Source organism: Callospermophilus lateralis, chromosome 14 (assembly GCF_048772815.1).
Source record: "Callospermophilus lateralis isolate mCalLat2 chromosome 14, mCalLat2.hap1, whole genome shotgun sequence".
Taxonomy (NCBI): domain Eukaryota; kingdom Metazoa; phylum Chordata; class Mammalia; order Rodentia; family Sciuridae; genus Callospermophilus; species Callospermophilus lateralis.
In genome coordinates this window covers 63,096,003-63,240,181 of record NC_135318.1, presented here as the reverse complement: position 1 = coordinate 63,240,181, position 144,179 = coordinate 63,096,003, and the positions used below count along the sequence as shown (strand labels likewise).

The 144,179-nt window shown below is 40.6% G+C and overlaps 1 protein-coding gene across 2 annotated transcripts; it reads left to right on the top strand.

Moving 5' to 3' along the window:
- Positions 1 to 37,874: 37,874 nt before the first annotated feature.
- On the top strand, positions 37,875 to 98,136 carry Eva1a (eva-1 homolog A, regulator of programmed cell death). Of its 2 annotated transcripts, XM_076833414.1 has the most exons (5): positions 37,875 to 38,153; positions 62,031 to 62,116; positions 62,571 to 62,633; positions 69,119 to 69,289; positions 96,880 to 98,136. In XM_076833414.1, the coding sequence occupies exons 4-5, from the start codon at positions 69,190 to 69,192 to the stop codon at positions 97,251 to 97,253; spliced, it is 474 nt and encodes a 157-aa protein (XP_076689529.1). In that variant the 5' UTR covers positions 37,875 to 38,153; positions 62,031 to 62,116; positions 62,571 to 62,633; positions 69,119 to 69,189; the 3' UTR covers positions 97,254 to 98,136. The 2 variants fall into 2 exon arrangements, with proteins under 2 accessions (XP_076689529.1, XP_076689528.1); XM_076833413.1 differs by lacking the exon at positions 62,571 to 62,633.
- Positions 98,137 to 144,179: the final 46,043 nt, after the last annotated feature.

The window sequence follows — 144,179 nt, the reverse complement described above, 5'->3', positions numbered from 1 at the left end:
ACACTCTGTGCTTTCTGATGCCTGATTCTTTCACCTCTGAATTTCTGGCCTCACACTGCTTTTCTCCCTTACGCAGGAAGCGCTGGAGCCCCGCGGGCATCTCCTGAAGGAGTCAGCAGGGCTATTACAAGATGTTGTTGGGGCAGCCAACTCTAAACTCAGCACTACAGAGTGGCATTGATGAAGCAAACAAGGCTGGCTTGTTTGTATTTTGTGTTTCCTCAGAAATGAGCTGGCAGTTTTGTAAAAACACGGAGGAACTGCACTTCAGTGCATCACCCACATTATCCCTGCCTGGCCCACCAAGCACCACCCATGGTGTAACAGACTTACCCCCACTATCCCACACCCCCACCACAGACAGGCTGCCAAGTCAGCTTCCAGAAAGCTGTGGATCCTGGACTGAGATTGAAGGCCAGGGCAGACCAGAATGGGGCAGCTGAGGGCCTCTGTACCTGGGTCTCTGAAGATGTGCCCTTCAAGTAGCGTGGAACATGGAAGATGCCATCATGAGGGCAGGTGCTTGGCTGCCCTGTCCACTAGGGTAGCCCCAGCACCCAGTTGGCTCCTGGTACACAATCAACACCCACCTCCTAGGTCTAGGTGGCCTAGGATCTGAGACATTTGTCCATACTGGGATCATGAAAGGCCTGGCCGAAGTCACGATGCTGGGTGAACAGGAGAGATACTCACAGAAGTTCTTGCATCTTTTTCCCTGTGGCCAGTGGCCAGACACACTGCCCGATGGCCCTCCTGCGCCTCTTGCTGCTTGCTCCAGTGAAACCTATCCTTTCTGCTTCTGGGGAATGCAGGAGAAGCAAAGACCAGAGTCACCCTTGCATTATGGCAATAAAAACAATGGCTAATATTTATCAAGTGCCTGTACAGGGTGAGCTCTGTGCTCGGCATTTTATTTGCATTATCTCAGGTAACACTTGCCACAACTCTCTGGGGGAGGTGCTGTTTATGTCATCATTTTAAAATTAGAAAATGAAATTAAAAATGGTGAAGTCACTCTGCCCGAGGCCTAATAGCTAAATGGTGGCACGGGAGTATTTCAACTGGAAGATTAGCATTTTTAAGTCCACTCTTGAGTCCCTTCATTGTACTTGTGAGCTTAGCTGGTTTCTTGTTGAAATTTCTTGTCCACTCCTTGAGTGGTTAGCTTGTGAGTTATCTCCCAAGAGATAGGGAAGGAACTATGTAGCTGCACCGTGGTGCACACCTGTAATCCCAGCGGCTCAGGAGGCTGAGGCAGGAGGATCGTAAGTTAGAGCCAGCCTCAGAATTTTAGCAAGTCCCTAAGCAATTTAGCAGGATAAAATAAAAATTACAAAGGGCTGAAGATGTAGTGCATTTGTAAAACATCCCTGGGCTCAAAAAAAAAAAAAAAAACTTAAAAATTTAAAAATAAATAAATAAAAAGGACTGGGAATGTAGCTCAGTGGTAAAGCACCTCTGTGTTTAATTCATAAAATAACTTCAACTTAAATATATAAGTAAATAAAATAAAGACTGATGTATACAGTTAGGAAGTCTTCAAGGTGGATGCGGTCAGGTTCCAGGTATGAGAACACATCTTTTTCTTTGTGAAGAGAGACAGCAGTGAGTTTGGAAGGAAAAGCAGAGGACTTGGTTGTTCAGGGTCATTGCCATCCCATGAGCTCCATGTATCTTATGACTGAGTTCAGCTGTCACCACATGCAGGTCTACAAAGACACAGCCTCACATTTGGGCTTCTTTGTCAGCAAATTAGACCTCAGAACCTGTGGTCTTCAGCCTTTGGGGATTCGCAGGGACCTCAAAGATAATCCAGCTTGACTCTGATTTCTCTTTAGGCCTTCTCCCATTGAGAGGTGGAAACTCTCTTCCTCTCTCTGAATTTGTGGATGTCTGCTTAGCCTGCCTAAGTGACACTGTTTCTGGCCTCCATTTTTAAGAGGTTAGCAGCTTCCACTTCCTACTCTGGGTAAGTGATACTTGGCACTGAGATGCTGTGCTGCGAGGAAGCCTAAGTAGCTCCATGGACATGCGGGTAAGGAGGAGCTAAGACCCCAGGTCGACAGCCTTAGCTGACAGGCTGCAGTTTGGAACCATCTGGAAAGTGGGTGATCCTCCAGATCTATTCAAACCTTCCTTTTCAAGCACATTATTCAAGAACAGCTCCTGCTCAAAATGCACAAAATTTATGAGAAGATTAAGAGCTTGCTGCTTTGTTAAGCCACTAAGCTTTGGGATGGTTTGCTGTGCAGCAATAGATAACCAGAAAAAGGCGCAGGTTGTAGGTATTCTTTTGTTGGTATTTGCTGACTCCACTCAAGTCACTGCTCAGAAGACTCAGGGGTCTGTGAAGTTTGAAAGGCTGGTGTATTATCCTGTATGAGGATTGCTAGATGTCTGAACGTCGTCCGCAAAAGTCACTAAACCTGATGATCACAGGAATCTTTGGGGTGTCATAAACAGGTTCTTTTTTTCCCCTTCAGTCAACCAATTTTCTCTGATTCCCTGACACCAACTGGATTCAGTTCTGACACTAACTCATAGTTAGCATCAGACTCCACGGATTTGACAACTCAGTCCCATAAAATTGCTGCACACATAAAGCAGATGGCACACTTCAGGTCCTATCGCCACTGTGAGATCCCCAGGACACCAGTCTTTCTGTCAAACTTTGCTACAAAGACGGGATTCCCAAAATCCCTCTTCCACTCAAGTATTATTGAACGATTATCCAGAACAATTTATATAACTCAGGAAAGTTGTATACTGAAGTTTATTATAAAAGATACAAATGAACAGCTGGATGAAAGAGTTAGCCCCCAATTTGGAAGGGTCTTGAGCCCTGTCTCCATGAAGTTTGGGGTGCACCACACCCTCAGTTCATGGATGTTTGCCAAATTGGAAGTTTTTGGAACTCCATCATGTAGAAAGATTATGGAGGCTTAATTGTTTAGGCACAATTGATTAAGTCATTGACCATTGGTGATCTCTAGGCCCTCTCCTCTTCCTGGAGGTCGAAAGGTAGTGCTGAAAGTTTCAATCCTCTAATCATTTGGTTGGTTCCTTGGACTGAGTTCCCCTGAAAGCTGTCTAGGGGCTCACCAAGACTCACCTCATTAGCGTAAATTCAGGTAGGTTTGACACAAGCTTGTTATGAAAAACAAAAGACATTCCTATCACACCCATCACTCAGCTCACGAGTTTTGGAAGTTGTGTGCCAAGAACTGGGGATAAGGATCAAATATTTATTTATTTTATATTATGTTACAGGGAATTAAGTATATAGATTCTTGAGACCTATCCCAAATGTATATTGAGTTAGAATTTTCCGTAGTGAGACGCAGACATTTCTTCTTTTTAAAGCTTCCCAGGTGAATCTGATGATCAGCCAGTTTTGGAAACTACTAATCACAAAGCATTTGTGAACAATTGGGGGACACATGCCAGCATGACCTATAGGCACATATTGTCCTAAATTAGACCTTACTGGAATCTTTCCAAATCTTCAGATTCCTGGGTGGGATGAGTTATTTCTATTCCCTGGTTCAGCCAACCTAAGGCCTCAGGTTCTCACCAGACAGGCCCTTCATTTCACGTGTTGTTGGCCTGTGAACCTTGGTATAAATGTCTCTGATGCCCGTGGACCAAGCTAACCTGGCAGTTCTTAGTGTTATTTGCCAACTATCTACAAATATCTACTTCCTTCGGGAAGTATTTTAGAAGATGGCATTGTTATCATAAGAAATCACCACTCTATGTGTATTATTGTTCCTGAAGTCCTTCCAGTGACTACAACTATCTTCTTAGCACATGGTAGGATTGCATTTTCTGGACCCTTGTGAAGGAGGGGAGAGAGAGACGATATAAATAGCTCTAGTCAATGAGCAGAGGGATATGTGTCATTTCTGGGTCAGAATATTTTATTATGAATGCACAATCCTCCAGAATTTTTCTTTCTTTCTATCTGAATCATGACTAGAATTATTCTGGATGGTGGGATGTGGGTTTCTGAGCCACTCCAATGTCTAGGCACTCTTTGCTGACCTACAATGGACGTGTGGTCACAGCAAGAAAGGGATTGTTATTGTTTGAAGACACTGAGATTTGGGGAGTGTTTGTTATTGTAGCACAGTCTAGTCGAGAATGAATGATGTAGTCAGAGGTTGTGGGCTTCACTTTGAAGCCTCCTTTCTCTTCTTTTTTTTTCTGGGTTTAGGGCATTCTCCTTTACCAATTTGAATTTTTTTTTTTTTCTAATTCAGTGACTTGCTAACCACAAAGTTCTGTCTCCATTCTTGCATGAACAAACACTTTCCCCTCCAGTAAGTTTATTAAGGGCCTGTCAGTATTTTCAGAACAACCAGTAAGGAGGAGAACATGATGTTATCAGTTGAATGATAATAGCCTTTGTTTTTCTATCACATGGGACTCTGATAATTTTGAAGCCAGGGCATAAACTAACAAAGAAAATTCTACTTAACAACATTTAAAACACTGAAAAGGCTGTCTTTTAAGGTACATTTCACAATTTTTCAGAAAAGCCAGTGGTATGAGATAATTTCTCTGCCCATGAATGAGCATGGTTTCCTACACTAAGTAAAGGTGTGATACACATTCATAGGCTACGTAATAATATTTCATTAAAAACCAGACTGCATTGGCTGGAGATGTAGCTCAGTGATAGAGTACTTGTCTAACATGAGCAAGGCCCTGGATTCAATTTCCAGTACTGAAAAAAGAAAGAAAAGTTAACATATACAATGATGGTCCCATAATATTATAATGGAGCTAAAAATTTTCTGCCTAAAAATCAAATCTTATTGGCTGTCAGTCATATAAAGTGCAGAATGTACAATTATGGGTAGTATGTAGTACTTGATGATAATAAACAACTATGTTAATGGTTTATGTATTTACTGTACTTTTTATTGTTATTTTAGACTGTACTCCTTCTGCTTATTAAAAAAAAAAAAAAAGTTAACTGCAAAACAGCCCCTTGCAGTTCCCTGAGGAAGTATCACAAGAAATCACCACTCTATGTGTGTTATTGTCCCTGAAGTCCTTCCAGTGAGACAAGAAGTGGAAGTAGAGAACAGTGACATTGATGATTCTGATGTCATGTAGACCTAGACTAATGTGTGTTTGTGCCTTAGTTTTTAACAACAACAACAACAAAAAGGTTAAAATAAGGTATACCATATAGCCTATCTAGGTTTGTGTAATTACACTCTATGATATTTACACAATGACAAAATTGCCTAACACCATTTCTCAGAACATATCCCCGTCAATAAATAAATGCATGAAAAAGTCAGTGGTGTGTGATAATCTGTCTGTGGAATGAATGTGGTTTTCCTACACTATACTTATGTGGGTGTGTGTGTGTGTACATATGTACTTATGTATGTATGTATATATGTGTGTACACACATATGATATTTATATATATTTTTTACATTTTATATTTTTAGAGATAGTTTTCCTTTCATATTTTAGTAAAGATTTGATCCTTCTGGTAATGAAAAGGGAGGCACTTCCTTGTCTCCCAAGCCAGCATGCTGGGCTGCACCTCTGCAGCTGCAACTTGTCACTGATTATTATTCTTTTCCACGAGGGGAGAACATAAACTGAGTGGCTGCTTTCTTTCATCTGTTTTTTTGCAAAAAGAGTCATCAGTGTTTCCTGTGCCGGTATCCTGGGTGGTGAGTTTTCTTTATTCATTTAGCAGATAATTAGATTCCCCACTAGATCAATAGCTTAATTTGATTTCAGAATTTAAAAGATTTTACCTTTTGTACAAGTAATGTGTATATATTTTGATTATAAATAATTCACATATTGCAAATAATGCCAAAATCATTCTCATCTCCAGGGTAAATTGTTATTATCAATTACATGTGTATTCCTTCAAAAATTTATGTACATATATATATTCTTCTAAAATTATATATATTTTTAATATATGAAATTTATTATGTGAATCATTCTGGAAAAGTGCTTTTTTATTTAATAACATACCTTAGGAAACTTTCTATATCATTATTTTCTCTGCTTATTTTATGTAATATGAATATGTCATAGAATTTAATAATTTCCCTGTGAATAGACATCATGGTTATTTCTTTCTTTTATTTTTTTGTACTGGGGATTGAACTCAGGGGCACTCAACCACTGAGCCACATTCGCAGTCCTACTTTGTATTTTATTTAGAGACAGGATCTCACTGAGTTGCTTAGCATCTTGCCATTGCTGGGGCTGGCTTTGAACTGGAGATCCTCCTGCCTCAGCCTCTCCAACCGCTAGTATTACAGGCATGCCCCACTGTATCAGGCAACATTATGGTTATTTCTAAGATTTTTGTAATTGAAAAAAACATGCCCAAAATATCTTTACATATGTCATTATTTTCTAGAATTAATACAGGAAAATGGAATGGCTTTGTCAAGAATCTGAAACTTTTAAAGATACTCTCCAATCTCCCTCCAAAGTAGCTGAGACCATTGCCCCTTATTGTGCCATCATTTTTTTAATCATCATTTTATATTAAGAACAGTTTATCCTAAAGGCAAAAATATTTCATTTAAATTTGCACTTTTCCAATTAGTATAGATCTTATTTGTTTTTCATTTTTATTTATTTATTATCATTATTATTGTTATTTATAGTACTGGAGATTGAACCCAGGAATGCTCTACCACTGAGCTAGATCCCCACCCTTTTTATTTTTTAATTTGAGACAGGGTCTTGCTAAGTTGCTGATGATGGCCTCAAACTTTAAATCCTCCTGCCTCAGCATCCCAAGTGGCTGGAATTCCCAGTGTGCACCACCAGGCCAGCTAAACTGTTTATCTTCTGTACATTACTGCTTTAAAATTTTCTTTCATTTTCTTATTCTTCTTTTTAATATTTTTTAGTTGTTGATGGACCTTTATTTTATTTGCTTATGTATATGTGGTGCTAGGAATCGAATTTGGTGCCTCACACGTATGAGGCAAGTGCTCTACTACTGAGCTACAACTCCAGCCCTTCTTCCATTTTCTTATTACATTGTTTGCTCTCCTCCTCTTTCTTTTTTTTTAAAGAGAGAGAGAGAGAGAGAGAGAGAATTTTAATATTTATTTTTTAGTTTTCGGCGGACACAACATCTTTGTTTGTATGTGGTGCTGAGGATCGAACCCAGGCCGAACGCATGCCAGGTGACCGCGCTACCGCTTGAGCCATATCCCCAGCCCCTACTCCTCTTTTTTTCCTCCTCCTTCCTCCTCTTCCTTTCCTTTCTTTCATGTAACAGGTATTTATTTCATTAATTTTGGAGGCTCAAGATCAGGTTTCCAGCATGGTTGGATTCTGGTGAGGGCCTTCCTCCTGGCTTGTAGATGGCTGCTTTCTCATTTTCTCACTGTCTTCTCAATGGAGTTCTTTATATATTCATCATAACTATTTTCTCTGAGTCTCTCTCTCTCTCTCTCTCTCTCTCTCTCTCTCTCTCTCTGTCTTTGTATCTCTCTCTCTCTCCCTCTCCAGCCCTGATTATATCTCTTTCAACTTTGTTTCATGGTTGTTTTTTCTGCTTTGCCTCAATACTTTTGTTTCCCATTAGTAAGATTCTTCTGTTCTTTGAGCTTAGGAGTTTGAGCTTTGTAATGGTATTAGCTTTCCTGAACCATTTCATGATTTGTGATTGTGAGTGACGCTTTTTGTTTTTCCTTCTTAACTGCTATGCATACATTACTGGCTTGCAAGCATGCATAGAATAAGGTAACAGGCAGGAGAGAGAGACATTCCATGCTCCAGAGCTTGTACTACAGTGTGCATAATGAGGCCAGCTATATTACTTAGTTAGATTCTTAGCATGAGGACTACTCATATTTGCAGGAGGTGGTCAGTAGCCCAAGGGCAACAGACTGCTCTGTTGACAAACTCATTGCTCATGTCTAAGTATAGACAGCTTTGTTGCTCTGTACCTGATCCAAGTGGTGAGGGTAGAAGGGTGGAAAGATGGGAAGGAGGAAGGTGAAGGATTCCACACATCTGGTAGATTTTATTATGGGATCCTGAATAGTGACCCGTTAGTGATTTTGGGGTCCCTGGCTCCTACAGACTCTCTCCCAAGAGACTGTGCCCTAATTTTGCTTCACATTTTGTAGGTGCCTTTTCCTGTATGCATTGTGTTGTGGTGTTCTTCTTTAGTTTAAACCTATCTGTATCAATGATTTAATGATTTTTCCTGGATTCTGATCCACTGAGGGTACATTTTCCAGAATAAGCTATCCTTTCTGAGAATTTGGAGTGATGTGACAGGTTCCATGTATGACGTCAGCCATTTACAAAAAAAAATTGTTTTTTGGTTCTGGATATTGAACCCAGGGCTTCTTTAGAGCTAGACAATACTTTACCATTGAGCTACACCCTTAGCCAGTCATCTTGAACCTAATCTTACCTAATTTATATTGCACTCTTCATTCTGATCCTTCCAAAATGTTAAATGTTCTTCTAAGCAAGAGGAGCAGAGAACAATTGGAGGGTTTGTCTCATTAATGTCAATATTCTCATCTAGGCATAGTTTTGTTGCACTGATTATTTAATTAAGCTAAAATAGGTAAGTATAAGGAAGAAACTGGACAAGGTAAAAAATAAAATGTATCTTCAAATTAATCTCTGGCAGCAGGATTGTCTACTGGAATTTCCCCGAAGGCCCTATCCTGACTTACGAGCCACAGGTGTCAATTGTGTTTGAATATAATTTACATATTTATATCCAAGTTGATTTTCAAGTCACAACATTTATACAGCTACCACTCACTAATGAATCCTCTGGGAACAAAACTGTCCTCTAACAAACCTGGCTGAGCTAAGTGGAAACAAACAGATTATAAATCACACAGAGCGCCCTTGGCTTGTGGCTTGTGGCTCAGGGGCAATGTTTTTCTAAGTTGCTCATGCCCATGACAAATATGTGCCCTTGCAACTTCTTTTTTTTTTTTTTTTAAATTAATTTTTATTGTAGGTTGTTCAAAACATTACATAGTTCTTGATATATCATAATTCACACTTTGATTCAAGTGGGATATGAACTCCCATTTTTACCCCATATACAGATTGCAGAATCACATCAGTTGCGCAACTTCTTGACTAGACCTTGCTACAAGTGGGCAGGGGAATTCCTGCTAATGAACTTGGGCCTTGGCAAGTAACCTTTAATTTCTCCTTTCTCTTTTACCTACTTCAAGGAGTCCAGCCTCTCTGTTTTCTGATCCCATTTATGTGAATGGGAAAGGATCAAAAAGATCAACTTGATATCTCAGTGAGTGAGTTTCAACCACTGTGTTATTTGATCCTGGGGGTTATACCTGCTGGGCTTTGCACTCCACCCCAGTAACATGCACTACATAAGAAAAGCTTGGTTCACATGCTCAAGATGAGCAACTACAATGAAAAGAACTGACATTTACATTTACATCAACAGAGAAGATGGGTGACCCCCGCTTCCATTAATCTTCTATCCACAAATTTTCTCCTGTGCATGTTAGGTAACATTTTCCTATGTAATCAGACAGAAAACATGAGCAGAGCTGGCTTTCCTTCACCATCACCAGAATGAGGGACACTATAATAACTTGAAATAGAAAAGAAAGAAGTCAGAGGAAGTTGTCGAACTTTGTTCTCAGGTCAAGGCTTTTAGGAAATGAACATACCTTTGGAGAACTCATTTATCAGGTTCTTGATGACTCAGAGAGTCATATCTTTAATGAGGTGACAAGACATGTGAACACATTAACCTTGAAACTATTGGAAGGAAAGTCAAGAGGACCTCTAATTTATTAACAAATGTGGAGATATTCAAATTCAAACTGGGCATATTTTTCTTTATGGTACTTCTCCTAGTTCACTGTGAATACAGATTTGTGGAAATTTTAGGTATTTTGTAGAAATGAAGCCACAGTCATTTTTTTTTACATCAGAAAATAGTCATATTTTTTTTTAATGTGTCTGAATCATTCTTTTAAACTTCAATAGCTGCTGTAGGATGGAAATCACAGAATATTCAAAATGACCAAAGAGTATCACTAACAGTGAGGATGTTTGGGTTAAAAGTGTATTGTATCCACGAGGAAGAAGTCACAGTTCTGGAGTTTTGGGACAAGGATCTGCATATCCTAGACTAAACTGTGAGTGTATGCCATAGTTTTGATAATAACTTTAGCTTATTGATATGAATTCCGTAACTAAAAGGACCAAAGTTGAACCAAGACTAGTACTAGGCCTGTAAATGTTTTGTAAAAGCAACAGTTAGTGAAATGTGTTTTGATTTGCTTTGGTATTGGAGCTAAAAAAAAAATTCCATATAGTTCATGAACAAACACTAAAACTTAATATACAGTGTACATACATATGTAGTCCATGACTGGAAAAAAAGACATGCCCTGCTTGATGAAGTGCTTTGGAATGTTTCTGACTCTTGGCGGGTCTCTGTCACAGGATCAGGATTCCTAAATGCCAAGGACTGTCTTGCAAGATGGGCACCAGAGTTGGTATCATTTGGCCAAACCAGAGCTCACCAATCCCCAGGCTACATGGGATCGTTCTCTTTCTGTCACCTGTGTGCAGAGATTCCGTTTTTCATCCACATTCTGTAAGGAACCCTCCTGAGGAAGGAATTCCAAGCAAAGGCTCTTTGATAACTGTACACTTACATTTTGTGTTCTGTGTTTTGCCTGTGGCATGACAGCTTTAACTTGAATTTTTCTCTCCTCTGTATTTGACGGTTGCATAAAGCATTTTTGGGTAATGAGACTTAAAATCTTTGCTCTGGATAAATGCCATCCTTAACTATATGCTTTTCAGCTTGGATTATTGCCACACCTATTTTATGAACATTTGTCTGCACCACAGTGCAATTTTGGTTTATTGTCCAAGGTCAGGGACAAATTCTAACCCCTCCCCCACTGGTTTTGTTTTCTGTACTTGTGTACAGTACACTCATCTCCAGCTGAGATGTCTTTGGCACACTCTTGTCTTGCTGGCCTTCTTGCCTCCAAGCCACTGCTTAGAAGCACAAAGACAGTTTCTTTCAAGCTCTAATGGATTTAGCCATAGTCCATATTCGTTAAAAAAAAAAAAAAAAAGCCTTATGAGTTCTTGAATGTTATGCAATCTTTTGATTTTCATTCTCAGTCTTTTAACAACCTATAGTCAGTCAAAGCCTAGGAGAGAAGAGATTTTGACCTTTAAACTGTTTATGTAATGAAACTAACTCACATCTTTTTATGGATTTTTTTAATTATAAAAGTAATATGAGCTTATTAGAAAGCAGTAGACATAGAGAAAAAGAAAATCGATAGAAAATGCATATTAGGGCTGTGGATGTGTCTCATTGGTTAAATGCCTGTGGGTTCAATCTCTGGTTCCAAGAAAAAAAGAAAAGAAAATGCATATTAGTTTCAAATACCACTTTTTTCCCTTAACCTTTTTCTTCATTCACTTATGTAGCATAGCAGCTCAGAATTATATTTAGCTTTTAAATTTCACACTATATTCTAAGTTTTTCATCATGTTAATATTAATTTGTATTAATTTGTAAGTAGGTGCAATAGTTTTGAGACATTTAATCATAGATGTGTTTCATAATTTAACAACTCTTAAATTGTTGATCATTAGTTTCCAGATGTTCATTGGTCAACATAGTGATATACTGAATCTTTCTATATATGATTTTAAAATATATTTAAAATTATTATCCTGTACTGGTGGTTTGCCATCCAAAACTCCAGAAGTCTCACCAACCTAAAGTTCAGATATTTAAAGGAGAAAAACAGAAATACAAATATACATCTTATATAACCATGATACAATGATACACTTACTAAAACTAAGAAATCGACACTAGTTGCATACATAGACTAAAGCAGACTTTTTTCAGATTTTCTCACTTTTTTGCTGATGACTTTTTCTGTTCTAGGATGCAATCAAGAATACTATATTACATTTAGGATTCAACTTTTAGAATACAGTGACTAGTAGTTGATTCAGAATGATAGCTGAGTGACATGGTTTGGGGATCTTATTTTGCTACCAAAAATGTCTTTCTCTTACTGTAATTCATAGAACCCAGGGTGCTTACCCACTGAGCCACATCCCTATCCCTTTTAATATTTTATTCAGAATCAGTCTTTTTTTTTTTTTTTTAGTTGCAGATGAACACAATACCTGCATTTTGCTTATTTATTTATTTTTAAGTAATGCTGAGGATTGAACCCAGTGCCTCACACATGTGAGGCAAGCACTCTACCACTGAGCTACAGCCCCAGCCCTAGAGACAGTGTCTTGCTAAGTTGCTTAGGACCTCACTAAGTTGCTGAGGCTGGCTTTGAACTTGTAATTCTCCTGCCTCAGCTTCCTGAGATGCTGGGATTACAGGCATGAGCCGCTAAACCTGGCTGTGGGTACATTCTTGAGTCACAGTTTCCCCCTGCTTTTCTCTTTAAGTATTTTAGTGTAATTATCAAGTTCTGCATACATTTCTTTTTCTTTAGTTTCTAAGTCCCCTGAGTTTTCTCTCTATGATCCGGTTCCTCATGTGATCTGGCTCTTCGTGTGATGTTTGGCGGACCATAACAATTCTGATTTCTTGCAGTCTGGCAGACCCTCACTGGTGGTTGTTGCTAGAACTGGATACCACACTCCTGAAGTCTCACCGACACAGAGCACATTAGAATTTCCACTACCTCGTCCACATCTGGCTTCCATCTTCAACACTTGGCTTTGAGACGCGGTCGTCCTGACTCTAGTAACCCTTGAGCAGCTGTATCTCTCTTTACTCGAATGAATGCTTATTTGAATAAAATTCCTTAATCTGCTCTGTCTTAACCCATGCATTCCCCAAGGGTGGGGGTAGGGAAAAAACCTTGGACATTACAATGGTTTGTGGCTCTCCCAGGCTCAGTCTTACCCAATAAAACCTTAGCCCTGAGAGAAATTGAATATTTTAATTTTTAATTAAATACTTTATTTCTTGAGGGGAAATTACATCTAATTAAAATTTTATCCTTAAGGGAGGCGATAATGAAAGTTATATAGTCATTATCTTCAATAAAATACAGATTGTTCTGATCTGACAAGATAATTTTAATTTTATGGGGACTTAAATGTGTATATCACTATGAATTGATACAACAATAATCATATTAAACAGGCAGTACCTTGGTCACAAACACTTTGGTCACTCTCAAGATTGACATAGAGTTAATAATTCAGTATGATTATTCAGAATTAAAGATTTTTCCTCATAGACATATTATTTAGATTTTTTCTCATAGACATATTATTTAGATATATGATATAATGAAAGAGTCTGCCAAATTCTTCAATTAAATACAGACAGATTAGGATGAAAGATATTTGCCTCATTTTTTTAAATCAAATTTTGTAAGCAAATGAAAATACAAATAAACTTATTCAGGAACAATCATTAACAAATCTTTCCCAGTCTCTAAAGAGCATTGAATAATGCTTATAAATCATCACTATTATCTATATTATTTGGTAGGTACAGATTCAATGCCAAATTCCTTTTATTCAATTATCCCTTTTAATCTTTTTTTTTTTTTTTTTTGGTAGTGCTAGGGTTTGAACATAAGGCTGTACAGCATGCTAGGCAAGCACTCTACCAACTGAGCTATATCCCCAGTCCATCCCTTTTAATATTCATAAAAAAATCATATGAAATAGTCTTAATATCTGCATTTTACATTGGAAACTGAGGCTCAAAGAAGTTAAATAAATTGTCAGGATTATTCTTGTCTGAGACGGTGACACTGTCCTTTAAAACCAGACTACTCAAAAAGTCCATGTGCTTAATCACTACAAACACCACCTCTCACTTATTTCCATTTTCATCTTCACTAATATATTCTAGACTGCATCTGCTTGAACTCCTAGGATCCACTTTCATTATTTTTCTGGAGAATTATTGATTATTTTCTGCACATTCTTTCAGCCAATTGGCATGGCACAAATTTGGGCATGGAGAATTAATGTCACTTAATTGGTATTAGTTACCACTGCCAGCACCATTAGAGTTAGAATTTAGTATAGAAAGAGTTTGAAAACAATCCAGATTGCATAATGAAGTCCCTTGGGGCTGAGCATTTGCTAGAATTAAAAAAAAACAAAAAAAAACAAAAAAAAACCCTTCTATGGATCCTGAGCCTAAAGGAATTCAGCCAGTTTCAGCCAATTTCAGAGTTAGCATGGCTGAAAATTTTATGAAGCACTTAACTCTCTCCTGTATGCCCTGTTGAGGTTTTCTGAAGTATTGTATTTGGGTTCACCTGACATGTCTAGGAAGAAGGCTCTGGAGGCAAGAAGATTCCTAAAAGCAGTTGACAGCATTTACTGTGGCTCTCACAGGACTTGAGGCCCTCTGACCGGCTCAGGGCCACTAACTCCACTATGGCTGTTTTCTCTCTGAAAAACTAGAGATTCTAGGTAAGTCCAACCTCAGTATTTGGTGCTACTCTTTTTGACTCTTAGCATTTCTTTCTTTCTTTCTTTCTTTCTTTTTCTTTCTTTCTTTTTTTTTTTTTTTTTTTGCAGTACTGAGAATTGAACTCAGGGTACACGCAACCTCTGAGATACAATCTCAATCTTTTTTCTTTTTCTGTGTCTGACACAGGGTCTTGAGGCTGGCCTTGACCTTGTGAACATCTGTTTTAGCCTCCTGAGTGGCTGGGATTATAGGTATGTGCTACTGTGCCCAGCTGCACATCTTCAAACATGAGAAAATATTAAACATTTTGTGGGATTCCCATGTTCTCATAGAAAGGGCAGTAACTCTTTGGGAAAGAAAGCAAAGGAACTACAGAGAACAAAGGTCAATGTGCACATTGTATAACGGTCTTCATCTGTTCGGGGTACTATAACAAAGCATCATAGAAATTGGTAGCTTATAAACAACAGAAACTTATTTCTCACATTTTGGGGGTTGGGAAGTCCAAAATTAAGGTACTGGCAGATTTATTGTCTTGTGAAAGTCCTCTTCCTAGTTCTCACCACGTCCTCATGTAGTGAAATGAAGAGTAGGATCTCTCGAGTGTTTTTTTATTTTTGTTGTTTTTGTTTTGCAATATTAGGGATGAAACCAATATGTACTCTACCACTGAACTACATCAACAGCCTCCCACCCCCACCATGCCCCAGTCACTCTTTTTGAGACAAGCTTTCACTAAATTGCTGAGGCTGGCCTTGGACTTGTGGTCCTCCTGCCTCGGCCTCTTGAGTTGCTGGGATAAGAGGTATGTGTGGCACCACCCAGAATGAAGGGTCTTTTATAAGAGCACTGTATTAGTCAATTTGCCAACATTGTGGAAAAATACCAGAGTTAGCCAACAACGTAAAAGGAGGAAAAGCGTATTTGGGCTTAGAATTTCGGAGGTTTCCTTCCATGGTGGTTTGACTCTGTTGCTTTGGGCCTGCAGTAGCACAGTACATCATGGCAGGAGCGTTTGATGGAGAAGGGATGTTCATGTCATGGGGGCTGGGAAGCAAAGAGAGAGAGATGAAGGGGCCAGACTCTAAATATTTCCTTCAAGGGTACACCCCTAGTGACCTCACTTCCTTCCACTAGGTCCCGTATCCTAAAGGTTCCAAGACCTCCCAATAGCACCATGGATGGGGGACCAATCTTTCAACACATGGGCTTCTGGGGGACCCACCAGATCCAACCTACAGCAGGCACTAATCTTATTCCTGAGAGCTCAGCCCTCATTACCTAATTTCCTCCCAAAGTTTGCAACTCTAAATATCTCACATTGGGGGTTAGGCTTTGGCACGTGACTTTGGAGGCAACATAAACATTCAGTCTATAACACCAACTGTTAAGAATTAGAAAATGACAACATTTTATCATGCTTGCTTTTTCTTTTTCTTTTTCTTTTTTTTTTTCTCCTTTTTGGTACCAGGGATTGAACCCAGGGGAGCCACATCTCCAGCCCCTTTTTTTATATTTTATTTAGAGACAGGCTTTTATTGAATTGCTTAGGGCCTCACTAAGTTGCTGAGGCTGGCTTTGAACTTGCAATTCTCCTTCCTCAGCCTCCTGAACTGCTGGGATTACAGGTATGTGCCACCATGCCCGACTTCATAATTTTCTTTAAGAAGAACTACAATAAAGCTGAGTTTTGTTTTGTTCACCTCCCAATTCCATTCACCTCCTTCTTTTCCTGATAGCAAGAATGATCATGAATTTGTCATGTCAAGGTATAAATACACATATACTATATGTGTAAAACAATACTAAATTGTTTTTTGTAAAATTATATAAATGGTATCCTATGGCACACATACATATGTTTCATGTTTTTGTAACTTTTCCACCCACCCAACATTTCATTGATGACATTCATTTTTGTTGTTATGCAAAAAATACAATTCAGTCATTTAAATTATTATGGTATTCTATCATACCTACATAGCAATATTTATCTGCTTTCTTTAGGATTTGCATTTGGGATATCTTCAATGTTATGATTCCAAACAGAGCTGAAATGAACATTGCTCTGCTTTCTAATGTACAGAGCAGGACTTCCTCTGAAGCATTAACCTGGGCTTGGAATTTCTGACTTGCCAACTTTCAGGTTCCAGTTATTATGAATGGGTCTCCAAGGTGATTGAGCAAATCATGCTTCTATTGGCAGTGTTTGACAATTCCTGTTTTCCCCCATCCTGGCCAACAGAAATATGTCAGACTTTCAGCTTTGTCTTGTTGAGAAATGTTAAATGAAAGCTGTGTTATTTTCCACTTTGTTTTCCTGTTACTAGTATTTTCTTATGCTAATAATCCATTTATGTACTGTGCACATAAAGAAGAAAAACTGCTCGACCCCTCTATTTTTTTATTGCATTGATTTTTTTCATATTTTGTGGAATGAAGTATTTTCTGCATATAAATCCTTTATTGTTTAAATATGTTGAAACTGTCTTCCTAGTTTTTTTATCCTTTTAAAAAACACAAAGGTTTTAAGTAGTGGCCTTTGTTATACAGAATTTTAGTTTTGATATAGACAAACTAATTAGGTATTATAATGTCTGCTTTTTGTGCCTTGTTTAGGAGTTCCTTTCTTTTCCAAAGTCATATAGATACTTACTTTAAAAAAAATGACTTGAAGCTGGGTGCAATAGTGCTCACCAATTATCCCAGGAACTCAGGAAACTGAGGCAGGAGGATCTCAAGTTTGAGGCCAGCCTCAGCAAAAAAGCAATTCAAAATAAAAAAATAAATAATATAAAGGGCTAGGGATGTGGCTCAGTGGTAAAGTGCTTCTGGGTTTAATCCTCAGTATCCCCCAAATTAAAAGAAATATTAAATTTAAAAATTAAAATATTTCTTTAAAATGGAGTGAGATAATGATCCAGAGGTATTTTTCATCTGTGGGAACTTGCATATGTGAATCAAGTAGCCTTAGTTCCATTTATTAAATACTCTGTCTTTCTCCCAATAATTTATATTGTCTTATCTGCTTTATACCAAGGACTCTTCCATACTTGAGCTGCATCTGTGTTCTTCATTCCATCCATCTGTTCATCCATCTCTGGGTTGTTGCTGTCGTACTTGCTTACTATCTTACTATCTTACTTTACAGTAAGGCTGTATCACTTTTACTTCAAATTCCTTGTTTTAGTTCTTTTTCAGAATTGTCTTGACTACAACTTTTGTTTTCCCTTAAGCAACTTAAATCCATTTGTCTATTTAAAAAAAAAATGCCTCTTGGAATTTTGATTAGAATAACATAGAATGTATAGGTTAATTTGATAAGAATATTGTGCCAAATATCTTCCATTTCCTCCTTCAAACTCTCCTTCTCTATTTTAATCTCTTCTCTGGACAACTGACCTCCACTCAGTTATTTTTCTACACCTCAGTTTTCTGATCTGTAACATGAAGAGTTCAAGAGTACCATCACAGAATTGTTATAAGGAATTCATATACTTAGCACATAGTATATCCTATGTAATAGGCTATTAAATAAGTGAATACAGTATCTAAACAGGCTCAAAATGATATCTATTAAAAGTACAAGGAATTGGGCTGGGTGAGGGGGCATATGCCTATAATCCCAACAGCTCAGGAGGCTGAGGCAGGAGGATTGCAAGTTCAAAGCCGACCTCAGAAGTTTAGTAAGGACTTAAGTAACTTAGTGAAACCCTGTCTCAATTAAAAAAAAAAAAAAAAAAAAAGAGCTGGAGATGTGGCTTAGTGGTTACATGCCCCTTGGTTAAATTCCCAATACAAAAAAAAAAAAAAAAGTACAAGGAATTGTGAAACAAAATATTTTATTTTTTATTTGATTTGATTGATTTTTTTGAGTCTCAGCACCTTATTTAATCTCTACTTTCCAGCTGGGGCCAAGGGGTCAGAGCAGTTTGACCAATACCCCCCGCCCCCCATGACTAGACCTTGTGGGCATAGAAAAGCAGATTGGTAATCAACAGGAAAGTGGGGAATGAGAGTGTCTTCCCTGCCTGTCGGGGCTGGCTGGCACAGTCCTGATCACAGCTGTCCTGGTCTTGACTCTCCCCATGGTTCTACATGCAGAAGCTGGGCAAATGTAAATGCGTAATCACATTAAAAAGATTTTTTTTTCAAAAACCTATTTAAATTTAATAATATATGCTGCATACATTGACAGCTAATTTTGTATCCCACACCTTGCAAGATTCTGGGTACACACAATTTCAGTTAATCCTTGCTTGAGCAATTTGAGGCCCGATACTTCACTTATCCCATTTGTTCAGATAAGGAAAATAGGCCCAGAATGACTCAGTGATTTGTACAAGGCTATGCAATTGTTAAGAGGTGGATGCAGGGTTTGAACTCTGTGCAGTATGACTGAGAAATCATCATATGAAACTACCAGACTGTTGCCTCTCCCCTGAACCTGAAGGAAGTCTCATGAGATAAAGTCTTTTTTTTTTTTTTTTTTTTTTACATTTGAATCAGATGGGGTATAATTTCTCATTTTTCTGAGTGTACAGTTTGCAGAATCACATTGGTCATACAGTCACAAGAAACTGTGAAACAAAATATTTTAGATGTGGATCCTGAATATGCAAAAAATCTTGACATGGAGAAGAGTATCATAAATATTGGAAATGTCAATATGTTTTCTGAAATTTAAAATACAAATCAATATATGACATAAACTGTACATCGGAAATTCTTCAGGGATAATTGGTGAGTTGGGATATACTGTAGCATGGTAGGAATCACAGAAAGCTCTAAAAATCTCTGATGGTTAATTTTAGGTGTCACCTTGGCTGGATTTAAGGAATATTAGAGAACTGGTAAATTATCACTTCTAGGTGTATCTGTTAGGATGTTTCCAGAGAAGATTGGCATGTGAGTTGGTGGACTGAGTGGGGGAAGATCTGTCTTTAATGTGGGTGGGCACTATCCAATCAGCTGCCCCTCCAAGAACAAAAACTAGAAAAGGGAAGGTGAATCCACCACCCCCCACCCCACTCCCTCCTACAGAAGGCCTTGCATGGAACTTCTCAGCCCCCATAATTCTGGGAGCCAATTCCCTTAATAAATCTTGTCTTATCTGTCTTTCTCTCCGTCTGTCTCCTGTTGTTCTGTCTTTTTGGAGAAACTCAATTAATGCAAGAATTAAAGAGATAGAACAATATGATGAGATAACATGGAAGGCAAACAAAAATGTTCCAATACAAGTTAAATAGGGAATATAAAGTTAAAAAATAAGGAAACAACATACAACATAAAAACAACAAAAAGATAATAAAGCAATCATAACAAAATGTCAGAACTAAAGGAAAACGTGAGTGTTATGACTTCAGAACATACAGAATGTCGAGTAGGGTGAAATGAACTCAGAAATAGACATATTAATAGAATCTGTGGAACCTGAAAGAGATTCTTAAAAGTTGATAGAAAATAGAACAATTAGACTGACAAAATATATTTCATTAATAGCTATAGATGCCAGAAGACATACTATAATATCTTTGAAGTTAAGAAGGAATATCATTGTAAACTTAGAATTCTATGCCCAAATTTTCAACGCAAGGGTGGGGATAAAATGATTTGTGAAATAAAAAAAATTTCAAGAGCTCATGTTTTATAGACTCTTTTTAAATTTTTTTTGTTACCAGGGTTTTAACCCAGGGGTGCAAACCACTGAGAACCACATCCTCAGCTCTTTTTACTATTTTACTTAGAGACAGGGTCTTGCTGAGTTGCTTAGAGCCTTGCTAAGTTGCTGAGGCTGGCTTTGAACTAGTGATAGTCCTGCCTCAGCCTCCTGAGCCACTGTGATTTCAGGCTGGGGCCACAGCGCCTGGCTTTTATAGACTCTTGAAAAAAGAGTTACTAAAGGATGTACCTTAGTAAGAAGAGACGTAAATCCACAAGGAAGGAATGGGACGTAAGAAACAAGGAGCAAAATATCAGTAAAATATGTTGACAAATCTAATGAAACAATTTGGGGAAGGAGTTTTAAAAATGAAACTAATGTAAGAAAATGGTAGATTTTAGTGAGGAGATAATACCTGTAAGATCTTTATCTTCTCTAGGCTGGGGATGGGTGACAATTACTTGGACAGGGCATAGGGTAGGGACACCCTTTTGATAACAATAGCCCTAACCAATAGTTTCAGCTTTTAGTAGTCTTCTTTCCAGGAGAGAGCACAGATCTAACCTCCAGTCATGTAAAAGGTGCTTCTGTATACCATCACCCTCCAGGACTTGAAATCCCTAAAGGAACAGAATTCCATCTGCTCATTTCTGGAACCATAGCTTCATAGCTTCAACCCCTGTTCATTACTTTCTCACTCATGGAAGTGTTTATTTTGTCTGGGATTACGCTGTATCTTATTCATATTCATATTTTTTTCTACAGTTTTTTTTTTGTTTTTTTTTAACTGTCTTTGAAGAAGGGAGAATTTCAAACCAAAATGCTTAGTACAATGCATGTTTCATTGGAGGGAGTTTCATTGAAAACTTCCTCAAATCTGAGCTGGATTATCCAGGCTCAGCTCACCATCACCACCACCTGCTTCCATTGGCTTCCTGCATCACCAAGCAGAGGTCAGGAATGATATTTTCAGAACCTTCTTATCTCTGTGATCCCAGATTAGCATGTCTATGAGAGGTATTTGCCTGAGTGTGGAAAGCAGAGGAGTGCAAGAGGCCACACTGTCTGAGAGCATTTGCTGGCAGAGGCAGAAGGCAGACGGATAGGATACAAGGCTCTTAGCACTTTGGGGTATTTACTCTCATGTGAATGACCCTCTTTGGTACTGCAGGCAGCTGAGATAGCCAACAGTAGCCTCTTGAGAATCTCTTACTCCAGAGCAGCTGGCTAAAGTAAGAGGGTAGGAGGAGTTTCTTAAAGTTTCTTATATTTGAAACAGCTTCTAAGTGAGTGTACAAAACTTCTTTTGTTGGTGATGCAGGCTTGGATCCTCACAAATGGCCTCTTTGACCTTTGTTCCCTACCCTTACAGACACATATAAAATAGTCAAATATCTTGCTTTCAAGTCTACAAAAACCTCCAAGGTGGTCCCAATGAGGAATGTAGCTCAGTAGTGGAGCATTTGCCTAGCATGTGTGAGGCCCTGTGTTCAATCCCCAATATTTCCCAGAAAGAAAAAAAAGAACCCATTCATTGTTTTCTCCTGATGCATATGACTGTGTGGAGTTCCCTTCCACACATGGGTGGGCCTGTATAACCCATGAAATGAAGTGGACGGTTTGGTGTGTGATTTTTGAGGCTATCTTTTAAAAGGCACTGTGGCTTCTGCCTTTTTCAGAATGCTTGCTTTGGGGGAAGCCAGTTGTTTAGCCATAAGAACATTGAGATGGCCCGCAGGAGAGGCACACCTGATGAAGACTGGCGGCTCCCACCAACTAGCACCAATCGCTAGCCATGGAGTGAGCTACCTTGGAGCGGACCTGCAATTCTAGGCAAGTCTTCAGATGACTTAAGACCCAGCCAACATCTGACTACAACCTCCTGAGAGGCCCCAAGCTAGTTGAGCCTCTTCCAAACTACTGAGCCACAGAAACCATGACAGATAATAAATGATTATTGTTATAAGCCACTAAATCTGGCGGGCGGGGAGAGGTTGTGCAGAAATGGATGATTAATACATTTTTACATTCACAGATAAATTTTCCCTTCTTATTTGTCCCAAGTTGTTTTATTTATGGACCCATATAGTCACTGAACAGTGAGAATTAAACCCATTGACATTTACTCACCTGGAATTATCTGACAAGCCCAGGCAGCATGGTTTTTCAAGCCGATTGCCAATTTCCAACTGGAAGAGTTATTTGGATCACCTATGATTATCAGCATGCCCTTTCCTTGTTCTTACACAAAGAAGATGGCAGGTTAAAGAGTGATCAGAATGTACTTGGTTTGATTCCCCTTTGTACTCTTTTTTCTGGCTGTATAATCTTGACCAAATTTCTGAAACTTTTCTAGAATTTAGTTTTCTTGTCTATTAAATGTGAATAATAGTATCTACCTCACAGGTTTATAAGCAGGTTAAGTTTTAAAAGTATGTAAAAACTTACAACCTTGTGTCTGGCACATAAGTCATCACTTATTAATGTCTTCTATGATGATTAGGATGATATTAAATACAAAACTTGGCTTTCAGTGCCTTTGACAAATTCTTTCCTGTTTTAAATACCGATTATATTAAATACCACTCCCCAAATTTGTATCAAACAGCAAGAGCCTTTTTATTATCTCTCCCAATTCTGTGAGTTCACCATGATCAGTTGGGTGTTCTGCTTCACATGGTGTCAAATCGTCCTGTGTTATCTGGGGACGTGACTGGCTTGGGATCTGCAAGACATGGTTACATGTTGCAAGGATTGGTCTGATTACTATCTGTTGACTAGGAGCTCAGTTAGGGGGCTGGCATTTGTTTATTTATTTATTTGGTTCCTGGGATTGAACTCAGGAGTACTCAACCACTGAGGCATACCCACAACCTTATTTTGTATTTTATTTAGAGACAGGGTCTCCCTGAGTTGCTTAGCATCTTGATTTTGCTGAGGCAGGCTTTGAACTCACCATCCTCCTATCTCAGCCTCCTGAGCTACTGGAATTACAGGCATGTGCCACCGTGCCCAGTGGATTTAATTAATTAATTTTTTAAAATGGGGTTTCTCTGTGTTGTCCATTCCGGTCTTGAACTCCTGAGCTGGAGTGATCCTCCCACCTTAGCACCCCCAGTATCTGGGACTATAGGCATGCACCACTGCAACTGGCTAGTTCGCCTGGGATTTTGAACGGAGGGTCTGGAGATGGCTTTTCTATGTGGCTTGGGTCTGTCACAGCATGGTGACTAGGGTCTAAGAGGCAGCACCTAAACAACAACAGTTCCAAAAAGTGGGAAGTAAAAAGTACTGATTCCCTTAAAAAGGCTAGATCTGAAACTGGCCTCTCTGGTTTGAGTGTGTCCCCCAAATTCATATACTGGAAACTTAATCTCTAAATTCATATGTTAATGGTATTCAGAGGAGGGGCCTTTAGGAAGTAATTGTGAGATTTATGGGACATAGGCTATACTCTCAAGAGTGGATTAATCCATTCCTGGATTAGCGGATTAATGGGTTATCAGTGGTGTGGCTTTGTTACAAAAGTCAGTTTGTCTCGGTCTTTCACCACCGTGATATAGTCTCTGCGCTGTGACCCAGTAGGAAGGCCCTCACCAGATGCTGAGCAGATGTCGTGCCTTGCTCTTGGATTTCCCAGCATGCAGAACCATGAGCTAAATAAACCTCTATTATTTATAAATTATCCAGTCTGTGAAATTCAGTTAAAACAAAGGAAAACAGAAAATTGGAACCTGGAGTAGACCATTGCAATCAGGGTACCTGAAAATGTGGAAGTAGCTTTGATGGGCAGAGATTGGGAGAGAAAAGGAGGTATGGCCCAGAGACTTATTTGCCAAAGAGATTAGCACAGATAAAGGGGGCCAGGTGGCATTTCTTAACCCAATGAGCAAAAGGCCCCCAGGGTATCTTGGAGATCTCCGAAGCTGCCCCTTCCATCACAGGTTCAGAAAATGTTAAGACCTTGGGGACAAAAAGGTCTTGCTGCTCTGAACTGCCTTGAGTGTCTGCTCCCCACCCATGTTCCAGCTGTGGCTAAAGTGGACCCAGGTGCAGCTCAACTCACTGCTCTGGAAAGTACAAGCTGTAAACCTTGGCAGGATTGTACCAAACAGGTCCATGTGTGGTTCATGCCTCTGCTCCAGAGGGCACAAGCAATAAGCCTAGGCAATGTCCACATGGTGCTAATCCTGCAGGCATGCAGGATACACGGGCTGTGGGGTCACAGCAGCTTCCACTGTAATTTCAAAGGATGTCCTGAACAGTCTGGGGGGGTGGGCAGGCAGAAAACTTCCATAGAGGTGAAGTCATCACAGACAGCCTCTACTAGGGAAACACCCATGTGAAAAGAGGGTCCAAGTTGCTGCTGAATGTCCCCACCAGGAAAGTGTTTAATGGAGCCTCAGGGGCAGGACAAACTCTGAGTTCCCAGCAGTATAGAGCAACCAGCATGCAATACCAGTGGGGACAGCTGTCATGAGACTCCGAATGGAGAGAGCTGAAGTGTGGGCTGAGCCCAGTACAGCCATAAGGGTGGGACTGCCAAGGCTTTGGGGCCCCTGATCCCCATACCAGTGTGTCCAGGAAGCAGGAAACAGAGTCAAGAAAAGATTATTCTGGAGCTTTAAGGATTAACATGGTTTCCTCTGTTGGGTTTTGGACTTATGTGGGGCCTGTCACTCTTTTCTTTTTGCTTATTTTTCCTTTCTGGAACTGGAATGTCTATTCAATGTGTTTTGGAAGTAGCTAACTTGTTTGATTTTACAGTCTCATGGTTGGAGTGCATTTGCTGCAGGCATACTTTGAGTGGCACTCAGATCTAATTCAGATGAGACTGGACTTTGGAGTTTTAAATTGGTGCTGAAATAAGTTCTAACTTTTGAGACTATTGGCATGGAATAAATGCCTTTTGCATGTGAGGACATTAACTTTGGGGGCCAGGGCTGGAATGCTATGGTTTGAGTGTGTTCCCCAAATTTATGTGTTAGGAACATTCATATGTTAATGGTTTTTGGAGGAAAGATCTTAGGGAGGTGACTGGGTCACAAGGGCTCTGTTCTGATGAATGGATTAATTTATTAATAGATCAATATATTAATGAATTGTTGGGTTTTCATGGAACTGGTTCTGTACAGAAGCCAGTTTGATTCTGTCTTATCATGTGATACCTTTCACCATGAAAAATAATTCTTCTTTCTTTTTTAATTGCAACACTAGGGATTGAACATGGAACCTCAAAACATGCTAGACTAGTGCTCTCCAAATAAGCTACATCCCCATTCCTTTAATTTTCCCCCCTTTTTTCCTTGCAGTGCAGGGTTGGGGGAGAGCAGAGGGAGAGACACAGATCAAGACAGAGTGAGGGAGCCTTTTAAATTTTTCTTTTGAGACAGGGTTTCACTAAGTTGTGAGGCTGTCTTGGAACTTGCTGTCCTCTAGCCTCAGTCTCTTGAGTAGTTGGGATTACAGGCATGTGCTACCATTTCTGGTGCCATAACTATTCTTTATAAATGACCCAACCTTTAGTATCTAGTTATACAAAAGAAAATGGGCTAAGACATTGACATAGTATCATGTCTGCTACATTTTATTTGCCTTGGATGGATTCAAGGGTAGAAGCACACTCTATCTCACAATGAAGAAGGGGTGACAAAAAATTTACCACCCTCTTTAAACCCACCCCATTTTCCAATTTCCTCTCTAGATCTGTCCCCCCTCCCCCAATCCTCTAAGGGGTTTCTATTTAAGTCAGATAAGTCTATGAGCTCTCCCCAAACATACCTAGTTGTTCCTCTTCTCTCTGTCCCAGAGAATGCCCAACCCTCATAAAGCTTTTCCTCGGATGCCCCTATCCTCTGGGAGATTCCCAAACTGACTGTCAGAACTGGCCATCGTCCATTAAAGTCTCAAGTGTAGTTTTATGACATCACATGTGCCTGTCATTTGGCCTTTTCCAGGTTTGAATCCTCCTTTTGAACATCATTTCTCATGGAGTGGGCTTTAAACTTCGTGGCTTCATGCCTAAGCTTGGTATAAGTTTTTCCCTTAATCACTGCTTGGTATTCTCTGAGCTGAATGATATGCCGTGGGGGAGGTAGTGGTGGAAGGGAACTGACATTTATTGAACACTTGGGGTCCAACATGATGCCAAGTGTTTAGGCCTCCATCATCTCATGTGTTCTTCATGATCATCCTATAAAATTGGTGATATTATTCCCAGATGACAGATGAGGAAGCCGAGTACTTAACTTGCCCTACTGAGAACTACCACTCAGGGGAGAACTGGAATCGAATTCAGGTCTGTCTGATGTCAAAGCCCTTATATCTTCCCTTGCATTGCCCTGCCCACAGCTCCCTGGAGATGACACGCCCTGGGAAAAGAAGAAACTATGTTACTAGCCGCAGACTGTGGTTTCCAAAGCACTTGAACCATGAAGCCTCCTGGTGAGGGCATCCTCTCGCGAGTCCCCGCTGCGTGCAGGCATGGACTTCGCCTGGGACCAAAGCTAAACATTAACTCGCTCAAACTTTGCCTTTTCTTTCTTATTTTCCAACTCCCATGACTCCCGGTGGCTTTGGTCAAATAGACGCTGCTATCCATTATTATTCCATTTTAAACAGCTTCCGGGCATCATGACAACATGTTTGGAAACACTGTGGCATATTTGTGGTGATTAAACTTCACTGAAACATCTGGATTCCCGGCTTCCACAGGCCTGGTGGCTCCAGCACCACCCGGGAGCCCCCACTTAGGCCTTTATTTGAGGAATCTCAAGCGAGTGCTTGTGGCTCTTTCTCCCCAGCCTCAGAGGGGACAGAAATCGCTGCCCAGGCATTTCCAGAGGGTTTCGAGGGGATCAAAGAGAGAAAAGCAAACACTGAGGGAAAATGTGCTATTTATTCTTGGAACAAAGTTACATTGGCAGCCTTCTCCTCTCCAGTAATACTTGTTTTCCTGAAAGGATTACACTTGCGTTCGCTTCCTCCCTCGGGATTTAGCTGCCACTCAGCTCATGACCTGTAACTCCCATCTCCCGCCCTCTCCCAACCATGCTTTCAGTTTTCTCATAGGCTGGGCAAAAATTAAAGAGATTAAAATCACCCATGGGAGAAAGTGGGTTAGCGCAGCTGCTGTGAATGCCCTGCGTCAGCAACCCAGGTCAGCAGCTCGGATAAACTCGGCCATGTGAGCGGCCTTCCTGGGCCACAGATCGGGCATCCTGGGCCTTTCAGCCTCTCTCTGGGCAAGACATGAGGAGGGCGGGGCTGAGTGAGGAAGGATGCCCGGTGGAGATATCTTTTTTTAGTCTGGGGATGGAACCCAGGGGCACTTTACCACTGAGCTAAATCCCCAACCCTTTTAATTTTTCTGTTTTGTGATAGGGTCTCACTAGGTTGCCCAAGCTGGCCTCCAACTTGTGATCCTCCTCCCACAGCCTCCTGAGTAGCTGGGGGAGACCAGGTGTGTACCACTATTCCCAGCGTCCTAGAGGTGTATTTAGAAAAACAATTCCACCCAGGTTCTTTATGGGCATTTCTGCTTTTAAATAAATAAATTCATGGATGGTTGTATGGCAGAATAATTTTCTGAGATATCTGAGTTTTGTTCTCTTGGCTATAGTTTTTCTTCTTTCTCCAGGAGGTAGCAAGTGCTTTGTGTTCCTCATCTTTCTGTGAGAGTTTTTGTTGAAGGGCTGAAAACAGACTTTCCAGTAGGAGAAGGATTCCTCTTCCTATCTGTGTTTTGGCTGGCTGCATTCATTGAGGGGAATTCTGCTGCTCTGGGCTGAGGTGGGAAGGAGGCTTTGCATTTCTAAGGATGTACAGCCTGAGGAGAGACTAGGAAAGTCCCCTAAAAATGGAAGTGTGGCATCAATGACAGTGTCCATGAAGTGTGACTACCTGGATTCTGCCTTCCCACGGCACCCACCCTGGGGGCTGCTGGGAGAGATGAGAGGTAGAGATGGGGTAGAACAAACTAAACACGAAGGACTGTGGCCTTGAGGACCCCTGTGGAAAAAATATCTAGGTTCCATCCCCAGGTGAGCTTGCCTCATGGTTCCATGCAGGCTTGGACAATAAGCTGGATGTGGTGACCATGTAGACAGAATCTGGAGAGCTTTCTGTGCGTGTTCTATATCCTGCCAGTCACCAGGGGCCTCCACTTGACCCTGGGGAGGGGATATGCTCCAATAAAGACTGAAATTACAGCGAATAGAGCAGATTAAATTCAATTTAGAGAAACAAAATAAATGTGACGTTTCTTGCACCCTGATTATGTAGCAGGTGCTGTACTTAACTCTGGGGATGAAGAAGCACAGAGCTCAGATCTGGGTGCGGCGACATAGCACAGAGCTCTACCGTGGAGATAAGCCGCTGAAGACCTAGAAAGGATCCCTGCCGCTGCCTCTATTGGGGCACAGAGAAGACTTCCTGGAGTTGTTCACCTTGTTCTGAGATGATCTGGAAATCTTCAGAGAAGTACGGGGGCAGGGGGTGGGGTGGAGTCGAGAACATACTGTACCAAGGTACAGAGCGTGAAATGGCATTACGTGTTGGGGAAACTGTACAGAGGCTGACGTGGCTGAAGCATAAGACAGGTTGTTACTGAGTGGATACAGAGGCAGGTAGGAGCCAGCCCTCTGCATTCTATGCTAAGGAGTCTTCTTTAGACCCTGGAGATATTTTAATGATCAGACAGATGCATTTGTTATGAGTCAAAGTCAGTGCAAGAAGGTTGCAAAGAAAGAATGATCTCAGAAATGGGGAAATGCAGAAGGGAAAGGAGGAGAGTGTGAAGGAGGCTGAGAGCACCACAGATAAATGCAGACAGATGGAAACACAGACACAGAGACAGCCACTGATGACTTAATGAAGGCAGTTCCAGCCTGGACAAAAATTAGACTACCATGATGAGCTATGGATCCAATGAGGGTTCAGAAAGTGGTGGTGGGTAGGGAAGACATCCATTTGTCTGAGAAGTTTTGTTATGGAAAAAAAAATAAAGATGCAAAAAATATCTAAAAATATGAAAAGTCTATGCAATAATTTATTAACATTTTATTTGTTTGATTTTTATTATATAGACAATTTATAACTGTATAGATGGAGACCTTGTGGTTAATGAGCATGATGTGGGATAGTTAAGCTAATTAACATATCCATCACTTCAAATTCTTATCATTTTTCATGATGAAACACTTGAAATTTACTCTTAGCAATTTCAAGTATACAACACACTGTTATTAACTATATTCACCATGCTGAGCAATAGAAGCGGAAAAAACTCCTTATTCCTCCTGAGAGTTTGTACCCCATTCTCCCCGCACAGGACTCTGTAGCCACCATTCTAATATCTGCCTTGGTGCCCTTCGATGTTTTAGATTTCACACATAAGACAGGCTGTGCAGTTCTTGTCTTTCTCTGTATGGCTGTTTCCACTTAGCTCATGATTCTCTAATTTCCTTCATGTTCTTAGTAATAACAGAATTTCTTTCTTTTTTTTTTTAAGGCTGAATAGTATTCCGTGGTCCAGCTTTTCTTTACCCATTCATCTGCTGGTGGACACTTAGGTTGATTCTGTATCACGGCTATTGTGCACGATGCTGCCATCAACATGGGAGGGAAGACATCTTTTGACAAATTGGTTTCAAATCTTTTGGGTAAATACCCAGAAGGAGGATTGCTGGAGCATATGGTAATTCTATTTGTAGTTTTTTTTTTTTTTCCAGGAACTTCCATGCAGTTGACCGTAGTGACATTTTACATGTTTTAAATGATGGGGGATGAGGGGTTCAGGCATGTTCAAAGCTGAGGGCAAGGAGACAGTGGAATGATTAAAGATGAGGATGGAGGAAGTGAAACTGAGGAAGAAAGGTCTGGCAAGCAGGGACCTGAAACACAGAGAAGACCCCAACTTGAATCCCATGTGCCCAGGGAACCTGAAGTCAATCATCCGTGTGAAAGCTCTGTTGCCCCGCACAGCTCATTACAAGTAGATCCTGTGCTGCCAGGGAGTAAACCATTAAAAATAAATCAATGACTCACCAATTATATACTATAGACATATTAATCAGATTTGATAATTTAAAGGATTCCTAGGAGGGACGCTTTGGTGAAGTAAACGAATCAGCCTTTTATTTATTATTCGATCTTAGGATCAAAAAATCTCAGATTCCTTGTTTACACCTCCAGTAGGTCCCTAAGTTAGTCTGATGCATCCACAGAGGAGGCTCACCAGCTACTGATTGCAGGTGCTCATTTAGGAATGGAAACCACCCCAATTTAGACATTGCTAACCAGTTAGTTTGATTAGATCTTGCACACCTGAGCCTAAGGACAGTCTGCTCTAGCCCTTGCTACCGCAAATTTTATGAATCCAAAATGTATGCTCTGTGGGGTTTTCAGAATCCCACACAGTCATCTGTTCTGCTAAGTCTGCACTCCTACAGGAAATCAAGAGGTTTGGGATGATTTGTCTTGAGCTGTGTATGCCCATTAATCTTTCAGACCAAGATTTTGCAGAGTTATGGGAACTAATTCTGAGGAATTTGGGAGAATTGCAAGTAATCTTATCATGCAACACTGAAGGAGAGCTCAGTTTTCAGATCAGTTATGCTGTCAGGTTGAGCTGCTTTGATCAAAATTTATACTTTATTCCAAACTCTAGCACCTCCTTTTGTTCTAAATGCATGGTTTTCTGTATAAGATGGGCAGCTTTTTGATAGGGCATGGGACTAAAGTGTAGCAGGGTATCTCAATTTTATGAGTCAATGGTATTTCCAACATAAAATAGACATAGATATTTATCTTATTGACAACTTTATGGACCATGTATATTATGACTAGGGCTCTAACTTGCATATTCTTAAAGAAGAAGTATTAGCAATTTCTCTAGGCATGCTAAATAGTTTCATTGTCTCATTTTTTGTAATTGAAACCTCTCTTTTTTACAGTAGCTTCCTGTTGGTTAGGAAGGGACTGCTTTACACAGATGATTTATTAATGTTAAGTTTCTGCTTATTTAACCTTGTTAGCCAAGATGAAGAAAGTAGAGGGGCTGTCAACCCTGGGCATTAGAATTTCCTTATAAAAAACATGGAGGGAAAGAAAAGAAGAAAAATTTATATTAAGCTAGGTTTATGGTTTAACTGGTGAAATGTTTTGATTTAAAACCTATCATTAATCAGAAATAATGTTGTACTGGGCAGCAACTGGATAGAGAAATATTTTGATTTCTACTCTATTACTCCAAGCAAGAAGATAAAGTGATTGAGCCAAGAGTATTCAGATCTCTCCTCCTCTGATTGGTAAATAATTCAATGAGATAAGCCTGCACTCTGTAATAGAGCAGATAAAGTCAATGCTTAATTCATATTTCTTCTTACTATTTCATCCTTTTGGGCAAGATTTATTTTTTTGGGAGGGGATGTTACCAGGGATTGAATTCAGGGCACTCAACCACTGAGCCACATCCCCAGCTCTATTTTGTATTTTATTTAGAGACAGGGTCTCACTGAGTCACTTAGCAGCTTGCCGTTGCTGAGGCTGGCTTTGAACTTGCAATCCTTCTGCCTCAGCCTACCAAGCTGCTGGGATTACAAGCATGTGCCACTTCACCAGGCGGATGATTATTTTTTAAGAAAGGTAGGGAATGTGATTAGGGCATTGTGGGGGTGTAGCCGTGTAGTCTGTATTCCCTGGAACTTTTAGTCCTATTAAAAGTTGTCTTTGACAACTGAATGTTGTTTCTGAATGGTGTTCCTGGAAAGAAAGATGAAGTCTGGAAGATGTAGTTTTTATAATTTGGTTATCTCCACCTCAGAGAAGGTACAACTGTAAATCTTGATTTCTTGGGTGATTAAAGGCATCAGACTTTATGAAAAATTGGTGGAAGTTTGGATGTAAATAAGGGGTGCTGTGTTCTTTGACCTCTGGTGTCTGGGAGGTGTTAGTAACCAACACTATCATATGACCAACTTCAACTCAGAACACTGTCATAGGATGAATGAATTTAAAGGCCACCTAGCTAATGACCATCCATGGGCCTTAACAGAAATCCCAATCCTTTGCCAGCGAAATGTAATGGCAGAGATGAATCAATTGGTTAAAAATGAAAGAGGTAGAGAAAGAGAGAGAAAGGAAGGAGGTGAGAAAGGTCAGTTGTTCTGCTGTCCTCAAACTAACATTTTAAACAAGTGTACATTTTCTTTTCAAGATCACTTTGGCTAAGATGAATAGATATGAAACTACCGTAGGGCAAAGCATTAAAAAAAAAAAAATTCTTGGCCTTTTGATTTTTCCTAAAGTGACATCATTAATGGTGACACATTGGTGTCTCTGTCTGCACATCCATTAGCTTCTCATTGGGCCATGAGGCAATTTCCTTTGTCCCTCATTATTTAGTTTACATGACTGCCTTGCTCCTGCACTCCTGGAGATCATTTACTACTTCTGGAACTAATAAGAGCTGGAAGTTTGAAGGTTTCTTGTAAATAGCAGTGCCATAGTAGAAGCAGGCATGGATTCTGGTTTCAATCATTTGTACTTTCCTAGGGTGGAACCAGATTCCCTACCCTTGACTTTACTCTGACTTTAAAGCAGAGGTTAAGTCGAGGGATTTTTGTCCATTTGGTATTGTCCCCTTTTTTGGATTGGGGATTGAATCCAAGGGTGCTTTACCACTAAGCTACATCTCCTCAGCCCTTCGGATTTTTTATTTTGAGACAGGGTCTTACAGGTAGCTGAGGCTGGCCTGGAACTAGCGATCCTCCTGCCTCAGCTTCCCTAGTAGCTGTGATTACAGGGATGCTCCATCGAACTCTGCTGGCATTGCTTAATATGCCTTGGATGGGGGAGTGATTTTGGTGTTTTCCTTTTCCTGATGATTTTTGGGAACAACCCATTCCTAGACTGAACTTTTTACTGGTTTATAAGCTCCTCTATCTGTGAGGACTCAGGTTTTTTTCTCTGCATTTCCTACAAAAGTGGTTCTGCATCCTGACTACATGTATGAATTACCTGTAAAGCATTAAAAAAATACAAATAAAAATAAAAAAGTTCTACCCTAGAGATTCTGACTCAGTTGTTCTAGTCTGGAACTCATCCTGCAATCTGAGTACACTTCCCAGGTGAGATCCGGTGTAATATGCAGCAAGGTTACCTACGGTATCTAGGACAGTTCTCTGTGAAGGGCAGGCAGTTTCCAGGAAGTGACAGATATGTTGAATTGCACTGATAAATAAATGTGCTACACGGTTTTGGGGTGAGGACATTTCTGGACATATCTCACTGTAGGCATCTTGTGGTCCCTTCAGCAGCTCATCATTTTTGGGTGATTCATGATGGTCTAAAGGTCTCACCCTAATTCAGCGGTAGCTCTGCTTTTTTTTTTTTTTGTGATTCACCTTTGGATTTTAGACCATAGTTTGCTCATCAGTAAAATGATGATAAAGTCTGGGGTTGTGCTTTTGTTTGAAGCAAAATCTAGCAAAAATTTGCCCCGGTGAGCTTATGTCAAATCATCAAATTGCTGTCCTGGAAACACAGATGGAAGTTTGGAAATAGAAGCAGCAGAATTGTGGCTGGGGTCAGGTCTAACAGTAGCTAATCAACAGAGCCCATGATGACATGGACATAGTGATCCTCCCATTAGCTCTTATCTTCATGATATTAGAGCCTCTGAGGGAAAGCCATAGCCTACTCTCACTGAGCTTTAAACTAACATGCTTCCTCTGTATGAATTTAAGGGGCCCATGGGTCTAGATGTCCTCCATGGGTTGGCCAGTATGAGGGATGGTGGTTCCCTGCTCTGATCACCAGTGACTTGAGAGCCCTGTGGACTCTGCAGGGAGGCCCAGCCTATTGGCATCATCTACCCACATCAATAAGGCTGCTGCTCACTCTGAGAGCCCCAGATCACAGCCCTGAGCCTGGACCCAGGCATGGATCCTGAGCTGTGGATCCTGGTTTCCTGCCATGAACCCCTTTCAGTTCCCCACATAGCCGCACACTGTGCACATGGACCCCTCCTCTGCTCTGCCTGTGTTATCCTGTGCATTCCTACTCATCTTCTGTTCCCTGACTGCCTCTGCCCTTAAGGCCATCCCAGCAAACCCCGCAAGGCCTGGTTGAGTGACTTCATAAGGCAGCCACTAAGCATCTGCCCTGGTCTAGCATAGTCCCTTCCTCCTCTCTAATCTGAAGTCTTATCTATTTATGTTTTATTTTTTGTAATTCTGAGGATTGAATTCACTATGCTTTATTGCTGAGCTACATTTTCAGTCCCTTTTATTCTTTATTTTGAGACAGGGTCTCATTAAGTTGCCCAGGCTGGCCTCCAACTTGTGATCCTCCTGCCTCAGCCTCCTGAATAGCTAGAATTACAGGTGTGTGCCTCCATACCTGGTTTAACTGGGAGTCTTAATCGGTATTTAATTCTTTATTGTTATTCCTCTAGGGATGGAAATTAGCTGGCTGCTTCTTTATGACAGTTGTGCTTTCATGGAAATGCCACACCTATCATCTTGGGATAGATCACCCCAGTGTTTTCAGTTTTTCTTAGTCTGTGGGTTATCTCCTCTGATCTTTTCTCAGGCAACATGGTGTGGAACTGCCACAGTAGCTTAATAAAAAAAGCAATCAAGGGTGCTTTCTTTTACAGGTAAGGAAATAGGTTACTGAGAGTTCTAATGACCTTAACCATAACAAGTGAATTTCATTGAGGATTCTTCCTCCCTGGAAGGAGGTGGGAAGGGTGGTGGTGGATGAGGTCAATGGTGGCAGCAGACTGAACTTAAGAAATTTGGGCTTTAGGAAAAAAGGTTCACCTCATGTTTCAGTGTTATTTATAAAATGAGAGAGAACAAGAGTACTTACCCACCAAGATGCTGTGAAAATGAAAATATATATGTATGTATTTATATATATATATATATATGAAGGTCTGGTACAGGGCTTGGTAATTGAGACTTTCCATAAAGGCAGAGGTACACGCACGTGCGCGCACATACACACACACACACACACAACCAGGAAGTGGGTACTTTGAGGAGTCTTCTTTTTTAAAAAAATATATTTTTTAATTTCCATTATGATTTCCTCTTTGACTAGTGTTTTAAAAATTTTATGTATTTATTTTTGTGATGCTGGAGATAAGACCCAGAGCCTCATGCATGCTAGACAAACACTTTACCACCAAGCTACATCCCCAGTTCCTGAGGGGATCTTCCTCCAAGACTCAGTCATAGCCCACAGGTCCTCTGACTTAGCTCCTGCAAGCATCTGCCTGTGTAGGATCCTGGAGCAGTCACTTCTTTCAAGATTTGTTTCCATTCAAGAATGCCTGCTCTGGAGAATGATGAGTAGGAGCCCTAAGGAGGCTCTCTGGCCAGCAACAGATGCACTGATGTTCTGTTCCGCAACAGAGGCAGGGGCTAGTTCTTTCATACCTGTTATTCCTAAAAGGTAATGAAGTTCAGAAGTTCAACAGCATTTGCTTCATTTTAACAAAATAAGGCAATGTTTATAAAGTAGGATGCTCAGGGGCTGGGGGTTTGGCTCAGTGGTATAATGCTTGCCTAGCATGCAGAGGGCCCTGGGTTAAAGTCCCAGCACTGCTAAAATAAATAAATATATAAACAATACTGAGCCAAATGACTGATGTGTACTGTTTAACATATATTGCCAGTTCTTAGAAGTCACAGTAATTTTACATCTAAAGCTAGACTGGGTCTGAGTGCTTCCAGGATCCTTTCTCCAGCTTATGGGGAGGAAATGAACAGAACCAGTGGTCACTAGAACTTAGTCTAGAGCCAAATGGCCCCTAGCAATTCTATATTCACCCACTGGCAACTGTGCCATATTCATTCATATATTCATTCATTCATTCATTCATCATACATTTACTGAGCACCAGTTGTGTGTGGCCCTATGCTCAGTGCACAAATCTCTGAACTCTGATACTGGTGCTTGTTGTGTCCTGGGATGGCAAACATAGCATTATGTCAGGAAACCTGACTCTGGCCGCTGCCTCTCCAGCTGCCTGCTGATAAAGTTGGTGAGTTAGGGAGTGCTCTACTGATGGCACTTTGCATGCCAGGCTATGGAATTTGGAGTCAGTCAAGTGTGTGTTCTTTTTACAGATAAGGAAAGTGCATCTGAGGGAGAAGAGCTTACCCAAGTTCATGATAGTAATTTAGTGATTGTCTGAGGCTAGAACCTGGTTCCTTGATTTGTCTGTCTCTTCATGAGAGCAGGATAACTTGTATTTTCGCTTTCATTTAAACGGGTACTGTTTTCCTTTCAAGTCAAGATGTCAAGTTAAATGGAGTAGCTCTTGAGTAGTCTAGTTGCTTCTCAACTCTGTATTAGGTCACCTGAAGAGCATTTCCAAAATACTGATATAGGAGCCCCACTCCAGACTAATTAATTATTTGTGTGGGTGGAGCTGGGGGGTTCTTAATGGTTTTAAAAGTCTCCCAGGTGTTTTTAATATAAAGCCAGGGAATGGAGGTCTATAGTCAGTGGTCTAGAGAACAATGTTTCCAAATTGTAAGGCATACTTGAATCCTTGAATCACCTGGGGAATTGTTAGAATGCAGATTCTGATTCAGTAAATCAAGGAAGGCCTGAGAATCTCCATTTCTAGTAAGTTTTCCATGTTCTATTATTACTGTCTGTTGTTGGACCACACTTCCAGTAGCAGGTCCAGTTGGTGCTGAGATTTTGGTCAGCCACTTGGTACTTGTTACTCCACCCCGAGTCCTGGGAGTCACTTCTCTCCCGCTCTCTTTCAATCTCTCCACATCTCCACCCCGTAACAGTCCTTCCTCATCAGATATGGGATTCTACTGTACTGCCCCCCTTAGCTCCTATCCTTTCTTGATGGACTCGTCCTACAGTATTTTTCCCAGTTCCTCAAGATCATTCACAACCTCTGTCCTTTGCTGGACTGCCTCCTGATGGGGCTCTTTCCCTCTTGCCTCTGCCCAGTCTATTTTCACTCAGCAGAAAGCTCACCCACTCCCCGACCCATGACAGCATCCGTGGATCTCATCTTCCTTGCATTTGTGACCTGTGATGATTGTCTAGGAACAGGATGCCCTTCCTCTGGTTTCGGTTCTGCATTTCCAACACCGGAGCTCGGCCCCATCAGATTCTTAATAAATACTTGTCGAATTTAACAAACAAAACCTCAAACCTGAGTGAGCAAGGCCAAAGGCTTCAGCTGCTCTCTTTCCCATAAAAATGAACATTCCTTCGAGATTATGCATCAGGCTTTAAACTCTTCACTCGGGGAAAAAAAATACAGTTGATCAAATTTAACAAAGTAAGTGGCTATTTCCTGTCTGAGTTGGGTATTTTAATACGGTTCAAAGCAGGCGACAGGACAGAAATGGGAGGATGGATGCTGGCAAGAGCTTGGAGGTCTGCTTCCAAAACTGAGCTTGTCACAGAAGGGGGAACGGCTGGGAGGTTCGGGACAGGGTGGGGACAGCCGCTGGGGAGTCTCTTGGCTTTGGAGACTGTCGGAAGCGCGGGGAAGCAGGCAGGAGTTGGGAACGCAAACTAACTTGGCGCGGAGGGAGGCGCCACGCGCCGCTGCCGTTCAGGTTTCTTGTCTTGCGAGATCCCACATGGGCCGCTGGCTTGGGGAAGGGGGCGGGGGAGAGGGAGGGCAGGTCCAGAGCCGAGGGGATGGAGGAGGGGAGAGACCGAAGGAAATGAGACAACCTTTTCCTCCCACGGACTCGGGCTCCTGCAGCGTTTGCGGGGCTCAGCACAGTAGTCCGTGAGCCCCCGAGGCCGGGACTCCGTGTGCCCAGCTCAGGCCCGACCCGTGCGGGTGGCCAGGATTTCTCTCCGAGGCGCGGGTGCCAACCCAAACCCGAGCGGCGCTTTGTTGCGCGTCCTTTCCTCGGTGATCGGCTCCGGGTGCCGGGCTCAGCCCCCGAGCGCCGGGAGTGCAGCCCCCGGAAGTGCGCGCCTGCGGTCCTGGCGAAGGTAAGCGGCGCCCCAGAGCGCGCCCAGGGCGCAGGGGTGCCGGGTTTTCCCAGCGGGCCCCGGCTTCTCCCGAGCGCCCTCTCTTCGGAAACACTTAGAACCTGAAACTGCTGCTTTGTTCTCGAACCTCTGTCCAGGTGTTGTAGGCTGAGTCACCCAGAGATCACTTGCTTTCTAGCATTTTTTTCTTTCTTTTTCTTTTTCCCCCTCCTCTTCCTACGATTACCCTGTTGCTCCCTTTGCTCCATACGTTTCTTTTTCGATATCAAACAACTCTTTGCTCCCCATCTCTGCAGCCTGGCTTCGGACTCCTGGTCCTTTCCAAATCTGGGCGCCTCTCTCCTCCGCCTCCAGGAGCAGGGCTGAGCCACCCGCTCCGCGACAGTGACTGGCTTTGACCTCGGGCCTGCCCGGGGTTTACCTGCATGAAATTTAAGTGTCGCCAAGTTGAACTATTTACCTGGCTTGTTTTGGAGGCACCCAGCTCCTGGCGCGCGTTGGGCGCACCCCCACCCACCGACCCTGAAATCAGAGTTGGATTGAGGAGTGAAAAGGCTGTTGGCGCCCCCTAAAGCCTCAATGGGATGCTCTGCTTAGCAAGTGGAGAGGGGTGCAGTCAGCTCCACACGCTAATCTGCCGGTGAGGGGATCTCACCGACTCGGGGATGCCCACGATATGGGGCTCTATGGAACGTGGAGGTAAAGGAAAGGTTCGGAAAGAGGGGACAGGATCGATCATGTAGCGCTAACTTTTCATTTTGCTCTAACTGCCTGAGCTCTCACATCAAGCCTATGAATAGGGTCTCCTATTCCTATTTTCAAATGGGCGAAATGAAATGCAGTGAGATTAAGTAGTCGCCCAGGGCCACACAGTTTGGAAAGGGCCCAGCCAGGATTTAGATCCCAGATCGTCTGTGCTATACACAAAACTTAGTCCAGGGGTAGAGAGTTCCTTTGTAGCCTCTGAGCCGCCTCCTGCTTGCTCGGACCACGGGGGACCAGGCTTTTCCCTTTTTGAACAAGTATGTCTTGATTTTTTTTGTTCAAACTCAGACATTCTTGCAATTGAGTGGCCAGCTGAATCTCACTTTCTCATCCCTTCCTTCCCTGCCATCCAGCCTGTCACCAAATCTATAATTCTACCACCAGCCTTTGAATCCCAGCGGATGCTGATGCCTTCCTTCCTGTACTTTTTGTAACTGGATTTTCTCATCCATAAAGTTGGGATGATAGGGTTTAAAGCAATTATTTCAACTGGGGTTTTGATTTGCCCCTCAAGAGACATCTGGTAATGAATGTCTGGAGACCATTTTAACCATTACTATGTAAGTGGGGAGGATGGTATTCACATGGTGGGGAGAGATCAGAGGATGTTGCTAAGTTTTCCATGTTGCAAAGGACAGCCCATCACCCCTCAAGGAAGAATTGTCTGTTCCAAAATATTAATAGTGTGGGTTGAGAAACCCTAGCTTAATGTATCAGGTCACAGAGTGCCATTATTTCCAGCTCTCATCCTTTCATCTGCTCCTGTTTGTCTGATTTACTAGTCTCTGTCCTGTCTCCCCTCATTCCAGAACCAGAATTTGTTGCTAAGCCAAATCAGAACATGCTACTCTACTGCCTCATACTCTTTTCTGTTCATTTGTTTTGCTTTATTTACTTTAAGAAATTTTTCAATATTTTTATTTATGCATTATAATTGTACACAATAGTGGAATTCATTGTTATATATTCATACATGCACACAATGTAACAATATAATTTGGTCAATATCTTTCCCCAGTACTTTCCTTTTCCCTTCTCACATCTCTCCCCCTATCCTTTACTAGTCTCCCTTTAATTTTTATGAGATCCCCCACCTTTCATGTTTCCTCTCTAGCTTCTGCATAGAAGAGAAAATATACAATCCTTGACTTTCTGATTCCAGGATTTTTGGCTTATTTTGCCTAACCTAATGCTCTCAAGTTCCCTTCATTTTCTTGCAAATGACATAATTTCATTCTTTGTACTGGCTTGTATTCTTGTTGTTCCAAAAGAACATGGATTGGCAGGTGTTTTTCAAGCATTAAAGGTGACTCCTCTGTCCAGGTTTGAAAATCATAGTCTTTACAAAATAAAATAAACCTTTGACTTTGTACACATGGCTCTTTGCAATTAGCCAGCCCTCCCACCCTCACTTCTGCCACTTTCTCTGTGCTTCTGCCATATCTCCTAACTCACTGCTCTTTTGGCCTTACTTTCTGGACTGTTCCTTTTTCTCCTTGATTGGCAAATTCTTTACCATTCTTTGAGACTAGAACTCAAGTCTCCTTATGGATGATGCTTTCTAAGACAATTCTGTTGCTCCCTGCTGCTCCACCCATTCCACCTTATCATTCAATAACTCTCTTATAGTGTGTACTCCACCATGTAGAGATCTCTTGCTTCTCTCTCAACTGGTCTTTATATACCTTGAACCTTGCATAGTGCTGTGTTCCCAGTTGGGGGGTGGGGACCACACTTTCAGGCTTTGGGGTCCATTTGCCTGCATTATGCTAAGTGAAGCTAGCCAATCCCTAAAAAACAAATGCCAAATGTCTTCTCTGATATAAGGAGAGTAACTAAGAACAGAGTAGGGATGAAGAGCATGAGAAGAAGATTAACATTTAACAGGGATGAGAGGTGGGAGGGAAAGGGAGAGAGAAGGGAAATTGCATGGAAATGGAAGGAGACCCTCAGGGTGATACAAAATTACATACAAGAGGAAGTGAAGGGAAAGGAAAAAAAATACAAGGGGGAGAAATGAATTACAGTAGAGGGGGTAGAGAGAGAATAGGAAAGTAAGCATAGTTTCTTTAAGCAATGCTTCTAGGTATGAATTCAATGACCAGGTATCCTACTGTCATGGTAAAAATTTGTTACCCTGAAAATACTTTCTATTATATAACTTGCATTATCAGTTCTCCTCAAATAAGTAACTGAACTAAATTTTATTAAAAGCATGTACACTATAATAAAATTTTATGTGTATTTTGACTTATATGTTCAATTATCAATATTAAATTTGCATATATACTGGTAAAAAAAATTACTATTGATATTGTCCTATTGGAAAAGAAATGGAGACACTGAGAAGCTAAGTAGCTTGTCCACCATCATACAATTCATTAATGGTGTGGACAGGATTTGCATAGACATCTGGATTATAGAACACTCACTCTTAACACTGTTTAGGTAAAGGACTTAACCCAGTGCTGGGTGTATAGTAAGCACTTGGTACATGTGAGCTGAGGTTTGTTGAGTGCATTAATGAGAGCCTAAGTTCTCTGGGTTTTCATCTATGTCACACTTGTGATCTAAGGCTGTGCCGTTACATATATAACTCCTGTTCCTTTCCTCTCCTTGCCTTCCCCACAGCCACAGAGGGGCAGGACATTGAGGTAGTCTGTCACAGGCTGGGCCAGCACCATTGACCTCAATGCTAAATGAAGCCTAAGTGTGCTTAGTCAGAGCTAGAACAGCATTATCTCTTTGGGGGTAGAGGTGGAGTCAACACCCCTGCTTGGAGGAGAGAGGTGTGGACATGGGGCAGGAACTTCATGACCCTGATTTTGTCTTTACCAAGCATGTGTCCTTTACAGTATACATCAGTTAAAGATGGTGAAGCCAATCAGTGAGTGGGGGTGGATGAATAAGCCCCCCAGCTGTCTCACCTTGTACTTAATTAGATGCAAGAGAACAGCTTCTCACCAAGTATTAGGAGGAATGTTGATCTATTCAAGGTAAAACTTGTTCAAGGGATCTAATGACCCATATGGGGTATTGGAGAACCAGGTTTGGACCCTGTGTGAGTTATATGTGACACTGAATTCTAGGTTACAGCTGATCACTTCACTAACTTAATCTTATTTTCCTAAAAGCAGCCTTGGCTTTGAAAGCTGAGCCCCCTCCTTGCTATTCCCTGGGCCACTTGCTCTGTAGACTGGGCTGCCTTGCACAGATACCTGCACATCTGTGCACTCTGACTTTCTCTGCAGCTGTCTCACACAGCTGTAATTCCTCTGAATTTACTTGCTTTTGCAGATTTTCCCCCCACACTTCAGTGGGATGAGGTCACCTGGTATATGCAAGGACTCACAGTTTTGTTATAGACAGAGGAAAGACTCCAGTAAGGACTTCGTGTGTGTGTGTGTGCGCGCGCGCGCATATACACACTGGTAAATGAACCTAGGAGCACTTAACCACTGAGTTACCTCCCTTTTTATTTTTTATTTTGAGACAGGGTCTCAGTACATTGCGGAGGGCCTCACTAAGTTGCTGAGGCTGGCCTGGAATTGCTGGGTTTGCAGGCGTGCACTTTGAAGGGTGGAGAAGGGTGAAAACTTGTCCACGGATACATCTGGGATTCTGCAGATGCCCCATGTGGCATTGCCTTTCCCTTCAGGCCTCATACTCACTGTCTCCTGGAATTATCCCCTCCCCTTGGTCAGCAGCTGACCAATCTGAGAAACAGATTCCCCCAGGATGGAGTGAAAGATCCAAAACCTTTGGGCATCACTTGTCTATACACTGAGATTTTTTACAGTGTAGCTCAGAAAATGAACTGGTCACAGGTGACAGGGTGGGAGTATCAGGCTTGGTGCCTGGTCTGCAGGCCTCTGATGTCACATCTTGTTGGCTTCCAACTTGAGTGGCTCCACTTAACTGACCAGTAGGCACATTTCTGATGAAAGCTGACTCCTGGCTCCAGGGAGATACCTTTGGCCCTTTTTTAGGTCTTGAGCTATGTTCTCTGTGAAATATATCTGCTGTTTGACTTGATGTGAAATCCTGTTTGGTACAGTAAGGGGTATTTTGGTCTCAGGCTAGAGTGCTGGTGGAATCTTGAGGTGTTGGCATGACTTGATATACAGTACAAACAATAGCTCTGTGCTGGATGCCTGAGACCACGAAGACATACATGGTCCATGTCATCAAGGTCACAGTCCATGACATACAGTGGGCATGTGAACAGGTTATCAGAATGACTTCAATAGAATGACAGACCTGAGCAGAGACCTGGGAGCACAAAGGAACCAGCTATCAGTCTGCTGGAGGAATCCAAAATGCCATCGCAAGAGGCTGTTTGAGCTGGGCCTTAATGCATAAGTCGGAGCTTGCTGGGTTTTGAATGGCTGGTGGTCAAAGGGTGTAACAGATAAGAAACAGTATGTATGGAGGAGAAAAGTCCAGAAAGGAACTGGCAGAGGTTTAGGTATATTGGGAGACTGGAAGGCTGGAGGTGTGTCTGGGGAGGTGACTTGGATCATTCAGCAGTCCAAGAGTCTGTTCTTGCCCTGTTGGGAGACAGTGGAGGGGGCATCTACAGCTCAGGTGTGTTGAGCTCTCTGAGTCGCGCCTCTGCCTCCAGTCTCTGCTGGTCTTGTTTCCTCATAGGGCTGTGGGGCCAGAGTCCAGGGGCCCGGGAGGGACACTGTCTTCAGTAAGCAGAGAAGCCACAGTCAAAACAAAACTGTGGTTGTGGGTGGTGGTTTTGTTTCCTTTTCAAAGCCCTGGCTGATGAACCATGCGGATAGCCCCTCCAGGGAGTAGGCTTTGGAACAATGACGTTTGGAGCATCGAAAAGCTTGTATAAATTGCTAAGAAATTGCTGACTTTCTCCAGATTTAGAGGGGAAGACAGGCCAACAGGGAGGGAGAAAAGAAGTGGGGCAGGGTGGCGGGGGGAGAGAAAGAAAGACGGGGAGAGATAGAGGGAGAGGAGGAAGAGAGATTTCTGTCTTACATAAAAGTCAGCCTGTGATCCAGCTGATCAGATGCCATCAGGACTGACATATTTCCTGGGAATTGTGTTCGCGTTGCAGTTCTTCTTTGAGCTTAAAACCTTTTGCAGGCACTTTCATTACATGAATTCCCCACAGATGATAGGTATCCGGGGTTGTTGATTGGATAACGGATGTGACATCACTCTGTTCACAGTGATCCTCGGGCACATAGGAGATGCTTTGTGATAGATGAGTGAATGAATGTGTTGGCATGGAAGTCCCAGTCACCACCTTCAAGATGCAGCCTGAGTGGGGAGATAGACAAGAGAGACAGACAGACAGCACAGCACAGCGCCCTAGGGCCATGGGGAGAAGATTCAGATGGGTGCAGGAGAAGGCCTAGTCCAGCCAGGAATCAGGGAATGGAGGCAGAGAGAAGGGTGCTGTCTTCTGGGAACCAACTCCCCCAGAGAATGTGGTCCCATGGGTAGTTCCTAGTGGTCAAGTCTAATAGTAGCACTTGAGGTGGATGCCAAGGGCTTCCGGTGCCTTTGTTGGATTGATCCTTTAAGAAAGAAAGAGGGACAGACCCACAGCTAAAAGGCAGACCCAGAATCAGAACCAGTCACTGATTCTGAGTCCTTCACCACTGCCCTGGGCAGTCTTGGGGTAAGGTATTATCATCAAAGAAGCTTTTAGAAAAGCTGTTTTCTATACCCCCAGGTAGAGGAGTATGGGCTGCTGTGGTCAGGGCAGGGGCAGCCACTTCCTCCTTTATTCTCTCCCCTACCTGCTGTCTAGGGGCAGTTAGAAGCTCTCCACTCTGGGGCTCTGTGACTTCTCTTCCTCCACTCACCCCGTCTTTGATCACCAGGGCGGCCTGTACTTTGTCCTCCACGTTGAGAAGAGGAGGAAATGCTCAGAAGAGAAGCTGCTATAAACTTGCCAGGAAACAGGGTTTTTCAGAACACCTGCTGTGGGCAAAGTGCCCCCCCCACCCCGCACCTGCTTGTCACTGAGAAGGACAGTGGCTACAGGGAACAGACTTCAGGGGAGCTGATTCCTGCATGGACACCTGGGATCACGAGGGCTTCCTACCACCGTCTTTCCTGGGCACATACAGGATCTCATGACCTCATCTAATCCTTATTACCTTCCCAAAGCCCCACTTGCAAATACTACACAGCATGGCTCTCTGTCCCTTTGCTGGCTCATCTCAGGAGGACAGAGCTCCCCACAGCAGCCCAAAGAAGGGGTGGGTGGGGTCTCTTACTGGCAGACACACGAATTACTTTCCTGAGGTCCCCTATTGGGCATGCTCTCTGGCTGACCAACCTCTGACAGTGGCTCCTTTGCTGATCCCTGAGATGTGACGGTGAACCTGTGGATGGGCGCAAGGAACATTGGGAGGGAGTCTGCACTGCCACCTGCCGGCTGTGAGGACTTGATCCCTCAATCTCTCACTAAGTCTGCCACAAGGGGCAGGCGGGGTTGGCCTGTGCATTCCCCAGCATTCCACCCTCAGAGCCTTAGGAAAGTTCAGGATGAGGAGTGTCCCTGAGGGGACCCTTTGTACTCTCAGCTCAATGTTTGCTAACACCCCCCAGCTGCCAGGCGTAGTTCTAGGCCCTTGGGGACACAGAGATGAACAAGGAGTTTTTTTTACCCAAGGAGTTTAGCGATTCAGTGCAGAAGGACAAAGGGATTGGAGATAGTGCTGCAACAATGTTTTGCTGCTCATCTTTCTCACCAAAATAATTTATCTGAAAGGATAGTGTGTATCTTAATGATTCCCGAATTACCACAGTCTACTGTGAACTCTAATAGATAGATGCCCAACTAAAGAACACTATCCTAGTCCATTTTCTGTTGCTATGACTGAATATCAGAGGCTGGGTATTTTATAAAGAAAAGAGGTTTATTTGGTTGATGGTTCTGAAAGCCCAGCTTGGCCTCTTGTGATGGTCTTCTGCTGGATCAGGACACGATAGAGAGAGAGCATGGGGGAGACAGCAAGCTTGCCAATTCAGGTCTCCCTTCCCCTTCTTATAAAGCCACTAATGCAATTGTAGGAGTCCCACCCTCATGACTCATCTAATCCTTATTATCAACCCCCCACACCTGCAAATACTCTTAACTTGTGACTTTAGGGATTTAGTTTCCAACACATGAATTCTGGGGAATGCCAAAATCATTGTAGTTGATCTGCCCTAAAATGCAGTACTAGAATGCCATTGAGTGTCCCAAAGAAGGACCCCTAAACTCATGGACAGCAGGTGGGTGTAAGAGGACATGAATTGAGGAGATGCTGACATCCAGGCTGATGAGAGGGAAGGGGAAGGTAGACAGAGAGACTGGGGAGATTGGGTGGCCAGGTGAGTGGCCAGGTGAGTGGACAGAGTGTACTTCAAGAAAGGAAGTAGGTAGCTGTGATTGGACAGAAGGATAGTGAATCCATAAAGGGGCAAGTTAAGCCCAGCAGGAGGGACCTTGCTAAAGACTCTTTACTCTGGAGGCACTGGGGAGCTACTGCAGGATTTCACACAGAGGAGAGACTGGGTCAGAATTTCATTGTAATAACAGGCCTATCTGGCAATAGAGTAGACACTGGAGAAGAAAAACGACGGTCAGATACCCGGTGGCATAGGTGGCAGAAGCAGCCTGGGGTCTGGAGCCAGACATACCTCGGTCTACTTCCCTGCCTCTTTACAACTTGCTGCGTAGTCTGCTTCTCTGAGCCTCTGTCTTCTCTGAGAACAGGGTCTCTACTTCTTCTCTTATGGATGGTTTGGGTCATACTGGATGTACGATGTGAAATGTCTACGATGTATCCATAATGGCCCATGATATTAGTGGCCAGCATTATTTTTAGTAATTAAAACATTACTTATTATCATCCAGGTGAGAAATAATGAAGGTCTAAATAATAGACACTGGCAATCAGGGTGGAGAATCGGGCACCCACTCAAGAAATACTTGGGCAATAAAGTCACTCGATTTGGTGACTGATTGGCTGGGGGAGTAAGGGAGGGGCAGGAATCTAAGATGACTATGGTATTTTGGCCTGAGCAGCTCACAATTAGGATAGTGGAGCTATTCATTAGGAGAGGTGATGGAGGAGGAGGTGGGGGAAGGAGAAGGAAGCGTTTGTAGGAGAGGATGATGAGCTCAGTCTCAGACATGCTGAGTTTGAAGCATTGAGGAGAGCCAGGGAGAGATGTCTGTGGGCAGATGGTTTTGCAGATTTTGATGTTCCAAGGAGTAGTCATGAAGAAGATTCATGAGCAAGCTTAACAAAGAGGTAGGGTGTCATGGTGTAGATCAGTCCATGAAGGAGAGTCATGGAGTGTGGTTAGAGGAATTATAATGGTTAATACTTATTAAGTGTTCTGAATACTTTATGTACAATCATCTCTCACCAATAATTGCCAGGGAGGACTACTGTTATTTTACAACTGAATGAACTAAGGCACAGAGATGGTAATTTGCCTGTGATACACAGCTACAATTTGGACCTCGAATTATAGCCTGGAGGTCAGGATCTAGAGTCTGTGCTGGCCTCCTTTGAGAGTTGAGGGTCCTGGGGTCCCATGCTGTCCTCTGGAAAGGAGAGGACCTAGTGAAAGCAATGCATGAAGGGGACATGCAGAGAGGCAGGGGGAAATGGGAGATTGGAGTGTGGAAGAAGAGTACCCAGGAGGGAGAGGTTAACAGCATCATGTCATGCGCTGTCCCTATGAACTGGAACGTCCATAGATCTGGGAATTAGGAAGTTCTTGCTGACTTGGTAAGGGGAATTTGAGAGATGAATTGGGCTCACAAACAAATAAGTATAAGGTGAGACAGTGGAGATACTAATCTTAGGCAATTATTTCCAGAGCTCCGCTATAGAAATTAGAAGAGAGAGAAGACAATGGCTAGATGTGTTAGGTAGAGGCAGGTTTTTAGAGGATGCCTGCACAAGTTGACACGGAAAGGGACCAGCCTGAGGAGGCCCTGCAGAGTGGCCACAAATGCTCTATTCACACTGGGAAAAGTATCTCCATGTTCGCCTTTCCTTTCCACATTTTTAATGTTCCTTCCCATGATCTGGATGGCTACGGTGTTGAGAGTTGGCTGTCACCGAAGAAGATCTGGCCAGCGTTTCAGATCTTTGGCCACAGATAGGTGGTGCAGAGGAACTGTCTTTCGCAATGCCCAGTGGTGAATCATTACTTGTTCAATCCAGATATGATCAAATTCATGTGTAGCCTGTCATTCACTGAATTTGCCTTTGAAAGAGTATCTGAGACAACAGTGTGCTGGGGCTCCATGTCCCACTGGGGAATTGGTGTCTGCTCTGAAGACAGTGGGAAGGTAAGAATGATAGATGGTGGGAGGCCATGGCAGCGGGGAAAGAGGACCCAAAGCACAGTGAGGGTGTGGGGAGGGGACACCAGCTTTGGACGGGACACAGGATGACTAATCCTTCGAGCAAACAGAAAGGTGGTTGAGGACAAAGGCAAATCTGTGGGAGGAAACAGGGTGGCTTATCTTGTAGGAAAGGGAAGATATATTATAAGGAGGTTTGATTGAAACGACCCTGGATGATTTGACTGCTGCCATTTAAATTCTTACTGATGGGAAAGACGGGTATTCTCTTTTGAATGCTTTGAAACCAGGTTTAGAGAATGCAGATCTAACAGGCTCTGAGTCAATATATTTATCTAGGAGCAAAGACAATCTCTTGTGTTTTTGGATATCTGGGATTTTTTAAATTCAGACACAGGCAGATACCACAGAGGGTTAATAGCTTGACTTAAGAAATTCAGCTTTGTGGTGGTTCATGGCACCGACATCCCAGAGGCTTGGGGCTAGATTTAGGGTTTGGCTGCCAACTTCATAAAGTTGCCTTGGTTGAAATGGCATCTTTGCTCTTCTTGGAAACATCTCAGTGAAATGCAAACACCTTCACAGAGGACCTTTTATGGTGATGCTCTTCCAAAGAGCCACTGTCCTGAATCCGAAAGGCCACACAGGAAATGGCCTCAGGATATTTGTGTGTGTGTGTGTGTGTGCGCGCACGTGCGCATGTGCGTGTATGCATATGCACACGTGTACACACACACACACACACACAGAGTTTTCATATGTAGCAACAATTTAGATGAGTTATTGCTAAATCTTGAGCCTTCAGGTATCAGGAAAAGTAACAGACCATCTTTCAAGAGTCACATTTTAAGCTTGGTGGTTCCCTTGATCTTGGAGGACACTGGGGGAGACAAGGAAGGACATTCCTTGCCAAGCCTCTCCCCACCCCTTCCCAGCCGGGTTGATTACTGAGATGTGGGCATGCTCAGAGTGCCTTTGGCTGGGTGTGCATGTGATGGACAGACAAGGCTTTCTCCTTATGGACAGAGAGAGGGAGCTGAAGGTGTCTTGTTGAACTTTTCCTCGGTAGACAAGTAGATTATCTGAGATACCCTATGGCTCAGCACAAATGTTACTCCATGAAGATATATGATCCCATGTGTGACTATTCCAATTCTACCAGGTATGGGTTTCCTATCATGGTTAAGGTCTATGTACATGCTCCACACTGATTGCAAGAAAGAGTCCAGCGGGCTGTCTCCATATTTCAAAAATCCTCATTTAAGCTATCAGTGATGCTTATGCCCATCCAATCTTTTGGACTGTAGGATGCCAGAAGAGTCTGGGAGATAGTAGGCAATGTGCTGAGAAATTTGATTTCTTAAGAAAAAAAATTTTTTTTTTTTGGTCATTCAGTGAATTATTCATCCTAACAATTTGAACAACTGCTGTGTGGCTGGTTCTAGGCTGGGCAATGGTAAAGTAATAGTGATTCTGATTGTCTTAGTTCTTGCTTTCTTGAAATCACCATTATTAGAGGACAGACATTAGAGAAATAAATACTCAGATAAACATATAGAAACATACTTTGGTAAGTGCTATGGTAGATAAGAACAGGGTGGTCTAGGAGGGAATGAGAGAAGACAGTTTTGATTGGGTATGACTTGGGAAGGGGATAGATAGGTGGACCCCTAGCATTCTATACAATATGCTGTTTATTGGTGGGGTATCACATTAAGAGAGCTAAAAAGAGGAAGTGACCCCGGGATAGGGCTGAGAAAGCAGTTCTGGAAGGCTTTAGAAAGAAAGGGACATTTAAAAACAAACTTGAAGAATAGGTAGATTTTTTTCTGTGTGGAAAAGAAAGTAGTAGTATTTTCAGTCAAGGGAACATGGTGTATTTAAAGAGGACAAAGGATGAGTGACAGTAGTTGAGCCAGGCAGCTAACACAGTTAATAGGTTTTCTTTTAGAAGCAAGTCACTGGAGGGAGTGACAAGTTACTAAGGGGCCAGCAAATGGTTTTCTGAAAGGGACCAGAAAGTACATCTTCTAAGCTTTGTAGGTCAAAATGCAATTTTTGTCACAACTACTCTGTCACTACAGTGTCCCAAAATGCCTTAGAAAATATGTAAATGAGTAAACCTGGCTATATTCCAACAAAAAATTTACACCGAAATAAGCGGTGGGCTGGATTTACCCATGAACTGTAGTTGACCATCCCCTGCTCTATAATGACAATTCTGGTGACTTGGTGAAGGTTGGATTAAAAGGCAGGGAGAGCATGGAGGTAGGGAGGACAATTAGGAGCCAGTGCTTAATTCAGAGCAGCTGAGGAAGGGGACAGTGGGGAGAAATGGTTTGTAGCATGCTCCAAGGACTGATTCTTCCAGTGAAGGAAAAATATTATGGACATCGTGGGCATGGGACTCAGAAAAACACACACCTCCTATGAGGTCACCTGATGGTCACCAGACATTGTGCTTGGCCATGACCTGGATTTTCTCATTGTTTGGCATAATTTATAACATTTCTTAGAAATGTGAAGTTGTGCTACCCTTTGGTAACAACTTCTATCTCCTAACAAGATACCTGGCTGCCTCCTCAGAGAATGGCTGGGTGAATGAGTTCTGTGCTCCTAGCTCTGCTACTGCTTTCCACACAGAACTTTTCCTTTGTCCTCCACCCCCACCATCATGTCTGGTCACCACTTTTACTCTGCCCCAAGTCCAGAGACATCTCTGCTCATCATATTCTTTTCATCGTGCCTACCTTTCAGCTGTGCTGGCCCTAATGGTCAGCAGCCACATTTGGCTACCCTGACTATCTTCTCTTTGTTCTGCTTGCTTGTCTGTAGGAAGATGGTTTCTCCTAGGAAGGCTGACCTTCTTTCATGGCCTTCCCTGTTTCTCTGCTGCCAAAATTTCCCCCTGTCCCATTTCCAGAAGCAAGGGACACACTATTTCTGCTTCACTGATGAATTCAACAAGTATTTTTTAAAAATTTGTTCTAATTATTTATACATGATAGTAGAATGCATTTTGACACATTGCACAAAAAATGGAGCCCAGCTTCTCCTTCCTCTGGCTAAACATGGTGTAGAGTTCAACAAGCATTTTCTTTTTAGCCTGAGCACATTCACTCTTATCTAGTTTCTACCTTTTAGCCCGGATGATCTGTTTCCTTTACCCTCTCTTGCTTAGTGTATTGGGTTTCTCCCATGTAGTAAATGGTACAGCAATTTTCAAATGTTTTTTTTTTTTTTTTATCATTAAAACTCTTTAAATGAATTAGCATATGGAATATTAGTGAGTAGAGAGAAGACACATTTTATTATCTATATAGTTTATTTGATAATTCTGGTTACATACAGCTCATTAATGAGAATGTTATGATAAATATGAAAATTTGAAATCAAGGGTCTGGGATGATCACTGTAATCTCTTAGCATTTCATTCTCAAATGCACCTCTGGGTATTCTATTGGCTGTACCACCTGGTCAAGGTTGTGACAACTAGACATTGGAAGTGACAATATTTTTAAGCAGGTTACCTTGCAGATTCAGGTTCTTCTGATTTCAATGAAACAGAAACTTGAAAGAGGAATATAGGAAAATTTGGTTTTCATCTTGACTCACTAACACTATGTAACAGTTGTTTGCATTCCTTAATTTTAAGGATCTAACTGGAAGAAATAGATGAACAGGTTCTTCCACTAATGTGTGTCTTCGTTTGGCAGAAAGTACTTCCCAGAGTTATGTCATTATGAGATGTTATTATGGCATTAAGTTTTTATTTCCAGAAACTTCAGTGCCTGTTGCTCTACAGTAGTCACTGAAAGCCTTTAACATGACAAAAAATGCTTAATTTGGCATGTTGAGCCTAAACTTTGGTTGTTGAGTTTTTATCATTGACAGACACTTCATCGGTCACAGGAGGAGACCTAATAACAGAGTAGCCTTACATTGCTGAGTTGGTCTTGTTCAGCTTTGTAAAGGTCTGCCAAGCAGATTACAACAGGCATTGAACCTACCAATCATATTTACAATAATGCAGCCAATTATGCGGTCTCTTATTACGATATGGTTTACCATTATGTCTTTATAAAACTGTGCACTCAGTGGAAGTCACTGGGCATTGCCAGACATTTTAACTGAACGTGACACCTGGAAGCCAGGGTTCTTGCTTGTACAGTTTTACAGCATGAAAGGGCTTGTATGGATCTGCATTGTTAAAAGACATTTTGGAATTATGGATTTCCTAATTAATGACATGTCTATATGTGTTCAAACGTATTCATGGTTTTGGCAGAAGCACCTTGATTCTGAAGTGGGCGTAAGCATATTCACCTGCGGCTTGTAAATCAATGGAATCTGTAATCATTCTCATTTTGTTTGTGTGTTTGTTCATTTGTTTCTTTTCTGTGGCTGGGGATCGAACCAAGAGCATTGTGCATTCTAAATGCACACTCTACCCCTGAGCACTCCAGCCCTTTATTATGCACATTTGGTATAACACACTTGAGTGTGTCTATTTACAGTTTTTTCCAAATATTTTTGAAGTGTAATTTGAGTCTAATATTTGCAGAACCTTTGAAAGAAATAGGTGGATCTCATTGTATTGGAGAAAGCTATAAGACTGTTGTGATCCCAAGTGGGACATTTGGCAGGGCTGGTTTGGAATGACCCGCCTGTTGCCATAGGATGAATATCTGTCTGTCTAGCTCAGGGCTTTTCACCACTTCCCAGGTGCTCGGCAGCTTGTCAGGTCTGAATTGACTTGAATTGGCACAGAGCAGGTCCTGAGGGGCTGTGGGAGTAACTCCCTCTAGTGAGGAAGGATCAGGAAGGTCTCAGGTGCGAGCTGCATGTCTACCCAAGAATCCACACAGTTCCTTCCTGCCAGGGAGGTTAGCACAGCCCCTGCCTAGTCATCCCTTTCCTCCAGCTCCCATGGAGGGGGGAGCTGTCTGGGCTTCCAGACTCCCTGTGGTCCATCTTTTTGAGCCCCCTGTTGACTTCCTAGTTACTCCTGGGCTTATGCTCTGGTTTTCTTTATGGTAATGGCCTTACAAGTCTCTTTTGGAACTGCATAGAAAAGAATCAGATGACCAGGAATGTGTCTTGTTTCCATTTTCATTTTCTTTATTGAGCATTTTTTTTTTCTGTGAGTTCTCCACATCTGCTGGAGCCCCAGGTATACTGGACCTAGAAGGCCCAGGAGAGCAGACTGACACCTTTGCTCAAGGATGCTGGTTAGGGATAAAATGGCATCTGGTGGGACATCTTTTTGAATGTCCTAAATCAAGAATCCATATATCTGCCATCATGTCCTGCTCTACTATGCAATTCTAGAGGGAAATGTCATGGGGGGGCTTGATCAGGATTATTCAGGCACATATTTGGGGTGGCTGAAATTCTTTTCACATTGAGTGTGGTAAGAATGTTGTGATGGTCTTCCACTCCATGCAGTTATTGCCTGCCAGTCTCCACCATGGTTTCTTTGTTCTCCAACAGACACTTGCATGGTGCCCTCAAAGTTCCATTCATAGGTCTTTTCTCCCCACCTCTCCCAGTAGGACCAGCCCCCCTTAGTGCCCAGGCTTATGACTTGAGGCAGTAAATACTTCAGTGGGTCCCCTGTCATGGGCATAGATCTTTAGGACATCAGTCCTAATGAGCCCACCGAGGGCTGATTGCAGGACCTTGCTGCCTATCTTTTTTTTTTTTTTTTTTTTTTTAAAGAAAGAGTGAGAGAGAGTGAGAAAGAGGGAGCAAGAGAGAGAATTTTAATATTTATTTTTTAGTATTTGGCGGACACAACATCTTTGTCTGTATGTGGTGCTGAGGATCGAACCCGGGCCGCACGCATGCCAGGCGAGCGCGCTACCGCTTGAGCCACATCTCCAGCCCCTTGCTGCCTATCTTAAACCCATGTAGTTCACTCACGGGACCAGTTTTTGATTGTTTTTGGAGACATGTTCCCTTTCTAAGGTTCTGCCTCATGTAGGCCCTCCTGGGATAGAAACTCCTTCCCGCAGGCTGGTATTATGTCCCTAATGTCCATGGACAGACCCCAGAGGCTGGAAGCTTGTCTTTAAAATAACTTCCTGGGTTAACTATCTGCTTCATCAACCTAGGGGACACTTTGTAACTTGTGATCATTGATCATTTTCAAGTCCCATAGGGTTGGCTCAACTCTTCTATCTGCAAGGTCTAGTGCCCAGTTCCTGTCTTGTTCTCAGGGTTGAGCCTTGGCCCTCTCCTCACTCCCACCAGTGGCTCCTGGGAAGTGTGAGGTGTCCTGCAGGGGCTCAACACTCCCTACACCTTCCATTCATTGGGTCCTTGGGTAATGCATCTTGCATCCTGCCTTTCAGGTTTTGAACATTCCTTTGGATTCTCCTCTCTCTGGATTCTCATACCCTGGTTGTAGAGACCCATGACTGGACACTTGACCTGCATGCACACTGGAAGTCTTTGGGTTGCTGGTGTTGGTGTCTCCCATCTTGGTTGTTTTGGCTGCTAGTTGTAGTTTGATTGCAACAGTGTCAGCATTCAGTTCCATGGGAGCTTCCTTTATGTTTATGGTTTGGGGACTGCAGAAATAAACTAAAACTGGAGCGAGGGCTGGGAGCATCCAGGGCCTCCACCACTGATTTATTCAAATAGCTTCAATCACTTTCTTCTTATTCTGAAAACTTCACATAATTAAAATCATTCCCAGCCAAACACTAAATAAATTTTGCACATGCTGCTTGAATTACGGTGCAATCTTATCCCTGTGTGGCTTTCTCCGAGATTAATATTTCACTAAAACCATCCCTCTGGGTAGGATGAAGCCAGCAGCTGTGGAAACTCAACATTTGCTTTGTACAATGAAACTTTAGGACAGGGCTGCTTTTTACATTTTTTTGGATATGCTGCTCCTTTGGAAAAAGTAAGCACTCTTTGGCAAAGTCCATGTGGCATGAGCCCCAACTTGTGTTTCTATCTGTTCAGATATAAAATGATGAGAAAATGCGGTTCTAAGTGCAATCACATAACACTGGCACATAAAAATTATAATTATCCTGTATTAAGCACCGCTTTGGCTTGGATGTGGTTTATCCCCAAGGGTTCATGTGGTGGAGGCTTGGTCTTCAGTGTGGCAAAGTGGGAGGTCATGGAACCTTGAAGAGGCAGGGTTTCATGGGAAGGCCTTGGGTCATTGGGGGTGTACCCTTGGAAAGGATTCATGTGGTTCTCTTGGGACTTCAGTTTGTCCCCAGCTGCCCTTTGGCTTCTTATCTTTCTGTCTGCCCACGTGAACTCTCCCTCTTGCACGTTGCCCAGTCTTTGTTGGGCCATCTACCATGAGGTGATGCAGCCAAGGAGGGCTTTGCCAGGGTTGGTGCCATGCTGTTTGGAATTTCAGTCTCCAAAACTGTGAACATCAATTATTATGATTTTTCTTCTCTAGTCTTATTAATATGACAAATTATATCAACTTATTTTTGAATACTGAACAAGTCTTGCATCCTAAGAATAAGGCTCACACACTCATCTTCTAAAACGTCACAAGAAAAAAATAATTTTTTATTGATTATTGAAGTCTATTTGCTGATCCTATATTAATGACTTTTTTTTTTTTTTTTGGTACCAAGTATTGAACCTAAGGGTGCTTAACCACTGAACCACATCCCCAGCCTTTAAAAAAAATATTTTATTGGGGCTGGGGATGTGGCTCAAGTAGTAGCGCGCTCGCCTGGCATGCGTGCGGCCCAGGTTCGATCCTCAGCACCACATACAAACAAAGATATTGTGTCTGCCAAACAAACTAAAAAAAATAAATAAATATTAAAATTCTCTCTTTCTCCTTTCTCTCTCTCTCTCTCTAAAAAAAAAATATTATATTTAGAGTCAGGGTCTCACTAAATGACTTAGGGCCTTGCTAATTTGCTGAGGCTGGCTTTGAACTTGTGATCCTCCTGCCTCGGCCTCCTGAGCTGCTGGGATTACTGATGTGTGCCACTGCACCTGGCTAACAACTTTTTATGTCTATATTCCTGAGGATTTTAAGTCTTCTGTTTTTTTTTTTTTTTTTTTTTTCCTGTATTGGGGCCTTATACATGCTAGATAAGCACTGAGCTGCACCGCAGCCCGTTTTTGTACTATTCTTGCCTGGATTAGTATCAGGGTCATACCAGCTTCATGAAATGAATGGGTAAGTATTCCTTTCTCTTTGATTTTCTGGAAGACATTGTGTAGTATTAAGTCTTTAAGCATTTGATAAAGTTTTCCAGTGAAATGATCTGGGTCTGGAGATTTTTTTTTGGAGGGGGGGAAAGGGTAAATTTTTAAGTTTCAAATTATAAGTTTATTACTTAACAGTTATAGTGCTATTTAAATCATCTCTGCCATAATGGGTAAATTGTGGTAATACTTTGTGTTTCTTAAGGAACTAGTTCATTTTGTTTAAATTGTCAAATATATGTGTGTAGAGTTTTTCTTGTATTTCTTTTTTATCCTTTTGATATCTGCAGGGTCTATAAGTGATGTCCCTGTTTTATTCCTGATATTGATAATTTTGTTTTTATTCCTGTTTTTGTCAGTCTTGCTAGAGGTTTATGAATTGAATCTAGTAATTTTCTGTTATGACATCTATTTTATCTGTTATTAATTTTTACGTAATATAACATTTTCATTAATTTTGCCCATATTATTATATTTGAAGTTAGTTCCTTATAGACTACACATAGTTGAGTCACGTTTTTTGATCTACTTTGCCAGTAGTTATCTTTAATTGGTATATACAGATCATTTACATTTAATGTAATTATTATTTATTCAGGCTTAAGTTTGTCATTTTCTTTTTTTTCTCTGTGGGATTTTTTTGTTTTTAGTTTTGGTTTTGGTCTTTCTCTGTTTTCTCTTTTCCATCTTTTCTTACTGTTTCACTTAAACAATTTGTTTTAGAATTTCTTTTTTATTTATCTATAGTGATTTCCATTGTGTGTCTTTGTCTAGTTTTCTTAGTGATTGCTCTAGGTATTACAATATATGTGTGTAGCACAGTCTTCTGATGTCATTTCACCAGTCTCAGTGAAATATGAGAAACCTTACCCCATCTATGTCTCTCTGTCTTCCTCCATTTATAACTTATATTATTTTAGGCATTTTCTTTACATTCATTTAGAATCATATCAGGAGCATCAAAGTTTTACTTTGACTGTTCTATACAATTTAGAAAACTGATAACACAAATTTCACATCTTTTGTCCTGATTCTTTTGTCCTGACCTACTCTAAGATTTTGTTATTTTTTTTTCTAGTCTGTTTTCTCTCCATTGCTCAATTGAGTAATGTTGTCTTTCAGATCCCTGATTCTCTTCTCTGATTTCTCCATTATGCCATGGAGTTTGTCTACTGAGTGTTTTCTTTTGGTTACTATCTTTTCAATTCTATAATTTTATTTTTTCTTTATATCTTCTATTTCTTGGCTGAGACTTTTTCTTTCTTTGTTGAGGCTTTCAATTTTTTTTCATCTGTTTCAAAGATCTTCACAATTGATCAGTGAAGCATTTTTATTAAAGGACACTTAAAAATCTTTGTCAGATAATTTTATCTTCCTTTGTCTTGGTGTTGGCTTCTATTAATTGGCTCCTCATTATTGCTTGATGAGGATGGGAATTCTGTATCCTAGTGGTCTCCTCTGATGTGGGGCTTGTGACCACACTGATGGTGATGAGAATACTGACTCTCCACAAGGCCTCCTCTGATACCCCAACAAGGAAGGGGAGGGCCACCTAGTTATTTCTGGGTGGGGGTGTACTGTGGTTTAAATGTGTACTCTAATATCTGTGTGTTGGAAACTTGATTCCCCAATGCAGCAATGTTGGGAGATAGGGCCTAATAACAGGTGATTAGGTTGTGAGGGCTCCGCCCTCATGAATGGATGGTTGTTACTGCATGAATCGGTTAGTAGTACCTGAGTGAGTGGATTTGCCATAAGAGCGAGTTTATTCTGCCCCTTGCTCCCGCTCTTACCCTCTCTTGCCCTTTTGCCTTCTGCCATGGGATGACACAGCAAAAAGTCCCTCGCCAGATGCTGGCACCTTGATATTGCTTTTTTCTAGCATCAAGAACTGTGAGACAACTAAATCTATTCATTATAAATTACATGATCTGTGGTATTCTGTTATAGGTACACAAAATGGACAAAGACAGGGTGGGGGTCTGAGCTTCCCATCTGGTCTCCATTGGTGCTACCAGCAAGGGTGGCTCATTGACAACTGTTGTGGGTGAGAGGGTCATCTCCCTCCTTGGCCTTCTCTGACATCAATATGGCAGAGCTGTGGGGGCTTCTTTTTATATAGTCTCTTAAGGGTGGAAGTCTAGACTCCTCACTCAGGCTTTGATGGTGTGGGTGTTGTCACAGTTTTTTTTTTTCCTGGGGTGTTTCGCTAGAGCAAAGTAGTTGTCTAAAAGCTTCCTGTCATGTTAGACTGCTCCTTTCCTGGTCTTTTGGCTAAAGAGAGCAGGTATTTGTTGGGTATCTTTTGGCTTGTTTGTCTGTACCTGTTAGGTTTGGTTTCTGGGTTGCTAGCCTCTTCAGTTACTTTTTGCCCTTGGTTTTTGGTGCTCATTATTCTTTACCTGGACTAGTTAACCTCTCTATGGAGTCTTTATGGATTTTTCCCATTGCTGCTCATTATTGTATTTCATTACTCTTTCCAAACCTTCCCTATATAAGTTAACTTACATTGCCTTTATGTTTTATTTTGTTTCTATTGTATGTAGCTAGATTGCAAATCTCTCTATTACTGGTCACATTTATTCACTTCTAGATTCATTCAAAGGATATTCTAAGTCTGTTGGTAGCAGCTAAATAAATGTGTGGGTTTTTTTTTTAAACTCTCAGATGTTCTAGCACAGCTGTGTGTGTGTGTGTGTGTGTGTGTGTGTGTGTGTGTCTGTCTGTCTGTCTTCATACATGTACTTAGGGTAATGATGTCTAATTTATTCCACCATCTTTCCTATCCCCATGCTTCCTCCCTTCCTCTCCCTCCCCTTTGCCCTATCTAAAGTTCCTTCATTCCTCCCATGCTCGCCTCCCATCCCCATTATGAGTCAGGATCCTCATATCAGAGATAAATAAATGGTTTTCAGTGGGGCTTAGTAAATATTTATTGACAAGCAGTGTTGGCCTTGGATAGGATGGTCATCTATCTGCAGGCTAAAAGGCATTATAGGGTAGGCGAGCCGTTCCTAACATTGGGTGAGTTATTCCTAATACTGACCTCTGCCCAATCCTTTGTGAAGTTTCCAGGCATTGGGACTCCCATGTGACCTTCATGTGTGTATTGTCTGGGGCCAAAGTAGGTCCAAACTCTGGTTCTGTAATTCAGCTGTTAGGCTCAAATCAAGACAGAGCTCTTGTTGGTGTCTTATAAAAATGTCACTGATGGTTCAGAAACTGTTGGTTCTGTTTTAAAGCCTGTTTCTAGCAGTATAAACCCCACATATTTTGACTCCCATAATGTGACACAATTTCTTTCAAAGCAGTTATGTGCCAGGTACTGTGCTACCCCCCATGAATGGGGAAGGATGAGACACAAGATCCCACACAGCAGGAGGTCATGGTCTCCATCCTGGAGACCATGATTCCTTTACCACGGCCACTTTATCAATGATACTTTGGTTATGAAGCCAACTTTTGCAGGCCGAGAACTGAATGACAGAAGCAATGAAATGAAGAAGTGTGAGTTTCTACATGTTTGGCTTTTCTAGATGTTTGGCTTTGAAGGGAAGGAGAGTGAGTGACAAGGAACTATAGGGGTGGTCAGCAAAGGGAAGATCATGTAAGGGTGGAGGCAATTAAATGAGTTTATAGTAGAGAATGTCAGATTGAAAGAATGAGAGAGGGACTGGGAAAGAACAAGAAAGTATTTGAGAGTGAAAGATATACATACACCCATACAAATACACATACACATGTATACATGTGTGTACTCACATATGTACATATGTTGTATATATGCTTGGAAGACAGAGAGAGGGGAGGATGGAGAAATGAGCTTGCAAAAAGAGGAGGCATTTGGTCCTTTTTCTCTGGGGAATGGGAACACTGGGAGAGTGAGATTCAGAAATATATGTAGGCTCTCTTAGCAACATCAAGGCCTTTGTCTGGTAGATTTCATAAACTCAACCTTTGCCATGATGCAAGGACAAATGATTTTTTTTCAGAAGCACCTAGTGGTGGGCAGGAGAGCAGGCAGGTGAGGGCTGGAGTGGTTTGTGAATTAGGCCTTGCAAGTAGGGAAGGCAACAGAAGGGTCCTGGAGAGAACAGAGCATGATACAGTTGAGTAGCCAGGCTGTGTGGACGACAGGTGAGCCCAAGATGAGGATGATAAACTTGATGAGCATAAAGAAGAAACTTTGGAGAAGTTGCAGAGCCCTGACCTTGATTCAGCGAGTGGGGAAGTAGGATAAAGGTGCTGATTGAAAAGTGGGATTTCTGAGTGTGAGTCAGTCATCCAGCCGTCACTGAGCATTAGCTCAGCACAGTTACTGTGGGAGGCTCTGGGAACGGAGAGAAATTAAGACTTGGTCCCTGCCCTTAAAGGGTTCCCATCTCCAGCCTCAGAGCTGAAAACCTTTCTAGGTGATGTCAGGGTCCAGAATATGTCCCTGGAATTGATGTGCTGTGGTGCGTCGAAGGACAAATTGTGGGAACAAAGGAAGCCCCAGTGACTGGCAGGCTACCATGGTGGATATATCATCTGCAGGTGCTTATCAGCTCTAGAGAGAAAATTGGAGTTTCTTTCTGCTCAGCCATTTCTCTGGGGTCATGTGTATCCCCTCCCCAGCCTGTATGTGGGAGCTGTTTTTCCTTTGGAGTCTTTGCCCTCAGACTCTAAGTGACTACCCTTGATGGTTTTCATGAGTGAAGAATCACACGTCAAGGCCCTCAGAGCCTGCTTCTGCACTTAGGTGCATGAGTTGTAAAGAACTACCAATCTTCTGCCTCCAGTTTCCTTTTCTTGCTTGCTTTTAATTTCTTGCCTTAGGAGGGTACCACAAATTCTCTGTGGAGCAGAAGCAGCTGAGATTAGTATCTGAAGAGACATAAACGGGCAGGAGTCAGATGCTGCTGGAGCTGGTAGAATGTGGTGGTGATGAATATGTTGTGTAAGTGGAGCAGGGAGTGTTCATGCTGCCGAGCTCTGTGACTGATTCATTCCCCCTACACGCTCCTAAATGAAGCTGGTGACAGAAAGAAGCTTCCCAAGCTGGACTGAATGGAGGCCTTCAGGATGGAAGCAACGGGCTGTGGGAATACACACACCAGCATTTATAGGTTTCCAGTACTCACAGAGCTGCAGGAGTCTGCATTTCGTGGTTCACCTGGGCAATCTGTTTGGGAACCATATTTCCTCCCTTCCTGTTCCAGAGATGTCAACCTCCAAATTTTGCTGATGAAGGGCCAGAAGCATTCTTCTTTAGTTGTTGAATGGCTTTTGGCTGATGAGAGGGAAGAGGAAGCACATGTCTTTGATCTTCTACCTCTTGTTTCCTTTCTGCAGTGACCTTGGGAGGCTGGCTTCCCCGGGAGTCTAATCCACATTCCAGATTAAACTTTGGCAATGGCCTTTCTCCTTTGAGGAAATGCTGCCCATCTCTCCAGGGATTAAGACACACACCACCAAAACTTCTCTCTTGGGTTCATGTCAACAGCTGGTCTATGGTATGATGTGATCTTCTAGATATGTAATGGCTTTGTGTCACCTCTTTTTTCTTACAGAGTCTGAGAAGTCAACTGGTACCATCCACATTTAGATCCTTTACTGGCTGGAACCAACATCAACAGGGATGGTCTGCTCCTACCAGGTACTTCTTTGTTCCTGACAGCACACCATTCCCCTGGTAGTTAAAACAATCATGAGATTACTACCCCCTGAGTGCTATGTAATGAGATAGTCTCCTGCATGGGGCTCACACACCAGGGGATGCTCACTGCTGCTACTGAAACATAAGATGAAATATACTCTCTCCAAGTACATTTCATCTTATATTTTGCCATTTAGACATTACATTCAGTATAGACAGGTGGACTCAAGGCTGCAGAGAATGTAAATCTGCAGCAATGGGAATGAGGTTACCTTTAAAATGAAAGCCAGTAAGAACAACACACCATGCATCCAATTAGCCATTCAATCTAAGGGGAAGTGTTTACAAGACAGGGTTTATTGCATCTTCATCAAGAGAGCAGCATGTGGTCAGGAAGACAGGATTCTTGGATGTAAGTGATAGAAAGAAGCTGTTTCTGTCAATTGTGCTGCAGTACATCAGTAAGGAGGTGAAGACGCTTTGGGCCACGGATGAAGGAAACCTGTTGTAGAGTAAGGTAAGTCTTGGTCGCTGCTGTCTAGAGAGTGCACTGTGATGATGGTTCCTAGAGTGTTCATTAGAAATGTTTTTTTCTCTAGAATGGTGTGGGAATAATACAATGGGTTATTCCTGGGAGAAAGCCTTTGCTTTGAAAATATATGGCTTAGTTATAATTCTACTCCTGCCAACATAGTCCCCAGCATTGACGTCCTGAGGAGGACCTAATCAGATCTTGTGCCAGGTGGCTTTCCAGTTTAATTAATGAGCCACTGTAGGGCTGGGATTGTAGCTCAGTGGTACAGTGCTTACCTAGCATGCGTGAGGCACTGGGTTCGATCCTCAGCACCACACAAAAATAAACAAATAAAATGAGCCAGTGTTGGTTGATGATGCATTCTTTGGAGGACTTTGTTATTGTGACCCAGAGCCTGCTCACTTTTGGTCACTGGGAACATTGCTGACCCAGAGTTTGGAGCTGTACTACTCTGGTCAAGCAGTGGGAGTTGCTAAGCAGCCCCCGTTGGCCACCCTTTTCACTGTGTTGGTAATGCACATGAGAAACATAAGCCCTGAGAATTACTTAGGCTGGTCAATGAAGTAGGGATATTTCTTCTAGAGCAGGTTTCTCATCATTGGTGCTATGAATGCTTTGGATCAGGGGCCTGTTCTGTGTATTGTGGGATATTTAGGAGCATTCCTAACTCCTATTCTGTGGATCAATCCCCCACTCAGACACACAGTAGCTGTGACAACCTAAAAGATCTCCAGGTACTGTCAAATGTCCTCTGGGAGGCAAAACAGCCCCAGGGTTGAGAACTACTGTTCTAGAGCCAACCAGTGACCAGAAGCTTCCTGGAGGAACTGAGGATAATGTTGGACTTGGCAGTATGTGTGTGCTTCGTGCTCCTTACCTTTATGTTGGTAGGAGATGCAGAGATGTTTTAATTACGGGGTAAATTGCCAACGGGAGGTGTCTAGAGCTACCTGGAGCAGGTCCCTCTCTATTGAGGGAGGGCTCAGAGAGAAGGATTTGGGAGTAGAATTTGGCTCTAGGGTTCATCACTTCTGTAACACCACAAACCTGTCTCATGCACAGCTGCCCTTAAAACTCCCCTCTGCTGCGTGTCCTTTCCTCTGGCCCCTGCTCTCACTAGGGTACTCTGTAAATGCTGAGAGCTGAGCTATATGCCAGGTTAGTACGGGCAAGCACACCAGGTTAGTAAGGGCAAGCACTCTCATCTCCGATGAGACTGATAAAGAAGGCACTAAGTGAAACTCGCTGGGATTTCTGCTACTGTGTGGCATCATAGTGCTCAGGCTGAAGGGGTCACAGAGGTCCTGTAGAGCAGTACTTCCCAAACTCTCCTGGGCCCCTTAGGAGGTTTTTGATCCAGTGAGTCTGGGATGATGCCCAGGATTATGCAGATTGAACAAATGACCAAGTAACATGGATATTGCTGATCCTTGGATCATATTTTGAGCAGTAAGAATCCAGGCCGGGCATCTGCAAATTATGCTGTGGGCCAAAATGAGACCACTGTCTATTTTGTAAATAAGGTTTTATTGGATAGTCACACTCATTCATTGACATCATTGCTTCTCTACTGTTTGGCAAAATTGAGTAATTGTGACAGAGACTTCAAGGACCTTCAAAGTCTAACTAGTTGCTCTCAGCCCTTTATGGAAAAGAGGTGCTGACCTCTGTTTCCAGTTGGCTTGAACCATGTGGACCATGGTGGCTCTTCCAAGGAGGCTGCCCTTTAGGATGGGCCATCCTGAAGTGGTCTTTCCTCAGCCTTGATCTGCCTTCGTGGCCCCTCTTCCTCTTGCCCCTGGTTCCTGAAACTCTCTACATTGGCATCTGGGGCTTGGAGACTTTGGGGGAAAGTCTGGGCACCACAGTGAGGGTCTAGCTTACATGTGGTCCTCTCACAGTCCTGAGGGAGTGCTGCTTGGTGGCCCACACAGAATCAGATCTGTCAGACCTGCCCTCAAAGATTTAGGAATACAGACCTCGTGCCTAACTGCTCTTTTTATTCATCTGTCCTTTCGTCCTGCCAGCCAGCATTTCTTGAGACCCTCTTTTCATCAGGCACATCATATTAGGTTCTTGGTATGTGTCACCTCTTCAGCTTAGGTGACAAACATGGCAATTGGCAATTCCAATTGTACTATTATAGATACGATAGGAGAAGAATATTTGGATACTTGATAGCCAAAGAGAGGCATTCGGGGAGCTCAAAGAGAGCTTCATTGTGGTAGACCTTTTTTAGATCATGAATTTGTGGTACATTTTACACAAATACATTTTTCCATCTATTAATATGATGTGTTTTTTTGGCTTATCTATAAATGTGATGGGTTACTCTTACTTACTACCCAATTTCTTAATATAATATTTTTACTTAGAATGAAACCATATTCATAATGTGATGTGAATTAGAATTTTATGTACTTCAACTTTAATACCACTAAAAAATAATTCTGCTATCATTCCTATTAACTGGAAACCAAAACTTGACTGTAGGATTCACTACAAGAAGTAATCTTCAAAATTCACTGTCATACCTAACACCTTATTATAGTAATTATTAATAATTATTAAGTTAAAATTATTAATTATTAATAATTACTAATTTAAAATGGTGAGAGGATTTATATAAAATTTGCCATCTTACCTTGCTTTTATGTGTAGAGTTCAGTGAATTAAGTTTATTCAGATTATTTTACAACCATCACCACCATTCCAACTCTTTTTTTTTTCCCCCATTCTTCTTCTTCTTGGTATTGGGATTGAACCCAGGGGTGCTTTACTTAAAATAAAAAATAATTTTTTATTTTGAGAGAGGATCTTGCTAAGTTGCTTAGGGCTTTATTAAATTGCTGAGGCTGGTCTTGAACTTGTGATCCTCCTGCCTCAGCCTTTGGAGTTGCTGGGATTACAGGTATGCACCACCACTCCTGGCTCTAGAACTTTTTTTCACTTTGTCCCCTGTACCCCCATAATAATAACTCTTTTTGCCCACTTCCCCTGCTCCCTGACAACCACTATTTCACTTTCTATCCTTATGAATTTCGCTACTGCAGATTACTCATATGTGTGGAATCATGAAGTACTTTTCTTTTTGTGACTGGCTTATTTCACTCAGCATAATGTTTTCAAAGTTCATCTCTGATGTAGCATGACTTTCTTTCCCACTTAAGGCTGTGAATACTGCTGCATTATATGTATGCCCCACATTTGGTTTATCTATTCCTCTGTAAATGGACACTTGGATGCTTCCATCTTTGGGCTATTGTGAGTAATATAACTCTGGACATTGTTTACAAATTCTATTCACATCTCTGTTTTCATTTCTTTGGGGTATATACACAGAAATGGAATTACTGAGTCATATGATAATTCTATTTTAAACTTTTTGAAGAATCACCACTTTATTTTCCATAACAGCTACCCAATTTTACTCCCTTACCCTCCCAGCAAAAGTATACAAGAGTTTCCATTTCTCTATACCTACCATTTCTCTACATGGTTAGTAATGTTGAACATCTTTTCATGTGCTTATTGACTGTTTATATATTTATGGAAAAGTTTCTGTTCAAGTCCTTTGCCAATTATTTAATAGAGTTTTTTTTTGGTTGTAAAGTTATAGGAGTTTTTAAAAATATATAATGGGGTATATATTATATATTATCATATATATAATTTGCAAATGTTTTCTCCCATTCCATGGGTTGCCTTTCATGCTATTTTGTCATTTGATGCACAGAATTTTTTTTTTAATTTAATTTTTTTGTCCTGGGATTGAACCCAGGGAAACTTTACCACTGAGTTACATTCCCAGCCCTTTTTAATTTTTTTATTTTGAGACAAGATCTTGCTAAATTGCTTAGGTTCTCACTAAATTGCTGAGGTTGGCCTCAAACTTTCGGTTCTCCTGTCTCAGCCTCCCGAGTCTCTGAGATTACAGGCATGTGCCACTGTGCCCAGCTTGCTGCACAGAAGTTTTTAATTTTTAATGGAGTACAATTTACCTATGTTTACAATTTACCTATGTACCTGGTGTTTGGGTGTCATATCCAAGGAATCCTTTTGAAATTCACTTCCTGCTCAATCTCACACCCACTCTCACCATGAGCGTCATCATTCCACAGTACAGATATGATCACATCACTCCATGGCTTCCTTCCTATTTTCTTCAAAGAGTTTTATAAAAGTTTTAGCTGCTACATTAAGCTCTTTGATCCATTTTTAGTTCATTTTTTTATTGTGGTGTGAGGTTAAGAGTTCAAGTTCACTCTTTTGCTATATGGCTATCCAGTGTTCCTAACACTGCTGAAAACATGGTCTTTCCCCATTGAATGGTCTTGGTACTCTGGTTGAAAATCATTTGAACATACATCTAAAGGTTTATTTGTGCAATTCTGTTCCATTGGTCTCAATGTCTGTTTTGTACCAACCCCACACTGTTTTGATTACTGTACTTTGCAATAAATTTTAAAATCAGGAAGAGTGAGACTTCCAACTTTGTTCTTTTGTTTTATTAAGAAGATTTTTCAAGATTGTTTTGGCTCTTTGGGGATCCTTGAGATTTAGATGAATTTTAATGTGAAGTTTTCTGTTTCTGCCAAAAAGTCAGTGAGATTTTGAGGTTTCCGTAGAATGTTTGAATTCTCTCATTGAAGGAAACATTTGCTAGACAGATGAGGGGAAGAGGGGCATTTTAGGCAAAAGGAAGAGTATGATTGAACACATGAGAGATTAAAAAAAAAAGCTTGGTGCACATGGGAAACTGAAAATCATCTGGAATTTTCTGAGCTTTAAGCAAGCTAGTTTCTCAGTGTCTACATGTGTCTAAGTTGGGTAGGAGATAAATGAGGAGCTAAGGCGGGTGTCAGATACTATGGAAGTGGATATTATGTTAAGAAGCTTAGTGGAGATGAGTTGAAAGGTTGTGCTCTGGAATGATGATCATATCTGTACTGTGGAAAGATGACGCTCAGGGTGAGAGTGGGTGTGAGATTGAGCAGGAAGAAGGCATCAGCAAAACAAAGACAGGGTAGGAGACTGCTGGACACTTCCAGGCATGAACAGGTGAGATCTGCACTATGTACCATTCAGGGGGACAGGCAGGAGGGACTGGATCTGAAACAGCCTTGTCTCACTGCACCTGGAGACAGAGTGTAGTCCCTTCATTCTCTTCCTGGATCCTGGGATCCTCACACCTGCTGAACTCAGGCTGGTATTTCTAACCCTCCACCTGGACCATCCGATTACCACCTCTTAGGAATTCAGAAGGCTCTTGGAGGATACCTTACGCCCTGGCCCCCTCTCCACGGTAACCAGACCCTTCTCAGAGTCCTTGAAGCTCCTACTCTTCATCCTGCCACTCAGGGGCTTCCAGATTTTTGTGGTTGTTTCTGTTGATCTGAGATTATTCTTCCCTGAGCCTGCTGGAACTTACCAGAGGGACAGTTGTCTTTTCTGTTGTAACCCACTCCATCCGTCTCTTGGAATTTCAGCTCTCCAGGCCATCTCAGTGTGACCCAAGTTACTGACCTCTGTGATCCACTGAGAGCCCAAGTTTCTTCCCTGGCCTCTCTGTTCCTCTAGTCCCCCTGTAACCCAGTTCCCTGGCCTCAGCTCACAGCAGCCTCAAATGCAAGTACCAGGGTCCTTGCCATTTCTCTCCCTCCATCGTTAGGGGCTTTTCTGGGAGTGTTTGCCTGGTGAACTAGGTAATGACTATGCTGGGTCTGAGGACCATGGTGGGGAAGGGATGTGCTCCTGCAGCCAGAGGCAGCGTCACGGGGCTCTGAGATCGCTGTCCCGGTTCTGACTCCTGGAGGGATAGTTCTGTCAGTGGATGGTCTGTGCATGTCTGTGGATGGCCCAACACAGGCACGGGCGGAATCATGGAGTTGGGGTCAGGGAGCGGGCTGAGCTCTTAAATTCTCAGGAATATTTTCGAACTCAAATGACTTTTGCAGTTCTGGGACAGCCAGCTCTGGCCCACTGCCAAGGGTACACAGTTTTTGACCTGAGGGATAAGGCAAACTGATCAAGGTACACAAGTGTCAGTGCAGGCTCCAGCGGGGGAAGAAGAGGAGTAGAGCAAACTGTGGCTTGGGGTTATAGTGCAGGGATTAAGGTGATGGAGATTTGAACCCAGTGGACAGCTCCTCCAAGGTGAACCCGGGAGAATACAATAAAGAGTACTTGGGCAGGTAAGAGGGATGTGCTAAAGTGGGGGAGTAGTGAGATGGGGAAGAGAGAGGAGAAAGGCTGGGAAAAACAGATATAAAAGAGTTACTGCATCCTTGAAAACCAAGCAGCTCGCTTGAACAAAGAGGACAAGACCCTGGGTCATTGTGGCTCCCTGGCTGGGAAATTTGGCTGGCATTGAGGAGATGGCTCTTTGTTCTTGAGCCTAGGCTACTTGGAACACAGTCCCTAGAAAGCCGAATGTACCTCATCCCTCACTTTATGTTTCTAAACAGAAGAGAAGAGAAAGAGTGTGGCCCCGTTGATTCAGCTGCAGCATCTCCGGGAAGTGTCTGCTGGATGCAGCATGAAGCTCCCCTTCAGCCACAGCACCGAGCCAGTGATCGCGGAGCACATGGAGATGGCTCTGCTCAGCAACATCCTGGCAGCCTACTCCTTTGTCTCAGGTGGGTGCCTGTTCTCTACGGGGTCAGGGCTGAGGCCTAGGTCCTGGTCCAGGGCTATTTCCTGGGTGACCATCTCTGATCTTATACTAGGAGAAAAATGCGATGGAACTGTATGTAGCAAAGGCTCTGCCTCTGCTGAGTTTTGAGATGAAAGGTCTTCCTGTTAGAAGTGAAGATTGGCATTTTCTAATTTGGTGAATGAAGGGTTGGTTCTAGGAGCTTTATTTTGCTGGAAATATTTAGTTTCCTTTCAGCAGAAGCGAGTGAAGTAGCCTGGGGCCTATTGTTGGCTCCTGTCATTGTGCATCAACTCTGATGAGGAAAGAGGCTTTGAGTAACTTACCCTGGTGATTTCTATGCAGTTCTCAGCCATACAGAGGGGTGTGTGTGTGTGTGTGTGTGTGTGTGTGTGTGTGTGTGTGTGTTTATGTATGTTTCATTTTGGGGGGCTGCCTGAGGTGTTTGGGAGAGAGGGAGACAGAAGGTAAGTCCAGAAGCATCCAATATTTCCTCTTTCTTGGTGCAAAGTTCACTCCGTAGGAAGATGGCCAACTCCTCCAGATCATTTCTGGACACCTGATACTGTTCATATACAAGGAATGAGTTTCTAATTTTTTTAAGAGTCTGCCTTTGTTTTATTTTTCCTGACATTTCTGGATGTTGTATGAAAAGGAAGGGACTGGGTTACTGATAAAATTTCCTTTGGGAAATTTCCTTCGGGTTTTACTTTCTGATTCTCTAGCCAGAGTTCACATGTGGTGACCTGAGTTAAAGTGTAAGACCTGACATTTCTATTTACAGTGACAAATCTGAACCAAAGGAAATTTGGTAAAGGAAGTTCATGGCTTCTCTTTGTGAGAGGATTGTGGATGACGTGGAACCTGATTACAGAAAGGGGGACTTCTCAGGGCTTACCTAGCTGGCTCCTTTGTGTTTGGCAAGATGAAATATGGAGTTCGCATGTGACTCACATCCAGGGTTTTGTGTTCTTGGCTCAGTGAAGCCCAGGCCATTGGTCACCTCCTAACCCTACTTACAGAAGACTGCTGTCTCTTTCCCTGGTCACCCACCCATAAGAGGAATTTCACTTTTTCTCTTTCTTCAAGGTTTTATTGGGGAGAGAGGACATTGGAGCTAGATTAGAGATGTTTAAAATTCTGACATCATGTTTTCATAAGCAATTGGACGGTAATCTCCTGACTCTACAGTGAAGATGTCCTCTAAATGAAGTAGCGGTGTGTTAGAAAGAGGGCCTGGATTTTCTAAGGTCCCAAGTTAGCTGTTGCAAAAAAAAAAAAAAAAAAAAAAAAAAAAAATTGTCTCTAGTGAGAGCAAACAGACTACTGGACTTTGGAGTTCAGTTCAGCACAGGAGGTACTTGGCAGTTTTCCATTTTGGTCAGCATGACCCTGAGTTGTGACCATTGAATGTGGTAACTCATTGAATGGTCTGGTGTTTACTGTGTATCTTGTGATTTTTGTCAAGGATGAAAGGGTACATGGTACTCTTTTTCTATTCCCTCTAACTTTCTGTCTTTCTTTCCCATCTTCTGGAATGAAATGCTGTTTGTGATGCAAGAAGACAGTGCTACTTTTAAGTGTAGATTAAGATTAAATAAAGAGAATGCAGGGAGGCCTGGGACTGTAGCTCAGAGACAGAGCCCTTGCCTAGCATATACAAAGTCCTGGGTTCAATTCCCAGTGACACAAAGAGAAAAAAGAAAAAAATAGTCTGAAACTCTAGAATATGCAACAACAAATCCCTCTATTACATATAATTGTAGTATACTAATTTTTTTTTAAAAAAATAAAGAGAATGCAAGAAAATGGAAAGTAGAATGTCTAAAATGAAATTTGTTAGATCCAGTAAATATACTTGACTGTCAACTTGACTGGATTGAGAGATGCCTAGAAAATGAGTAAAGCACAGTTCTGGATGCGTCTGTGGAGGGTTTTTCCAGAGAGGGTTGGCATGTGGGTTAGAGAAGTGAGTGGGGAGACCAGCCCTGAATATGAACAGCACCATCCAATAGGATGGGGGCCTAGAAGGAACAAAAGAGTTGCATAAAGGGAAGCTCTCAGACAGGCACACTCCACTCTTCTTGAGCAGGTACATTTCTTAATATTGCCATTGATTGTAGACATCAGACTCCAGATTCACTAGCCTTTGAATGCAGACTTGCACCAGCCACTCCCCAGGGGGCTTCCAGGACTTTAGCCTCAGAATGGGGACAAATGATTGGCATCTCTTTTTCTGAAGCTTCTAGCTTCTTGGATTGAGAAAGAGCTGCTTTTCCCTATTCTCCTGCCTGCAGACAGCCACTGGGGAACTATTCAGCTTCTGACAGTGTAAGCCAATCTAATAAATTCCCTCTTATAATTACACACACACATGCATTTTCTGTTGGTTTTGTTCCTCTGGAGAATCCTACTGCAAGTTGCTTCTTGTCCTATCCATGTGGTCTGTTACTCTAACAAAACACCAGCTAATACACTTGACTACCTCATTCCTTTGTCCAGCTTCTAATTAAACCAGTAGATGAAGCCCTGAGTGAATCCTGCTCACTTTCTCTCTCTACGTGTATGTGTGTGTGTGTGTGTGTGCGCGCGCTTTCATTCTGTGTTTGGGGCCACTGTCTGAGGGGTCGGTAGTCTTCTGGGAGAAAGGAACACTCAAGGTATGTGAGTCTGGAAGGGTCTGATGTTTGTCCCTTCTAAAGTTGACTGTTTAGGAAGATGGCTGACTTTCTCCTCAAGACCATTTCTGGAGACTGATACTCTTTATGTAAAAGGAGACATTTGAAAGTACATGGAAATGCTGCATGATTTGCAAGAGCACTCCTGTGCTACTTGAGTTTCAAATTTTTGGTAGATGGCTCTTGTTTTGTTTTTCCTGATGTTTCTGGATGTTGTTTGGAAAGGAAGGGACTAGGTTCTGATTAGATTTCCTTTGGGGAAGGGCTGGTTTTACTTTCTAAATCTCTATACAGGGTTGATATGTGGATATCCATTCTTCCTCTGCAACCAAGTTACCAAGCACTGCTGCTGTTTGTAGGTGAAAGTCAGTAGAAATGCATGTTCTCCCATCTCAGCAGAGCCTTTCACATAGTGCTTTAGTTTTTCCATTGATTCTGGATACCTCTTACCCTTATTCCTTGAAACAGTCATTTCAAATCATGGCTATTCCAATAATTAAACTTTTCTGCTTACCAAAATGCTCACTTAAGATAAATGACAAGTGACAAACTCATTTTTTACATTTAAGAAAAAATGTAGCATTAATGATTAAAGGTTAAAGTCCATAACATATAAGGAGCTCTTACAAATTGGTAACAGTGTTACTAAAGAAAAGGTGGCAAGGACAACAATTAGCAGTTTGCAAAAGGAAAACTGGAAAAATACAAATTGGGAATAAAATGTAAACCGTTTAAATTCTAGCAAATAAATGGACAATGTAAAAAAATGCAATTTACATTTTTATTTATACAGTTCTTAAAGATCTGCATGATTAAGTATATTAACAGTTTGGAGAAAGTGTGGGAAAATGAGTACTTGAATATAGTGCTTATGGAATTGTAAATTGCTATAATCTCTTTAGAGATTTTAGAGAAAGATTTTCTCTAAAATCTTTCTCTTTTCTAGAGAAAGATTTGGCAATATCTATCAAAAGCCCTAAATATGCAAATGTACATTTACATATATATGACATATATTTTTTATACACACCTATATATATAAAATATTACATTTTAGTCAGCAGTCCCACTATTAGAAATTTTTTCTTCCAAGGAAACAATCAGGCAGAAATATTACCATGAGGACAAACCACTGAGCCACATCCTCATCCCTTTTTATTTTTTATTTTGAGACAGGATCTCAAAGTTGCTAGTTGCTTAGGGCCTCTGTAAGTTGCTGAATCTGGTCTTGAACTCATGATCTTCTTGCCTCAGCCTCCTGAGTCACTGGGATTACAGACGTGCCTTACTGAGTCTGGCTGAACTAGAAAGATGTTTTATGATGTGCTGTTGAATGGATAAAACCTGTTACCACAGAGCATATGCTCTGTATAAATATCCCATTTAAATAATCCCATTATTTGTGTATATCCTTATATAAACGTAACCACATTTTATTATAATTTATATCTGGGTGCTAGATATAAGATTGTATGGTTATCTCTCTGTATATTTTTAATTTTCCTTTGCTTAGCTGTATTTTTAAAGTAGTCTATAACTCATTGATATTACTTTACAATAAGTAATGTATTTTATTAGGATATTTTTACTTATATTACACCTACATTACACAACTAACATTCACTTATATTTTCTGACTTCTTGAGCTCAATTTTAAATGTCTCAAAAATTACCACTTGGATGTACTGTAAGCATTTCAAATTCAACCTGGCCTAGAATGGAATATTTTCCTTCTCTTTAAATATGCTCCTCTTTTTGTGTACTCTTATGGTTTGGATATGTCTCATGTGTGAGACAATACAAGAAGGTTTGGAGGGAAAGTGATTGGGTTATAGCCTTAACCTAATCAGTGAATTAATACCCCTGATAGGGTTTGACTGAGTGATAACTGAAGTGGTAGGGTGTGGTTAGAGGAGGTGGGACTTGGTGTTTGACTTTAGGGTATATGTTTGTGTCTGGCAAGTGGAGTCTCTTTCTCTGCTTCTTGGTCACCACATGAGCTGCTTCCCTCCACCACATTCTTCCACCATGATGTCCTGCCTCACCTTGAACCCAGAGGAATGGAACCTGCTGTCCCTGGACTAAGACCTCTGAAACTGTGAGCCCTCAAATAAACTTTCCCTCCTCTGCAGTTGTTCTGATCGGGTCCTTTGGTCATAGCAAAATAGCTGACTAAAACATGTACCTAATTAGGACATCACCTAATCCAGAAATATGATTTTTAACTTTTAATGTGTCTTAGTCACTGTCCATATCAATTCATTAAGGGTCATTTCATTCACCCCTCACGATCCCACATCTCCTCCTTTAATCCCATCATCACTGATTTGGTTCAAGCCCCATCCTTCTTTTGCCTGCATTGCCATAATGGTACCCATGGCCCTCCTGACTCCTATCCTGCTTCTTAGTCCATATTTTCTAGCAAAACAATCTTTCTAAACTGCAGGTGTGATGATGCCATGCTTTTCACTTTTTGTAATCCCTCGGTGGATCTTCATTACCTCTGGAGCCAAATCCAAACACATTTGTGGGGTTTAACTGATAGATTATTTTTTTAATGCTACAAACAGTAGAAAAACCTCAGTTTGTTGGGCTAAGCATATAGGAGGTATCTTACCCACTCAGGCTCTCCCCACATGTATTTTGTTTCCTTCCCTCTCAACACTTGGGTTAGAGGAGTTCACATTTCCTAACTATTTGCAAAGAAACCCATTGGAGCCAGAATACAATATCTTATAATTCGGATAATAATCTTATTAGCAATAATAACCTCATCAATAACTTCAAGTATAGTTATTAGAAAGAATAAATGGAATAATTATTCATTTTAATTTAATTATATTTGATACTACATTTGCCTTGCTCACTCTTCCATTCTTTTAGGTTTTTCCTTAAAAGTCACCTTGTCATGAGTTTGGCCTTTGTAACTCTACTTCCCTCCTCCTGCCAGCACACATTCAACACTTCATGTTTACCTTTCTACTTTGTCTGTTTTCACCTTATCATTTAATATACTACATATTTTATTTATTATTAATCTTCTCTACTAAAATATAAAATCCTTTGAGAAGAGAGATTTTCTTTTTCTTTTTTTGTTTGTTTGTTTGTTACCTGTTCTATAGCCTCAGAATGTAAAGTAGTGCCTGGAAGCCATCAGATGCTCAGTAAATCAGTGAGCGAACATATATCAACAACCACAATATAAAAAGACATCTCAGAGTGGCCCCCCTCCATCCAATTTCTAATCTTGAGTTCTTGATTGGCTTCTATGTCTCCTTCCAGAGCTCTTTTTTCCCTATTCTTTCTTTTCTTTTCATTTTTTTATTTTTTTGGTACCAGGGATTGAACTCAGGGGTGCTTAACCACTGACCCACATCCTGAGCCCATTTTAAAAATATTTTATACAGAGACAATAGAGACAGGGTCTTGCTAAGTTGCTGAAGCTGGCTTTAAACTCACCATCTTTCTGCCACAGCCTCCCGAGCTGCTGGGATTAAAGGCATGTGCCACTGCATCCAGATCCTGTCAGTTATTTATGCAGATCTAGGAAAATATAAGCACACAGTGACCTGCTTCCCTAACTTGTGCACAGGTAGCATATCAAACACACTGGAGCTATTTCAGAGAGGGGCCTTCCTCATTCTTTTGGCCAGCTACATACTGTTCCATTGTATAGATGGGCCATCCATCCTTTATTCAGGCCTTTTTGCCAAGGCTAGGAGCAGTGGTTCAAATCTGTGCAACAAACAAAGATGCAATAAATACCATGACTTGTATGTTCAAGTGCATCTGCAGAATAAGTTTTCAAAAATACAATTGCTGGATTAAAATATGTGTAAATTGTTAACAAAAATATCACCAAATTTGGAGAAGTTTCTCTTTTTTTAAAGAGAGAGTGAGAGAGGGAGAGAGAGAGAGAGAGAATTTTAATATTTATTTTTTAGTTATCCGCGGCCACAACATCTTTGTTTGTATGTGGTGCTGAGGATCGAACCCGGGCCGCACGCATGCCAGGCGAGTGCGCTACCGCTTGAGCCACATCCCCAGCCCCGAGAAGTTTCTTCCTTTTATATTTCAAGGGATAATTTGTTGAGGATTGGTATTAGTTTTTCATTAAAGATCTGGTAGAATTCTGAGAATCCATCCAGTCCTGGGCTTTTCTTTGTTGGTAAGCTTTTGATGGTTGCTTTAGTTTCCTTACTTGAAATTATCCTCCTGGTTCAATTTGGGAAGGTAGTAAGTCTCTTCAAATTTGTTAGTGTCTTCAAGATTTTCTAGCTTATTGGAGTATAAACTTTCAAAATAGCTTCTGATTATCCTGTATATTTTAGTTGTGGTCTATGGTAATACTTTCTTTTTCATCACAGATTTTAAAAATTTGAGGTTTTTTTTCCCTCTCTTTCTTTTGGGAAGCTAGTATCACCCTGATACCAAAACCAGACAAGACATATAAAAGAAAGAAAACTTCAGATCAATAACCTTGATGAACATAGATGCAAAAATTCTTAATGAAATACTGTCAAATCACATACAAAAACACATTGAAAAGATAGTGCACCATGATCAAGTAGGTTTTATCTCAGGGATGCAAGGTTGGTTCAACATACAGAAATCAATAAATTAATTCCCCACATAAATAGACTTAAAGACAAGAACCATATGATTATCTTAACAGATGTGGAAAAAGCACTTGACAAAAAGCACCCAATCATGTTCTGAACACAAGAAAGTAATAGGGATAGTAGGAATACACCTCAATGTTGTAAAAACTATGTATGTTAAATCCAAGGTCAACATCGTTCTAAACAGAGAAAAATTGACAGCATTCCCTCTAAAAACAGGAAAAAGACAAGGATGCTCACTTTCACCACTTCTATAGTCCTTGGAATTCTAGCCAGAACAACTAGTCAAAAGAAAGAAATTAAAGGGATACAAATAGGAAAAGAAGAGCTCAAACTATCTATCTTTGCTGGCATGAACCTATATTTAGAAGATCAAAAAAAAAAAAAAAAAAAAAAACTCCAACAGAAAAATTCTAGAATTTATAAATGAATTCAGCAGGATACAAAATCAATTGTGTTCCTATACTCCAAAGATGAATCAGCTGAAAGAGATATCAGGAAAACCTTCTCATTCACAATAACCTCAAAAAAAAATCTTGGGAATCAATCTAACAAAAGATATGAAAGACCTCTATGATGAAACTACAGAGTGCTAAAGATATATATATATAAATCTTAGAAGATTAAAGATCTCCCTTGTTCTTTGATAGGCAGAATTAATATTATCAAAATGGCCATACTACTAAAAGTGCTATACAAATTCAATGCAATTCCCATCAAGATTTCAGAAACATTCTTCATAGAAATAGAAAAAGCAGTCATGAAATTCATCTGGTAAATAAGAGGCCAAAGCAATCCTTAGCAAGAAAAGCGAAGCAAGAGGCATCACAATCCCAGACTTTAAATTATTCTACAGAGCTATAGTAACAAAAACAGCATGGTATTGACACCAAAACAGACGAACAATGGAACAGAGTAGAAGACACAGAGACAACTCCATAAAAATAGTTACCTCATACTTGATAGAGGCATCGCAATACACTGGAAAAAAGATTTCCTCTTCAACAAATGGTACTGGGAAAACTGGAAATCCATATGTAGTAGAATGAAATTGAACCTCTATCACTCACCCTGCACAAAACTCAACTAAAAGTGGATCAAAAACTTAGGCGCAGGAACAGACCCTGCTCCTACTAGAAGAAAATGTAGGCCCAACACTTCAACAATGTCAACAACATCAAATATGGGCTTAGGAGTCAACTTCCTTAATAAGACTCCAAAAGGTCAAGAAGTAAAATTAATAATCAATAAATGGGATGGCATCAAACAAAAAGCTTTACAGCAAAGGAAACAATCAAGAGTGTAGAGAGAGCCTACAGAATGGAAGAAAATGTTTGCCATGTGTCAACTTAGCATCAAAAAAACAAATAACCCAATTAATAAATGGGCAAAACTGAACAGACACTTCTTAGAAGAAGAAATACAAATGATCAACAAATATATGAAAAAATGTTCAACATCTTTAGCAATTAGAGAAATGCAAACTAAAACTACATTGAAATTTCATCTCACTGCAGTCAGAATGGCAATCATCAAGAATATAAGGAACAATAAATGTTAGTGAGGATGTGAGGACATGTATATATTGCTGGTGGGACTGCAAATTGGTGCAACCACTCTGGAAAGCAGTATGGAGATTGCTTAAAAACTACTAGGAATGGAACCATCATTTGACCCAATTATCCCATTCATTGTTTTATATTCAAAAGAATTAAAATCAGCATACTATAGTGAGACATTCACATCAATGTTTGTAGCAGCTGAATTCATGATATATATGAAACCAACCTAGATGCCCTTAAACAGATGAATGGATAAAGAAATTGTCATGTAAATATACACAATGGAGTATTACTTAGCTATAAAGAAGAATGGATTGATGACATTTGCAAGTAAATGAATAGATCTGGAGATTATCATGATAAGTGAAAGAAGCCACAAAAGTCAAATGTTTTTGCTGATATATGGAAGTTAACCCACAATAAAGGGGTGGAAGGGAAGAATAGATATTCAGTAGATTGGACAAAGGGGATTGAAGAGAAGGGAGCGGGTAGGGAAAGGAAAGATAGTAGAATGAATCCAAAATAATTTTCTTATATACTTACATAAATACACCATAGTGAATCCCACCATCATGTACGTCCATAAGAATTGGGTCCTAACTAGAATAAGATATAATCCATGCTTATACAAATATATCAAAATGAGTTCTACTGTAATGTATAACTAAAAAGAACTAATACAAATAAAAATAAATAAAAAGGAAAGATAACCAATAAAGTTTGCTCATAATAAATTCTTAATTTTAAGATAATATAAAAAGTTAATAAAGTTGCATAGATTAATATTTGCTTAAGGGAGTAGGAAACTCCCTTTACTCTCCTTTTTAATCCTAATACAAGAATATTTCAGTGTGTGTACATGTGTGTATGTGTATGTTAAGGAGTTGATATTCATCATTTTTTGTTTTGATATACATTTATAATGGATATACAGATTTTTAAAAATATATTTTGGTTTCTTTAAGGTACTTTTTAAGGAGCATATATTATCATTCTGTATTTTTTCAAAATTTTAACAAATAAAAATAAATATATCCTTTAAATAATAAACATTTCTTTGAATCTTTTTTCTTTTTCATTAAATTATTTATTTATTATGATTTGTTATACACAATGTCAGAATGCAATTCATTTCATATTACACATATAGAGCACAATTTTTCAAATTACCAATTGTACACAAAGTGTTTTCACACCATTCATGTCTTCACACATGTACTTAGGGTAATGATGTCTAACTCATTCCACCATCATTCCTACCCATTTGCCCCTTCCCTTCCCCTCCCTTCCCTTTGCCTTATCTAAAGTTCCTCCACTCCTCCCATACTCCCCCTACCATTATGAGTCATCATCCTCATATCCAAGAAACAGTCAGCCTTTGGTTTGGGGGATTGGCTTACTTCACTTTATCTTCTCCAACTCCATCCATTTAACTGCAAATGCCATGATTTTATTCTCTTTTAATGCTGAGTAATATTCCATTGTGTATATATGCCACATTTTTTTTTTTTATCCGTCATTTACTGAAGGGCATCTAGGTTGGTTCCACAGTTTAACTATTGTGAATTTTGCTGCTATACACATTGATATGGCAGTGTCCCTGGTAGTATGCTGTTTTTAAGTCCTTTGGGTATAAACTGAGGAGTGGAAGAGCTGGTCAGATGGTGGTTCCATTCCAAATTTTCCAAGGAATCTCCATACTGCTTTGCAGATTGGCGGCACCAATTTGCAGTCCCACCAGCAGTGTATGAGTGTGCTCCCCCGCACCATCCTCGCCAACACTTACTGTTTGTATTCTTGATTAACTGCCATTCTGACTAGAGTGAGATGAAATCTTAGAGTGGTTTTGATTTGCATTTCTCTAATTGCTAGAGATGTTGAACATTTTTTCATATGTCTATTGATTGATTGTATATCCTCTTCTGAGAAGTGTCTGTTCCTTGGTCCATTTGTTGATTGGGTTATTTGCTTTTTGGTGTTAAGGTTTCTGAGTGTTTTATATATCCTAGAGATTAGTGCTCTATCTGGTGTGTGAGGGGTAAAGATTTGCTCCCATTCTGTAGGCTCTCTATTCACCTCACTGATTGTTTCTTTTGCTGAGAAGAAGCTCTTTAGTTTGCATCCATCCCATTTATTGATTCTTAGTTTTAATTCTTGAGCTATAGGAGTCTTATTAAGGAAGTTGGGGCCTAATTTGACATGATGGAGATTTGGGCCTACTTTTTCTTCCATTAGATGCAAGGTCTCTGGTTTAATTCCTAGGTCCTTGATCCACTTTGAGTTGAGTTTTGTGCATGGTGAGAGATAGAGGTTTAATTTTATTTTGTTACACGTGGATTTCCAGTTTTCCTATCACCATTTGTTAAAGAGACTATTTTTTTCTCCAATGTATGTTTTTGGCACCTTTATCTAATATAAAATAACTGTAGTTATGTGGGTTAGTCTCTGTGTACTCTATTCTGTACCATTAGTCTACAGGTCTCTTTTGGTGCCAATACTATGCTGTTTTTGTTACTTTTGCTCTGTAGTACATACAGTTTAAGGTTGGGAATAGTAATGCCACCAGCTTCACTCTTCTTACTAAGGATTGCTTTGGCTATTCTGGGTCTATTATTTTTCCAGATGAGTTTCATGCTTGCTTTTTCAATTTTTATGAGCAATGTCATTGGGTTTTGATTGGGGTTGCATTGAATCTGTATAGTGCTTTTGATAGTATGGTCATTTTAACAATATTAATTCTGCCTATCCAAGAACAAGGTAGATCTTCCCATCTTCTTATGTCTTCTTTAATTTCTTTCTTTAGCGTCCTGTACTTTTCATTGTAGAGATCTTTCACCTCTTTTATTAAGTTTATTCCCAAGTATTTTATTTTTTTTGAGGCTATAGTAAATAGGGTGATTTTCCTGGTTTCTCATTTCTATCACTGATGTACAGAAATGCCTTTGATTTATGGGTGTTGATTTTATATCCAGCTACTTTGCTGAATTAATTTATTAGTTCTAGGAGATTTCTGGTGGAATGTACAGGGTCTTCTAGGTATAGAATCATACTGTCTGCAAATAGTAATAATTTGAGTTCTTCTTTTCCTATCCATATCCCTTTAATTTCTTTCATATGTCTGATTGCTCTGGCTAGAGTTTCAAGAACTGTGTTAAATAGAAGTGGTGAAAGGGGGCATCCCTGTCATGTTCTAGTTTTTAGAGGGAATGCTTTCAATTTTCTCCATTTAGAATAATGTTGGCCTGGGGCTTAGCGTAGATAGCCTTTACAATGTTGAGGTATGTTCCTGATATTCCTAGTTTTTCTAGTGTTTTGAACATGAAGGGATGCTGTATTTTATCAAATGCTTTCTCTGCATCTATTGAGATAATCATATGATTTTAATCTTTGAGTCTATTGATGTGATGAATTACATTTATTGATTTCCAGATGTTGAACCAACCTTTCATCCCTGGGATGAATCTTACTTGAACATGGTGAGCTATCTTTTTGATATGTTTTTGTATTCGATTTGTCAGAATTTTATTGAGAATTTTTGCATCCATGTTCATTAGAGATATTGGTCTGAAGTTTTCTTTCTTTGTCTGATTTTAGAATCAGGGTGATATTGGCCTCATAGAATTTGTTTGGAAGTGTTCCCTCTTTTTCTATTTCATGAAATAGTTTGAGAAGTATTGGTGTTAGTTCTTATAGAACTCAGCTGTATATCTATCTGGTCCCGGGCTTTTCTTGGTTGGTATGCTTCTGATGGTGTCTTTTATTTCCTCGTTTGAAATTGATCTGTTTAAATCATGTATATCGTCTCTAGAAATTTGTCAATGCCTTAAATATTTTCTATTTAATTGGAGTATAAATTTTCAAGATAATGTCTAAATTATCATCTGTATTTCTGCAGTGTCCGTTGTAATATTTCTTGTTTTCATCATGGATGTTAATAATTTGAGTTTTCTCTCTCTTTCTCTTCATTAGCATGGCTAATGGTTTATCAATTTTATTTATTTTTTTCAAAATACCAGCTTTTTGTTTTGTCAAGTTTTAAATTGTTTCTTTTCTTTCAATTTCATTGATTTCAGCTCTGATTTTAGGTTGGGATAAAATATACTCCTGCTTATCTACGTAAATAAGCAGGAGTTTCCATCCTCATATCAAATAAAGTAGACTTCAAGCCAAAGTTAATCAAAAGGTATAGAGATGGACATTTCATTACTGCTTAAGGGAACCATACATCATCAAGACATAACAGTTATAAATATATATGCCCCAAACAATGGAGCATCTATATTCATCAATCAAACTCTTCTCAAGTTCAAGAGTCAAATAAACCACAACACAATAATTCTGGGTGACTTTAATACACCTCTTTTACCACTGAATAGATCTTCCAAACAAAAGCTTAACAAAGAAACTATGGAACTCAATAATACAATCAATAACTTAGACTTATATACAGAGTATATTATCCATCAACAAGTGAATACACTTTCTTCTCAGCAGTGCATGGATCCTTTTCTAAAATAGACCATATATTATGCCACAAAGCAAATCTTACTAAATACAAAAAAGTAGAGATACTACCCTATAAAGAGAATAAATATTTTCAGCTTTGTGGATCAGAATCTTTTAAACTCAACTCTGTTGCAGCATAAGACCAGACCAGATGATACATAAATGACTGGATGTAGCTGTATTGCAGTAAAACAAGAACAGTGAGCTGGCCAGATTTGGCTTGTGAGTGATACCATGACAATCCCTGTTTTAAGTGAGCCTCTTTTCATATGTTGAAGAGCTAATTAATCACATACTCTTCTTTCTTTTCTGTGAAAAGTTGATAACTTTTGTGTATTTTCTTTATTGATGGTCTTTTTCTTAATGTCCTTTCTTGGTGGGTGTGTGTGTGTGTGTGTGTGTGTGTGTATGTTACAGGGATTGAACCCAGATGTGCTCTACCACTGAGCCACATCCCCAGCTCTTTTTTACTTTTTTTTTTTTTTTTTTTTGAGACAGGTTCTCACTAAGTTTTTTAGGGCCTTGCTAAGTTACTAAGGCTGGCTTTGAACTTGTGATCCTCCTGCACTAGCCTCCCAAGTCTCAAGATTACAGGTGTACACCACCATGTCCAGCTTCCTAGGTTCTTTTTATCCGTTAACATTTTGTCTCTGGCACATATTATAATTTTTTTTTTCTGATTTGCCATTTGTCTTTGACAATTATTTTTCAATGCAAAAGTTTGGAGAACTCTTTGTTTATTTATTCATTTGTTTGTTTTCATTTAACTGATATTCTCTGCATGTGTAACTGCAATCATAGCTGTGCCCACCACATAGGAGCTGGCCCGAATTCAAATCACTTTTCTTATGAGTTTGGTATAAGGGAGGCCTAGCTAGCTCTCCATCATACAATGGATGTTAGTCTCAAATTTTGACATTTGAGAAAGTATCCTATTTCTGTCATTTCTCTTTTATTATTTCCTCTATATTGTGAATCACGTGAGGTTTGAGGACCTTTGTGTTCTTATCCCCCTCCACAGTGCCCAAGGCATTGCAGACTCACAGTAATTTGTGGAATAAATATATTTTATTAAATATACAGTTTGAAAAAAAAATTAACATTGGAATATCCCCAATGTTAAATGTTATATGGTTTTGTGAGAGAGAGTTTGGTGAAAGTGGTGCTGTCATACATGGCTGATGGAAGATTAATGTACACTTTTAAAGGATCACACTTTTGACAATGTGTATTAAAAACTATAATAATGTGTATCCTGTTTGACACAGAGATTCCTTTTTGAAAATTCATCATAAGGAAACAAACAACAAATGGGCAGGGGCTGGGAATGTGGCTCAAGCGGTAGCGTGCTCGCCTGGCATGCATGCAGCCCGGGTTCAATCCTCAGCACCACATACAAACAAAGATGTTGTGCCCGCCGATAACTAAAAAATAATTATTAAAAAATTCTCTCTCTCTCTCTCTCTCTCTCTGTCTCTCTCTGTCTCTCTCTCATACTCTCTCTTAAAAAAAAAACAAATGGGCAAAAAGAAAGTAGTATTAAACACAAAAAATATGTCTTCCATGATTATATTTTTTTCAACAACCTAAACATCCAAAGGTAGGAAACCATTTTTGCAAACTGTGGCGTATTTACTGGGTGGAATACCATGTAGCCATTATTGGTGTGATTGAGGAAATACTATGAAGTGATATAAATAATGTTATGCATTGTATGAAATATATATCCAGAGAAAAAGTTCTAAATTATATATATACCCTAATTATAACCAAGTAAATTAAATATGTACATTTTTATACAACATGGAAAGAACAGAAGAAAATTCACTTAATATTACCTGCAATTCTGAATAAAAAAGAAGAAAATTCACTTTACTGTCCTACATATTGTATAGTTATATCTAATTGCATATTATGGTGATTTTGTAACTTTTTTCCATTCCCTTCTTTTTAATGTTATATCATATGTATATGTAAATATATACTCACATCTCCACATATATAAATATACATACATCTATACATAGACATATATCCACATGTATTAAATTTATTAATTGAACTTCTAGAAATTTTATATTCTTTATTTAGTTCAATAAATATTTTTGAGATACATACCATGAGCAACACACTCTACTGGATGCTCTGAGAATCTAAAGTGATTCATTTGGATTCAATTTTCTCTTAATCATTTGGGAAAGATAATAGTTACGTAACCAATTATAATATAACTACATAAAGTGTTGCTTAGATTGAAGGAGCTAATTAATCACATACTCTTCTTTCTTTTCAAACTTAAGAACCTAGAAAAGCATTGGAAGAACAGCGTGTCAAGTTCAGCAGTGACAAAGCTGGATTAGAGAACGTGTCAGGGTTTCTCCCTGACTCCCTTGAGTCACAGAGTATGTTAGTCAGCCTTCCATCACTGTGACAAAAATACCTAAGATAATCAACTTAAAAAGAGGAAAGATTTATTTTAGCTCATAGTTTCAGCCCATGATTGCTTGACCCTGTAGCTTTGGGCTTGTGGCAGCACAGTATATCATGGTGGGAACACATGGCACAGGAGGTCTGCTCAGCTAGGGGTGGTTAGGAAGCAGAGAGAGAGAGAGAGAGGAAGGGGCTGCTGTTCCAGTATTCTCTTCAAGGGCATCCTCTTAGGGACCTAAATTCCTCCCACTAAGCCCCGCCTCTTAAAGTTCCGCCACCTCTCAATAGCACCACAGACTGGTGACCAAGCCCTGACACGTGGGAATTTGGGGGACACTCATATAAAGCATAGTGCATGATAGCTGTTGAATGACAGGAATTTCCTAGTGTAGGGGATAAAAGTGAGTGGGTAGCATGAGGGTTAGGGGAATGGAGACTTCCTCATGGGATACTTATTGCTTATATTGTGAGGACAAGAAGATGAAGAGGGTGAAATGAAAGGACGGCTGACCTGTGGGGACAGAAATTCTCCACTACTTCTTCCTGGGAAGGAACAGTTCAGTAAGGGGAGGAAGAGAGGACACAAGCTCTAGTAGGAAACTTTCCTCTCCTAAGGAGTGGGTCAGAATTCCACAGAGACATCCTTATAATCTCTTAAGTGTTTAGAGAAAGAGGTTATGCTAAGTACTCCCTGGTTCCACACAAGCCCTGTTATTCTCTTTAAAGCCCACTTAAAAACTTAATCTCTTCTACTCAAAGGATTAGGAACTTTGGGGTCAACAAGAAAGCCCAGGTTACCCTTGCACAGATACCAGTGGACACAGCCTGGGCTGACTGTTGCTCTGCACTCCAGCAGAGCCTGCTGGGCATAATGTGACCTCCAAGGGTGCAAATGAAATTAGCCCCAGGACCTCCACATAGGGCCTCTTCCTGTCCATGAAAACAATGACCCTGCAGGAAACAAGATATAGCAATACATTTATTTTTATTTATTAAGGGAAAACAACCGACAATAGCCCTCCCCACTCTGCTTCCTGGGTAATTAACAGCTGTCTGGATCTGGTCAATACCAGGGTGGATCATTGGCCAAGAGGAAGTGACCTGGAGCAGCAAGTATTGGAGGAAAGAACAAAACAATCATCAGAGAGTTACAGTTCTGATTTATGCAGAAAAATGATGTAGAAGCGCAATGCAAATTTTATCAGCTATGAAAATCTGCCCTGAGGCATCAGCTTAGGACCCAGTGAGATCCAGGAAACTCCCTTGTCCCTTGCCCAGATTGGTTGCTTTTACTGGGCTTCCCTGGGAGTCTGTGTCTGGGATGCTGTATGTAGAGGATGTTTCTGATCTGTGGGGACAGGTAAGCTAGAATGAGAATAGCAATTTCCAAAATGGAGTTCAGAAATACTCTCCAAAGTCAGGCTTATGTAACACGTGGGGTGAGGGCCGGGTGTGAAAGCAAGAATTATTATTATTTTTTTTTAATTTTTAGTATCAAAATACTTGGCTTATCCTGGTGAAAGCATGGATATATCTCATCTCAGTTTTATCTTTTAAACAAGACTAACATTACTTACCTGCTCTTTTGGATTGTGGTAATGGTTGCAAGTTGATGACCAGTACAAGGGGATTATCCTGCATCTTGGCAAAGATTCAGTAGATGGTAGCCCTATTTTTGTTCTATCTATCTCTGTATCTATCTATCATCTATCTTACTTTTCCTTCTCTTCCTTTCCTTTCTCATCTTTCCCTCCCTGTGTATTTCCATCTCTTTGTGCATGCATGTATGCCATATGTATATCTGTACATATTTTAACATTCTTGGGTTCCAAAGTTGGGAAAGGGTGCATGAAGAGGAGCAATTCCACTTGTAGCAATTTGGAAAGTAAAGAAGTATCCCAAGCTCTTCTGTTCATCATATAAATAGAATTAAAGACAAAAAAAATCAGTCATCTCAATAGATGCAGAGAAAGCCTTTGACAAAATTCAGCACCCATTCATCATAAAAACAATTAGAAAGGAATCTACCTAAATATCATAAAAGCTATGTATGAAAAACCCAAAGCCGAACTCATTGTAAATGGTGAAAAACTGAAAACAACTCCTTTAAAATCTGGACCAAGACAAGGATATCCACTCTCACCACTCCTATTTAATATCTAATGATAGATATTCTAGCCAGAGCAATTAGGCAAGAGAAGGGGAAAAAAAGACAAAATAGAATAGGAAAAACCAAATTATTACTGTTTGCAGATAAAATGATTGTATACTTAGAAGATCCAAAAAAACTTCATCAAAAGACTGCTGGAGTTAATAAATTCAGCCAAGAAGCAGGTTACAAATTCAACATACAAAAATTAATAGCTTTCCTATATAACAACAGTCAATATGCTGAGAAAACAGTTCCATTCACAATAGCCTCAAAAAAGAAAAAAAAAATACCTAGGATTAATCCAACTAAGGAGGTGAAAGACCTCTACAATGAAAACTATAGAACATTGAAGAAATAAACTGAAGAAGAAATGAGAAGATGGAAAGATTTACCATGTTCATGGATAGGCAGAATTAATATTGTTAAAATGACCATACTACTAAAAGCTGATTAATGCAATTCCCATTGAATACCAATGACATTCATCATAGAAGTAGAGAAAACAGTCCTAAAGTTAATTTGGAACAACAAAAGACCCAGAATATCCAAAGTAATTCTAAGTAAAAAAAAAAAGCAATGCTGGAGGCATCATAATACCTGACTTCAAATTATACTACAGAGCTATGGTAACAAAAACCGCATAGTATGGACATAAAACAGACACATAGATCAATGGTACAGAATAGAATAACCAAAGACAAACCCACACATCTATAATTATCTGATTCTTAGACAAAGATGCCCAAAACATACATTAGAGAAAAGACAGCCTTTTAAACACGTTGTGCTAGAAAAACTGGTTATCCATATGTAAAAGAATGAAACTAGACCCTTATCTCTCATCCTGCATAAAAATCAATTTAAAATGGATTAAATACCTAGGAATTAGACAAGAAAATTTGCAACTCCTAGAAGAAAACATAGGATCGATACTTAAGCATACCAGCACAGGCAAAGACTTTCTCCATAGGACCTGTAAGGCTCAGGAAATAATGCCAAGAGTTAATAGATGGGATGACATCAAATTAAGAAGCTTCTGCATGCCAAGAAAACAATTCAGAATATGATGAGAGAGCTTACAGAATGGGAGAAAAATCTTTGCTAGCTACTCTTCTGAGAGAGAGCATTAATATCTAGAATTTATAAAGAACTTGGAAAAACTTAACACCAAAAGAAAAAACAAATAACTCAATTAATAAATCAGAATTTAAAGATTTTTATAGTTTTACATAGTGGTTGGGTTCCTCCCAGTAAACTTATACATACATGGAGATCAATTTTAATTCATGATCTCCCCGCTTTACCTTCCTGTCCTCCCTCTCCTTTGCCATTCTCCTTTCAGGATTATTTTAAATTCTTCTTTTCCTAGAGGAGAATTTTCACCATAAACTCTTGTTAATTTTTTAAAAATATTTTTATTTTATTAAGTTGTAGATGGACACAATACCTTTCTTTTATTTATTTTTATGTGGTGCTGAGGATCGAACCCAGGGCCTCGCATGTGCTAGGTGAGTGCTCTACCACTGAGCCACAGCCCCAGCCCATCTTGTTAATTTTTTTACACTCATTATGAAATAATTCTTTGTAGAATTTTAAGAAAACTCGTGTAGAGTGTTTTTTTAATGCTAAAAGGGTTATTAAGTGTTCAGGGAGTTCCAGGCATGTCACTTTGAGCAGAACTATGAAATGTAAGAGAGAGGGCTCTATTTTATTGAATCTTAATTTTCGTGGGGGGAAAAAAGACCCAGGAGGGTTCATATCCTGGCATTCCAGCAAAGGAATCAGCAATGAATCTGAAGATGGTATGTTTTGGGGTCAAGAGTGGACAGTGAGACCCTTGGCTTGTCTGCAATAAAGGCTTTTATGAAGGAATTTGGGATATGGTCATGGGAGATTGGAATTTTGAGGGCTTTAACAAAGATTACTTTTGGGAGTTGGGGGAGATAATCCATGTTAATAGGAGTAACAATTAAAAATGTGTCATTGATATCTGTCTTCAAAATATAATGGAGGAATGAGGAACTAGAATCCAGTTGTCGAGCTGGGAAGCTGCAGGAGTCACCCAGCTGTCAGGGAAATGGCAGTGAGAATGGAAGGGTTGGGTGAGACTCATTAATTCAGGGAATGGAAGCAAAAGAAGGAGTCAAAGAGGACCCCGGGCCTTGGGCATAGGTGACTGGTGGACTGAGGGGACACCACAGGCGGAAAGGTAACGATTGAAAGGAGAAAGGGGCAGAGGACAGGTAGAAGGAAAGAGAACCTGGATGGTTGGAGGTAAAAGGAGAGGAGCTTCATGTGAGATGTGTTTTGTATGAGGTTGGATGTTACAAAGGAGTTTTTATCATAAAAATTAAAATTTATCAGAAGTACATCTCTTGAGATGGATGAGTCCCCCATTAGTTTATTTATTTGTGGGTAAAGATCACTCATTTAAAAAGTGAGGCATGATTCAGTCAAAATTCTATTCTAATTTTCATTTTTCATAGATATGGTTGTTGAGAAAGTTTGTTCAATAAATACATAGATAGGAGCAGAAGGAGTTCTTTTATAATGACATCACTCAAGTCTTTGAATTAAATTTATGCTCTATGCCAAAAATCAGAGTGATCTGTCATCAAAAATTATTTGTAATGAGCTATCTGCTGACAACTTGATTAGGCCTTCCTTCTGTTTGTTGAAAAGTAAGAATGGAAACAAAGTTGGAAAGGGATGTATTGCCCAGTCTTTGGAGGCTTTTGCCTCCTGATTTTTTCTTAATATATTGGAGATTGAACCTGGGGGCACTTTACCACTGAGCTACATCTTCAGCCCTTATTGTTGTTGTTGTTATTGTTGTTATTATGGTACTGGGGATTGAACTCAGGGACACTCAAGCACTGAGCCCCATCCCCAGCCCTATTTTGTATTTTATTTAGAGACTGGGTCTCACTGAGTTGCTTATTGCTGAGCTGGCTTTGGACTCACAATCCTTCTGTCTCAGCCTCCCTAGCTGCTGGGTCCTTATTATTTTTTATTTTGAGATGGGGTCTTACTAAGTTGCCCTCAAACTAATAATCCTCCCACCTCAGTCTCCTCAGTCACTGGAATTAAGGCATGTACCAGTGGGCCAAGCTTGCTTCCTGGCTTTGAGATTAATATTTTGAGTTATTTTCCTTAGTGGCCACTTTGGTACTTCAGGGTGGCACACTGTGATGAGGTTCAGGGTGTGGGAGCCAGTCTTGCCTTTTGTGCAACGGGGGAAGGGCACATTGAGAAGGGTGGGGTGGGAGAAGGGCCACAGTGGAGGTGTGCACAGTGGAGGTGTGGAACTGGTAAGCACATCCCTCCTCAACACGTGCTTTCTCACGGAAAGAACAGTGGAAGTGTCCAGTGAAGGTCTGACAATCAATTTCTTCCAAACCATCTAGCCTGTTTGCCTCTTGGCACACGTTTGCACTGTGAAAACTGCTAATCTGGAGAAAGCCCAGAGCAGTTAGGTAAAGCTTAGGCCATTTCAGACTCACAGAGACTTAGGCAGGGTCAGTGGCCTAAAAGGGGCTGTGGACATGTGGACAGAGGGAGGATTCTGGGTTCCCTGACCAGCTGTCGCTACAGGAACAATGACCTTATTCCAGCCTGACGCAGCTGGTGGCAGAAGATCAATTCTGTTTGCAGTTGGGGTGCAGATTTCTGAGGCAGAGTCAAGCCTGTTTTAGAGCAAAGGGGCTCCAAGAGAACTTTGGACAACTCAGACAAGCTAAGAAATGGCTCCTGGAGAAGGTTTTGTCTTAACAAACAACAGAACTGATTTTTCTAGAAAATAGATTTTTACTTTGCTTTGTCCAAGTGGGTTTTACTTTTGAATTCTCACTGGGACTAGGTCTTATGAAGCCCACCTTGGACTGAACTTTTCTTCCTGGTTTGGTTTTTCATTCCCAGTGTCCACTGACTTTTCACCTGCTCTGCGTTCACTGAGCCTACCCAGCCAGGGTGCCACACGCACACAGGTTTTCAGTCAGACACACTTGATTCCAGTTATGTTTTATCCTGTGCCTGTTTCTCCTATCAGACTTGGAGGTTCCCATGAGGTTGGAGATGACTAAGGTCATTTGACTAGGAGAGAGACCTCCTCTTACATTACCCCATTATGGGAGGCCAAGTCCCCGGCTTTTATTTGTCCTAAGACATGTCCTGTGTATTCTAAGGGCTTAAGAATTTCCAAGATTGCTCCAGGATCTAGACGAGACTCAGGCCCATTCCAACCCGTCATCAGATAGTACGTTGTTTTACACTTTGTGCATGTTAATTGGGATCCTGCCGACATGAGCTAATCATAGATAAATGCAGATTGGTGTGAAGTTCATAGGCTGTCCAGGTCACTGTTTCCTCAGGGAAACTATAAACCTAAGGGTAGAAGTGGTGCCTTCTCTGTGGTCTCAAAATGAACATTTGCTGGTCAGTTTTGCAAGCACTGATTGTCCCAACACTCCTGTGTGATAGATCCATATCAGCATTGATACCGATTCCACAAAAGCACCAGGAAATGATGAGAAGATAATAGACTCCCAAACTGGACAGATTTGAATTGGTTTGCTTGGTCCTTTTTAATTGTCACAAGGCATCTAGAAGTCACACCACCTGTTCTTGCTTCTTTTATTTCATCAAAGACAACCAAAATGGAAGAAAGCAGGTTGGGAAAGGCAGGAAGAAGGAGATGAAATAATAAAAAGAGACTATTTTAAAACGGCAGGGGGGGGATGATGTCATGGGTTGCATGAAATTATAGGAACGTATTTGGATTCTTTATGTAGGTTCTAGAAAATCAGAGACTTAAATATCATTTCCTGCCTTTGCCAAGCATCCATTTCTGGTGGGGACACAGATGTAAACAACTGGTGGAAAATTAGGCAGTTGGCTATTTGTGATAGTGGCAGACAGTGTTGGAGTGACTAGTCCCAGGAAGTGAAGGAGTCTTTGAGGTGTTTTGTGAGCTTGTGGATGAGGTGGAGACCTCGGGGATAAGCACAGGATAAGTAGGTTAAGTCACATCTACTGAAGACCACCAGGCCCCCTGTATATTTCAGGTTCACATTCACCATTCACCAGGCTAGTTAGTGTCTTTTTTCCAGGTCCTCGTCTTATTCAGTATTTTTGCATTATCTTGGGTGGGGAGTTAGGCAAATTCATTTCAGAGGCCAGTTGTTGGCTTTGAGAGATCATTTTAGATGACAGTATCAAAATTGGTTTTAAAAAAATCTCAACTCTCTGGAACCAGAGAGAAACAAAGTGGAGTTTTTGTATTTGAATAAAAAGAATCCTAATGGGCAAGGTATTTTTTTTTAATGGAGAAATAAGATTTAATGCCATCACCTTTTCAAGACTTACATGGTTTACTCAACAGTAAATGCAGTATGTGAGAGTATTTCAATTGGTAATAAAGTTACAGTTTAGGGCTATATAATTGGAAATACAGTATCTATAGTGGGAGGAGTTATGGTTCTCTTTTTTCCTATCCTGGAATATTATGATGTTTAGAGAGTGGCAATGATATCAACCAATGGTATTTGAAACCTAGCTATATGCTAGTTGTTGCCATAGAAAAGAGGAATTTAAGATTCTATACTTTGTTCCAAGCCTTGTATACTTTCCCACACATATGTGGTTTTTCACACCTCTGTGCCTTTGTTCATGCTCTTCTCTCTGCCTGGGATACTTTTCCCCATCTTCAAATAGCTAGCCCACCTCAGCCTTCAACTCTCAGTTCTTTCTAGGACCCCCATATCACATCTTGGCTTCTCCACTGCCTCTGTGTTTCCAGAGCTCCCACCTCCCATTTCTATTATAGTTCTTCATTTTTATAATGGACCAGGGTGGATTTGGATCCCTGCTGCACTGTTTGCACCCTAAGGCTGGTGCTCACTGGGTTCTCTGAATTCTCTGGTAGAATTCAGTTTCAGGTTTCTTCACTACACTTTTCTCCTATTTGTTGATTATTTTATCCACTAGTCTTGTTTGTTGTTGTTGTTGTTGTTGTTTCCGTCTCCATTCTACTCTTTGTTCTTATTATTTCTGTCTATACACATTGCCATCATTTCAATGGGGATTTCATAGGGAGTAAGGAATTATTAACACATGGGTTCACATGCTGTATTTGGACTTTTATTGGATACAGTTTAGAATACATAAAACTTCAAAATGCTTAAGCTCTTTGATGTAGCTGTTCCATTTCTAGATAATATAATTCTGCATTGGCAGTAAAGAGATATGTATAAGGATATAAAGACATTGACTGTTGCATTGATCCTAATTGTGAAAAATTAGAAACAATTCATATGCTACAATAAGAAAAGGAGTAACTTCAATAAGCCTATACTACAGAACAGTATGTAGTAATAATAATAATAAAAAGCTATTGGTGGACATGAAGTCCAGTGGAATAGAATAAAAGAGATAAATCCACAAATTTATAACTGTCTGATATTTAACAAAGGTGCCAAAAATATATCTGGGAGAAGAAACAAACAGCCTTTAAAAAAGCAAATGGTCCTGGGAACACTGGATATACAGAAAAAATGAAATTTTTCAGCCTGTACAAAACTCAAATCAAAATGAATTAAAGACCTAGGAATTAGACCAGAAAACTTATAATTGCTAAAAAAAAAGAAAAAAGAAAAAAGAAAAGAAAAAAAAAAAACATAGGGTCAACACTCCATCATATAGGTACTGGCACAGACTTCCTTAACACGACACCCAAAGCACAAGAAGTAAACCAGGAATCAATAAGTGGGATGCCATAAATAAAAAGCTTCTGCACAGCAAAGGAAATGATTGAGAGCATGAAGAAAGAGCCTACAGAATGAGAGAAAATCTTGGCCAGCTACTCCTCTAATAGGGGATTAATATCCAGAATATACAAAGGACTAAAAAAAAAATATTAACATCAAAAACCAAATAACCCAATCAATAAATAAGCGAAAGAACTAAATAGAAACTTCTCAATGAAAAAAATACAACAGGCCAACAAATACATGAAAAAATGTTGAACATCTCTAGCAATCAGGGAAATGAAAATCAAAACTACACTAGGATTTCATCTCCAATCAGAATGGTAATTATAAAAAATACAAACAGTAGTAAATGCAGGTGAGGTTGTAGGCAGAAAGGAATACTTGTAGATTGTTGGTGGGACTGCAGACTAGTACAACCACTCTGGAAAGCAGTATGGAGATTCCTCAAAAAATTAAGGATGCTGGGATAGGATTGGGACCTGGATTCGATCCTCAGCACCATATAAAAATAAAGGCATTGTGTTGTGTCCATCTACACCTAAAAAAAATATTTAAAAATTAAGGATGGACTACCATATGACTCACCTGTCCCACTCCTGGGTATTTTCCCAAAAGATCTAAAATCAACATACTACAGTGACAGCCCCATCAATGTTTATAGCAGCACAATTCATAATAGCTAAATTATGGAATTAACCCAGGTGCCACCAATAGATGAATGGATTAAAAAACTGTCATATACACACACATACATACACACACATATATACATACATACATGGAGAGAGAGACAGAGACACACACAAAAAATGTAGTTCTACTCAGCCATTAAAAAGAATGAAAATATGGCATTTGTCAGTAAATGGATGGAAATGGAGAATATCATTTTAAGTGAAAATAGCCAAACTCAGAAGCTCAAAGGTCAAATATTTTCTCTCATATGCAGAAGCTATAGTAAAATAAAGGAAAGGGGGAGGGAAAATAGAATAGAGTAGAGTAGAGTAGAATAGAATAGAATAGATAAATTACATAAAAGAACAACCAAATTCCAATTAATAGATGAATGAAAGGAAGTTGAGTAGAGTAGAGGAAGGAGAAGGAGAGAGGAAAAGGAAGACAGGAGGGGAAAAGGGGAGGAAAAAGGGAGGGTATCATGAACCAAATCGATTTCCATGCATATATGGGTTTGTCGGGATGAACCCACTGCTATATATAATAACCATAAAACTCTAATTTAAAAACTTTTGTTAACCTAAATACACAGATCTGGAAATCATTCTAAGAAATATTATTATATTTAAAAGCAAAAAAATGCATCTTCTGTGATCCCACTTGTATTATTTAGAACCAAAAAGGAAACCTATTTTGATTCATACTTTCAATTGAATGTGGAATATGGAAATTTAATTTGTTGATGTCCAGTGTGAGTCTATCAGCTTGACCATGGCTTGTCCTGTGACACAGGCCAGGCATGTTCCCATGTTCTCCCTTGTGCCTACAGAGGGACAGTTGCTTACCCAAAGGCTGTCTTCCTATTGAGCACATCTTACAGGGGTCACCACTGGGCCTGCTAAGCGTATTGCTCAACAACAGAATAATCACATTCTTCTCTCACCAAGGAAGCCCTCAGATTCATATTTTCTTTTTCAAATTACTTGATGAGATCATTCCTAAATGCTTAAGCTGATTGTAAACGTGTGAATAACTGTATATATTATCTACTGCTGTGTAAAAACTTAACTTACCCAAAACTTAGTGACTTAAAACAATACATAACTTTATCTCTCAGTTTCTGTGGTTCAGGAACCTGAGTGTGGCTTAGCTGCATTTTCTGGTTCAAGGTCTCCCACAAGATTCCTGCAAGGCGAGGCTTATGGTCACTGTAAGGCTTGACCTAGGGATGGTTCCCTGCCAAGCTCACCCACCTAGTTGTTGGCACCATTCAGTACCTTGAAGAATATTGGCTGAAGGCCACCCTTAGTTCCTTGACACTTGGGCTTCTCTGTAGGACAGCACATACATGGTATCTGGCTTCATCAAAGTAAGCAGGTTAGCAGAAAGACAGAGGGAATATGAATGAGCAAGATGAGCTCACAGCCTTATATAATCTAGTCTTAGAACCAGCTTTTACCATATTCTATTTCTTATAAGTCAGTCACTGAGTCCAGCCCTTAAGGGATGGCGTGAGTACCAGGAAGTGGGGCATCTCAGAAGTTGCCGATCTCAGTGATGAAAAGGTAATTTAGAAGGTTGCACGAGTAAATTCATGAGCAAAATTTACTTTTGTACAGTTAAAAAGAGCTTTTAGAAAGAGACATTAAACACATGGCACCTCAGCACAGTTGTTGCATATAGCAGGTCCTAAAATATTTTTTCTTTCTTTTAACTTTTTTTTTTTTTTTGTACTGGGGACTGAGCTCAGGGGCACTCGACCACTGAGCCACATCCCCAGTCCTATTTTGTATTTTATTTAGAGACAGAGTCTCACTGAGTTGCTTAGGCCTCCATTTTGCTGAGGCTGGCTTTGGACCCATGATCCTCCTGTCTCAGCCTCCCCAGCCGCTGGGATTATACATTTGGGTCATTGCCCTAGGCTTTTTAAAACTTTTTATTCTGAAATAATTTCAAATCAAAGTTAAAAGTAGAATAAAATAATCTCATATATCCTTTAACCTTTCTAGATTCACCATTTGTCAATAGTAATATTGGGACTACACTAATAGATTTGTCACATTTGAGGGCAGTATTGGTAACCAGCAAGGCTTGGGGCCAGGTGAGAGGTTTTGGGCAGGAGTCCCATCTATTCTCTGCACGTGAAGCTGTGGTTTCTCAAATGTTTTCTTCTTCTTCCTCCAGAAAACCCTGAGCGAGCAGCTCTGTACTTTGTCTCTGGCGTGTGCATCGGGCTGGTCCTGACCCTGGCTGCCTTGGTGATGAGGATCTCTTGCCATACAGACTGCCAGCGGCGCCCCAAGAGGAAGTTCCTGCAAGACCAAGAGAGCAGCAGTGACAGCAGCGACAGCGAGGATGGCAGCTCGGATACCGCCTCTGACCTCTCTGTGCGGAGACACCGCCGCTTTGAGAGGACTTTGAACAAGAACGTGTTCACCTCTGCGGAGGAGCTGGAGCGCGCCCAGAGGCTGGAGGAACGCGAGCGCATCATCAGGGAGATTTGGATGAACGGCCAGCCCGAGGTGCCCGGCACCCGGAGCCTGAACCGCTACTACTAGGGGGAGCAGCCGGGACCCCCAAAACCTCTTGAAGCCACCTGGAAGGGAGGGGGTCTACAGGAATGGTGGTGGGCACAGAGAACTGGACCCAGCTCTGCTAACCATGGGCAGCAGAGAAAAGCCCGGATGTGCCCATTTTTCTAGCCAGGAGGACTGGATTCTCCGTTTGACTCTATCTATGGAGAACCAGAAGAATCAAGTTGGCTCATCCATTTCCAGGTCTTGGAATGGTGCTGAAACACCCTCTCCAACAAGGTGGATGGAGATTTGAGAAACAGGACTATGGTTTCTCTTTGATTTCTGAGGATCTCAGAAGTTTCTACAGACTTGATTGCTATGTTATTCCTTTACAAAAGGAAAGATTCTCATAGCAAGAGAGCTGGAGATATCAGGGTGCATATAACCCCCCAAAATGCAGTTTTCTAAGTGACTCCATGCTGTGGAGGTGATTCTGATTCAGAGAGCATGATCCATGCTTATTATTTAAGGCTAAATTTTTAAAATCTTGAGTTGCAATGGCAACCTCTATCCATTTTAACTGACACCTCAGGGATTAAAATCCTATTTTTTAGTATAGTTCCCACCTCATTCATTAAAATGAATAGAATTATTGTATTATGGGGGTGTGTGTCAGTGAACTAGCAAATGCCAACCTCAAAGGATGAAGGGTTTTTATTTTAAATAGTTTATAAAAATATATATATTGACATGCATATTTGAAAATGCTGCATAAGAATTAAAGTTGTGTGACCTCCTCCCCCTTTGGAAAGAAGATTTATTGTGACTCCAGATAATCATGATTTTAAACATGTTGTTTAAAAAAAAGTTTGGATTCCTATGAAAATAATGGAAATGGGAGCTGAGGATGGAAGCCAAAGTTAGGATGGGATCAAAAAATAAATGTTACATAAAATCTTTTGATTCATGCCTGTCTCTGTGGTGACATTTAGCTTTAATGACAGCCTTCTATGTGGGTGGGTGTGGACTTTTGCCAGGCCCCACAAGGATGAGAATGGAGAAACTGTCCCTGTGGGATTATGGACATTTCACTTTTTGTAGGCTATGTGTTGTGGTTGTGTATTAGTGTTCTCTAAAGGAAAAGCACCAACAGGAGGTATGATTATAAAAAGGGGATTCATTAGATTGGCTTACACAACCAGAAGCTGCATAGTGCACAATGATCATCTGCAGGCTGGGGAGTTGGAGATACCAGTAGCTGTGCAGTTCAAGATGCTGAAGTCTCAGAACAAGAGGGATCAACAGGGCTACCCCAGTCTGAGAATTTCTGGAAATTTCCTGGACAATCACTGGTAGAGTCTACTTTTGAAGAGTGAAGAAGCGAGTCTGATCTCCTCAGGCAATCACAGCAGAAATCAAGAACCCACTGAAGAAGTAGCAAGCTTACATCTGTTGCTGCTTCCTTGTTCTTCCAATTTTTATTCCATCCAAGTGTCCAACCTATTGGATGGTGCTGCCCACACTTAGGGAGGGTCTCCACTCCAGTTTGTTATCCCTCATGTCAATCATTCCTAGACACACCCTCATTGACACACCTGAAGCTTCTTAATCTTTGGCATCTCTTAATCCAATCAGGTAGACAATTCCAATTAACCATTATGGTTTGCAGTATAGTTGTTTATTGTTAGAGGAACAGAAGACTTATCTAAGGTTGGAAATAAGGCTGTGGCTCCAGTTGGAGAGAGAAAATTGATGGGGAAGGAAGAGGAAAGACTGTACCATATTTAGTAATGGGTCACAGAGAAGGAAGCAATATCTGGTAGACAAGATCAACAGGATCCATGTCTGTCTGTAAGCTCCCTTCTCTTGCTGTAGAGTAGGTTCCTTAGTCAGCCTATCTGGATGCTCCAGAGCCTTGCTAACTGGGAGGATCTCTACTGTCCCTTTCAGCATGCCTAAGAGGATGGTCAGGAGACTTCCTCCAAGGGGTCTCTACTCCTTTAGCAATCCACTCTCAGTTATAGGGCTTGGAGGGCTGTCTTAATGACAGTCATAATCTTTGGTTGCCAAGAGGGTGATACAGTTTCCTTCAAACCCCCTGCTATATAATCACCTGATTACAGCATTTTGGTCGGCCTTATTTTGTCCATTAACAGTGCCCCAAATCTTTAGTCAGTATCTCTGGTCAGGATTCTCACCCTTCCAATTTTTGTCTTTAGCAATAGTCACAGGAATCATCACCTTTTCTTGGGCTTTTGACTAACATCATTTATCTTGGTCTCTGCCTCTTAGGAAAGTAGAATAGTCAGGAGGTACTTTGATCTCCAGGATTCATCCAGTTGCAGGGAGGGATTATGACCTTTGCTAGGCACGGGCTATAGTAGGGGCAAAGAACTTTGGGGCACTTGTCTTTTTCTATTATTTTGATATCTTTCTACCAAGTCTATGATGTTCTCATTTTCAGGGTGCTGAGGACATTTATCTAAGGCTCACAGTACGCTAGGTAACAGTGTCACTGGCTGCTTCCCTTCCATAGAACAAGGTTACCAGCAACCTTCTCTATCTTGACTCACCCAGTTTCACATTTTAGCTTTATCACTCCACTCCTGGTGCCAGTTTCTGTATCAGATTTGCAACCAAAAGATGCCTAACTTAAGAGCATATTCTTTTAACCTTGAACCACAAAACTTGTTTCACAAAACTTGAAGAGCAGAATTGTATTTGGCTTTAGGGAGGACTGGGTCCAGGGGCACAGATGCTATCAAAGGTTGCTCTTTTCAGCTCTCATCTTCTCTCTCCTGCTGGTCTTATTTTCTTCTACTGCAAATGAAACTGTCCCACACTTGTACCCATATAGTTCATTTTGAATTGTTTGCTACTCTCCAAGCTTCCACACAGCTCACAGGTTGCATGTATGAGTGTTCGGTACAATTTCACATTTTTTTTAAAGCTCAGAAGTCAGCAGAGACAGAGATAGTATGGAAAGGATGCTTTTGGTGCAATTTCTCTGCTTTTCCAAAATTCTACAGAGAAGCACTCACTAGCTGACAAAAGTCTGAGAAAACTTTAGGAAGTGTAAGTTGTCTGAAGAGCTTAGGAAATTCTCTTAAGGTATGAGAAATGACCCCCCCCACACACACACCCCAACTTCCCTGAGGACCCTCTTCCCGAACTGTGGTCTTTGTCAACTCATGGTGCATCAACTGAACCACTGCCATGTGGCGGGGGGACACACTATAGACACTTCCAGATTTATATCATCCCAATGCAAGAACACAAGAGGAAAGTAATACTTTTCTCCATGGTGTGGAATGTGAAATCACAGGGAAGGGCTAGCATGTATAGTGTCCATCCATGGACCAGTCATGGTGGCCAAGAAGATAGGCCTGGCTAAGAAGAGTGGAGACAGGACACTGAGGATGCTCAGTAACCACTACACCACTCTATCCTGACTTTCTTGCACTTCCTATTATATCTTTTGATACTTACATTTAATTTTTCTTTATGTTCTGCATTCTCTTTCTTATCTCCTTCAATATGGGACTATTCTTTTAACCTTGAACCACTAATCTTCTCACTCCACACATCCTGAGGTATCTCATACATTGCAGTGACTCTATAAACCACCTACATGCTGATGACTTGAAATTTGTCTTTTATTTTGTCAAAGTTTCAGGTTAATGGTCCACTGGCCTTCAACCCCAGGTGACAGTTTGTCTCACAGGAGATATTTGGTAATGTCAGGAAGGCATTCTGGCTGTCGCTCCGGGTGGGTGGGATGCTAGGAGTTTAGTGGCTAGAGAAAGGGATGCTAGTAAACATTATGCAATGCAGAATTCAGCCTTCCAGTCATCTCCACCAATGCCCCAGAAATGAGTGATGAAATCTTCAGTCCCCAGCCATATACTCTTCCCAATCAAAGCCCCAGAAGTTGAAGCCCCGTCCAACATCTCAGATCACGGAATCCATGAGCACAATAAATTGGTGGTGATTTTATGTCACTAAGTTTTGAAGTGGTTTGTTGCACAATGAACTATGGGGAAACTCCTTAGTGTGGTTTAAACGCCCCTTACAAACTCATGCTGAAATTTAATTGTCATTGCAACAGTGTTGAGATGTGGGAACTTGAAGAGGTCATGAGGGCTCTGTACCAATGAATGGGTTAATAATCTTATTCTGGTAGTATGTTCTTGATAAAATGAATGAGTCCAGCTCACATTTTCTTTCTTGCAAGTGGTCAACTTTCTGCCATGTTATGGTGCGGCAAGAAGATGCTCACCAGATGCAGACTCTCACTCTTGGACTTCCCATCCTTTAGAATCACAAGTCAAATAGACTTCTGTTTATACTTCACCAACAGCACACTATTCTGATATAACAGCAGGAAATGAACTAAGATGATCCCTAAACCTCACTCACCTTGTCTGGGACCTACTAACTCTACCCACATTTCCTGTCAGTTAATGTCGAAGCAAGTTACAGGACCAAGTCAGAAGGCTGAGACCATTCAAGGCACCTCCATTTCTTTGAGTCTTTATAGAAAACCAATGAGTAAAGAGCAAACATTCCCAATCTTTAAGTCATGCATTGTGATGACTAATCTTGGTTGTCAACTTGACTGAATTGAGAGACGCCTAGAAAATTGATAAAGCACAATTTCTCAGTGTGTCTGTGAGGGTGTTTCCAGAGATGATTGGCACATGGTTCAGCAAACTGAATGGGGAAGACCTGCTCTGAATGTGCTCTTAATGTGAGCATGGGGAAAACAAAAAATCAAAGAAGGGGAAATCTTGTGCACACAACTGACTCTTCTTGAGCAGTGAGCTTTTTGCTGCTGCCGCTGCTGCCATCACCTGTGGACTCCAGATTCTTCAGCCTTTGAATGCAGATTCACAGCAATAACTTTCCAGGGAGCTTCTAGGGCTTCAGCCTCAGACTGGGGCTGTATCATTGGTTCTTTTCGTCCTGAGTTTACAGCTTCTTGGATGGTGTAGCTACCAGTTTCCCTCCTCTCCATTCTGAAGACAGCTGTTGTGAGACTGTTCAGCCTCTGATACTATAAGCCAATCTAATCAATCCCCTCTTCTGTATATGCATATACTTAAATATACATATATGTATACACACACACATATATACATACATGTATACATACACTTGTGTGTATGATTATTGGTTTTGTTCCTTTGGAGAACACTGATACATGCACATCTCTTGCATTTATCCTTACTACTCTTACCACACATTGTTGTGAAATTGTTTACCTGTGCCTCATGGTGGGAAGTTTGTCTTTTTCTTCTTGAGTCCCCAGAATGATGCACAGAGCTTATCACATCATATACTTTAAAAAATCATTAACTGAATTGCAGCAAAAACTGTAATGTATTCTCCTAACCCTATTTCCTCAGTCTCCAAAGCGCATAGATGACTCCATTTTCTATTTACCCTTGTGGTTGGTTGTGGCCATGTGACAAAGTCCCACCCAGTGGAGTGTAGCCCACCTGATTAACATTTGCCATTTCTATTGTTTGGTTTATAAAATCTTCCACAGGATCCTCAACTTTCTCTCTTTGACTCTCTGCTTGCTGGAGGCAGAAAATCTGGCAAAGAATTCTGAGGCCCTAGAGGATAATGGAGCCATAAAATGCATAAAATAGAGGGAGCCTGGGATTCTGAGGGACAACACAGAAGGCCACTTGTGGACTAGGAACATCCACATGGTACATAATGTGAGGAGAAGTTGATGAAATAATCTTTGAATCTAGAGCTGGAAGGGCTCTTGAAGTCAGTTTTCAACTCCTTATCTCTAAACAGATTTACTCCTAACTCATTGCTCATGAGTAAAATTGATCCCAAAGCTTCAGAGGGAATTATACAGATCAGGATAACCCACAGGGATATGGTTAATCAGAAGATAATACTTAGCCTGGTCCAGAGATGTCTTGGGAGGCTTCCTGATAGAGGAAACACAAGTCCTGAGTCTTAAGAACGGGTAGAAGAGTGGGAGACAGAGAATGACCCTCTTGATTTCGTAATCATTTTCTTTTACTACTTTTATGGTCTTATACTTCAGTTGCAGTTACCTTGTGTCCATGAAGGATTTTCATCCATCTCTCTTTACAATAATCCACAGTAGATTCAAAGTTTGACTTGCTCTTTGCCTTTCCTCTTTTTGTGCTAAATATTTTCTAATTCTTTCATATGTTACTCAGGTACATCTTCCTTTTTATGCTAATAATATTTGTTTACACGTATGCATATCTTAAATTCTGCTTTGTTGAAGTAAAGTGTGTCAGGCAGTACCTCCCCCCATTCCTGTCACCACATCTGTCAGAAAAGCTTCAGCATCACATTATCAGAGTGGCAGTTCTGAGCAGCTAAACTTGCTTCTCTTAATCTGCTCTGGGCAGAGCAAACTTAGCCTCTTTTCTAATGTCTTTTCTCATCTCAATCTATGTTGTGATTACACAAATTGAAAAATGGCCTTCTTTTAAAAATTGTGGTCAAAGGGGGTTAATCTTCTAATTGTTTTCCAGCCCAAATCAGGAAATCCAAATCTTTATAGATCAGGATTCATTATTTCCTTGATCTAAATATTGGATTTAACATTTAAAAACCAGCACCAAGTGAATCAGCCTTCATGGTGTCAGATGGAATTTCTAGGTCTTGAAATTTTGCATCATAGTCTCACTTTTTCACTAGTTATAGACTTGAAAACTTATGCATTGTTTTAAGTTCAAAAGACATGAATTTCTTTTCAATCCAGATAGTCAAATGTTTCCATTGAATCCCCACCATTTCTTCTTGAGTGATATGTGATTCTCTGCACGTGTCTTTGTGTTCTAGACTCTTGACCCCTGACAACTGTACTGAACACTGTTTACCTCTGCTTTCTTATTGTGAATACAGGACCTGTTTCATAATAGCATCTCCTTAAATATATTTTTGTTCATTTATCGGTTTCATGAATTTCTTTTTGTTTTTGGTTTAGACAGGACTGGCCTCAAACTCTTGGGCTTACCTGATCTTCCTACCTCAGCCTCCTGAATAGCTGGGACTACACATGTGTGCCATCACACCAGCTAGATTTTTTTTTTTAATTAATAAGGCAGTGAATAAAGTCTCAGAGAATGTGAAATAGAGCCTGTTGCAATGTGCTCTTCCATAGAGTTCCAAATCTTGATTGTGGCAAAGATGATAACTTGTTTATGAACATCTATCTTATGTGTCTTTCTGTCTCCTTCAACTTCAGAGTCTCTCCCATCTTCCTCTACAGGAGCTGAGATGTGACTGTAGGGTGGAGCTTTCAGTGCATTTTGGAATTTCAACTCAATATGGAGAGTCTTAAAAAATGCTTGCAGGTTTAGAAGCCACGCATGTTTCTATGTGAACTATGCTGACTGTTCTTAACCTCACTGATGATCAGTTTTCAGGTCCTTCAAGGGTTGAACAAATAAAATGAAACTTTTAAAACTTAACCCCTGGGAGTGCCTCTTGTGTCTCCAAAATTGTCACATCCTGTGTCCCTTATTACTTCTGCTTTCAAGACCACTTGGGCCTCACTCATCTGGTCTGAGACACTTGACCTCCAGACACATTTTTCTCCTTTTTATAGGACAAACCATTATTCAGCCCCTGAGAGAAGGAAGTATTATATGAAGGTCTTTTTTTTCCCCCTAGTATTAGGCCAGACTTGGGTCTACCAGTGGTGACAGTGAAGTTAAAAATGACCTTGGCTTCCAGCTCTCATTTGAAAAACACAAGGAACCTCTGAGGCTCTAAGAAGTAAGATTTCTCTGGGTCTGAGGCCAGAGCACATATTAGGGAGCCCATTCAGACACAGAATTGTAAAGCCAGTTCCATATAAGCAAAAAAAAGACCATGTGATTAAAATTTTTCCTTTTGGTGCTAAAAACTTGCATTTGTAGCTTTAGTCTCTAGTCTTTTCATAAAGAGTTTTGGATGCCATATACATATTTGATGTCCATTATGACATCAAACCTGGCATATGTTTTGGGGGAAAAATATTGGCCAATAGGGCAGTATCTTGATTTGTTTTTGTTTGTATTAGGGATTGGAAGCAGGGGCACTTCACCACTTACTACATTTCAAACTCTTTTTTAAATGTTAAGACAGGGTCTCACTAAGTTGTTTAGGGCATCACTAAATTGTTGAGGCTGGCCTTAAACTTGTGATCCTCCTGCCTCAGTCTCCCCAGCCTCTGGGATTAGAAGTGTGTGCCACTGTGCCCAGCAGTATCTGGATATTCTCGAGTGAATTTCTTGAATGAGAAGGGTGCATTTGTGAATCAAGGACTTTTGATAGAAAGGAAATGTGAAAGCAGAAACATTTTCTCTTTACCACTTTATTCTCACTTAATAGGGTTAGACATCTGTATATCCAGGACCCAGGAGACTATTCCTACTGTTTTTTTTTTCCAGTGGATGATTTCTCTTCTGTGTGTACTAGAGTGCTCAGGACATCCTTAAGTGACAGAGGTAAAATAAAGCAAAAGAGAGAGTTGCTACAGTCAAGCTGGGTAGAATGGAGAGATAAAAGTGAGAGAAAGTTCAGAGTGTAGAACATACAAGCTAATCACAGAGTGGTGGTTTTAGAAGGCACTTGGCAAAGACACCCAAGGCTGGGCACAATTCAGGAGCCACTTGTCAAAAGAAACTAACTTTATTTTTAGAACCACACATGCCAAACAAAACAGCTCCTCAGGAAAAACCCTCAGAGCCCAACTGCCACCACCAGCTTCCCACAAGCCACTCTCAGCACCATCAGCCTCTCCACCTCCCACAATCCTCCTCCTCTTGAGGCCCATTAGCTGGGTTGCGTGGGCGGAGCCAAAAAAGTCCCCCAATGAGCATCTCCGTGGTCTGAAAGGGCAGGGAAACAGCCCAATGAGCATCACCGCAGAGGAGCCAATCAGCTAGATGTTGCTGGGGCCGCTGTGAGCCAATCATCAGCTGGCAGTCTGAAAGTTTGCTGGGGCCCCTTTGACTGTGGCTCTCAACATACAAGCTAATCACAGAGTGGTGGTTTTAGAAGGCACTTGGCAAAGACACCCAAGGAAGAGCTCCCTTGTAAAGTCAGTTGCTTGGAGAATTGCAGAGTGGAGAGTAGCCAAATGTCAAGGGGAAGTAGATGACTAAAGGACCTGGTTGCATTAGTCAGTCTTGGGTTCCAAATGACCTCCACCCAGGTATTTAATGGGAACCTAATGACATCTTCTTTTGCAGAAGAACAGGAAGAAGAGGGCCTTTAAAAATTATAAAAATGCATTTTTATGTTGGCTATATAAACCATGTGATTTTCTTTCCAACTAGGGTGTTTATCTCCACCTGCCTCTTAAGTTCAGATGAATTTTTCTCCCTCCAACCAAGAATCCGTCCGCTTATTATATCTTCTATAATTTCACACATTGTCATTGCCAACTAGTTATTTGTTGCAGTTACAGGGTTTAGAATTCAAAATTATGTCTTTAATTCCAGAAACTGTTCACTAAATGAAGACAGATCTTTTAAGACAACATTTCTCAAATGATGTTCTGCAGAACACCATCTACCATCCCCTGAACTCCGCAGATCCATAGAACAAAGTTTAGAGACTGCTTTCCAAAACCATTAAAAGTTGAAATTTGGAGTGAGTTCCTACTTGTGTTTAAAGTCTTGAAAGAGATTCCAGCACACAAAATTCCTGAAGTTTTCTTGGTACATGCTTTCAAGTTACTTATGAACAATAGGCATATAAATGCATAATGACCCAAAGCTACTTTTGGAAATTGTGTTTGAGTACTCAAATAGTTTTTGAACTTTGTGCACCAAATTACATGTGGGTACAGTGACCCACAATGTCCCTTTTCCCAAGATGTATGTAGCCACCATCACCATCTTTCTAGATGATGGAAACCATCAGTCCGACCTCTTTAAGACCAGGAAGGCAGTGGGTGCTGCCAAAGTCCTCTTTGATATGCAGAATGCCCATTTTGCTGTAAAAGTGTGAAGGGTTGCAGGTTTGTTGGTGTTCCCTGATTGAATATGAAATAGAAGTTTGAGAATCAATCTTGACCTTTTGCAAATGAAGAGGGAGGCGATATATTAATTGAGCTTCATTGCTCTCATGCACTCAATGCTTAAAGGACTTGGGATGGTAATTTCTTGTTTTATTGTTCACCTCCTCCACTAGATTCTAAGTTCTATGAAATCAATAACTTTATCTAACTCAGTTTTCCTAGTGCCATGCTTGAGTAGGTGCTCAGTAAACATGTGCTAAATGAATGATTGAATGTTCAATTTTTGCTTGCAAAAGCTCTGTGGAAATTTGGAGGCAATTTTGGACGTGTTGTTATTGCTGTAGAAAGTAGCAATACCAGTTGCAAAGTTTTGAATTATTTTTTGAAAGGTTATTTGAAGTTGCTAATGGAGTAAAACTGTCTTCTTTTAGTGAAAATAAGCAAATAAGTAAACAGTTATACCTGAACATTCTATTGTTGAACATGAGAGTAAACCTATGAAAAAAAATGTTGATAAAGCACCCTTTTTATTCACTCCAAGACCCTTTGGTATAGATTCTGGAATTTCTACTGGCATAACTTTGATAAGTATTTACTGAGTGCTCACTGTATCAGAAGGACCAAGATCCCTACCTCCATCTTCCAAAGGAGATAAGAAAGTGTACAATGGCTATTTTGCAAGGTATAGTACTATGAGACAAAGACTGAGAGCTATAAAGAACTAGAACTTCCAGTGATGAAGAGAAAACTGGCATCTAGGGAAAATAGCCACAGAGCTGCTTCCATTTCCTGGAAGTATTCAATATTGGGGAAAAAATGAAGACCCAATGATACAAAAATGGCTAAGTAAATACACATTCACAGTAAATTTAGATGAGCAATAGTGTCGTATTCAAATCAGATACCAGTGCCAATGGAGGATACGCTAAAATTCTATATCTAGGCAGAGAGTCCTATCTTGTCCTCTTAAAACTGTTTTAAGACGCATGACCCTACAAATCAGTACCTTAAAGATCACCAGTGACTTCCAGCGGCCACTCCAATGTCAGTCTTCACTCTACTTGACCTTTACTTAATCTCGAGGATCATTTCTTTTTCTCTCTCCAGTTGCCTGTCTCTGTACCTGTAACTAGGCATTATCCTGTTTTTTGTTCTCTCCTATTCGTTCTCTTGAGAATCTCAGTCACTTATAGAAATTTAACAGCACTTTCTTTCATGTCGTTGAGTCTCCCATATGTATCCCTAGTTAAAAGTTCTCTTCTGAGCTCCAGTCCACTGAGATTACTTTCTGGAACTTGAAACTCTCATGTATGTTCAAAGGCAAACACATCATCAATATATTCACCAGAGTCTTTTTGATTGAAATGACAGAAACACAACTTTAACTGGCTTAAGTAGTGGGGGGAATGGCATATATTTTCCTGTATAAGCAGAGGCCTGAGCTAGATTCAAAGACTCAAATAGGATCAGGACCCCTACCACAGTCTTCCAGAGGAGATAAGAAAGCTGTTTTGCATGTGTAATGTGATGAGAGAAAGACTGAGAGCTACAAAGAACTAGAACTTCCAGTTATAGAGGGAAAACTGGATCTAGAGAAAATAGCCACAGATCTGCCTCCATCTCTCTGAAGTGTTCAATATCAATTTAATTGTCATAAAATTAAAACTTCCCTCCTTTTTCCTTCTCTCTCCTTTTTCTTCTCTCTCCACCCTGTCTCTTAGTTGTGTGTGTGTGTGTGTGTGTGTGTGTGTGTGTGTGCATGGTGACCTTCTATTCAGTCTCCATATCACAGCCCCCATAAGTACCAGGCTTGCCTTCACTGGCTTAGTCAACCTAGAGAGAAGACACAAAAGTGCCTTTTCCAGTAGTTCCGTAAAAATCTCACAGTTGCATTTCACAGGGCTAATGTGGGACACTGACTATCCTGTAACTTATGATGTGATTGAAATGTGGGGAAAGGGCTGATTATTGAAGTCCTAAGTCCTTGGAAACTGTGAATAAGTTTCAATCAATGAACTGAGAGTGAGACACTTAGTCCTGTATAGAAAAATTGAGCAAAAAGGGATAGTGTGCATAATAGGCAAAAGCAACAGATGTCAACAATCCATCCCCTGCCAAAACAGCCCCATTGACCCATTTGTTTCTGTTAAACAATATTTAAATTTAAAAACATTAAGTAAACTATATTCTTCAAGTGTTACCGATTTTACTTCTATAATTTTAATGATATCATAAGTATAAATAATTCAAACTTCAACTTTCAGAGCCATCTTTGGTGATAGTCTCTTCTCCCTTGTTCCTCAACAACATTTGATCTTGAATGAACCCATTGCAAAAGCCTTCTACCTAAATCCTGGTACATCAGACACTATGCTTTCCAACCCAGAGGAGTTTTTGTGAGGTACAGTGCTGACCACACTCTGATTCATAAATCTTCCTTACCTTAAGGATCAATGACCACTCTTATTAGCCAATTCTTAAAGCTCAACCCACCAGAAATTAGCATCAATATACCTTTCCCACCAACCCTGTAAATATCCCCAACTCTCTAGCCTGTAGGAACTAATCACTGTCCACCCTAGAAGCTCTCTCTGATGTGTCCTACAGACAGGATGCACTGATGCTCACTTCCCCATCAGGGTCCTCCCTGTTCTTTGGGGCTCAACTCCAGGAACTCTTTAATACCCTGTCTGGCACCCCACTCAATAAATGAATGGAGAAAAAGAAAATTGGAAGATGAGGGTAGTTTTTACTTATGACAATGGATTTTATACAGGCAAACCCGCTGCATATAGTGTGTTTCAGGTTGAAAGCAGAATACCTGCATGTCATAATATTACACACAATTTAAGACTGGTAGTTAGGACTGACTGATCAACCTAGGCAGCTGCAGAGCCCTGTGTCTATCCCATGAACTGTTCAGAAATTGAATTAGAAACTCAAAATGTACAAAGTAAACTTCACCAAAGAATGGAAACAATCTTGTATGTATGACAAGAGAAGGGAAAGAGACAATCAATTGTACATCATGAGGCACTTAAATAATAATGGATAAAATCTGTTCCTTGGATTCATTCTCTATTTTACACTTTCCTCTTTGCTTTGGAAAAGAAAGAAATTGCAGGATTAGGATAGAAAGTAGCGTAATCATACATATTAATATCAGGTGAATATTTTAAGTGACAGCCTGAAGCTCTGAGTGGAGGGTGGGAAGGCTTTGGAAAAGAATCAATTCTTTGATTATTGATTATTGACGTCTGCTTTGGACAAGGAAAAGAGGAAGGATCTCTCATTTCATTTGAGTCTCCTTGGAGGGGGCTTTCCTGGTCATTTTATCCCAGATTATTTTCTCCAAAAGTTTTTCTCCAAAACACATCGCATGATCCAACATTACATCATGTATACATGTTTTATTGTCTGTCTCCTTTTGCTGGCATGTAAGCTCCACAAGGGATTCACTGTTGTATTCCGAGCTTCAGAACAAAGCCTCCTCAGCAAACATTTATAGAAGGATCGAATGAATGGCTCTTATGCTGTGTGTTAGATAAACCAGGCTAAGCTAAAGTTCCTTTTTGCTACTAGAGAACTCAGAGATATCACAAGCATACAGACAGTCACATGTGTTTCAGGGTTTTTAAAAAGAAAACAACAACATCAACAAAACCAGAACTGTCTTTTAGTTTGGGGAAAGGAGGGCAGAATCCCTATAACCCTTGTGTAGAAGTACTGACAACCATTGAAAACTAAGTTTTAGGAGCAGAGGAACAAGCCTGCCTCCCCTTTCCTCCCTTTGTCAGAGGCTGGATTTGGAACAAAATGCTGGGACCACCCACAGAGCAAAGGCTTTGGGACAACATCTGTGTGTGTTCTAAGCTGGCTCTTCCACCATGATGGAAGAGCTGCTTAAAAGAAACAGCCACAATCTTGAGAGAGAGTGAGAGCAATGAATCATAACATTGTGGTGACAACTAATTTAAGATTCAAAGGGTTTGGGACTCACAAGTGTCAAACAGCAGGATGAGCGATGCTGGGCTTAGGAGACAGCTGCGAATGAGTGAGCACGCCTTTACCAAGGAGCAGAAAAGAAATAAGACAAAGGAAGACCTTGGCTAACTTGATTTCAGTACCCAAGGTTTAGGGGCAGCGTAAGAATCTCTGAGCTATGTTCCCCACCACCCAAATGTTCAACTTTCCTGGGGAATTGGTTGTGGGGGAAAAAGGAACACTAATTCTACTCAGGTGAAGTACATGCTATGGTGACATGCTAAGATCTGGGAGACATTAGCGTTAGGGAAGAATAATGAACATGAAGCTTTAGGGGTCAGAGCAGGAGCAGGCTAGCAAGTGGAAATCAAGGAGAAGATGAAGGGGATAGAGAGGCTGCATAGGAGTGTTGGTGACCACAGTGGATAGCAACAAAGATTATCATGGAGGACGGGGAAAGGCCACTCTCTGGCATTGGGACTGCAGAAAGGGGGAGAGCCAAAGGATTAATTGGTGGGAGAAAGAGGAGACGTGGTTGTTTTTTAATAATAATTTATATCTGCTTAAAACTTCCCTCAAATTTATGGCAGTTCTCAAGAATAAAAACAATTGCACTGCGGCTATTAAAATAGATTTTTTTCTTTTTCTTTTTCTTTTTTTTTTTTTAAACCAAGAAGGTTACAGGAAACAAACTGACTCTCTGCCTAGGAAAATCTTGTTATTTTAACTGGATATCGACCTTAGCTCCCTAGTAGCCATGGAGAAAAACAGAGGAGACTTTTGTTATCTAGCAGTCCAAAGGAGGAAAGCAGCAGTATTAAACCACACTTTTCTTCTTAATTCAAAAATAAAGAGAACTGAATCTGTCCATAGAAAGAGATGGGGAACCACACTGGTAGGGAAGTTGTAAACATATGTTCAAAGGGGAACGTGATGGGTGGGGGTGTCTGGGCCACACAAACCCTGCTGTCTGGGTCTCTTTCTCCTTCTGAAGCTGACTCATTTCTGGCTGCCACATTTTTCACCCACTGTCTGTCTGTCTTCTTTCCACTGGTCTAGCTGCTGTGCACCATGGTGTGTAAACCTCAGTACACACCCCTTTTGTCACGCTTTCTGGCTTTTACTGCACATACTGGAAAAGGCTACACCTACTGGGAAAGACTTTTGTCCTGTGCTAAGATGAAACATGAATCATTCCAGACTTCCACCCTCACCCCACTGTCCCATGGGCAGTCTATTGCTCTTCTATATACCATTTTGTCCCCCTTCAATCCCAAGAGTGGATCTCAGCCTGCCTTTCACCTTCCTGTACTCTGAGAGACTGGGGGCTCCCCCATGTTTGTAGTAGGGGTAAAGAGCTACCATCTGCACCTGAGCAATAAAGACAGGGGTGTCTGAATTCTCCCTTTCTTCAGGGATCTCCTGAGTCACACTCACAAACCCTGATATCATTCTCACCACATTTTCTCATGATACTTTGTCATAATTGCTTGTGTCATCTGACAACCTGCCTGCCAAGTACCAGAAGCCTTATACCCAGAGGGCCCCCTGGTGTCTGCCTGTTTTGCTGCAGCATCCCCAGCGTGTAGTCCACAGAGTACGCATCCAAAAAAAGTATTTTATTTATTTAACAAATATTTATTAAGCAACTACCATCATCCAGGAAAACAGACAAATTCCTTTGTTCTCGTAGACCTTACTTTCTCAAGGGTTTTGAAAGTGAATGACTGAAGGTCACGGAGGAAATAAGGAGCAATCAATGAAGAATGAGAGGGGACAGGACATTCCAGAAGTGATTCTCAAACTAGAATGTGTCCGGGAGCACTTCAGGGAGGTCAGGAAACATGAGGCATGAGGCAGGGTCTCCACCCTGTGGGTGGTCCTCAGACCACACTTGGAGAAACTTCCCTTCAACAAACCATACCTGGGCTCCTGCTGAGGGAGGCTTGGGAGGAAAATATTGATGAATGAGGTCAGGTTTCATGTTCAGGTCAAAAAAAGAATATATTGAGTTGTGAAACAGTTAAAAAGTAAAACAAAAGCACATACTCTTTTATTAAAAGGGAAAAGGCTTTGGCTGCCTTTTGCCTTAAACCACCACAGAAACGCCTGTGCCAAGGAATTAGCCAACACCTGGAGCACACCCCCCACTCCTGCCGGCATAAATATCTGGATATCAGACAGGCCTCTGAGATCAAGGAAGAGGGCTGTACCATACTTTATGGGGAGGCCCAAGGTTCATACCAGTTTCTGGTTCAAATCTTTTGCTTTCTGTCTTCACAAGAATGACAGTAGGGACAAAGACAACCTATTTCATCTCTTGCTTCCATTTTTTTGAAACTTGAGGTGTATGGGTGGGTGGCCTGAAGGCACCATTTTCCCCAGGCTTTCTCTACCCCACACAAATTCCTTGTCTCTCCTTCAATCCCCCTGGAAGAGAACACACATTGGAAATTAAGGATAGAGTCACTTCCCTTGGCCCTAACCAGTCCTTGCCTGGGCATGCAAAGACCTCATGGTAGCACCCCTGAACTCTGCCTGAACCAGCCAGGGAGTACCTGTCCCTAGAGTCTCACAGAGATGCTCATAATGCAAGCTTTCTGGTGGCTTCTCCTGGCCTCTCAATCTCTCAAATGCTCCCTAATGTCTTTCCTCTTCTACTTCCAAGGTGCTGTGCTTTGAATGTGGCACTTTCAAATTCCAGGTATTGCCATGTGGTATTAGGAGATGGAGCCGATAAGAGGCCACGAGATGCCCTCCTTTATTTATGTGATTAAGGCTATTATAAAAGAGGCTTCACTGAGACTTTGGCTGGTTTTCCCTTCTGCAATCCACCAGATGAGGATACAGCTCTCCAGATGATGCAGTCCTTGCCAGACAATGGACAGAACCTGCTGGCACGTTGATCTTGGACTTCCTAACCTCCAGAACCGTGGGAAAATGTTTCAGTTCTTTCTAAATTACCAGTCTTGGGGATTCTCTTAGGATACACAAATGGGCTAAGACAGAAGCTTTCTACCAAGCCCCTTGGAAGACCTGTTATAAGATAAAAACACTAATCATTCTCCCCTTCCCCTGAGTGTTTCCTCCACATCCTGTTATAAGGGAAATCCAACATCTTGCAAAATGCCATTTCTCCCTCTGGGCTCCTCCTTCCTCCAAGTCACACAACACTTAGGACCTGGTGGGGTCTTCTTTCACCAAGTTCCTTGTTGCTACTTCAAAACTATTCTCCATCTTGTGAAAGAGCTCTGTCTTAGGTGTCTGCTCTCTGGCTATGCACTGGTCTGGAGAAACTCAACATCCTCTTTGTTCCTTTTGCTAACTGAAACAAAAGTTCCCCAAGTGTGCAGACTGGTGCTTCTACAAACCCCTGCTCACCAGTGCTATCCCATAATCTTTTTATCCACGACTGACTAGACTCCCTCAGCTGACTTCCCTCCTTGCCACCCCATTCTCATTATTTCAAACTTTTATTAGATTTACTATATGGGTCACGGCGCCTCCTCCCTTCACTCTCTGTTGGTGGGTCTATGTTCTATGTCTGAGGTTGAGGTAGGGCCCTGGAGACTAGCAGGAGACAGTAAACAGTAAAGCTCAGAAGTCAGGAGCTGCCAGAATTATGAACTTGGGCTTCTCCACTTCTTGACTGTGCAGCTCTGGGCAATTTTGTTTTTTTCCTCTGTGCTTCAGCCTCTTGCTGTAAAATGAGATGATAACCCTTTGTAAGGCTATTATACCAGAAGGTTAAATGAGTTAATGCACAGAGGAACAAAAACAGGGTAATATATGACACAAACCCAAGAAATGTTGCTTTTTGCTTTCCAGGAGTACAGGCTTCCAAATACAGACCCTTCCAGATGGAGGGTGGAGACAGCTCATATTTTCTGAATGCCAGGATGCTTTATTAGTGTCTGTATTATGGGAACAGGCAATGTAGCATCTCAAGTCCAGTTCAAAGGAAATTTAAATAAAAATTCATGTAGTTTATAACCCTATTCTCTTACATGATTTTTTCCTAGTTTGGTTCTTTTCCATCATAGTAACAACTCAGATCCCTTAACAAGTCAAAGAGGCATTTTTAGGAAAAATGGAACTGTGTCTAAAATGTATCCTTTGCGCTGATTTATATCTGTTCACCCTCAAGGGATTAATTTTGGCACTTTGGGTCATACAAACTAGGGGGCTCAGGAGCTGAGGCATGAGGATTGCAAGTTCAAGGACAGTTTGGGCAATTTAGCAAAACTTGGTCTCAAACAATTAAAAGGGCTAGGGATATAGTTCAGTCCCCAGCACACTAGGAGACTGGGTCAACACTAGGAATTCCACCAGATGGATACAGGAGATTCTAACTTATCCATAACAAGGAGATTTCTTTTGCAATGCCCAGAAAATACCAATATTAGGGAAATACTCTCAAGTCACGAGAGATCATGTGCCTGTCAAATCATCTAAATGGCAGAGGGCTGCACCCCAGGGTAGGTATGAACTAACTACTGCATGAGTTTTCCCTCTGACTTTAGTATCTAGTCTGGCTCATCTTGACCCCATCTCGTTGGGTTAGGATTATTACCTCTTCTAACATCTTACATACATCCTTCTGTTAAGTTATAGTCCAGAGCATTAGAAAGTTCCAGGTAACAATTCTCTTTTCTATCCACAAGGGTTTTGAATACCATATGTGAGAACCACTGGAAAGGTTTTGATAGCACGTGGTTTGCTCCTTCCAGGTGCAGTAGGACAGAACACCAGCAAGCAACTTGCCGGGAGTCTTGCCCACTGAGAGTAATCCTGACTTGCTCAGGACTTCCCTAGTTTTACTATTGACATGCCTCAGGGCCAGGCATACTGAAGAGTCAGTCACTTTACACCTAGGAACTCTTATAAAAATGATAACAAACCCCTCCTGTCTAGAGCGCCTCTCTAGACATTATCTTTTCATTGTTCTGGGTGAGGGTGGACATTAATGTCATTTAAAAGGCCCTCTCCAGGTGGTTCTGATAGTCAATGAAAGTTGAAAACCACCCCTGTAAGATAATCACCTTGTACAGGCCAGTGACAAAAAGATTCTATTAGGACATGACAAGAGATATAATTCTGTGAAATTTGTTAGCCTGACCCCAGTTTTTTCAGAGGCCTTTGAGATATGAAGGTACTTATGGTTTAATATTCTTCCAGTCCTCAAAAGATAAAAAAAGAGCCAAACAAGGAAATGAGAAGATCCAACTGGATCAAATCTCTAAAATCAACAGTTACACTAATGTCGTACTTAGCTTCCCAGACAATGAGATGCGAGCAATATCGAAGAGCCTGTGTATTTTATCCAATTCTTGTTCCTCAAGAATCCAATGCCAATGGATTAATTCAAACTGAAGAGGCATTGCCCAGACTCAGCTGGTGCCCAGTGACCTGCACCCTTTATTGCACACGGCCTCAGAGTCACATTCCCAATTACATGCCACAGTAAATCCAGCAACCCTGGTCCCAAATCAAGGATGCATTTCAAGGAGGGAAAAAAAAATAACAACTTAAAACCCAACCAAAAAAATATTATTTAGAATTTCTTGTCAGGCATGGTTGGCACATGCCTGTGATCCCAGAGGCTCAGGAGCTGAGGCAAGAGGATTGAAAGTTCAAGGACAGTTTGGGCAATTTAGCAAGAGTCTGTCTCAAAAGATTAAAAGGGTTGGGGATGTAGTTCAGTGGTAAAGTACCTTGGGTTCAGTCCCCAGCACACACACAAAAATCATCCTGTAGTATTTCTTAACATATTTTACTGCAGATTGAGATAGTTTTTCTCTAATTTTCTGTCCACCCTCTTAGGAAGAAAACCAGTGTTATGGTTTGGCTATGGGTTGTCTCCCAAAAGCTCATGTATGAGGAAATGCAAAAGGGTTCAGAGGAGAAATGACTGGGTTTTAAGAGTCTTAAACAGACCAATGAATTAAACTCTGATGAGATTAACTGAGTGGTAACTGGCAGCTGGTGGGGTGTGGCTGGAAGTAAGTGGTTCATTGGGGGCGTATCTACAGGGGATATACTTTATTTCTGGAGAGTGGGGTCTCTCTCTGTCTCTTGTCTCTGTCTCTGTCTCTTTTTCTTTCTGCTCTCTATTCATCATGTGAGCTGCCATACTCTTCCGCCATGATGTTCTGCCTCACCTTGGCCCAGAGGAATGGAGCCTGCCTTCTATGGACTGAGACCTCTGAAACCATGAGTCCTACATAAACCTTTCCTCCTCTACAATTGTTCTTGTTGGGTCTTTTAGTTACAGCAACAAAAAATCTGACTAAAACACCCAGTAAAACCAGCACGAGGTCTCAGGAAGGGACATGCGTTTTGGCATGCCTTATCCAAAGAGTAGGAAGGAACTTTCTGGCATCCAGAAAGTTTAGTCAATAACCAGAGCTATAGTTTCACATGAGAGTTTGGGCCAGGTCACTAATCGAGCATTCCTCACTAACACAGACATTTCATTGTCAAGCTGCTAAAAGGGACGCTGGCAAGCATGCTCCAAATCCTGGATCCCCACCTTTTTTTTAATCTCAGTAGCAGATACCCATCCACTCTGACCCAGTCAAGAGAAGGGACTGACTGCAAGCTGCATATAAGGCTAGAAAATCATTAAGTTAAGGCATTCACTTAATGGTAGCATTGCTGCTCTTTTGAATTTCTCCCATGTCTAGCTCTTCACTCCTCTAATGAGCCCCCTAGCTTCATCAGATCAAGCCCTGTATCTGTACCCATAGGCTGCCTCATTATGCACAAGAAAGTGCGTTATGGCTGGGGAAACTCATCCTTGATCTTCCAAACTCGGGCACTTTTGAAAGTGAAAGGGGAAACTATTAACAACCACACCAGGCAACAGGAATAAATTTGGACTGTCTGTGAGCAAACCAAGATGTATATTGATCCCAAGGAAAAGACGACAGCCGTCTTTTCCTTGAAATCTGTTCATTAGTAACAAAATCTGTCTGAAACTTCCTTCTCTCCCATCCATTACAAAAGCTTTGCCATTCTGGTTTTTGGTTGAAGGTTTATGACCATACAAATAACTCTGTTTTCCTTTTAAATCCTCTTTATCACAATCTATTTCATTTACACTGAAAGTACACAGAATTACATTACAAATAATACAGGGTCCTATTATATATATAGAAGATGCAGACAGGAATCCTTGTATTTCTTCCCCATTTTCCATCTCTCTTTCTCACTAGAAATCACCACACTGAATTTATCATTCTTTTGCAGGTTTTTACACTCATCACATATGCATAAATCCATCAATGTCTTGTGATGTTCTTGCTTTAAAACAGTATATATAATTCAGCACCGTGGCACATGCCTGTAGTCCCAGCAGCTTGGGAGGCTGAGATAAGAGGATCCTGAGTTCAAAGCCAGTCTCAGCAATTTAGCAAGGCCCTCAGCAACTTAGCAAGGCCCTGTCTCTAAATAAAATATTAAAAAGGTCTGGGGATGTAACTCAGTTATTAAGCACCCCTGTGTTCAATCCCTGATAACAAACAAAAATAAAACAAAAGTGAATGTATCATTTTGAATTTGCCTTTTCTCATTATCATTGTTTTTAGAGATTTATCCACACTAGTTTATCCATACTAGTATCCATGTATTCTAGTTCATTACTTTACTGCATAAATGTTCTTTCTAGTAGACAACTTAGTTATCTATTCTACTCATAAACATTCATATTTATCCAACTTTTTGCTGTTATTAGCAATACTGATATGAACATTCTTTTTTATATACCTTGTTTTGGAATATAAATGAAATTTTCTTTGGGGTATATTCTTAGAAATTGAATTTGGGGCTGACACCACTGCATAACAGAGGTTTCTTCTCTGGGAACGGGCCTCGGTTGCCTGGTGACCTCAGACATTACTTCTGATGCTACCTCTGTGGTCTCTGCTGCTGAATCGGAAATCTCCTGTCAATCAACTTCCATCTGCACCGCTAGCGCCATTGCTGCTGCCTCTGATTCTGCTGCAGCCATCCTGAAGTTGCCTAGAAGACTTCTTTCTGGGTGCTGCTGCCACAGAAGACACCTCTGCCCTGGATGCAACTGAAGCTGACACTGCTGATGACCCCCGGAGATCACCTGGTGATGCTGCCCCACAGCTGCAGCTGCCCCTGATGCTGACTTGCTACCTGCTGCCAACAACCAGTGCCACTACCGCTGCTACCACGGCCTAGAGTACTGCTTTGGGTGAGACGCCAGGTTTGGTTGCACATGGCTGCATCCATTTTGGGACACCAGCCAGGAGTTGGAACCCAGGTGCCAGCAGATTTACCACCACAAGAGCCTTATCTAGGGACTCCAGCTGGGACCTGCAGTTCCAGTGTAGGGGTGCCTGCAGGTTTGGAGGAGTCTGGAGTCTTCCTACTAAGAGTGCTGGTGGCCCTTGTCCTGCTGCTGCATCTTAGGGTTGCTCCTTTGCATGAGTGTATCCCTGGTGGTCTGTCTGTAATAGGAGCAGCATTGAGATCTTGGGACTGCAACATGGCTGAGCCTGAGGTATCTGAAGCCCAGATTGGTGGGATAGAGACTGGGTTTGTGAGGGCTGATCTGGCTTTGGTGATCCTGAGAGATATCAGAGACAGGGCTGAGAATCTGTTGAACACTGACAGAGGCAGTTCATCTTTCCAGCAAGATGTATTTTGTTTTTTGATTCGCTAATCTCCCTACCATATTTGGAACAGGATGCTTTTTGTGCATCAGTGCGTGGAGGACAATGACATATGAATGGTGTTTGCATTTTTGTCATATTCTTATGTCTTTTTTTTCTCTTTGTTCATATTCTTCCTTTCTCTTGCCTATTTTCTTTCCAACTTTTCTCCAACCAACAGCCAATCTCTGTCATCTTCCCTTTCACTTTTCCTATGAATTTTTACTTCTAGCTTTGCTGTTCCTCCTTCACGAATATCACCATACTACACTGCCTCTGTTCTCTCATCCAACATTTGAAATTGTAAACCATTTTAATAAATTTTCTGTTTGTACTATAGATAGTTATTGAACTCATAATTTGGTTTAATATGAGAAAGCAATAGCTGCCTTAGTGGGAGCTATTAGATTAAGGCTACATATTGTGTACACTGGATGCTGTTGATATTGGTATCACCATTAAAAGTAAAGCACTGGAAATCTTGGGGAACACTATAGGTCTATAGGGTAGAATTTATGCTGCCTTAAATCCATACTTCTAGGTGGGAAAATACACTAACAACATAAAAAAAAAAAACAAGGGAAAAAAGCGTCCCAAACAAACCAGATGCTTCAACAACAGAAGCTACTGATAACTCAGTAGAAGAAATGTCCAAGAAGGAGTTTATATTGTACATAAATTGATATGTGAAGTAAAGAATAGTATAAGGAGGGAAATCAAAGAAAAAAAAACAGGAAGTGAAAGACCACTTCAAGAAAGAGTTAAGAAATTGGGAGGAAAAAAAAACCAGCAGAAACCCTCAAAATGAAGGAATCAGTAAACCAAATTATAAACTCAATAGAAAGCATCACCAACAGACTAGACCACTTAGAAGACAGAATCTCAGACATATCTAATCTTGAAGGTACAATTGACCATGCAGAGAAGATGGTAAGAACCCATCAACAGAACATCCAAGAATTATGGGATAACATGAAAAGACCAAATTTAAGAATTATCAGAATAAATGAAGGAGCAGAGATACAAACCAAAGGAATTCACAATATTTTCAATGATATAATGGCAGGAAATTTCCCAAACCTAAAGAATGGAATGGAAAGCCAAATACAAGAGGCTTACAGGATCCCAAATGTACAAAATTACAGCAGACCCACACCAAAACACATTATAATGAGAATGACTAACACATAGAATAAAGATGAAATCTTAAAGGCTGTGAGAGAAAAACATCAAATTATGTATAGGGGGAAACCAATTCGGATTTCAACTGATTCCTCAAATTTAGGAGGTCCTGGAATAATATATTTCAAGCTCTGAAAGAAAACAGATGCTAACCAAGAATTTTATATCCAGAAAAATTAAGTTTTGGATTTGAAGATGAAATTAAAACCTTCTATGATAAACACAAATTTAAAAAATTCATACTAGAAAGTCTACTATTCAGAACATTCTCAACAAAATATTCCATGAGGATGAAGTGAAAAAAAAAGTGCAAACCAGCAAAGGGACGATCTACATTAGAGGGACATTCAACCAAATGTGAAATTAAGACAAATGAAAAACCAGAAATAAATTAAAATGACAGGGAATACAAATCATATCTCAATAATAACCTTGAATGTTAATGGCCTAAACTTATTAATCAAAAGACATAGATTGGCAGATTGGATCAAAAAGCAGGACCCAACAATATGCTGTCTTCAAGAGACTCACTTCATGGGCAAAGACATTCATAGGCTGTGGGTGAAAGGATGGGAAAAACTTATGACTCATAAGGACCTTGTATACAAGCAGAGGTTTCATTCTCAGATAAAGTAGATTTCAAACCAAAGTTAATCAGAAGAGACAAAGAAGAACATTTCATACTTCTTAAGGGAATTATATATAAGCAGGACTTAACAACTATAAATATTTATGCCCCAAATAATGGAGCATCAAACAAATCCTTCTCAATTTCAAGAGTCAAATAGAACACAATACAATAACACTGGGTGACTTTAACATATCTCTCTCATACTGGGCATATCTTCCAAACAAAAACTAAATAAGGAAATTATAGAACTAAATAATACAATCAATAATTTAGACTTAACAGACACATATAGAATATTTCATCCATCAATGAGCAAATATACTTTCTTCTCAGCAGCACATGGCTCCTTCTCTAAAATAGACCATATCTTATGCTACAAAGCAACTCTTAGTAAATACAAAAAAAAAAAAAAAAAAACAGGGATAATACTCTGCATCCTATCAGACCACAATGGAATGAAATTAGAAATCAATGATAAAATAAAAAAATACAAGCTGCTACAACAAATGAAGACTAAATAATACACCATTGAGTGATGAATGGATAGTAGAGGAAATCAAGGATGAAATTTAAAAAAATTCTTAGAGGTAAATGAGAACACTGATACAACATATCAAAATCTCTGGGATATTATCAAGGCAGTACTAAGAGGAAGGTTTATTGCATTGAGCACATTCATTAACAGAATAAAAAGTCAACAAATAAATGACCTAACACTACATCTCAAAGCCCTAGATAAAGAAGAACAAATCAACACCAAAAGCTGTAGAAGACAGGAAATAATTAAAATCAGAGTGGGAATCAAAGAAATTAAAACAAAAGAAATGATTGAAAAAATCAACAAAACAAAAAGTTGGTTCTTTGAAAAATATAAATAAAATAGATAACACTCTGGCCATGCTAATGAAGAGAAAGAGAGAAAACTCAAATTACCAAAATATAAGATGAAGAAGGAAATATCACAATGGACACATCTGAAATATAGATAATTAGAAACTATTTTGAAAATTTATACTCTAATAAAATAGAAAGTTGACCAATTTCTAGAGACATATGATCTACCCAAACTGAATGAGGAGGTCATACTGGATTTAAACAGATCAATTTCAAGAAATGAAATAGAAAATGTCATCAAAAGCCTACCAACCAAGAAAGAAAAGCCCAGAACCAGATGGATTCTCAGCCGAGTTCTACAAGACTCTCAAAGAATTATCACCAATACTACTCAAAAGTATTCCATGAAACAGGAGAGGACGGAACCCTTCCAAACTCATTATATGAGGCTAATATCACCCTGGTACCAAAATCAGATGAAGACACATCAAGGAAAGAAAACTTCAGACCAATATCTATGATGAACATAGATACAAAAATTCTCAATAAAATTCTGGCAAGTCACATACAAAAACATTAAAAAGATAGTCACCATGATCAAGTGGGGTTCATTCCAGGTATGCAGGGTTGGTTCAACATACAGAAATCAATAAATATAATTCACCATACTAATAGACTTAAAAACAAGAATCATATGATCATCTCAATAGATTCAGAGAAAGCATTTGACAAAACACAGTATACCTTCATGTTCAAAACACTAGAAAAACTAGGAAGAGTAGGAACATATCTCAACATTGTAAAAGCTATATAAGGAAAAATCAAGGCCAGCATCATTTTAAAAGGAGAAAATCTGAAAGCATTCCCACTCAAAACTGGAACAAGACAAGGATGTACTCTTTGATCACTTCTATTCAACATCATCCCTGAAACTCTAGCCAGAGCAATTAGAAAAAAGAAAGAAATTAAAGGGAAACAAATAGGTAAAGAAGAACTAAAAAACTGTCACTATTTGCTTGATGACATAATTCTATATCTGGAAGATCCAAAAAATTACACAAGAAAATATCGAGAACTAATAAATGAATTCAGCAAAGTAGCAGAATATAAAATCAACACCCATAAATCAAATTCCTTTATATCAGCGATAAATCCACTGAAAGAGAAATTAGGAAAACTACCCCATTCACAATAGCCTCAAAAAAAAAAAAAACCTGGGAATCAATCTAACAAAAGAGATAAAAGACCTCTATAATGAAAACTATAGAACACTAAAGAAATAAATTGAAGAAAACCTCAGATGATGAAAAGTCTTCCATGTTTCTGCATAGGCAGAATTAATATTGTCAAAATGGTCATATAACCAAAAAAGTTATGCAGATTTAATGCAATTCCTATTAAAATCCCAATGATATTCTTCTTAGAAATAGAAAAAGCAATCATAAAATGTATTTGGAAAAATAAGAGGCCCAGATTGCTAAAACAATCCTTAGCAAGAAAAGTGAAGCAGGAGGCATCATAAATACCAGAACTTAAACTATACTACAGAGCTACAGTAGCAAAAATGGCATGGTATTGGAACCAACACAGACTTGTAGACCAATGGTACAGAATAGAGGACACAGAGACAAACCCACATAATTATGGTTATGTCATACTAGGCAAAACTGTCAAAAATATTAACTGGAGAAAAGATAACCTATTCAACAAATGGTGCTGGCAAAACTGGAAATCTATATGTAACAAAATGAAATTAAGCCTCTATCTCTCACCCTGCACAAAAATCAACTCAAAGTGTATAAAAGACTTAGGCACCAGAACAGAGACCCTGCCTATAGAAGAAAAAATAGACCCTAATCTTGACCATGTCAGCCTAGGATCTGACTTCCTTAACAAGACTCCTAGAGCACAAGAAATAAAAACCAAGAATCCATATATGCAATGGATTCAAATTAAAAAAAAAACTTCTTCTTAGCAAAGGAAACAATCAATACCATGAGGAGAGCACCTACAGATTTGGAGAAAATCTTTAATACATGCACCTCCAATAAAGCATTAATCTCTAGGATATATAAAGATCTCAAAAAACTTAACACCAAAAAAAAAATCAATAAATGGGCTAAGGAACATAACAGAGACTTCACAGAAGAATAAATACAATAAATCAACAAATATATGAAAAAGCAACTAGAGAAATGCAAATCAAAACTACACTAAGATTTCATCTCACTACTGTCAGAATGGCAATCATCAAGAATATAGCAACAAAAAATGTTAGTGAGGATGTGGGGAAAAAGGTACACTCATATATTTCTAATGGGACTGCAAATTGGTTAAACCACTATAGAAAGCACTATCGACATTCCTCAGAAAACTGGGAATGGAACCACAATTTGACCCAGCTAACCCACTCGTCCGTCTATACCCAAAGAACTTTAAAACAGCATACTACAGGGACACAGCCACATCAATGTTTATAGCAGCTCAATTCATTATAGCTAGACTATGGAACCAATCTAGGTGTCCCTCAATAGATGAATGGATAAAGAAAATGTGTATAAACTCAATAGAATATTACCCATCTTTAAGGAAGAGTGAAATTATGGCATTCGCTAGTAAATGGAAGGAGTTGGAGAATATCATGCTAAGAAAAAATAAGCCAATCCCACAAAACCAAAGGCTGAATGTTTTCTCTAATATGCGATGCTAATTCACAAAAAGGCAGGGGGCACTAGAGAAGAATAGGGTTACCTCAGATTAGGTAATGGGAAGTGATGGGAGGGGAGGGGAGGGAATGTGGGGATAGGAAAGATAGTAGAATGAAACAGACATTATTACTGTATGTATATATGTGACTGCATGACCAATATGATTCTGCAACATGTACACTTGGAAAGATGAGAAATTATATCCCATCTATGAATGATATATCAAAGTGTATAAATGCATTCTATTGCCACGTATAACTAATTAAAACAAATTAAAAAATAAGAAAAAAAGGAAGAAAAATAAATTGAATTCAGGGTTGCCTCTTCAATCTTACCAAATGTTACTATACTTTCTCTAAAATGACTGTAGTTTACAGTTTCAACATTCACAAAAGAAAGTTTTCCCTAGTCCCCCTGTTTCCTGCCAACACTTGGTTTTATCAGCTATTTTAATCTTGTCACTCTGGTATATGAAATAACACATTGTTATTTTAAATTGCATTTCCCTGTTTACTAGTGAGTTGAGTCTCTTTTTACATATTTATTAGGCATCTCATGTCTCACACATTCATATTCTTTGCCCTTCCCCCCATTGATTTGTTTTGTTCTGACTTATTTGTGGTAGTTATTTACAAATTTTGGATACAATCTTTTGTTGGCTATGTGCTTTGTAAATCTCCCAGTCTGTGGTCTGAATTTTAATTTTGTTCATGGTATCTCTTGTTGAATGTAAGTTTTTTTATTTGGGAGAAGCCAGATTTATCAGTCTTTCCCCTAGGGTTCATGCTTTCTTGAGTCATAATGAAGAAATCCTACCCTATTCTGAAACCAAGAAGATGTACTCTATATTTTCTTCTAAAAGTTGTAAAATTTTGTTCTTCATACTTTACTCGTCTTGGAACTGATTGATGAAATGAGATAAAGATGTTATTTTAATTTTTCCCTAGGATTGTCACAGGATCATTTACTAAATGGCCCAGGCTTCTTTGTAGCACTCTCCAGGTTCATGTGTGTCCCTTATGCGCTGCTTATACTTTTATTTTATTCCGTTAACCTATTTGTCTATTTTGTGTTATTATCAGAGTCTTAATTAGATAGTTTCACAATGAACTTTGAAATATGGTAAATGAGTTTCCTTTTTTTTTATTTTTCAAAATTGTCTTATTCTTGGTATTGGTCTTTTCTTTCCTTTTTTTTTTTTTTTTTAATACCATGGATTGAACCCAGGGGTGCTTTACCACTGTACTACATCTCAAACCCTTTTAATTTTTAATTTTGAGACAAGATCTCACTAAGTTGCTTAGAGCCTTGCTAAATTAGGGCTGGCCTTGAACTTGTGATTCTCCTGCTTCAGACTCCCAAGCTGCTGGAATTGCAGGCATGCACCCCTGTGCCTGGTGGTAGTGGCCCTTTCTTTATTCAACATGCTGAAAATGAACACAGAAGCAAAAGTGCCCCCATCAGGTCCTCCACATTGTAGGATTTCCACTTTTTCTTTTTTTCAAGAAACTTAAAGGATTGCTTGTGATCCATCACCTCTGACACACAGACCAAGCGAGGGAGCTGGTAACAATTCATAGGACAAACTGATTTCTCTTCCTCCTCCTTCCCTCTAAGAATCAAACTCAGGACCTCATGCATGCTAGGTAAGTGCTCTGCCACTGAATACATGCATATACCTCCTAGTCCAATAATCTTGTTTTGTCTGTTTTGCTCTTTCTTTTTGAGGAAAAATAATGCAGAAAGTAATTCTATTGTTTTCTTCTTAAACTTTAGTGCAAAACCTTAATACTTTCCTGGCATGCCAGTCACATTTTGAAGACCTCTTGAATCAATGAATGGTATGCTTTTAAAATAAAAGATTCCTCACCGAAACCTGTGACTGAATCACAACTCTCTGGTGGTACAGACTGAACATTTTTATTTTTAATAACTACCCTGGATAATTCTGTTTTACTTCTGGATTAAGAACCATAGGCCAGTTAATTTAGTTTACCAAAGTGTCTCATTATTCTAGGAGTGAAAGTAGACTTTCCGGCCCTAGGTGGCGCTCAGGCTTCTCCCTCCTGGTTCTTCTGTCCTCACCCCTTCAGATTTCAAGGAGATGCAGCCAGGCACACCAAGGCCCCAGATACCTGCCTGCCTGCCTGTGGGCTGAGCATGGTTTTGTAATTTGAAATGATCAAAACTAGTCAAAAGAAGAATATATTCTCTCACATATGAACATTACAGAAATTCAAATTTCAGTGTTCATAAATGGAAGCTTTTTTTAAAAAAAATATTTTTACTTGTAAGATGGACACAATACATTTATTTTGTTTATTTGTTTGTTTTTTATGTGGTTGAGAATTGAACCCAGTACCTCATGAGTGCTAGGCAAGTGCTCTACCACTGAGTTACAACCTCAGCCCATAAATGAAGTTTTATACCAGTTCATTTATGTGTTAGCCATGGGTGCTTTAGCGCTAGGATGGCAGAGTTCAGTAGCTACAGTGAAGAGCTAATGATCTGCAAAACCTGAACTATTTACTATATGATCCTTTGTAGAAATAGTTAGGCAATCCTTGGCCTAGAGTGGTCAGCAAGGAGGTCATTAGGCTGTGAAGGAAGAGATGGCATTTTCATAGAGGCCCACAGTCTCAGCAGTGAGTTCTTTCCTGTGATTCTCTGGCACTTTCTCAAGTTCTTCAACAAGGACCCTGGGGCTCTGAAGACCTGGGATCAGAGCCACTTCAAAATCTTTTCAGGGCCTGACCTTTTCGACTTTCAATTTAAATTTTACTAAAATGTACTACATCCCTAATAAATGCAATTTATATGCAACTTTAAGAGTAGAGTTGCAGTACAGTTTTCTATTTGGCCAAATGTTACATCTTACAGATATTGAAAAAAGATATATTGTTTAGAGAGGGGTCCTGGCTTAGAGATCAGAATCAAGGACTCAGGAAACAGTTGCTTAAATTCAAATCCTGACCTTACCATTTACTAGCAGAGAAATTAGCTACCTTGTGCCTCAGTTTCCCAAGCTGTAATGTGGAGATGGAAATAATAGTATCAGAGCTATGCTAAAGAGCAAATGAGTTGGTGTAAGAGAAGCTCTTAGAACAGATCCTGGGTCACACCAAATACTGCCCAGGCATTTTTTCCCCCTAATTTAGCATCTGTACAGTTTGTTGTTCTTTGGTACCAGGGATTGAACCCAGGCTTGTTTAACCACTGAGCCATATCCCAGCCCTTTTAAAAATATATTTTATTTTGAGACAGGGTCTCACTGTGTTGCTTAGGTCCTTGCTTAGTTGCTAAGGCTGGCTTTGAACTCATGATCCTCCTGCCTCAGCCTCCTAAGCCACTGGGGAGCCTACACAGGTTTTTTTAATTTGTTTGTTTTGAATTTTTATGTGGTGCTGAGGATTGAACCCAGTGCCTCACACGTGCTTGGCAAGCACTCAACCACTGAACTACAACCCCATCCCCTCCTATCCAGTTTTTTACTATGTCTTCATAAGCCCTTGAAAAATCCAGTAAGCCTCAAGCACTGTGTCTTTAGCCCCGACAGTGTAGACAAGCTCTGTTCCACCTTTGTGGGTGCATTGATCTCTTTGCTATTCTGGGGCATGATTTCCTTGAACATCCTCCTTAATGGTTCACTTGTATTTGGCATCAGAGAAGCAAGACCTAGAAGGCTGAAATGAGGGCTTAAACCCTTTGGAGGAAAGGACTAGGAAAACACTAGCCTACTTTTATTCTAAACCTCAGCTTGGGACACCTTGAGGTTAGCTTAATTCATCCGGAAACTGTGTTAAAGAAATCTTACGGTTGTAGTAGAAAGAGCCTGTATTTACTTGGGTCCTTCCTTTAAACTGGATGTGGTGTTCTGTAGGCCCTGCCTGTTCAGAAACCCAGGTTCTGGTAAGACATTATCACTATAAGTCGTTTTGGGTTGTGTGTGTGTGTGTGTGTGTGTGTGTGTGTGTGTTGTGTGTTTGCACAGGGTATATTCTACAGCAAAATAATGTGATTGACCATTACCGTTCCTGTAGGTAGAAATCTATATCTCACTAGTTGGAACTGCTTACGAGCTCCTGGGTCCTTCTGTAGCCATTCTGCCCCAGACTGGGCTGGCTATGTTACTGTCTTTCTGTGACCCAGGCAGTTGGGTCCAAAGTGAACTTTGGATGGATCTCTAGGAGCTTCCTTGTTGGGTGATGTCCTACTTTTCTGTTATCTTAGGTGGGCCTCAAGACACTAACACCCCTAGTTGGCATGATTTTATGTCAAACCATTTTTCAAGCTCTTATTCTTGTCTCTAAATCTAGGAATTCCTATGTATTGAGTATCTTCTTTGTAAGCAAGTAGGAGATCTCCCTCTACTGGACAGACACTGAACTGCTGCCCCCCTAGGATGAAGAAAACTACTTGGAAGAAGAAAATAATCTGCTTCTTGGATGTGAAAAAAGCTTTACAATACAGTTGATCTTACTCTAGGATGAACTGTCACCAACCTTGCCCCTTCTCTGCTTTCCTTTGCCAGAGTGGTCAGCTAAGTGTTGCCATGACCCATTGTGGTAATGACCAGCGTGACACCAGGTGTTCTCATTGCAGTGGTGTGAAAACCTGAGGACCAAGCAGGACTACAGGGCCCTTCACTTGGTTTCCTAATGGAGAAGTTTATTCTAAATCAAATTCAATAACAGATTCAGACTAAGCACAGGTTTGGCACAGATGGGTGATCATTTCTGTGGTTTCCTAATGCAGGGTTGTCTCTCTAATGCTTTGTCAGGTGAGAAACTCTGTAGCTTTCCTACAGCATGTTCTCTCTCCACTGTGACTCTTTTTTACGTCATTAATTAAAGGCGTTGGCCAGACAGTGAAACAGCATATGGATTGAGAGATAGGAACACATAGGGTATATTGTGACCATTTTCCATATTGGAATACAGAAGAAAAGATGCTGGAAAGCTGACCTGGGAATAGGTGGAATAGGGCTTTTATTCGAGACTAGATTTTATCATGACATAAAGGATCATAATCTTGGAAGTCAACAGGGTGCAGGGAGGTATGTAAGTGACTGAAACAGTTGGCTGGGGACAGGAAAGAATATGACCTGTCCAAAGGGAGCAACCATGTTTTACTCAGCTGTGACTGCTACATGTGAATGCTTTTTTCCCAAGCAAGTCTGTATTTTTACATTTTGGCAATTAATCAAATAATAATAATAATAATAATAATAATAATAATAATAATAATAATAAACCTCAGCTTAGACCACCTGGTGGGATAGGTTACTGAGCTACTGGAGCAGCCAAGTGGTGGGGACCTAAGGTATGGTCAATGAAAACTTACCCATCTCTGCTGTTTTATCTCTGGAGTCATGATTAGCTGATTTGCTCTCTTTATGGAAAAAAATTCAGAATAATATTGAGTTTCCAGCCTGACAAAAGACTGTTTAGCATCTCCTCCATATGCTATGCCTAACCCTTAGAAATAAGTAAAGCATTTATGACAGACCTCACTTTTGTATGACTGTACACAGTAGGTGCTTAGTACATGCTAAATAAATTAATTAATGCAAGAATGTTTCATTTCCTCTCAGAAAATACAGCTTCTTCCTATGCCCTACAATACTGATGACGGATGGATTTGTGATAGGGCAACAAAATAAAAACAAGTTACCTCATGAATGTCCTAATTATAAGCCAAGTGAGGGTGCTGAAGCACATTATTTTTATGTGGGAGGAAGGAATAGATCCTGAGGAGAATTCCAGGATATGGTACCTCTCCCAGGACTCAGGAATAAAGTTTAAGCTTCAGAATATTAAACACTCTAGTACAAAAGAATACAAACTTCCAGGGGATGTAATGAGGTTGCCCTTCAAAAAAGCTTCCATTGTTAGACCCAAGCTGCTTGCAGGAACCCCTTCCTTCAGCCGCTCATTCAATATATCTTTATTAAAAAATGGCTCTTTATCAGGCACTGGTACAGCAGTGAAGAAGACATTGCCTTTGCCCTTATAAGAAAATAACAAAACAAGATGGAAATGTGCCAGAGGTAGGTTAGCATAGGGAATTTTGGAAATACTTAGAAGGGCATCTAAACCAGCCTGCAGGATGGGGGCTCGTGAAGGTGATCTGTAGAAGCAGTGTCCCTGTTGGGAATCACTGGATAAATGAGAGAAATCCACAAGAAGCTACTTTTTGGTGGGCAGGAGGAAATAGAAATGGGCAGGGGAATGGACCGAGAAAAAGAAAGTGTACTCAAGCCCAGGAGGTAAGAGGTAGCCTAGTGTGGCCCGGAATGAGGGTTGACAGCCTAAAAGGAGAGTAGGGATATGAGGCTGAAGCCAAAATTAGATGGTTATCCTGCAGGGCTCTGTAAATTACATTAAAGACTATGGATGTTATTTTATTTTATTTATTTCTGATAATGGGGATTGAACTCAGGGGTGCTTAACCACTGAGCCACATCCCAGCCCATTTTGTATTCTATTTAGAGACAGGGTCTCTCTGAGGCTCGCTTTGAACTCTTGATCCTCCAGCCTCAGCCCCTGGAGGTACTGGGATTACAAGCCTGTGACACCGCCCCTGCTGGATGTACTTTAAGACAAAGGGAAACTACAGAATTTGAATCAAGAAACTCACCTAGGGACTCACATGATCACATATTTTAAAAAGGTCACTTTGTTGTAAGAAGAATGATGGGTTTGAAACACGCTTGAAGTAGGGATCAATTAGGAGCTTGTTGGCGGTAATCCTGGACAGTCAGGACGCTGAACCTGGAAGAGTGGCAGAGAGTACTGTGCAGGTGCGAAGGTTCTAGGAGGTGAGAGTCCACTCTCCCTCCCACCCACCCAACACTCTTCTAATTCTTTTTAAAAACAATTTGACTCTATAGTCTTTCTAAAACATTTAACTCTTTCTTTTTGCAATCACATTTTATCAGATTATTTAATATTTAATTATAGTGCATATAAAATAGAATTTATATAAGAAACTAACATTATTGGCAAATACACACCTCAACTAGTGGGCCAGGGCATTTTACAGAGTAATCAAACATCTAGAGCATAGGCCAGAATTTTTATAGAAAGGATGAGAAATACACACACACACACACACACACACACACACACACATCTTTTAAAATATGCATGCACGTATATGTATGTATTGGTTTATCAGCTGATGAATCGAGACTGTTTAAGACAGCTTATATAATAGAAATTTTATGAATATAAATGCAGCAATACTTCCTTTTAAATTCTAAATTGTTTTGCAAAATCATCTTTTAAAATAAAATTGCTACCTCTCAGTCTTTCAGAATTGCCATTCTTGTCTTTTTGCTTATTTTAGGAGCAGTAAGGCATAAGCCTTCCTAATTTTCCAAATAAAAAATAGAACTCCATATTACAAGGATGATCTTAATGCTACACCAAGTCTTGGTGGTCAAGCAGAAATTTCATAATCAAAAGGACCTTTGCCTTTTCATTGTTTCTTAAATTTTTGAAAATCTCCCAAACCTACTCTTAGGTACAGATGGTGATTGGATTGCTGACTTCCCAAGTCATTCCTTTGAGCTTGGAGTCAGGGGTCTCTTTCAGCAGTCTTCATTTCATTTTGAGGGCTGTTCATTATCAATGTGGCTTCACCTCTCCATCTCACACTGACCATGAGTATTTTAGAAGAGGTCTTATTTCCCAGTCTCCTAAAAAGTCTCCGGTTTCCTCATCCTGCCTCTCTAATCCTTATTTCTTTTACATAAACTAAAAGAGGTGCAACAAGATTATCAGGGCATTGCTATGTTGACAAAATAAAATTCTTGTTCCAAGAATAGGTAATCCTGCTGACTTCCTTCGTCTTTTTGATAGAAAAAAAGAAACCATTTCCCTCTTGAATTCAATATTTCTCCTATTCCTCTCTTCATGTTCCTCCTTCTCTTGACACCATTATCCTATTATGCATCTTTAATACCAACAAGTGTGAGTAGCATCCTGGTCTCTTCTTTAAATCCCCCCAAGAAATCACTTTTCCCTTCTAAATGTGTCTTCTGGACTTTACCCTCACTGCTGCTTAATCGTCTCACCTGGGTTCCAGCTTTGAGCTCCTGATTTACTTCCTTCCCATCAGATTTTACCCAGCTGTAATCAGTCATCCCCGTTGCCACCAGACTGATGTTTCTGAAACACAGATTTGTGTAGGTGTGGCATTTGTCTGTTTAAAACTCCACCCAGTTGCTCAGACCCTTTCAGAGGAAAGCCCAACCTGCTTACTTTCCCCTGCTTGCCTCTTTAGAATTTGTAGTTTGCACAATTTAATACCTCTGGGCACTCTGTGTGTCCCCTCAGTCTAGATGGCTCGTCCCTGGTTGGAAACATGGAAAACTCCTTCTCATCCTTTAAAACCCATGTTTCATTTTCACCCCACAAAGCTGCCTCATATCATCTCTATTCTTCACTCCTTCCTCGGTGTCATTTCCTAATTTTGATCTGCCACTAATTTATGGTATTTATTGGAAAATCTGTTTCCCTGATGTGGCTGTGGACTCCTTAAGTCCTGTAGCTCTCTATTGGTCTCTCAGCAAATGTTGGCTGCACTAAAGAAAATTTTAAAATTTATTATTTTTGGTGTATAAATTAGTAAGCAAATGAATGAACGCCCCTAGGGTAGTTCCCTCTTTAATCTTGTGTACTAGTGGGGAGAAGTACAGTTCTGAATAAATGAGATGCTCTCAAAATTTGGCCCTGGGTGGAATACATCTTCATGAGGAATAAAATAAATAAGATACCTCAGATATTTGTCATTTGGGGGGAAAATGCTCAGTATCACTAATCATTAGGAAAATGCAAATTAAAACCACCTGCTAGAATGGTGTTTATAAAAAAAAATGGAAGAGCAAGTATTAGCAAAGATGTGGAGAAAGGGAACTCTTGCATGTTGTTGGTGGGGATGTATGTTATAACCTTTTGATACTGACTTCTCTCCATCAGTACAGTGTCTTTGGGAACAATGCAAGCTCTATGTGACTCACAGGTGTGTTCCTTTTTGCCGCTGTATGATATTCCATTGTACAAGCATATCAGAGTTTATTCATTCACTCACTGATCAGAGGAGAGTTCTAATGCTTGCCTCTTTAGTTGTCAGAAAAAGATGAACTGACATTTCCTTAAGAAACTAAGCATAAAAGTATCACATGATTTAGTCATCTCAGTGCTGGAACTAGATACAGGAACTAAAATTAAAATGTCAAAGAGATTTTATATTCCCATGTTCATTGCTTCAGTAGTCACAATAGCAAAAGATGAGATCAACCTGAGGGTCCATCAACGGATGAATGGATAAAGAAAATGTGTATGTGTCTGTGCACGCAAGTGTGCGTGTACACACACACACACACACACACACATATATCCACATATCCACACATATGCAATGGATTACAATCCAGCTTTAAAAAATGAGGGCATCCTGTTATTTGTGTTAACATGGATGTATCTGGAGGTTGTCATGCCAAGAAAAATAAGATGCAGAAAGACAAATACTGCACGATCTCATTTCAGTGTTAAGTCTAAAAAGTTGAGCTCATAGAAGTAGAGAGCAGAATGGTGGTCACCGAGGCTGGGGATGTGGGAAGGGAGGAAATGAGAGTTGATCAAAGAGCACACAGTTTTAAATAGGAGGAACACGTTCTGAGATCTACTTCAAAGTGGGCGACTCTAGTCAATAAAAAAGTATTACCTATTTCAAAATAACAGAGTAAGTTTCAGATGTTTCACTATTAAAAAAAAAATGAGGTGACAGAAATGTTAATTAGCTGGGCACGGGGGCACCCACCTGTAATCCCAGTGGCTCGGGAGGCTGAGGCAGGAGGATCTCCAGTTCAAAGCCAGCCTCAGCAACGGCAAGGTCCTAAGCAACTCAGTGAGATCCTGTCTCTAAATAAAATACCAAATAGGGCTGGGGATGTGGCTCAGTGGTTGAGTGCCCCTGAGTTCAATCCCTGGTATCAAACAAAAATTATTATGATTAAATCATTCCACATTGTACACATATATGAAAATATCACACCCCATAAGTGTGTACCAATAAGATTTATCAATCAAATAATATTTTTAAAAGGAAAAGAAAAGAAAAGAAAAAAAAGGTTTCTACATTAGACCTCCCTTGCTGCCAACCCTGCTCTGGAAGGAGACTACACTAGCAGGCTAGTCTCATGGAACTTTTCCCGGCATGCTCTGTGGAAACTTCCCCGTAAGGTCAGCTAAACTGTGTATGAATGCCATGCCACTTAAAAGTTTCTTAGATTTAATGAGCACTTATAGCATTATGCAGCAACTGTAGGGAGAAGGACTTCTTAGCAGTGGTTAGGACCTAGTGGGTCAGGCGTTAGGAGTGTGGTTTTCAGTCCATGTAGTAAAACCTGTGCAGGTTGAGGTGGCGTGGGGCTCCCTCAGCACAGTGACTCGCTTAGGTGTCCTTATCAATGACCTGGATTCAGAGGGAAGACCAGAGTCTTGGTTCAATCCGAACTGGGCGCTGGCACCTCACTTGCAAGTCATGTTCTTATCTCTCATTCATTTTTTATTCTTGAAAGGGGAAGGTTTCTTTTTCTTGTTTTCCCACCTAATGCTGTGTTTTGTCCTCCAAGCGTCTTTCCAATGAGTGCTCCAGGTAGGAAAACCTATGCAGGTTGAGGTGGCATCATCTGTGATGAGCTATGCATCGCTATTGTGCTACATGGCGAAGTTACGTGCCCACACTGGAGTAACTGAGGCACAATTGAACAAGCCGCCTCCTACCACATTAGTTAGGATTCTGGATCGCCAGGGAGGCAGCCCAGCTAGACTCTCTTAACGTGAAGGGGAAGTCGTCATAAAGAGTGTGAGATCGTCTCATAGAATCCATGAACAAGACTGTAGATACCCCTGGGACGACTGGACCCAATAGGACTCTGGCTCATCCCTCAGAGCCTCACCTCTCTGCATTCTTCGTTTTCTCTAGAAGCCATCTCTACTTTTATTTGGAGGTGAGAAAGTTTTTATTTTTAAAATGATTTAAATTTTGTATTGTAAAAAGCACATAGTGAAATGATTCTTTGGAAATATTTACAAATATAGTGATTCTCATATGCATATGGATTTTTTAACCATCACAATGATCAGGATACAGAACAGTTTTCCTGCTTCCCAAATTGCCTTGTGCTGTCTCTTTAGAGTTACACTGTCCTCCCACCGTAAACTCCTGGCTGAAATCCCAAAAACCAAGAAAACAGAACAGAAAAAGAAAAACCACTGTTGATCCCTCCCCAAGATGTGCCATGGCCTTTGGAGTCTTGTCTTTTTTTCAGAATGCTATACAAACAGAATCGACCTGTTAATAACCTCTTGATACTGGCTTCTTTCCATCCGCAGTGTCTTTAGGAACAACATAAGTTGACATGTAAATCACGTGTGTCTTTTTTTCAGCTGTATGATATTCCACTGTTTAGCTATACCAAGTGTATCCCTTCACCTCCTGAAGGAGAAGACAGAATTCTAAGGCTTACCTCTTTAGTTACCAGAAAAAGATGAACGGATAATCATGGTTTCAAATGATTAGAAGCTTTGGTGACATATCAGAGGCCCAATATGGGTTAGATTGCATTGGAGGAAAAGCTAGACTGTGGGCCTAAGGTGGAAGGGTTGTTCCAACTTGGGAATGTTCACAGCTTCCTGCAGTGTCTGTGGCCAGGAGCGTGCAGTCATGTGAGAACGGGGCAGTTGCCATGGAAACTGTAAGTATAGAGAGCTTGAGGTGGAAAAAGGATGTCCTGCAACCCAATCCTTGTCAAACCTCTCCCCAGACAGATAAGTCTGAAAGGTATGTTAGTTGCTTTTTTTTTTTCATAAGGTTAATGAAATTCATAATCAGTCACCTTCACTCATAAGGTTTGGAACTGTGCTGCCACTGAATTTGGTAGGAAACGTGATGGTTCGTTTCTTCATGTGGTCACAGACAAGGGGAAGTGAGCATGGTGTGACATGCCTAGGTGTCCCTTATCAATGACCTGGATTCAGAGGGATGATCAGAGTCAGGGTTCAATTCCAACTGGGCACTGGCACCTCATTTGCAAATCATGTTCTCATCTCTCATTCATATTTTTATTCTTGAAAGAGAAAGGCTTTTTTTTTTCTTGTTTTCCCACCTGATGCTGTGTTTTGTCATCCGAGGTGTCTTTCCAATTAGTGCTGCGCTGCCTCCAGGAAACCTCCTTCTAGCCAGTGCATAATAATGGCTTCACCTTCTAAAGGATTTACTATGTCAGGCTTCCACTCAGCTTTGACCGTTGTCCACACATCAAACAGAGCAGCCTCTGCTGAAATCCCTGAAGCCAAGAAAACAGAACAGAAAAGAAAAACCACTGTTGATCCCTCCCCAAGATGTGCCACGGCCTTTGTTCTTGGGCAAGGAGGACTGGAGGGGGCGTAACCCGAGGAAGAAGTGCAGCAGGTGGGGCTGAGGCATCCAGTCTCTTCTACCAGAGCTGCGCCCTCGATCCCTGCTGTTTACCGGACCTCTGAGTAGGTTTTGTTTAAAGAGAGTTTTGTGCTGGGGGAAAAAATAGCTGACAAGCACTGGGTTACCCAAACAGAGATACAAACATTCCTACCCCTTTGTCCGTCCCAAAGGCTGTTTTTGTTTTTCTTTCACGAGCTTTTCTTATTTTGAAGTGACTTCTCCAGGATCGGCCTTGTATAGGACCTAGGTTATTATCTCTTTGTGGTGTATTCAAGAAATATTGTTGTTGTTTTTTAGTTTTAAGTCTAAAAAGTAGTTGAATTAGTATCGATGCTCATTGTTTAAAACTCACAGGAAAAGTGTATAAAAATCATCCACTAATCACACCACTGGAGACCACGCTTTGTGAAATCCAACCAAACACCAAATTTGATCATTGTTCCTTCAAAATACACCGGAAGTCCCTCTGCTTAATTCCATCCCCATTTCTATCACCCTCGTCCAGATCTCTCTTTTTTTCTTTTTCTTTTTGGTACCAGGGTTTGAACCCAGGGGTGCATAACCAGCCATTTTTTTTTTTTTTTAATTTTTCAGACAAGGTCTTGCTAAGTTGCTTAGGGCCTTGCTAAGTTGCTGGGATGGCTTCAAACCTGCAATCCTCCTGCCTCAGCCTCCCAAGCCGCTGGGATCAGAGGCGTGCACCACTGTGCCTGGCTCTTCGTCCAGATCTCTTAATGGGTCTCCCTTTTGTATTGTTGTTCCTTTTCAGTCTATTCTCTTTACAGTAACTAGATTAATCTGTGAAAAATAGAAATTCATTTCATGCTCCTATTTAAAACCTTTCGATGGCTCATGGACAAGTAAAACACCCCTCCTATGAGCCACAGGGGCTGCATGCTGTGGCCCTGTGGACCTCATTAGCCCTGTCTTTACTCTCCACCTTCTATGTTCACTCCAAACCTCTACGGATGCCTTTTGCACAGTGTGTCTAGGAAATTCCTCCCGTGCCTGGCATGGGTTGGCTCCCACCCTGGATTCCGGGGCTAATCCAGATCCTCTTTGGTTACTTCAGTGAGAATGTGAGAAAGCAGAGATGAAGTACATGGGATCAGGTTGTGCCTCCCCACTTGGGTCAGCTAGGACTTTTTTGTGTCCTGCCAGTCGCATCTCGAAGACACAGTAGCAAAGGCTCGACAGATCTGGGTGACCAATACCCAGGGAGCACTGCTTTTCACACCGGGAAAGCAACGCAGTCCACCGTCGTTGGCCTCCTTGTCGGTCATCAGTCACATCAGTACAGTCCTTATTGTATCTTCCCACAAAGAGAAAAGTTAAATAAAGCAAATGAAAAATAACAACAGTGACAATAAAGAAAAGCAAAACTAGAAAATGCCCCAGAGGTCCCCCAAGCAGTTCAAATCAGAAAATGGAACACATCACAAGGACAGGAAAAATAAAATGGCTAGCAGCATACATTGCCTGGCTTAAATCTGTCATTTGGAGAAGAATGAGATTTTCCTGAGCAGAATCAGCACCTATAGCTTTGGGGCTCCCGATGGGAGATGTTAATGATAGTAACTTCAGGGACCAAAAGCTAGACCTCAAACTTCTTTCTTTTCTGACATGTGCTGTCAATTCCTGCTTCTGTAAGTTTATGGTTTGAAGATACCTGACAGGAGGGAAATAGGACTTTTGTAATGACCTGTCTGGAGGTTAGGATTCTCTCACATTTCACATATCATTGTTTTATGACTATGTAGCAGACAGGATATTTGTGTAGCAATACACAGTTACAAATGATCTTCACATTATCCCATCTCATTCCAGATCCTTACTCAAACACAACTTTACATTTATGTCAGGAATCTCCTGTGTTGGGGATGTAACCCCAACACTTTCAACAATTTAGATTGAAATGCAAAGTGGGACATCTCTGAGCATTCCTGTTTTTCCTTCTATGCTCCAACACATCATCCTGTCCTATTTCCATCCTGTGATCTTTAACTATCTGAGGAATTATTGAGTGAGCCCAGCAGGGTACTCAATGATATTTGTTGAGTGAATAAATAAATGAATACATTTACACTTAAATTAGTAGCTTAATGGCATTTTCCCTTAATGTATTGTTTAGTGGCTTTTTGGAAAATTTTCTCAGTTTTATCTCCTTTGCCCACGTATCCTCATATTCCGTTGGTTTAATGCTTAAATCATAGGAGGTGATGAATTGCCCAGCGAACATGCCAACCCATTTCCCCTCTTCGGCAGCTGCACAAGTTCTTGGCTCTGTCTGGGATACCCTTCTAGTGTACCTGTCTCCCAAATTAACTCTACTCACCCATCACTGCCTAGTTTAAACACCAGGTCTTCCCCATGTACTTCCGATTTCATCTCAATTGAAAATAAATTTCTTCTCTATTGCCCTTCATAGATATTTCTATTATAAAGTTTAAACATGGATTATAATAATTTATTTTATGAACATCTCTTTCTTACACTATTGAACCTTAACTTGGACTCCAAAGCAAAATCACCTGAAGTACCTCAGATCCACTGAGTCAGAAGCTTCAGGATGGAGCCTGGTGATCTTTGTTTTTATTGAATAAGGACTTTAGTTGCCATCATTTCGAATTCTGTGCTCAGACTACACTGTGCTTAAATCAAGGAATGCATTTGAGTCAGCACCATGTCCTAAGCCTAGCGGGCCTACGGCAGAGGCAGACACTCAATACATGTTTATTGACTGAATTGATTGTAACTTCCTGCCGGATGCACTCAAATTCTTGAACTTAACAATGGAAAGGTTAGTTTATAAAGGAGAAACATTTCTTATAATGGAATTTCTAGCAGCAAGTTCAGGAGATATTTAAGGGCAGAGCAGATTTCCTAACGAAGGCCCCAGATTAAAGGAGGAAATCTCTTTATCCCAAACTTCCTGGAAGCTCACACTTAACTTTGATTATAGTTGGATGCACTGCTAGGAATTGTCTCAATTATACGTGTGCACATAGCTTCCTCATCCATTTGTGTTTGTTACCAGGATATAGAGTCTCACCAAGTGTTAAATTGATCACCAGAGGGAGTGAGGGCTGTCGCTCCTGATCAGAGTTATAAAGTATTACAGCACTTAGACACTATAAGCTATTGGACCTTAAATGTATGTCAAATCTTCATTATCAAGAAGGCAAAATGACTTGGATTATTGCTACATTTTAAAGGGCTATTGAAAAGGGATTTCTGTAGTCATGATTAGCAGCATGCTATTCATAGCTCCCTTTCTTAGCTGTGGAGGCAAACCACACACACCTCTTTTAACCTCTTGTAAGATATGCAGAATTTTCATTCCATTGTTCTCTCCCTACTCCTCTCAAGTTTTTTTTTTTTTTGTTCATGCTGCATATGGTCCAAAACCTGACTTTTGGGGGAAGAAGCAGATCTTTCCTCTAATACTGATGAATTTGAGCATTGTCTGGTCAGAGGGATGATCATAGAAATTCCCAAAACTGGGATGGAACTGAAGTCAACGTGAGGTTCACAGGATGAAAGGAGAGGCTGGGTGGACAGCAAGCAGAGATGGAATAGATGAAGGCAGGAGTGAGAGGATCCAAGAGCCCATCTCAAGATCCTACATCTAAAATGTTTTTAAATGAAATAGTCTGAGTCATTCCTCTCCCCTGACCCTCATATACACACAAGTCTTTAAATGATGTTCTGAAGCTAAACACCTGCTTCTCTGTCTCATTGATCTTTGAGTCCATAAAGCTTATAATAGTACTTAGAATTTAGGAAAAGACTCAAAAGATAGTGGTTAAATGAAGAACTGTATGAACTATGGTTGAGATGGTTAAAGAGTGTTGAAGTGATCAAAATCTAGATAAATTAGGTGAGATTAGACCAAATGTATTCTCCCATGTAATGTCATTTTTTGCGGGTACCTGAGATTGTTAGTAGTTAAAGAAAGTCTAGCTTGGGGTCAAAAGTTGTCTAAACTCACTCCAAGAGATGCAAATCAAAACTACACTGAGATTTCATCTCATACCAGTTAGAATGGCAGGAATCAACAATACAAGTAATAATAATAACTGCTGGTAAGGCTGTAGAGAAAAAGGAACACTTTTACACCGTTGATGGGTTGTAAATTAGTATAACCATTGTGGAAAGCGGTATGGAGTTTCCTCAGAAGACTAGGAACGGAACCACCATATGATCCAGTTATACAAGTCCTCATTGTTTATCCTAAAGAAATAAAGTCAGCAGACTACAGTGACACATGCATACCCATGTTTATAGCAGCACAATTCCCAGTCGCCAAACTCTGGAAACAGCCTAGGTGTCCATCAATGGAAAACGAATAAAGAAAACGTGGTATATGTATACAATGGAGTTTTATTCAGTCATAAAGAAAAAGGAAATTATGTCATCTGTAGGAAAATGGATGGAACTTGAGAATATTATGGTAAGTGAAATAAGTCAAACTCAGACGGTCAAGGGTCATATGTTTTCTCTCATATGTGGAAGCTAAAGAAGAAAAGAGAAAAGAAAGGTAGGATGGGTCTCAAGAAAATCAAAGGGAGATCAGTAGAGGAAAGGGACCAGGGGGTAGAAGGAGGGAAGGGAGAGAGAAGTGCTGAGGAGGGATATTGGCCAAATTATATTGCCATATTGTGTTCATGTACAAATATGTAACACACAAATCTCACCAATAGGTGCCACCATAAAAAGCGTTGAAAGAAAAAAAAAAATTCCTAACAACTGGGATAGGCACCAAAATAATTCAGAACCAAAGATTCAGTAAAAATCTGAGAATACTAATTGTATTATTTGATTTGTGATTCCCACTCGGACCACTTAATATTTATGTGACTCTGAGCAAGTCAGTTCCTGTTTTTCTGAATTTTCTCACCTATAAAATGAGGTTGTACAGTAACCCACCTGGTTATGGCCCGGTGTGATGAGCTAAGTCATGCAGTACCTAGAAAAGGGCCCCCGTGTGTATCCAGCGCTGAGGATTGCATTGGTACAGCGCTGCTCCCCTCCCTACCCATGTCTCCACCAAGTCTCACATTGAAACTTAATTCCCATGTGGAAGTTTGCTGCAGTCTGGCTGGGCAAAGTATGGGGGGGGGGGTGACAAGGAACTTGTGAAGATTGCTATAGCGGGAGCCACTTTATTGCAGGACAGCAGAGGTATATACACTTAACTAATTACACACAACTTATCTTAATTAACATAAACTAGATACAGCAGTCAACCAATAAGGAATCCTCATCATCTTAATGATTACACACAGCTTAACTTAATTGACATAATCTAGATACAGCAGTCAGTCATTAAGGAATCTCTATCATCTTAATGGGTCGCTGGCGTTACTTCTCAAACCACTCCTTCTGGCAAAGTGCCAGGCACTATCTTGACTTGTTTACAGACCCTAACAGAAGTTGATCCCACTATGTTTTTAGAAGTGAGCCCTTGGGAGGTAATGAAGGTTAAATAAGGCCATAGTGGTGGGGCCACAAAGATTGAAAAGGAAGAGACTCAAGTTAACAAATTCGCTTTGTCTCACAATGTGATTCTGTTCACATTGTTACCCAGCAGGAAGGCCCTCACCAGTAGCCAAGAAAGGGGGAGCACCATGCTGTTAGACTTCTGTAACCATGAGCTCAATAAACCTCTTTGCTTTCTAAATTATTCAGTCTGTGGCATTCAGTTACAGCAACAGAAAATGAACTCAGACAAATATCCATCCCATATGGTGGTCATAATAGTTTAATGAGATGACATGCTTATAAAACACTGTGCCTGGCATTAAGTCAGTACACAATAAATCATAGCAATGGCTACTTATGGAACCAGCAAAGCCTTCCCTGTCCAGCACTGCCCCCACTGAGCTGGGTGATGGTGAAGGCCACACACAGTGAATGTGGGTGGGCAGCTTGAATTGATGGCCAGATTGGGATGTGTTCCCTCCCCAGCAACTCTCACCTTGGCTTACGTGTGGAACAGTGTTTTTTCATTCTGACTTCAGCCCCATTTTTAGAACCAGGCAGAACATTTCAGTTTCTCTGGCTTTGTGACTTGTGTTTTCAATATTAAATAGATTTCTTCAGAACATGAAGTAACCGTGAAATAGTGCTGTCATTTAATACAAAGTTGTTGATTATGCTATAGCCGATTTCCTATATGGGTGGGATCACACCCCAATCAGAAGCTATTGTCTCCCCCACAAACCCCTATTGAAATTGCACCCGTGAGCTGCTTACAGGCTGGGTTTCAAGGATAATAGACTCCAAAGCTGTGGGCAAGTGCATGTTGGGGACCCGGTGCCAGTCAGCTTGGAGATTTCACAGCCACATTCATGAAGCATCTCTGTGCACGAAAGGAAGGTGCTCTTCAAAGAACTGGTCTTTGTTGTGATCCCGAGCACCGTGAATAGCTGA

Bases quoted from the DNA above. Each gene is read 5' to 3' on its own strand.
- Eva1a (XM_076833413.1), top strand. From the start codon at position 69,190: ATGAAGCTCCCCTTCAGCCACAGCACCGAGCCAGTGATCGCGGAGCAC. The intron at 69,290-96,879 runs GTGGGTGCCTGT...TTCTTCCTCCAG, and splicing joins AGCCTACTCCTTTGTCTCAG to AAAACCCTGAGCGAGCAGCT.